Source organism: Falco peregrinus, unplaced genomic scaffold (assembly GCF_023634155.1).
Source record: "Falco peregrinus isolate bFalPer1 unplaced genomic scaffold, bFalPer1.pri scaffold_29, whole genome shotgun sequence".
Classification (NCBI taxonomy): Eukaryota; Metazoa; Chordata; class Aves; order Falconiformes; family Falconidae; genus Falco; species Falco peregrinus.
The window spans coordinates 1,462,450-1,604,962 of NW_026599598.1; the positions used below are offsets into that span (position 1 = coordinate 1,462,450).

Here is a 142,513-nt window from a genome sequence, read left to right on the forward strand (position 1 = left end):
ACCCTGCACACCATCGGTAGCTGAACTGAGCGGTGGCACGGTGAGGTAGCTCTTAATAGTGCCGGCCGGGAATCTCTGGGAAGGGAGGGAAATGTTCGGCATCATACCCTCTTTCTGCCTCCCTCTGGCCAAGGTTTGCAGGGTCACAGTGGATCTCCTCAGCGGCAGCTCCCTGGGTCTTGTGGGCAACTCCTCCTGAGTGCTTGGGCGAGGGCATTTCCACCAGCTCAGAGCTCTCCTTTCTCACCCCTCCAGGCAGCCTCATCTGTCACCGCAGCTCTGGAGGACTTTGTCAAACCCGAGCATCTGGCTGGTGAAAACAGCTTTCGATGTAACAGGTAAGAGGATGACTAACACCAGATTAAGACTTGTAGCTGTGTGGAGATGCTGCGTGTCATCGAGCCTCAGGAGGTTCGATGCACAATCAGGAGGCACAGCTTTTCTTTCTTCCAGCCTAATGGTTCTGAAGAGCCATGAAATGGCGTGAGGACGTGTGAGGTGGAAAAGGTTGTCTGGCCGCCGTGGGGCAAGCTAGGGTGCATTTCAGCGCTTTTCTCTCTGCTTGCTTTCAAGCTGTGGCAAGAAGGTTACCGCCCTCAAGAGGTTTACAATCGAGCGCGCGCCCAGGGTTCTCACGCTGTGCCTGAAACGCTTTGATTTCTCCGGCAAGAAGATCGGCAAGGTGTGTACGCAATTGGAGGGCCACTTTCTTTCTCGTCCTGGAGCAGGAGATTTCCCAAAGCAGCACACTCTGTCACAAGCTGTTCAGGTGGAGCTTTTGGTGTTCCCTTCTGGGGAGAGGAGAGCTCCTGTGGCAAGGCAAGCACATGCTCTGCTGCGACAGAGCTGCTCTGGCTGAGAGCAGTTTCCTGCCACCCAAGGCGTCACCTGCTGCTTCAGGGACAAGCGAGTGTTGATGAGCCCCAGAGATGTATTTCTACACAGCTGGGCCCCGGTCTTGCCAGGCTCTTTCACGTCGTATGCCAGGATCCCTTATGAGCCCTCTTGGTCTCTCCACAGTTTGTGCAGTATCCCCAGTACTTGGATCTCCAGCCATACATGTCTCAGGGAGCAGCAGCACCGCCCCTCTACACCTTATACGCTGTCCTGGTGCACAGCGGTGGCAGCTCCTTGGCAGGACACTATTTCTGCTACACAAAGGTAAAGAGCCACTTCCTTCATCTCGGGGACTATGTGTGCTGGGGAAGGCAAACTTTGGCGGCGCTCTTTCTGGCAGCCAAGGTTCTGGGGGAGAAGGTCTCCTGACCAGCTGGGTGGGATTTGCGTTGGCGGACTCTTGCTTGTGTAGTTTTCTGCCTGTGTCGTTCGAGAGAAACCATGCAGTTCATCTCCACACGTCCTTGCCTTTCTTTGACAGGCCAGCAATGGACTCTGGTACCAGATGGATGATACGTCTGTGGCTTACTGTGACCGCAACACAGCTCTCGGGCAGCAAGCCTACTTACTGTTTTATATCAGGTAACAGCCAGGACTAACAGCTGTTCAGAACACGTTTCCTTTTCAGGGTTTTGCTATTTCTCTTCTGATCCTCCTGAGTTGTTCCGTCCCAGGAGGCAATTACTACCCGCACCACTCAGGGCTGTCGAAGGTGACCTACCTGCCGCCAGTCCTTCCCTTCCCTTGCTGGGCTTTAGGCTGCTGCCCCCATGTAAACTGCTATTTGTCTGCTCTCTGTAGGTGGCTGATAGAGAGCAGAGTCCCTGAAGGGGCCTACAGGGAAGATGGGGGGGGGGGGGGGGGGGGGAGGACAGGACTCCTGCTCAGGGAGCGTAGTGATAGGGCGAGGGCCATTAGTTTTCAACTTAAGGAATGTAAATTTAGATTTAATGTTAGGAAGAATTACTTTATGGCAGGGGTGGGGAGACCGTGGAAGTGGTTGCCCAGAGAAGCTGTGGATGCCCCCTCCCTGGAAGTGTTCCAGGCGCGCTTGGACAGGGCTTTGAGCAAGTCGGTCTAGTGGAAGGTGTCCCTGCCTGTGGCAAGGGACATGACCTAAATGCTCGCCGAGGTCCCTTCCAACGCAAACTGTTCTGTGATTTTACGATTCCACGAAATGGAGGCCATAGCGGGTATGAAGAGGAGGTCTTGCTGTGACAGGGGCAGAGTTGGTGGGAAGACCCCAAGTGAAGTCCCCATTTGTAGCCTGACATGTCTTCTCTCTGTCATACAAACCGCTCCAAGTCAATGAGTGAAGGCCAGTGGAGGTTGCAAGAGCAGCCCTAAGTGGACATCACTCTTTTTTCTTATTTTCCCCAGATGCTCTGATGGGAAATCTAGTCAACAGGCGTCAATGTCACCAGCACCATCATATGCCCGCTCCTTCTTTGGTCAGCAGCGGGGCGGCAGGCAGCAGGCAGACCCTGTGGGACCACGGGATCAGCCTGATTGGACTAAGGTAACTCTGGGGAGGTGGGTCAGGGCAGCAGATGGACAGCGGATTTCTTTCGGGGGTCTTGGCATTGCTCTCCTTGCCCCCACACACTGCAGCCTTCTTCAGAGCCACCACGCTGCTCCGTCTCAAAGCATCGCCCCTAGATCCAACCTACTTGTGTGCCTTCGGCCCCTCTGCCTTTGCAGCCCTCCAGGAGGGCCTCTGGGAGGTCTTTAGTTGTCGCCTCAGAGCGCTCTGGAGGTTTCCCACTGCTCCATCCCCTCCAGGAGGAAAGGACAGGACCTTTTCACAGCTCTCTTGGCAGGATATGGCGATGGGCATGGAGGACTCTGCAGAGGACAGCAGCTCCTGGCCAGGCGGGCTCAGCATCACCTCCCATGTGGACATGCCCTTGCATCACTCCTGCGTCTGTAGGAGGCTGGAGTCCTGCACTAGAGCTGCATGCCCACACTGCCATCCACCATTTGACCATGTGCTGCACACTGCGCGAGAAGACAGCCACCAAGAGGAGCACAGATTCAGCCCTTCTTCCCGCTGCCAGAGGAATGGTGCCAGGAAGAGAACCCGGAGCAGATCCCCGCAGCGCAGAAATGATCTCCACAGCTGCTTCGTGGAAACCACAGACTGCAAGCGCTCCACAGGGAGGAGGAGGAGACCTAGTCCTCCAAGTTGTCACCACACTCCCAGGGATAACACAGCTCCAGGGCCCTCCAAACGCAGCTGCCAGTATACTCCTGCACCCAGGGCTGCTCCCAGGGAGCAAACCCTGCCAACGCAGAGAGCGCGGAGCCGATCCCTGTGGCACCGCTATGATCTCCACAGGCAGTTCACAGAGTACCACCCCTCAGCAGCGGGGATGAGAACTGGTCCTCCAACACAGGACCGTGCTCCCAGCAACAACAGAACGCAATGGCCTTCCCACAGTAGCTCCCACTTGGCTCCCGCACCCAGGGCTCTTCTGGAGCAAGCCCTGCTCAGGCAGAGAGAGTGGACCAGATCCCTGCGGGCATGGCTAACATCTCCGCAACTGGTTAAAAACACACACCATTAAAACAAAACACACTCCTCAGGCCTATGCCAAGGACAAGCTGCCACCAATGAGGTTCATCTTCCACAAGGCATCACCATGCAGGAAATCTTCCAGACGAAAAGGAAACGATAAAATAAAGACATATCAAGCAAGAGCTGGCTAAAGGCTTAACTGGACGCAGTAGTGAAGGAGAGGCAAGCTTTTAACTGCCTGAATCTCCAAGAAGCAAGTGGAGTGTTGGAAGGTGTCTGAATGATCGAAGAGTAAGGGGAAGGGAAATCTAGCAGGCAAGCGCAAGGGCTTCTGTGCAGATGGGCTGCTGGAAAGGGGACTTCAGACGTGGCGTCCTTGGGCATGAGTGTATCTGCACGCTTTGGTGGTCCATTCTAAGTGGGGCTAGTACGGAGAAGGGTGACACCAGGAAAAGCCCAGGGCTGGGACCGCCAGGTGGGTAATAAATATCTCTGAACCTGTGCAGAGCCAAAGCTCCACTGCAGGCTGGCCAGCAGGTCCCTAAGGAAGGGATCCGTCAATCCAAGGAGCCAGTGAGCCACTCAGGTCCCCAGCCATCGGCAGCTCCAAGCCACCTCCATGGGCTTGGAGACTCCAGGGGCGATCACCCAGAGGCAGAACTGAAACCCATCGCTTGGCAATTACAGCCTGCCTCTTCAGGGGAAGCACTTCTTGTTTCCTCCAAGCCTTCCTCCTCCTGACGGCATCCTGTCCCACCATGCGGAAGGGCTCTTCTTAGAGATGTCTCTTTTGGGTTGGAATGCTGGACTTCAGAGCCTGCCTTCCTTGCAAGGAAACACGCCAAACACTAGAAAGCTTCAGGCCACTTTGGAGGCTACGCTCTGGCTGCTGAGGGAAGCAGGTTGGTTTGTTAGCTTCACCTTTGCCGGGGGCTGTGATGTGCCCGGCCCCACCATCCCAGCACCAGGACCACCCAGCCACCCTCTTGAGGCTCTGGGAAGGCGGGTGATATTTCCTTTACTGCGCCAAGTAGCTGACACAGGCTTTAGTCATTCCCTCTTTCTTGGCAATGCTTAGGATGGGCTTCAAAGAGGTTTAGTAAAACATTTCCCATCAAAAACTCTTTTGACAGAAAATGGCTTTTGGGCACGATGCAAACTCCTGTGGAGAAGAAAAGTTCACATCAAACCTGCTCAGCCGATGTGAGAGACCTTCATGAGAAACCAGGAGTTGTTTTCCTCCTCCCAACATTTTTGGCAAGGTACTGCTGATGCAAAAGGTTCTGTGTTGTCAAGGTGGACACAGGTTGGTGGTGGAAGTAATGGAGACGTTTTCATGTACTCCTGGGCCAGGAATCACTTGCGAGTGCTTGAATCTGACAGCAGCAGTGCCCAGGCAGAGCTGGGAGCAGCCCCTGGCGACATCTCTTGGCTTTATGGCAGTGTTTGCAGCCCCAGCACACGTCCCCTGCCCCCTGCAGAGATCAGGCAGGAGGCTGGAGGGAAGACTCCCACCGATGGCTTTTGCCTCCAGGCTGGAGCGCACTGTCCCAGGCTCAGGAGCCGCCACCTCCGCGCTCCCCTACCCCATGCTGGGGCAATAAGGCAGCACTCCTCCTTCTACAGAACAACACCCCAAGCTTACGCCGAGGATGAAACGCCGATTTCCTCCTCATGCAGGTTTCTCCCACGGCTACAGGCTGCCACAGGGCTGTAGGGTCGACGTTCACAGGTGTCTCGAATGCCAGCACAAGTGTGGCTTTTCACAGGCAACACTGCAGGGAGATTTCTGGAAGAGTGTATCAAACCACACATATTCATTTGCCTTTCGAGTCTGTTATGCCGAGGACCTGGCAAGGTCACTGGTTTTGCACAGCAGCGGAGATGCTGATGTAGCCACATGACTCCAAGGTCCAGGGGCTTGACAGGAACAAACCTCAACATCTCGGTGCTCACCAGAAAATCAAAGGAGCTGGCAGTGAAACCTTCCTTTGAGACGGCTACATGAAATTGCATGGCAGAAACGGAGAGGCAGCAAGCTTTGGACCAAGGAAGCAGCTCTCTTTGCCCGGGGGCTGTAGCAAACTGCCGTGTTTCCTCCCCAGAAGCTTCCTCCGGTCCCCGCCCTGCTCGGCACCGAGCCCACAACGTTGCACTGCCAGTAGCACCAAAGGCAGACAAGGGGACAGGAGCAAGGTGTTACAGTCAGTCTGGGGTGGGAAGATAGGTGCGAGCTGACCAGGGCAGGAATCGTCACAGCCCTTGACAGGGTAAGTCTCGGCCAGCAGGGCAATGCAGAGGAGGTCCTGGAACATGTCACAGCTGAGAGGACCTGTCCTGATGGCTCTCCTGCATTTTCTGTTGTGGGGCAGAAGACGTGCTCCAGGGCAGGACTGGCCTGCTGCACCACGGGAAGGACAGAGCATGGTGGACCCCTCCTCCCAGGGCCGGCTGCAGGGCTGCGAAGGTGGCTGTGCAGGCAGGGGTGCCCAGCGCTGTCCTTGCCAGCAGGGTCCCTGCAGCCCAGGGGGCTGTGTGCTGGGGCAGGGGCTCTGCCACCTGCCAGGGGCAGCTCTCAGCCTGCCGGGGGGCTCCCCACAGAGATGCGGGGAGAAGCTGTGCATCGCGTCCAGGCAGGTTTTGAATGTCTCCAGAGAAGCAGACTCCACAGCCTCTTTGGGCAGCTTGTCACACTGCTCCAACACTGTCAAAGCACTATAAAAACTAGCTGGCTGCTACAAGGCTTTTACCATCATATGCCAGGTTAACTTCAATAAGTAGTTCCCACGCCTTGCCCCGGCACAGCCACCAGTCCCCTACAAGGTTTCAGAAGTTCATCTACGGGCCATGCTGTTTCTTCAGCCTCTTCAAGCCAGTCTACCCTGCTTCTCCCGGGGCCTCTCCTTGTCTCTCCGCCATCTTGGGAGGGGAGGGAGGGGGTGGGGGGGTGGGGAGCGGGTGCAGGAAGCAGCCACAGCTGCACATTATCCACGTCAGCCGCCAACACACCACCCCTGAAGCATGCCCACAGCTGTATATTATCAATATAATTAACCTGCCTTCATTCCTCTATAATTCCTCTACAATTCTCCCCCGGTTTTTTCTTTTCTTTTTTCTTGTTCTTCTTAACATTTCATTGTATTTATTTACGTATTTAACATGTATTTAACAATCATCACAACATTTTCAAAATAAACTACTCATACAGTCCAGACAACTCGTCCCTGAACTCTTTTGTTCTTCTTTGTTGAAACATGTTTTACAAGTGTATAGGATTTGACCTGTGATGTGGTGTGCTACATTCTCAACTCTGGTGGGATCAGGAGGACTCACGGACACGGAATGCTCATTTGAAACCGGTGGGAACATTGATAATGTATGTTAAGAAGAGTGATTGTTGTGTACGTACCCATTTCCCTGAATATACTCAGGCAGGAATTCCTCTAGCTGGTATCCCCGTTCCGTTTGGGACTAACGGGAATAACTTGTGGCTAAGACCAGGATACGCTCCTTGGAACGAGACTGACCTCCAGACTTGGACAACACTGAATCCACACTTGTCCACTGTGAAGTGTGTTACTGCAAATGAAGCCAAGACACACGCAAATGCTCCCGCAGAGGGGGCGTGCCTAGGTGGGCAGCAGCTGAGGGCATGCGTGCTCAAGCACCTCCAAGTCCTTCCTGCCTCCAGGAGGTGGAGAGGTGGCCAGTGGTTGGCAGGCCTGGTCCTCTTGCAAGGTGGGGATGCTGGGGATGAGCAAGCACGTGGGCTGCAGCCACAGGCCATCCACATGCCTGAAAGGCTCTCTCACCCCTCTTGCTGGTCACCTAGTCCAGCTTCAGGTTCACTAGTGAGTTGCGCGCACACACAGGGCTCCCAGCAGTAGCTGGCCCGAGACACTGGGGCTTTCCAAGCGCTGGCTGCCTATGGCCTGTGTTGCCGTCAGCCTTTGCTAGCAGCCAGGCCAGGGGACCCACCGCGCAGCGGGTGCAGAGTGGGCCCACACAGGAGGGGCTTTGGGGTGGCTCTCCAGAAGAGGCCAGCGGGTCCTGTGGTGATCAGGCACAGGGCTAAGCAAGTAAAGCAGCCAGCGCTTTGCTTCTGTGTGCCTGGCTCCTTGATCCCCCCTTCTCTCCGTTTGCCGTGCTTATACGTGCCCCTCATCTTCCCTGGCTCCTCCCTTTCTCAGCCCTGCTCTCCTTGGCCAAGACAAGGCCAACCCCGCTTATTTTGCCCCACCGTGCTCCCAGGTTTGCCCCATCTGTCAACACACAGATGTGGCCTTTGGGTGCTCTTAGCTAGGTCCCCTTGCACTTGCGTGCCATTGCTGACGGGCTTGCCTGGGAACTGCTGTCCCTGCCAGAGTCCTCTCTGCAAAATGACCCCAAGCTCTTGAAGGTCAAGCAGCTGTGAAGCGTGGCCACCTCTGACGCCATTCCCCGCTAACCACCTGCCAAATGTGGTGCTGGAAGAGCAGCGTATCCCCAGCAGACAAGTTGTCTTCTCCAAGGACGCCTTCTGCCTGCTCTCCGCAGACCCACGGGAACCGGCAGCAGGTCCCTTGTCAAAACACAAAGCAGCCTTGAGCCCGCTGGCTTGGAGGCCCAGTTCTGGGGCCTAGGAAGCCCTGTGCGCCTCAAGCGCCTTGAGAGCAGCTCTTCAACTTTCAGGCAGAGCCTGCCCGCTCCTCCTCCTTGGGACCCAGTTGCTCCCTCCGCTGTGTTCCTTATGCCTCGCCACACAAGCCAGGGTGGCAGCAGGGAGCTGCCGCACCTTTCACAAGCTTTGAGGCTGCCATGCTTCAAGCCACTGCCCTCGCCCCCCACGGACCTAGCCCTGCTGCGCTTTAAATGCAGTGCACGTGCCTGGATCCTGCTTCTCTGCTGCACTCCAGCATGTGAGTGAGCAAGGCTCCCCCAGGCAGTGGCAGAAGGCAGACTCCTGAGACAAGGCTGATGCAGGATTTACCAAAGCCATGGACAGCAATGGCACGTACGGCTAAGAGCAGGAGCATCCTTGTCTCTCGAGAGCTTCACCTTGCTTGTCCTTGCCACAAATGCCCTGCTCAGTGTGCGCCCAGAACTGCAATCAGACTCATGGATAGCAAGGAGGACACGAGGCCTGCCAGAGGGCGTTGCTGTCACTGACATAGCCAGCGAGGACTGTGCTGCACCTGCATTTCACTGTTCTTTGTGCAGCAAGGTTGACACTGCTGGGCTACGCTTGGCTTATTTGGCTTGCCCAGCACTGTTGCCAGCCGCAGCCGTAAGAGACATTGGCTCTTGGACACCCAGGCATGCGCGTGCTGCCTGTAGTAGCCCCGTTCTCTGGCGTCTCTTTATTGGGAAGGAGCTGGTGGCATGGGGCTGCGGAGAGCAGGGCGGCAGGGAACTTCCCAAAGAGGCTGTGAGGCCATGCTCGCTTTTGTCCTGTGAGCTGTTAGAAGGCAGAGCTGGGAGCCAGGCGCCGCTGCCTGCCATGGGGCCTGCCCACCCTGATGGCGCAAGCAGGGCATTCCACAAGGCTCTGTCGGGGTGCGCGATCCCAGCTTCTGCCTCCACTCCTGCTTGGGACCCCTCCTATTGCCTGCCCTCCCTCCCCTCCCCCCCCGCCCCCCCGACACCACCACGCCCAGCACCCGGAACCAGGCACTCTGTGACATCAGTCCCACGTCCAAGGGAACCCCGGGCAACGGGAATCCTGCGGGCAGTACGTCAGCAGCCGTACTGGTGGCGACAAGCCCTCGTCCTTGCAGCTGCCACATGTCGCTGGCAGCGATGGGTTTTCTGCGTCTCCTCGTTGTCCTGCTGGCCGTGTGCTGTCCTGTGCACGGCACATGGGACAGCTGTGGGTAAGTGGCCCGAGGCTCTGGGAGGGAGCTTGGGCAAGCCTTGTGGGCTTCACTGGAGGGGGCCTGCTTGTCCCCCATGGCCACCCCCCAGGTTCCTGAAAGCCATGTGGGAGGCTCAGTGCCTTGACAGCAGCCAGGCTGCCGGCACAACTCGTCTACGGGCTGAAGCAGAAAGCGGGGCGAGGGGAGCGGGTTTTGGCCCCACGGGTTTCCTCGGCCCGTCTGGCCATGCCTTGTGGGGAGGGAAGACGGCTGGCCTTCAGCCGCAACGGCGCAAGCCATCCAGCAGCACAGTAAGGAGTTTCTGGTTACAGAGGGAGCTGCGGGCTTCGTCCCATGGCTTTGCACTACGGCATGTCGCGCGTCGTGGGTGGCACAGATGCCCAGCCAGGGGCCTGGCCCTGGATCGTCAGCATCCAGGCTCTCGTGGAAGGAGGCACGGCGCACATCTGCGGGGGCTCCCTCATCAGCCCACAGTGGGTCCTCACAGCAGCCCACTGCTTCATCGAGGTCAGGTAAGGAGGACCAGGGGTCGGGGCTAGCCCCACAACACTAGCAGGTGCCCTGAGCGCAGCAGCACGTGCTACTGCCGTCCCGTTGCCCTGCAGTACGCCCAGTGCCTGGGCACTCCGGAGCCCCGCCGAGAGGCTGCTCAGGAGAAGGCTGGGCTCGTGCCACTGCTTCCCAGCAGCCTCCCGCTCGACACTGCTTGAGCCCAAGGCACGCGAGGGCAGTCGCAGCCTCCCTAGCGCTGCTTGCCTCTCTCCCTCGTCGAGCAGAAGGCAGGGCAAGTGCCGGGCTGCTGCAGCACGTGGCTGCGCTCCCTCTGAGCCCTCTCTCCATCTGCCTTCCAGGCACATCACCGTCTTGCGCGTGGTGCTCGGTGCTACCCAGCTGACTCAGCTGGGACCTGAGGCTCAGGTGCGTGCCGTCAGGCGGCTGCTGGTTCACCAGCACTACTGGAACGTCACACAGAGGAACGACATTGCCTTGCTGGAACTGGACCAGCCTGTCCAGTGCAACAGCTACGTACAGCTTGCCTGTGTGCCCGACGCCTCGCTGAGAGTCTCAGAGCTGACAGCCTGCTACGTCAGTGGCTGGGGTGCCAGGAAAGCAAGAGGTGAGTGGCCCAAACGCAGTGGCGGCGCCAGTGCAAGCTTGGCCAGCTTGGGGAAGCAGGATGCGCTTCCTGATGGCAGAGGCGAAAGCCAGAGTCAGGCTGTGGGGGCGTAAGCCTCTCTCTTCGAGAGAGGGGCCGGCGCCATTGACCCAGAGCAAGGCAGAAAGGCAAGAGCGGTCCAGCGCCTGTCCGCATGCAAAGCCAAGCCCCGGGGGAGGGCTTCAGCCAGACGGGGGAGGAGAACTGGCAATGAGCTGCTGGGTGTTCATTCCTTTCTGTGCTCTTCACAGCTGGAGGATCGGCATACGCGCTGCAGGAGGCCCAGGTCCACCTCATTGATGCCAGGGTCTGTAACAGCAGCGGCTGGTACAGGGGGGCCATCCACAGCCACAACATCTGTGCTGGCTATCCGCAGGGCGGCATCGACACCTGCCAGGTAGGAGCGTGCTACAAGCCAAGCCCTGGCAGCGCAGGCAGCCCCGCCACAACCGCCCAAACGTGCGCCATCACGGCCTTTTGCTGGCCACTCACACTCCCATGGCTGGGTCCCCACCGCTGAGGGCCTTACCCGCCCCTCCCCATGGGCAAGCCCTTGCCCAGGGCCTGCCCGCCTTGTCCCAGAGGCCTGGCACGCTGCCCAGAAGGCCCGCCCGGTGCCCCTGGCAGCCCACAGCTTCACCATCCCAGCCGTCTGACACACCTTCACCACCACCGTGAAGAGCGGTGAGAGCGAGCCCTGCCTTACAGGCCCACCGCCCCCTGCCAGGCAAGCTTCTACAGAGCTTGGCTGGCCACTGAATGCAGCTCTGGCAGGTGCCGTGAGAGAGAAGGAGCCAGCCACCGGGCTGACGGTGGCCACCCAACAACCCCTTCGTCCTCTCTCCTGTGCTGCAGGGGGACAGCGGTGGGCCTCTCGTGTGCCAAGACAAGAGCGCCGACTACTTCTGGCTTGTTGGCGTGACCAGCTGGGGGACGGGCTGTGCGAGAGCAAGGAAGCCCGGAGTCTACACCTCCACCCAGCACTTCTACGACTGGATCCTGGCGCAGATGGGCCTGCGCCCAGCAGTAACCACTACTGCAAGGCCACAGCCAGTCTTCACCTACACCCCCGTTCAGAGGCCGAGGCCAAGGCCAAGGCCAACAGAATCGAGCCGGTTTCCACCCTGCCCGTTTCCAGTCCAGAAGCTGCTGGACTTCTTTACTCGGCTGCAGGAGCTCCTGCAGTACCTAAGAGCGAAATAGCTTGGAGCAGCACCATGAGGAGCATCCAGGGCAGGCTGCAGCGCACAACGACCGTTTCCTGCTGGGGCAATGCCTGCTGACGAAAGGCAGCCTCAGTGACAAAGGCCTGCTCTGTCCTGCCCACGCTCCTCGCAACGGCAGAACCCAGCAGGCTGCCTTCTTGCAATAAAGTGTTTCCGTTGGCATGGCTAACCACGCGCCAGTGCACTGCAGTCTCCTGTGCGAGGCAAGGACTTCCAGAGCCGGCACCTGCCGAAGGAGGCAGGCTGCCAAGTCGGGCACAAAGGGTCACCGCAAAGGGCTGAAGCTCTGCCTGCTCCGAGAGAAGCATGAGGGAACAGTGGAAGGAAGGAAGGCAGGTCATAGGAGGGCTCAGGGCCTTGGGGGTGGCAGTTGGAAGCAAAGAATGCCTTAGGCTGGCTCCTGCTGGCATCCCTGTGGGCTTCTGTACGAGGCGCAAGCCAGCTTGAAAGTGGCCTCTCAGGGCCAGCTGGGCTTCAGGGGAAATCCACGAGCTGGGGCCTTTGCTCACGCCACGGAGTTCCTGGGCTTCCCCAGGCTGCTCTGCTTTCACAGCTGCACCATGTTTCCAAGCCCAGGCCTACGGCTGCAGTGGCTGCCGGGAGCGCCATGAGCTTTGAGTGGGAGCAAAGAGGCTGCTGCTGCTGCTGCTGCTCGGCAGTTGCCCCCCTCCCTGGCTGCCTTCTGGCTGTAGTAGCGGCCACGCTAGAGGAGCAACCGGAGGCCTGGGGCATACCAGACCCCTATGGAGGGGTGCCGCGGGGACTCGAGTGGAATGGTCGAGACTAGGGGACCGGGCCCCCAGTCCGGTGTCTTTTTGAGGGCTTGAGGCTCTGCAGAGGGGTCTGGGGTGCAACGAAGGCCTCAGAAGGGGGCCTGAGTGGACTAGAGAGAGCCTAAGGCAGCCTCCGGGTAGCCAGGGGAAAGGGTGCCCAGTGCCAGGTGGCCTCCACAGCCATCAGGGACCTGGGCACAGGCACTGTCATGTGGGGAGGCAGGGAGTGTGGCATGGGCTTGTTGTGCTCATCATCTCCTTGCCCCTTTGCGGTGCCTTGATGTTGCAGCTAGCCCAGGCACTGCCCCCCACCAGCACAGGGACCCTTGCACAGCACTCCAGCTTAAGATCACTGGCACCGGCTGCCCAGAGAGGCCCTGGAAACATTCCAGCACCACCTGCACATGATTTTGTGCAACCTGCTCTAGCACAGCCTGCTTTTGCAGGGCGTTGGACTCGATAATCTCCAGAGGTTCCCTCCAACAACGACCATTGTGTGATTCTGGGACTCGTGGCACTTTGGCTGAGGAAGAAGAGGTCAGGATCCTCAGGCCACCCGACACCTGACTGCCTTCCCAGTGTCTGTCCAAGAAACCTGCCAGTCCTCACTAACAGAAGTTGGACCTGCACACGTGGGCTTGCACATGTGCATGAGCACTGCAGGGCAACAGCCTTCTCTCTCTTCCCCGTCCTCTACTGCAGGGCGAGCGCAGATGTTCTGCCAAGGGAGCACCAGTCTGCACAGGCCCTGCTGCTGTCGCTGTCATGCAGCGGCTCTTCTACCCCGGGCTCCCGCTACTGTGTCCCACACCACTGGCCTGGTGTGATGGCAGAGCCAGGGGCACTGCCCGGTCTGCACCTTCCCGGTCCATCAGGGCAACCTGGGTGCCAGTGAGGAAGCTGGGAATTGCCCTTGGCCAGGCCCTCTCCCTGGAGTTGCCAGAGGAGGAATTCCTTGTGGATGGCAGGGATGCCAAAGCATGAGGAATTCCCCATTGGACGGCAGGGACAGTGCGTAGAGCCCCATCGATTTGAAGCCACCCCCAGCAGCCCCTCAGCCATGGCCACGGTCACACAGAACCTCACCGAGGAGCTCATCCATATCGTCCAGGACACCCTCATAGTAACCAGGCAGTACCAAAAGTTTCTGCAAGTAATGATGGCCAAGTGGCAAGAGGCGGTCTGTAGTGGGACACACACCACGCTCACCACCACCCCACAGTTCTCTCCCTTCCCCCCGCTAGGAAAGAGGAGCAGCAGGAAAGAGGATCAGCTCTATCCAGGGCTGCTGGAGCCCAGAGGGTTTTTCCAGGGCCTTCGAGTAGAGCTGCTGGGGGCAGATACGCACATGGAGAAGATGGCAGATGGGGACAAAGGCCAAGGGGAGGACATGGGGCCAAGCAGAAGCAGCCCTGTGCAGGTGGGCAGAAGGAGCCCAATGGGGATGAGGAAGAGGAGCCCCATGACTCCAGACAGAATCAGCTCCATGGGCCTGGGCAGCACCATCCACGTGGGGCCAGGCAGCAGCACCCCAGCAGAGCCCAGGCCCCAGCACCATGTCCCCATGGGCAGGGCACGTGGGCAGGCAGCCTCAGGACCGTGCTGGGCAGGATTGTGCCTGCAGGAGGGCTGCTCCCAGCTGTGGGGCTGCCCAAAGGCTTGGTGGAGATGCGACTGCCGGCACCACTGTGTCTGTTTCTGCAAGCCCCCGTGGTGGCAGCGCTGCTCCCACAAGAGCAATGGGTTGCCCTGCCAGTGAGCAGCTTGCAGGGTGCAGGGCTGGGACACCCCTGGCGTGCCCCTTCATCTGAAATGTTCAATCTTTTCTCTATCCATGGTTCTATCTATGGAGCTCATCCATCCATCCTGCAGCTGGGGCTGCATCACCCTCAGTGCCTGAACCCAGCGGGGATGGTCTGGCATTGGGCACCGCTGGCACCCACAAAATGGGGGGTAGGGGTGTCTGGTACCACAGTGGGTGTGCTGGCAGCTGGGGACCGAGTCTGGCTGGAGAAAGGGCGCAGCAGGGACCCCATCAGGTCCAACAAGTGCTGAGTCCAGCCCCTGGGGAGGAACAAGCCCAGGCCCCGGCACAGGCGGGGGCCACCTTGCTGGAAAGCAGCTTAGCAGAGAAGTCTTGGTGGGCCCCTCAGGCAGCTGCCTACTGGTCAGGGGATCTGGACCCCTGGCAAAGGGGGGATCCAGTATGTATTGAGACCCTACGGTGAATCCGTGCACCACAAATAGGAAGGCATGTTATCCCCAGGCTGGCATTTCAAATGCCTAACAAATGGGGTATGGCCTTGGTCCCTTGAATGCTTCTCGTCCAAACCAGATAATAGGGTTGAAACATGGGAAATAAATCCCCTACCCTATCCGAATACTCCCCTCAGGAATTGTTCATGAACAGTTTGATGTGAGTTGTGAAATAGAACCACGGTCTACCCCAGAAGCGCGAAGCCTTATTCCAGGCACGTGTTCTTGTTGGGGTTTTCTGGCACCAGTGTTTAAACCTGGAGATCGTATGTGTTATGCAAAAACTACCAATCCAGAAAACGCATTGAAATATGTAGTTTTGCTTACTCACAAAACAAAATGGAATTTTGTGTGGGAAGGGAAAACAAACAAGCTACCACCCATCAGCACGCTCCACCGGTCAATATCCAGCCCCTCAGGGTCCGTTCTGGGCATGTTCAGATGGGAAGATGTACTTTGCACTAACTACTTCCTCAAAATTATTTACATATGCATAAGGCACTTGCCTATGGCCCTTTGCTCCTGGGGGGTCTTTAATGGGGTCTTTGGAGAGCGCTGGTGGTCAACAACTTGGTGAACTTCAGATGAACTTTCCTGGGGCACCTGCACTCTACTTGTTCTTATAGAACTTCATCTCTTCTCTGTGCTCTATGCTTTGGAAGGCAACGCTGCGTTACCCCACTTCCCTTGGCTACTGTTATAGCCCAGCTGCCTCAGAAGGCTTGCCACCCCTTGGTGAGCTAATTCAATAGGTGGAGTTAATCACTGCCGTAGCTGCAGCCTCTCCTAGTGATTCTTTATAGCTTCATCCCATCAGCGAGGAGAAGCGCCCAGCTCTGCCGCTGAAGGGCAGAGCCCCAGCAGGGCCCCAGCCCAGCCCAGGCTGCGCCTGCCCAGCTCAACATGGCTGCTGGGAGGCTGAGGGTGGGCAATGGCAGCTCCCAGCATGCCACGGGAACAACATGGCTGCCCTGCAGCACCGGGCCTACAGCTCCCAGCATGCCCTGGGAACAACCTGGCCATGGGGCTGTCCCAGGCCTACAGCTCCCAGCATGCCCTGGGGACAACATGGCCATGGGGCTGTCCCAGGCCTACAGCTCCCAGCATGCCCTGGGGACAACATGGCCATGGGGCTGTCCCAGGCCTACAGCTCCCAGCATGCCCTGGGGACAACATGGCCATGGATGGGGCTGTCCCAGGCCTACAGCTCCCAGCATGCCCCGGGGCACGCCTTCTCCCAGCAGCCTCCCCAGGCAAGAGAGGGGAAACACCAGCCGTCCCCAGGGGCAGGGGTCAACAAAAGCCACCCAAGCGAGTTGGTGGCCAAACTGGATGCCTCAAGGTCAGGGTTTGTCTCGGCGGGTAGGTGAAATTCCTTGGCAGCGCACCTGTCCGAGCCCAGGTGCTTTGTTCCACGAGTCTCACGTGCACAGTCCTGTAGCTGAGAAGAGTGACAAAGAAACCCTGCACAATGGCCGGTGCCAGCCACAGCTGTGCACGGGCAGCTTCCAGCCCTGGGCAGGAGTTTCCTCCTCTGGCTGTGCGGCGCAGGGAAGAGGTGGGAGCTGTGCCGGCGGCCAAACAGCCCTTCACCAGCAGCACGTGGGGAAGCCCAGCGGCAGCCGCCTGCTGGCTGCAGGGGAGGTGGTGGCTGCGTGGCCACCGTGTGTTGCCGTGCAGCCTCGTGTCACAAAGGGGCAGTGATGCGGCACCCACCCGGAACTTGTGACCTCACCTGGCCAGGGCTGGACATCCTGAGCAGCGGGCCAGTTGGGCCGAGCTGCCCGTTGGGATAACTCCTTCTTGAGCTACTTGCGTGGCTACCTCTTTCTAAACATTTCTCCTTTCCTGCTGACCCCTCCTCACCTTCCACCCTCTTTCAAAGGTAAGTTGGCTTTGACTTTTGGCACAGATCCTACAGGAGGTAGATCGGGAATAAAAGTGGAGGCCGCTCTCTGCCTCCCAACCTCTAGGCTGAGCTCTTCCACCCTTCTAGGCTGGCCAGACAGGCGCTATGGGGAGCGTTCCTCTTGGCTAATTCCTATGTCTTTCCCATCGCCTAGGCTAGGAAAGTAGGGAGGGGGCAGCCCGAGGCGTTGAGCTTCAGCATAGCCTGACCCGAAGCCCACCTTGACTGATGGGTCAGGAAGGGAGACCAGAAACACAGCCCAGCAATGGCAACCGTTAAAGGAGCGGCCAAAAGGCAGTCACTCCTGCAGACAGGGTGGGCAAATGTGGGCTGGAGAGCCAGAGGGCTCTGCTGCCAACAGGCGCTACAGGCAGTTACAACGACCACTGGAACACGTTTGATGGTGACTGCTGGCCTCTGGGTTTTTTGGTGCTTGAATGATTTTCTTGAGCTCCGCTTCTTTCATTGCAACCAGGTGACGGGATTGGAGCTGATCTTCTTTTTCTGGACTGCGTCCGGACATCCTTTGTCAGCCAAAGCTTCCCGCTGTGCTGCTGAGAGGAGCGATGGCCGCAATGGGGAGCAACTCCTGTGAGTAACGGTTTCACCAGCAGGCTTGGCCTTGGTGAATCCCCAAATGCAATGGGCACGGCTGGTGATCCATCCCGCAACGTTGCTGTGGGGACAACCTCAAGGGAATTCTGGGGCTTTTCCTGAGAGCAGCCAGGCCTACCCAGGGGTTTTGTGCAACAAAACCATCATTTCCCTGCAGTCGTTGCCAAGGGAATGGCTCCACCACAAAGGATCCTCTTTCCCCCGGAGAAGATTTGCATGGGCTGGCAGCAAAGGCAGAGAGCTGGAGCAGGCCTCTACAACCTGGGCAATACGTGCTTCCTCAACTCCGTGCTGCAGTGCCTGACATACACCCCACCTCTTGCCAACTACCTGCTCTCTTGTGAGCACAGCGACTCCTGTGAGTACTTTTTGGAAGATCTCCTTGTCAGTCTGTTGGGCACTTCCCAAGGACCCCCAGAACCTGCCGCTGGATGCAGGAGAAAAGCAGCCCTTCTTTCTCAGCCACCGCCAAGGTGGTGCTCTTGGGACGCTCAAGCCTACAAGCCGCTTGGCCTATCGAGGCGTGTTTGCTGTCACAAAGATGCCTCTTTCTAGTGCTGCCTGCCGTTCCCTATTCCTGCATCTAACCTACATATTTGCTGGTTGCACAGAAAACTTCTGTCAGCGAGGCATCCCTCTCAAGAATGTTTTCTGTGTGCTGAGATGTCGTGGGCTTGCTGGGCCATTGGCACCTGGGGACGACTAGGAGACTGTCCTAGCAGAACTCCAAGGTCTCCATGAGGTTTCCCATCACAATGGCTCTTTGACTGACCTGACCAGCTTGCTTCCTTCCCTCCCTCCTTCCCTCCCTCCCTCTTCAGGTCAGCAGGAAGGCTTCTGCATGATGTGCATCATGGAAGCGCACGTTAACGATGCCTTGTCCACCTCAGACTGTGCCATCCAGCCCAGGGCCGTCATCAATGCCCTCTCACGTAAGTCATCTCAGCTGCTTTGACTTGCTATCCTCTGTTGGCAGAGGACTGAAGTACTACCTTCCTCTTGATTAGGAATAGGAGGGCATTTCACGCTTGGCATGCAGGAAGACGCCCACGACTTCTTACGCTGTACTGTCACTGCCATGCAGAGAGCTTGTCTGGCTGGAAGCAGCGCGTAAGCACAAGCAAACGACCTTTCAATGTTGCCCAGCGCTTTGGCCTCCTTGACGTACCCCATCAAGGAAAGCCTATGCCCAGGGCTTTCAGGCACAGGAAAACTCTTGGAGGAGATAACTCTCTGCCTTACCATTTCCTTCCAGCTGGGACATCTCTTCTCAATATACTACCATTGTCCATCAAATATTTGGGGGCTTCCTGAGGTCCAGAGGTATGTTTCCACAACTGTTGCTCTCCTTACACTTGCCTGTGCCCTGCTGTGTGTCTGTGAGAGACAGCTGAGCGTGGGGCTGGCTCGAGTAGGGATGAAGAGCATAAACGGACACGGTCAATCGACTTCGCCTGTCGCTGATCATTTCCGTTTGCCTTCCAGTCACGTGCTGCAGCTGCAAAGCAGTTTCCGATTCCTACGAGGCCTTCCTGGATGTGCCTTTGGATATCCAAGTAAGAGGGTTTCTCACTGTGCTTCAAGTCGTCCCAAGCTCCTTGTGGCTTCCCAGAATCTGTGCAGCTGGCTTTGAAAAGTGCGCTGTGAACACAGGAGAGCTGTGGGGGTGGTGGGAAGTGGTATGGGTGGTGTCTTCCTGCAACGGCCGTGGCAGTGGACTCCTTGTAGATGCTGGCTTTAAAGCTGGACAAGCACGCATTATCCTCTCTGCACCCCTGAGGGACTCTCAGCCACCTTCTCTTTGCCCTCCCTCAACACCCAACTGGCTCCTAGGCTGATGGCTCGTGTTGTTTTCATTCCTGATGACCCTGCACACCATCGGTAGCTGAACTGAGCGGTGGCACGGTGAGGTAGCTCTTAATAGTGCCGGCCGGGAATCTCTGGGAAGGGAGGGAAATGTTCGGCATCATACCCTCTTTCTGCCTCCCTCTGGCCAAGGTTTGCAGGGTCACAGTGGATCTCCTCAGCGGCAGCTCCCTGGGTCTTGTGGGCAACTCCTCCTGAGTGCTTGGGCGAGGGCATTTCCACCAGCTCAGAGCTCTCCTTTCTCACCCCTCCAGGCAGCCTCATCTGTCACCGCAGCTCTGGAGGACTTTGTCAAACCCGAGCATCTGGCTGGTGAAAACAGCTTTCGATGTAACAGGTAAGAGGATGACTAACACCAGATTAAGACTTGTAGCTGTGTGGAGATGCTGCGTGTCATCGAGCCTCAGGAGGTTCGATGCACAATCAGGAGGCACAGCTTTTCTTTCTTCCAGCCTAATGGTTCTGAAGAGCCATGAAATGGCGTGAGGACGTGTGAGGTGGAAAAGGTTGTCTGGCCGCCGTGGGGCAAGCTAGGGTGCATTTCAGCGCTTTTCTCTCTGCTTGCTTTCAAGCTGTGGCAAGAAGGTTACCGCCCTCAAGAGGTTTACAATCGAGCGCGCGCCCAGGGTTCTCACGCTGTGCCTGAAACGCTTTGATTTCTCCGGCAAGAAGATCGGCAAGGTGTGTACGCAATTGGAGGGCCACTTTCTTTCTCGTCCTGGAGCAGGAGATTTCCCAAAGCAGCACACTCTGTCACAAGCTGTTCAGGTGGAGCTTTTGGTGTTCCCTTCTGGGGAGAGGAGAGCTCCTGTGGCAAGGCAAGCACATGCTCTGCTGCGACAGAGCTGCTCTGGCCGAGAGCAGTTTCCTGCCACCCAAGGCGTCACCTGCTGCTTCAGGGACAAGCGAGTGTTGACGAGCCCCAGAGATGTATTTCTACACAGCTGGGCCCCGGTCTTGCCAGGCTCTTTCACGTCGTATGCCAGGATCCCTTATGAGCCCTCTTGGTCTCTCCACAGTTTGTGCAGTATCCCCAGTACTTGGATCTCCAGCCATACATGTCTCAGGGAGCAGCAGCACCGCCCCTCTACACCTTATACGCTGTCCTGGTGCACAGCGGTGGCAGCTCCTTGGCAGGACACTATTTCTGCTACACAAAGGTAAAGAGCCACTTCCTTCATCTCGGGGACTATGTGTGCTGGGGAAGGCAAACTTTGGCGGCGCTCTTTCTGGCAGCCAAGGTTCTGGGGGAGAAGGTCTCCTGACCAGCTGGGTGGGATTTGCGTTGGCGGACTCTTGCTTGTGTAGTTTTCTGCCTGTGTCGTTCGAGAGAAACCATGCAGTTCATCTCCACACGTCCTTGCCTTTCTTTGACAGGCCAGCAATGGACTCTGGTACCAGATGGATGATACGTCTGTGGCTTACTGTGACCGCAACACAGCTCTCGGGCAGCAAGCCTACTTACTGTTTTATATCAGGTAACAGCCAGGACTAACAGCTGTTCAGAACACGTTTCCTTTTCAGGGTTTTGCTATTTCTCTTCTGATCCTCCTGAGTTGTTCCGTCCCAGGAGGCAATTACTACCCGCACCACTCAGGGCTGTCGAAGGTGACCTACCTGCCGCCAGTCCTTCCCTTCCCTTGCTGGGCTTTAGGCTGCTGCCCCCATGTAAACTGCTATTTGTCTGCTCTCTGTAGGTGGCTGATAGAGAGCAGAGTCCCTGAAGGGGCCTACAGGGAAGATGGGGGGGGGGGGGGGGGGGGGAGGACAGGACTCCTGCTCAGGGAGCGTAGTGATAGGGCGAGGGCCATTAGTTTTCAACTTAAGGAATGTAAATTTAGATTTAATGTTAGGAAGAATTACTTTATGGCAGGGGTGGGGAGACCGTGGAAGTGGTTGCCCAGAGAAGCTGTGGATGCCCCCTCCCTGGAAGTGTTCCAGGCGCGCTTGGACAGGGCTTTGAGCAAGTCGGTCTAGTGGAAGGTGTCCCTGCCTGTGGCAAGGGACATGACCTAAATGCTCGCCGAGGTCCCTTCCAACGCAAACTGTTCTGTGATTTTACGATTCCACGAAATGGAGGCCATAGCGGGTATGAAGAGGAGGTCTTGCTGTGACAGGGGCAGAGTTGGTGGGAAGACCCCAAGTGAAGTCCCCATTTGTAGCCTGACATGTCTTCTCTCTGTCATACAAACCGCTCCAAGTCAATGAGTGAAGGCCAGTGGAGGTTGCAAGAGCAGCCCTAAGTGGACATCACTCTTTTTTCTTATTTTCCCCAGATGCTCTGATGGGAAATCTAGTCAACAGGCGTCAATGTCACCAGCACCATCATATGCCCGCTCCTTCTTTGGTCAGCAGCGGGGCGGCAGGCAGCAGGCAGACCCTGTGGGACCACGGGATCAGCCTGATTGGACTAAGGTAACTCTGGGGAGGTGGGTCAGGGCAGCAGATGGACAGCGGATTTCTTTCGGGGGTCTTGGCATTGCTCTCCTTGCCCCCACACACTGCAGCCTTCTTCAGAGCCACCACGCTGCTCCGTCTCAAAGCATCGCCCCTAGATCCAACCTACTTGTGTGCCTTCGGCCCCTCTGCCTTTGCAGCCCTCCAGGAGGGCCTCTGGGAGGTCTTTAGTTGTCGCCTCAGAGCGCTCTGGAGGTTTCCCACTGCTCCATCCCCTCCAGGAGGAAAGGACAGGACCTTTTCACAGCTCTCTTGGCAGGATATGGCGATGGGCATGGAGGACTCTGCAGAGGACAGCAGCTCCTGGCCAGGCGGGCTCAGCATCACCTCCCATGTGGACATGCCCTTGCATCACTCCTGCGTCTGTAGGAGGCTGGAGTCCTGCACTAGAGCTGCATGCCCACACTGCCATCCACCATTTGACCATGTGCTGCACACTGCGCGAGAAGACAGCCACCAAGAGGAGCACAGATTCAGCCCTTCTTCCCGCTGCCAGAGGAATGGTGCCAGGAAGAGAACCCGGAGCAGATCCCCGCAGCGCAGAAATGATCTCCACAGCTGCTTCGTGGAAACCACAGACTGCAAGCGCTCCACAGGGAGGAGGAGGAGACCTAGTCCTCCAAGTTGTCACCACACTCCCAGGGATAACACAGCTCCAGGGCCCTCCAAACGCAGCTGCCAGTATACTCCTGCACCCAGGGCTGCTCCCAGGGAGCAAACCCTGCCAACGCAGAGAGCGCGGAGCCGATCCCTGTGGCACCGCTATGATCTCCACAGGCAGTTCACAGAGTACCACCCCTCAGCAGCGGGGATGAGAACTGGTCCTCCAACACAGGACCGTGCTCCCAGCAACAACAGAACGCAATGGCCTTCCCACAGTAGCTCCCACTTGGCTCCCGCACCCAGGGCTCTTCTGGAGCAAGCCCTGCTCAGGCAGAGAGAGTGGACCAGATCCCTGCGGGCATGGCTAACATCTCCGCAACTGGTTAAAAACACACACCATTAAAACAAAACACACTCCTCAGGCCTATGCCAAGGACAAGCTGCCACCAATGAGGTTCATCTTCCACAAGGCATCACCATGCAGGAAATCTTCCAGACGAAAAGGAAACGATAAAATAAAGACATATCAAGCAAGAGCTGGCTAAAGGCTTAACTGGACGCAGTAGTGAAGGAGAGGCAAGCTTTTAACTGCCTGAATCTCCAAGAAGCAAGTGGAGTGTTGGAAGGTGTCTGAATGATCGAAGAGTAAGGGGAAGGGAAATCTAGCAGGCAAGCGCAAGGGCTTCTGTGCAGATGGGCTGCTGGAAAGGGGACTTCAGACGTGGCGTCCTTGGGCATGAGTGTATCTGCACGCTTTGGTGGTCCATTCTAAGTGGGGCTAGTACGGAGAAGGGTGACACCAGGAAAAGCCCAGGGCTGGGACCGCCAGGTGGGTAATAAATATCTCTGAACCTGTGCAGAGCCAAAGCTCCACTGCAGGCTGGCCAGCAGGTCCCTAAGGAAGGGATCCGTCAATCCAAGGAGCCAGTGAGCCACTCAGGTCCCCAGCCATCGGCAGCTCCAAGCCACCTCCATGGGCTTGGAGACTCCAGGGGCGATCACCCAGAGGCAGAACTGAAACCCATCGCTTGGCAATTACAGCCTGCCTCTTCAGGGGAAGCACTTCTTGTTTCCTCCAAGCCTTCCTCCTCCTGACGGCATCCTGTCCCACCATGCGGAAGGGCTCTTCTTAGAGATGTCTCTTTTGGGTTGGAATGCTGGACTTCAGAGCCTGCCTTCCTTGCAAGGAAACACGCCAAACACTAGAAAGCTTCAGGCCACTTTGGAGGCTACGCTCTGGCTGCTGAGGGAAGCAGGTTGGTTTGTTAGCTTCACCTTTGCCGGGGGCTGTGATGTGCCCGGCCCCACCATCCCAGCACCAGGACCACCCAGCCACCCTCTTGAGGCTCTGGGAAGGCGGGTGATATTTCCTTTACTGCGCCAAGTAGCTGACACAGGCTTTAGTCATTCCCTCTTTCTTGGCAATGCTTAGGATGGGCTTCAAAGAGGTTTAGTAAAACATTTCCCATCAAAAACCCTTTTGACAGAAAATGGCTTTTGGGCACGATGCAAACTCCTGTGGAGAAGAAAAGTTCACATCAAACCTGCTCAGCCGATGTGAGAGACCTTCATGAGAAACCAGGAGTTGTTTTCCTCCTCCCAACATTTTTGGCAAGGTACTGCTGATGCAAAAGGTTCTGTGTTGTCAAGGTGGACACAGGTTGGTGGTGGAAGTAATGGAGACGTTTTCATGTACTCCTGGGCCAGGAATCACTTGCGAGTGCTTGAATCTGACAGCAGCAGCGCCCAGGCAGAGCTGGGAGCAGCCCCTGGCGACATCTCTTGGCTTTATGGCAGTGTTTGCAGCCCCAGCACACGTCCCCTGCCCCCTGCAGAGATCAGGCAGGAGGCTGGAGGGAAGACTCCCACCGATGGCTTTTGCCTCCAGGCTGGAGCGCACTGTCCCAGGCTCAGGAGCCGCCACCTCCGCGCTCCCCTACCCCATGCTGGGGCAATAAGGCAGCACTCCTCCTTCTACAGAACAACACCCCAAGCTTACGCCGAGGATGAAACGCCGATTTCCTCCTCATGCAGGTTTCTCCCACGGCTACAGGCTGCCACAGGGCTGTAGGGTCGACGTTCACAGGTGTCTCGAATGCCAGCACAAGTGTGGCTTTTCACAGGCAACACTGCAGGGAGATTTCTGGAAGAGTGTATCAAACCACACATATTCATTTGCCTTTCGAGTCTGTTATGCCGAGGACCTGGCAAGGTCACTGGTTTTGCACAGCAGCGGAGATGCTGATGTAGCCACATGACTCCAAGGTCCAGGGGCTTGACAGGAACAAACCTCAACATCTCGGTGCTCACCAGAAAATCAAAGGAGCTGGCAGTGAAACCTTCCTTTGAGACGGCTACATGAAATTGCATGGCAGAAACGGAGAGGCAGCAAGCTTTGGACCAAGGGAGCAGCTCTCTTTGCCCGGGGGCTGTAGCAAACTGCCGTGTTTCCTCCCCAGAAGCTTCCTCCGGTCCCCGCCCTGCTCGGCACCGAGCCCACAACGTTGCACTGCCAGTAGCACCAAAGGCAGACAAGGGGACAGGAGCAAGGTGTTACAGTCAGTCTGGGGTGGGAAGATAGGTGCGAGCTGACCAGGGCAGGAATCGTCACAGCCCTTGACAGGGTAAGTCTCGGCCAGCAGGGCAATGCAGAGGAGGTCCTGGAACATGTCACAGCTGAGAGGACCTGTCCTGATGGCTCTCCTGCATTTTCTGTTGTGGGGCAGAAGACGTGCTCCAGGGCAGGACTGGCCTGCTGCACCACGGGAAGGACAGAGCATGGTGGACCCCTCCTCCCAGGGCCGGCTGCAGGGCTGCGAAGGTGGCTGTGCAGGCAGGGGTGCCCAGCGCTGTCCTTGCCAGCAGGGTCCCTGCAGCCCAGGGGGCTGTGTGCTGGGGCAGGGGCTCTGCCACCTGCCAGGGGCAGCTCTCAGCCTGCCGGGGGGCTCCCCACAGAGATGCGGGGAGAAGCTGTGCATCGCGTCCAGGCAGGTTTTGAATGTCTCCAGAGAAGCAGACTCCACAGCCTCTTTGGGCAGCTTGTCACACTGCTCCAACACTGTCAAAGCACTATAAAAACTAGCTGGCTGCTCCAAGGCTTTTACCATCATATGCCAGGTTAACTTCAATAAGTAGTTCCCACGCCTTGCCCCGGCACAGCCACCAGTCCCCTACAAGGTTTCAGAAGTTCATCTACGGGCCATGCTGTTTCTTCAGCCTCTTCAAGCCAGTCTACCCTGCTTCTCCCGGGGCCTCTCCTTGTCTCTCCGCCATCTTGGGAGGGGAGGGAGGGGGTGGGGGGGTGGGGAGCGGGTGCAGGAAGCAGCCACAGCTGCACATTATCCACGTCAGCCGCCAACACACCACCCCTGAAGCATGCCCACAGCTGTATATTATCAATATAATTAACCTGCCTTCATTCCTCTATAATTCCTCTACAATTCTCCCCCGGTTTTTTCTTTTCTTTTTTCTTGTTCTTCTTAACATTTCATTGTATTTATTTACGTATTTAACAGGTATTTAACAATCATCACAACATTTTCAAAATAAACTACTCATACAGTCCAGACAACTCGTCCCTGAACTCTTTTGTTCTTCTTTGTTGAAACATGTTTTACAAGTGTATAGGATTTGACCTGTGATGTGGTGTGCTACATTCTCAACTCTGGTGGGATCAGGAGGACTCACGGACACGGAATGCTCATTTGAAACCGGTGGGAACATTGATAATGTATGTTAAGAAGAGTGATTGTTGTGTACGTACCCATTTCCCTGAATATACTCAGGCAGGAATTCCTCTAGCTGGTATCCCCGTTCCGTTTGGGACTAACGGGAATAACTTGTGGCTAAGACCAGGATACGCTCCTTGGAACGAGACTGACCTCCAGACTTGGACAACACTGAATCCACACTTGTCCACTGTGAAGTGTGTTACTGCAAATGAAGCCAAGACACACGCAAATGCTCCCGCAGAGGGGGCGTGCCTAGGTGGGCAGCAGCTGAGGGCATGCGTGCTCAAGCACCTCCAAGTCCTTCCTGCCTCCAGGAGGTGGAGAGGTGGCCAGTGGTTGGCAGGCCTGGTCCTCTTGCAAGGTGGGGATGCTGGGGATGAGCAAGCACGTGGGCTGCAGCCACAGGCCATCCACATGCCTGAAAGGCTCTCTCACCCCTCTTGCTGGTCACCTAGTCCAGCTTCAGGTTCACTAGTGAGTTGCGCGCACACACAGGGCTCCCAGCAGTAGCTGGCCCGAGACACTGGGGCTTTCCAAGCGCTGGCTGCCTATGGCCTGTGTTGCCGTCAGCCTTTGCTAGCAGCCAGGCCAGGGGACCCACCGCGCAGCGGGTGCAGAGTGGGCCCACACAGGAGGGGCTTTGGGGTGGCTCTCCAGAAGAGGCCAGCGGGTCCTGTGGTGATCAGGCACAGGGCTAAGCAAGTAAAGCAGCCAGCGCTTTGCTTCTGTGTGCCTGGCTCCTTGATCCCCCCTTCTCTCCGTTTGCCGTGCTTATACGTGCCCCTCATCTTCCCTGGCTCCTCCCTTTCTCAGCCCTGCTCTCCTTGGCCAAGACAAGGCCAACCCCGCTTATTTTGCCCCACCGTGCTCCCAGGTTTGCCCCATCTGTCAACACACAGATGTGGCCTTTGGGTGCTCTTAGCTAGGTCCCCTTGCACTTGCGTGCCATTGCTGACGGGCTTGCCTGGGAACTGCTGTCCCTGCCAGAGTCCTCTCTGCAAAATGACCCCAAGCTCTTGAAGGTCAAGCAGCTGTGAAGCGTGGCCACCTCTGACGCCATTCCCCGCTAACCACCTGCCAAATGTGGTGCTGGAAGAGCAGCGTATCCCCAGCAGACAAGTTGTCTTCTCCAAGGACGCCTTCTGCCTGCTCTCCGCAGACCCACGGGAACCGGCAGCAGGTCCCTTGTCAAAACACAAAGCAGCCTTGAGCCCGCTGGCTTGGAGGCCCAGTTCTGGGGCCTAGGAAGCCCTGTGCGCCTCAAGCGCCTTGAGAGCAGCTCTTCAACTTTCAGGCGGAGCCTGCCCGCTCCTCCTCCTTGGGACCCAGTTGCTCCCTCCGCTGTGTTCCTTATGCCTCGCCACACAAGCCAGGGTGGCAGCAGGGAGCTGCCGCACCTTTCACAAGCTTTGAGGCTGCCATGCTTCAGGCCACTGCCCTCGCCCCCCACGGACCTAGCCCTGCTGCGCTTTAAATGCAGTGCACGTGCCTGGATCCTGCTTCTCTGCTGCACTCCAGCATGTGAGTGAGCAAGGCTCCCCCAGGCAGTGGCAGAAGGCAGACTCCTGAGACAAGGCTGATGCAGGATTTACCAAAGCCATGGACAGCAATGGCACGTACGGCTAAGAGCAGGAGCATCCTTGTCTCTCGAGAGCTTCACCTTGCTTGTCCTTGCCACAAATGCCCTGCTCAGTGTGCGCCCAGAACTGCAATCAGACTCATGGATAGCAAGGAGGACACGAGGCCTGCCAGAGGGCGTTGCTGTCACTGACATAGCCAGCGAGGACTGTGCTGCACCTGCATTTCACTGTTCTTTGTGCAGCAAGGTTGACACTGCTGGGCTACGCTTGGCTTATTTGGCTTGCCCAGCACCGTTGCCAGCCGCAGCCGTAAGAGACATTGGCTCTTGGACACCCAGGCATGCGCGTGCTGCCTGTAGTAGCCCCGTTCTCTGGCGTCTCTTTATTGGGAAGGAGCTGGTGGCATGGGGCTGCGGAGAGCAGGGCGGCAGGGAACTTCCCAAAGAGGCTGTGAGGCCAAGCTCGCTTTTGTCCTGTGAGCTGTTAGAAGGCAGAGCTGGGAGCCAGGCGCCGCTGCCTGCCATGGGGCCTGCCCACCCTGATGGCGCAAGCAGGGCATTCCACAAGGCTCTGTCGGGGTGCGCGATCCCAGCTTCTGCCTCCACTCCTGCTTGGGACCCCTCCTATTGCCTCCCCTCCCTCCCCTCCCCCCCCACCCCCCCGACGCCACCACGCCCAGCACCCGGAACCAGGCACTCTGTGACATCAGTCCCACGTCCAAGGGAACCCCGGGCAACGGGAATCCTGCGGGCAGTACGTCAGCAGCCGTACTGGTGGCGACAAGCCCTCGTCCTTGCAGCTGCCACATGTCGCTGGCAGCGATGGGTTTTCTGCGTCTCCTCGTTGTCCTGCTGGCCGTGTGCTGTCCTGTGCACGGCACATGGGACAGCTGTGGGTAAGTGGCCCGAGGCTCTGGGAGGGAGCTTGGGCAAGCCTTGTGGGCTTCACTGGAGGGGGCCTGCTTGTCCCCCATGGCCACCCCCCAGGTTCCTGAAAGCCATGTGGGAGGCTCAGTGCCTTGACAGCAGCCAGGCTGCCGGCACAACTCGTCTACGGGCTGAAGCAGAAAGCGGGGCGAGGGGAGCGGGTTTTGGCCCCACGGGTTTCCTCGGCCCGTCTGGCCATGCCTTGTGGGGAGGGAAGACGGCTGGCCTTCAGCCGCAACGGCGCAAGCCATCCAGCAGCACAGTAAGGAGTTTCTGGTTACAGAGGGAGCTGCGGGCTTCGTCCCATGGCTTTGCACTACGGCATGTCGCGCGTCGTGGGTGGCACAGATGCCCAGCCAGGGGCCTGGCCCTGGATCGTCAGCATCCAGGCTCTCGTGGAAGGAGGCACGGCGCACATCTGCGGGGGCTCCCTCATCAGCCCACAGTGGGTCCTCACAGCAGCCCACTGCTTCATCGAGGTCAGGTAAGGAGGACCAGGGGTCGGGGCTAGCCCCACAACACTAGCAGGTGCCCTGAGCGCAGCAGCACGTGCTACTGCCGTCCCGTTGCCCTGCAGTACGCCCAGTGCCTGGGCACTCCGGAGCCCCGCCGAGAGGCTGCTCAGGAGAAGGCTGGGCTCGTGCCACCGCTTCCCAGCAGCCTCCCGCTCGACACTGCTTGAGCCCAAGGCACGCGAGGGCAGTCGCAGCCTCCCTAGCGCTGCTTGCCTCTCTCCCTCGTCGAGCAGAAGGCAGGGCAAGTGCCGGGCTGCTGCAGCACGTGGCTGCGCTCCCTCTGAGCCCTCTCTCCATCTGCCTTCCAGGCACATCACCGTCTTGCGCGTGGTGCTCGGTGCTACCCAGCTGACTCAGCTGGGACCTGAGGCTCAGGTGCGTGCCGTCAGGCGGCTGCTGGTTCACCAGCACTACTGGAACGTCACACAGAGGAACGACATTGCCTTGCTGGAACTGGACCAGCCTGTCCAGTGCAACAGCTACGTACAGCTTGCCTGTGTGCCCGACGCCTCGCTGAGAGTCTCAGAGCTGACAGCCTGCTACGTCAGTGGCTGGGGTGCCAGGAAAGCAAGAGGTGAGTGGCCCAAACGCAGTGGCGGCGCCAGTGCAAGCTTGGCCAGCTTGGGGAAGCAGGATGCGCTTCCTGACGGCAGAGGCGAAAGCCAGAGTCAGGCTGTGGGGGCGTAAGCCTCTCTCTTCGAGAGAGGGGCCGGCGCCATTGACCCAGAGCAAGGCAGAAAGGCAAGAGCGGTCCAGCGCCTGTCCGCATGCAAAGCCAAGCCCCGGGGGAGGGCTTCAGCCAGACGGGGGAGGAGAACTGGCAATGAGCTGCTGGGTGTTCATTCCTTTCTGTGCTCTTCACAGCTGGAGGATCGGCATACGCGCTGCAGGAGGCCCAGGTCCACCTCATTGATGCCAGGGTCTGTAACAGCAGCGGCTGGTACAGGGGGGCCATCCACAGCCACAACATCTTGCTGGCTATCCGCAGGGCGGCATCGACACCTGCCAGGTAGGAGCGTGCTACAAGCCAAGCCCTGGCAGCGCAGGCAGCCCCGCCACAACCGCCCAAACGTGCGCCATCACGGCCTTTTGCTGGCCACTCACACTCCCATGGCTGGGTCCCCACCGCTGAGGGCCTTACCCGCCCCTCCCCATGGGCAAGACCTTGCCCAGGGCCTGCCCGCCTTGTCCCAGAGGCCTGGCACGCTGCCCAGAAGGCCCGCCCGGTGCCCCTGGCAGCCCACAGCTTCACCATCCCAGCCGTCTGACACACCTTCACCACCACCGTGAAGAGCGGTGAGAGCGAGCCCTGCCTTACAGGCCCACCGCCCCCTGCCAGGCAAGCTTCTACAGAGCTTGGCTGGCCACTGAATGCAGCTCTGGCAGGTGCCGTGAGAGAGAAGGAGCCAGCCACCGGGCTGACGGTGGCCACCCAACAACCCCTTCGTCCTCTCTCCTGTGCTGCAGGGGGACAGCGGTGGGCCTCTCGTGTGCCAAGACAAGAGCGCCGACTACTTCTGGCTTGTTGGCGTGACCAGCTGGGGGACGGGCTGTGCGAGAGCAAGGAAGCCCGGAGTCTACACCTCCACCCAGCACTTCTACGACTGGATCCTGGCGCAGATGGGCCTGCGCCCAGCAGTAACCACTACTGCAAGGCCACAGCCAGTCTTCACCTACACCCCCGTTCAGAGGCCGAGGCCAAGGCCAAGGCCAACAGAATCGAGCCGGTTTCCACCCTGCCCGTTTCCAGTCCAGAAGCTGCTGGACTTCTTTACTCGGCTGCAGGAGCTCCTGCAGTACCTAAGAGCGAAATAGCTTGGAGCAGCACCATGAGGAGCATCCAGGGCAGGCTGCAGCGCACAACGACCGTTTCCTGCTGGGGCAATGCCTGCTGACGAAAGGCAGCCTCAGTGACAAAGGCCTGCTCTGTCCTGCCCACGCTCCTCGCAACGGCAGAACCCAGCAGGCTGCCTTCTTGCAATAAAGTGTTTCCGTTGGCATGGCTAACCACGCGCCAGTGCACTGCAGTCTCCTGTGCGAGGCAAGGACTTCCAGAGCCGGCACCTGCCGAAGGAGGCAGGCTGCCAAGTCGGGCACAAAGGGTCACCGCAAAGGGCTGAAGCTCTGCCTGCTCCGAGAGAAGCATGAGGGAACAGTGGAAGGAAGGAAGGCAGGTCATAGGAGGGCTCAGGGCCTTGGGGGTGGCAGTTGGAAGCAGAGAATGCCTTAGGCTGGCTCCTGCTGGCATCCCTGTGGGCTTCTGTACGAGGCGCAAGCCAGCTTGAAAGTGGCCTCTCAGGGCCAGCTGGGCTTCAGGGGAAATCCACGAGCTGGGGCCTTTGCTCACGCCACGGAGTTCCTGGGCTTCCCCAGGCTGCTCTGCTTTCACAGCTGCACCATGTTTCCAAGGCCAGGCCTACGGCTGCAGTGGCTGCCGGGAGCGCCATGAGCTTTGAGTGGGAGCAAAGAGGCTGCTGCTGCTGCTGCTCGGCAGTTGCCCCCCTCCCTGGCTGCCTTCTGGCTGTAGTAGCGGCCACGCTAGAGGAGCAACCGGAGGCCTGGGGCATACCAGACCCCTATGGAGGGGTGCCGCGGGGACTCGAGTGGAATGGTCGAGACTAGGGGACCGGGCCCCCAGTCCGGTGTCTTTTTGAGGGCTTGAGGCTCTGCAGAGGGGTCTGGGGTGCAACGAAGGCCTCAGAAGGGGGCCTGAGTGGACTAGAGAGAGCCTAAGGCAGCCTCCGGGTAGCCAGGGGAAAGGGTGCCCAGTGCCAGGTGGCCTCCACAGCCATCAGGGACCTGGGCACAGGCACTGTCATGTGGGGAGGCAGGGAGCGTGGCATGGGCTTGTTGTGCTCATCATCTCCTTGCCCCTTTGCGGTGCCTTGATGTTGCAGCTAGCCCAGGCACTGCCCCCCACCAGCACAGGGACCCTTGCACAGCACTCCAGCTTAAGATCACTGGCACCGGCTGCCCAGAGAGGCCCTGGAAACATTCCAGCACCACCTGCACATGATTTTGTGCAACCTGCTCTAGCACAGCCTGCTTTTGCAGGGCGTTGGACTCGATAATCTCCAGAGGTTCCCTCCAACAACGACCATTGTGTGATTCTGGGACTCGTGGCACTTTGGCTGAGGAAGAAGAGGTCAGGATCCTCAGGCCACCCGACACCTGACTGCCTTCCCAGTGTCTGTCCAAGAAACCTGCCAGTCCTCACTAACAGAAGTTGGACCTGCACACGTGGGCTTGCACATGTGCATGAGCACTGCAGGGCAACAGCCTTCTCTCTCTTCCCCGTCCTCTACTGCAGGGCGAGCGCAGATGTTCTGCCAAGGGAGCACCAGTCTGCACAGGCCCTGCTGCTGTCGCTGTCATGCAGCGGCTCTTCTACCCCGGGCTCCCGCTACTGTGTCCCACACCACTGGCCTGGTGTGATGGCAGAGCCAGTGGCACTACCCGGCTCTGCACCTTCCCGGTCCATCAGGGCAACCTGGGTGCCAGTGAGGAAGCTGGGAATTGCCCTTGGCCAGGCCCTCTCCCTGGAGTTGCCAGAGGAGGAATTCCTTGTGGATGGCAGGGATGCCAAAGCATGAGGAATTCCCCATTGGACGGCAGGGACAGTGCGTAGAGCCCCATCGATTTGAAGCCACCCCCAGCAGCCCCTCAGCCATGGCCACGGTCACACAGAACCTCACCGAGGAGCTCATCCATATCGTCCAGGACACCCTCATAGTAACCAGGCAGTACCAAAAGTTTCTGCAAGTAATGATGGCCAAGTGGCAAGAGGCGGTCTGTAGTGGGACACACACCACGCTCACCACCACCCCACAGTTCTCTCCCTCCCCCGCCACCAGGAAAGAGGAGCAGCAGGAAAGAGGATCAGCTCTATCCAGGGCTGCTGGAGCCCAGAGGGTTTTTCCAGGGCCTTCGAGTAGAGCTGCTGGGGGCAGATGCGCACATGGAGAAGATGGCAGATGGGGACAAAGGCCAAGGGGAGGACATGGGGCCAAGCAGAAGCAGCCCTGTGCAGGTGGGCAGAAGGAGCCCAATGGGGATGAGGAAGAGGAGCCCCATGACTCCAGACAGAATCAGCTCCATGGGCCTGGGCAGCACCATCCACGTGGGGCCAGGCAGCAGCACCCCAGCAGAGCCCAGGCCCCAGCACCATGTCCCCATGGGCAGGGCACGTGGGCAGGCAGCCTCAGGACCATGCTGGGCAGGATTGTGCCTGCAGGAGGGCTGCTCCCAGCTGTGGGGCTGCCCAAAGGCTTGGTGGAGATGCGACTGCCGGCACCACTGTGTCTGTTTCTGCAAGCCCCCGTGGTGGCAGCGCTGCTCCCACAAGAGCAATGGGTTCCCCTGCCAGTGGGCAGCTTGCAGGGTGCAGGGCTGGGAACCCTCTGGGGTGCACCCCCATCTGAAATGTTAAATCTTGCAGGAGCGGTCTGCAAACTAGGACCATGCGTGGCAATCAGTTAGCTGAGGGGAATGTGCTCGAGCTTGTCTAGAGAGCAATTAACATGATGAGGCATGTTTGCAGAGCACAGGGGAGTGGGAGACAGATGGCGCCAAGGATGGCACCATGGAAAGGTAACACCTTGCTGTTAATTGATGAAAGTGTCCTTTGTCGTTAACCACCAATCAGGGATTGCCTAGTCTGTAATTCTTAGCTTAAAGAACCAATCTGTTTAAAGCACGCAGCTTCTGAAAACATATATAAACTTGTGATTGTGTACAATAAATGGACATTTGCTTGCATCAAGCTGCGTCCCGTCTCTTCATTCGCCACAAAATCTTTCCTCTATCTTGGTGCTGGGGCTCATCCATCCATCCCGCATCTGGGGCTGTGTCACCCTCAGTGCCTGAACCCAGTGGAGATGTGGGCGCTGCTGGCACCCACAAAATGGGACATGGGGGTGTCTGGTACCACAGTGGCTGTGCTAGAATGGGGGGACCAGGCTGGGCTAGAGAAAGGGGCCAGCACGAACCTTATCAGGTCCAACAAGTGCTGAGTCCAGCTCCTGGGGATGAACAAGCCCAGGCCCCGGCACAGGCGGGGGCCACCTTGCTGGAAAGCAGCTTGGCAAAGAAGGTCCTGCTGGGCTCCTCAATGAGCTGCCTGCTGGGCAGGGGATCTGTGCCCCTTGCAAAGGGAGGAACTGGTATGTATTGAGACCCCACGGTGAATCCATACACCACAAATAGAAAGGCATGTTATCCCCAGGTTGGCATATTCAAATGGCTAACAAATGGGGTATGGGCTTGGTGCCTTAAACATTTTTGTCCAATCTAGATAATAGGGTTGAAACATGGGAATAAATCCCCCACCCCATCAAAACACTCCCCTCAGGAATTGTTTGTGAACCATTTGCTGTGAATCGTGGAATAGAACGATGGAGCATGGCATACCCCAGACTTGTGAACCCTTATTCCAAGCATGTGTCCTTGTTGGGGTTTTCAGGCACCAGGGTTTAAACCTGGAGATCCCACCTGTTATGAAAAAACTACCAGTCAAGGAAACACATTGCAATACGCAGTTTTGCTTCCCCACAAAACAAAATGGAATTTTGTGTGGGAAGGAAAAAAACCAAACTACGACCCATCAACACGCTCCACTGTTCGATATCCAGCCCCTCAGGGTCCGTTCTGAGCATGTTCAGATGGGAAGATGTACTTTGTACTACCTACTTCCTCAAAATTATTTACATATGCATAAGGCACTTGGGTATGTCACTTTGATCCTGGGGGCCTTTCTTATGGTCTTTAGAGATCGTTAGTGGTCAACAACTTGGTGAACTTCAGCTGAACTTTCCTGGGGCACCTGCACCCTACTTGTTGTTATAGAACTTCATTTCTTCTCTGTGCTATATGGTTTTGGTGGCAACACACCATTACCCCACTTCCCTCGTCTATTGGTATAGCCCAGGTGCCTCAGAAGGCTTGCCACCCCTTACTGAGCTTATGCAATAGGTTGAGTTAATCATTGCTTTAGTTGCAGCCTCTCCTAGTGATTCTTTATAACTTCATCCCATCAGCGAGGAGAAGCGTCCAGCTGTGCCACTGAAGGCAGCAGCCTCGAGTCACCAGGCTGCTCCCTACAGGAAGCAATCCCGACTGCCTGGATCTCGCCGCTGACAGGCTGTATTTAAAAATGAAGTGTTTTCCAGCAAGGGAAACAAGGCTTGAGCACTCATACTCCGGCTGGTGACTCTCCCAGGCAGCTGCATATTGCCAGTCCCTCAGCAGGGCAGGTGTAGCCAGGGCCCTGCCGGAGTCAGCAGCAAAACACGCTAGCCCTATTCCTGCAGGAACTACAAACGCCAGGGCGGCTGCGGGGGGCTCTGCGAGTCGGGGTGCCTGGTGCCTGTGCCCAGGGCATGTGCCGGCACCTTTCCCTCCTTAGCTCTCAGCTCACCCCCAGGGCTGCCCCGGCTGGGCCTGACTCCAGCTGCTCCGGGGGCCCGGCACACCGGGGGGTTGGAGCCTCCCCACCGCACCCCCAGGCAGCCAGCAGGCAGCAGACATCCCTGCGCTGGCCTAAGGGCCTCCCTTGCCCCACGGCCGGCCACAGGCCCCCCTCAGCTGGGACACAGCCCAGCCCAGGCTGTGCCTGCCCAGACCAACATGGCTGCCAGGAGGCTGAGGGTAGGCAACAGCAGCTCCCAGCATGCCCCGGGAACAACCTGGCAGTGGGATGGCCCCGGGCCTACAGCTCCCAGCATGCCCCGGGAACAACCTGGCTGTGTGGCAGCCCCGGGCCTACAGCTCCCAGCATGCCCCGGGGCACGCCTTCTCCCAGCAGGCCCTGGGGTGCCCCTGCCCTGCAGTCGGGCCCTGTGGGGACACCAGCCCCCAGCCCTTGCCCTGCAGGCCCCACAGCCACTGCCCGGGGCTGCTTGAGCACAGGCCCAGGCCCTGGAGCCCCCGTGGGGCAGGGACGAGGGGGAGAGAGGCACCGAGCGACAGGGAGAGGTGGGTCAAGGCAGTGGGGTGGCCGGAGAAGGACAGGAGGCATCCAGAGGGGCAGGGGGAGCGGGAGGGGCTAGGCAGGGATGGAGAAAGGACAGGGACTGGTGAGGAGCAGGCAAAGGGTGGGAGCGGGACAGAGACAGAGGGGCAGGGGGGTGCCGGAGGGAATGCAGGATCAGCAGCAGGAGAGAGGGACAGGGAGAGGAGCGGAGGGGCGGGAAGGGGGACAGAGGCACAGACCAGCACAGGCAGGGCGAGGGGACAGGATGAGCAGGCTGTGGCTTTGGCAGTGGGTGGCAAAGCTGCTTCTGTGGGTCTTTCCTTTCCCCCTCTGCCCTTATCCCCTCCCCACCCTTCCCCTCGGTGAGGCTGTGTCTGTGGTGTGCCTGCTCTGGTGAAAGGAGCTCCTGCGCCAGCCTGAGGGCAAAAGAAGAGGGGCAAGGAGCGAGTTGTCGCAGTCCTTAGTTTGCAGGTTTAATGTATTGTCCCTGTTCAGAAAACACAGCGTGTATGTGTGTCAGTGGTGCCGGCAGATTTTTGTTCTTTACAGCAATTTCTTTAAATACCAGACTTCATGCAGAAGTTTCACACGGTGCTGTGCTTCTAGTAAACAGAATTGCTTTTATGCATGCTGCAGTCTGGAGGTGGCAAGTGCCAGGTGAGAGATGAAGATGGAAATGAAAGCAAGTGACGCACATGCGGTGGTGATCGTGCCACAAGCATGCTGTGTATTGACATGGGAGAACGCTGCAGGGACTCTCAGAAGTCAAGGTTTTCAGTGCTGTTTCTGTATTTGAGACCCAAGGGATGGTTTCCCTCTGCATGCGTTTCTGTGCAGGCATGTGCATGGAACATGGGTGTGTCTCTGTGCCATAAGTGGGACTGATGGCAGCTTTTCATTTCATTCCAACTCAAAAGTAAAGAAAGACTGTACCTGCAAAAGAATTCAAACAGCCGTCTTTCTTTCCCAGAATGAGCATAGAAGCATGGGGGAGCAGTTTGCAGGTTCAGAACTTGAGCCTGCTCTGGGTGGTAAACCCTCAGGAGAGGAAAGAGAAACCCCACTTTTTTAACTACAGCTCTGCTTCCCTTAATGTGTCTTCTTGTTAGATTGTGTTGGTGGTTAGTTTAAAAGGACATGATTAAACTGTGCTTGTTTATCAAGATATTTGAGGGTTATTTACTGTCTTAAATCCACTTACGAGTGGGGCACTCTGCTGCCCTGTGGGCAGTACAATGTCAAGACTGGTAATTTTCCTTTTCTTCCCTAGTGTACGGATGCATTTATGAAGGCAAGTGTTGGGTCTTATTGGCGCCGCACAAGAAACCAACGTGTGATACCCAGACATTCACTGTTAGAAACAGGAAAAAGCTATGGGCCCTTGCTTCAGATTCTGCAAAAGATGTACCAAGGCTGAGGAAAATGGCAAAAAGGGAAGAAATGCCATAGCATAACTTTGGGATGGCAGGTGAGGTTTTCATCAGTGTTCCTCAAATGTGGCAGCCTCATTTTGTTTGCGGATGTGGTGTTGAACTCAAACTACGAGACTAGTTTCCTTTATTGCGGGTGATACTATAGCGCACGTACCTTTCATGTCCCAAGTGAAGTTGCCAAGGCTGTAGTGGAACTTCTGCAGAACCACCTCAAATTTTCCTTAGTGCGTCATTTCCTTCAACAGTCAAGTCCAGGTCTGTGGCATACAATAACCCCTCCCCCATTTGGGATCTGGATGTGGCTGATTTTTAATTTAGACTTATCTGCTGTTAGAGATTTTCTTTTTTTGGTCCAAATAGGGAAATGCTGATTATGTGCATTCTTTTGCTTTTTCATAGTGTTGTTCCATGTTTAGTCATTTGTTCCTTACAAAAATAGTGTATGGGTGTCTATGAAGCTGGAGGTGTTTACGTTCTTGCGGCTGAATGTAGCAGTGGAGCTATCTTGCTGTATTTAAATCAAGAGGTGCGTAATGTAATTTCACTTAAAATCTGGTCTCGGTAGGCAGATCCTACCCTGACAAGCATTTAAAAAAAAAATAATTAAAAAAAATCAAATCTGTGAAGAGGTATAGGTGGAGCACCTGAACTAGTGCAAGGCAGGAATTCTCTCTCTGGTATCCACACATTGCAGAACTGTTGCCATCATGACCTTGAAATAGTGAGCCATTAATGTTAACTACTAGCAGCTTGTGAACCTAACAGTCAAGGTAGAAAATAATGTCCCACTGCCACCTTTTTTTATTTTTCTTTTATGTTTTAAAGTTTCTGATTTGATACTTTCTGATGTATTTGAAACCTGTGTCATACCCTGTGTAGTTTGTGACAGGTGTGTGGCAGATGGGACTTTTCTGCTTGGAGAGGTGGTGAGATGGAGAGTGGAGAATGGTTTTATGGCACAAGTGTAGAAGTATAACAAGGGATTAAGAGGCTTGTGTACCTTGCTGCCAGTTCAGTGGCATGAGAATTCCTGTAATGACAAATTCCTTCTGGCTCTGAAGGAATGGACATGCCAACCTGCTGAGTTTCCACCCAGAGCAACACTAGCAACGGATGTCGTTCCCAAATGGTGAGGTAGTTATAAGCTTCATCAGTAGTAGAAGCTGTGGAGAAAGTCGCGAATCGTCTGCCGTTCTGCAGGTCAAGTGCTTGGCTCTTTTCTCACTAGTGTTGATTTAAGGGTACGTTGCTTATAAATAGCACTTGACCTTTGTAATTCTTCATACTGCTAAGTTCTCGGTGCCATAAGAGAACCATTGTGCTGTGAAGGCCCTGTAAACATACGGCAATGTTTGTGTTTATCCATTTTGCCTTCCCTTAGATGATGTTCTTTTGTAATTTGAAACCTTAGTGGCAGGATTTGGGGCTTTATCCTGATCAGCCATCTAAGGGCCAGCTCTTGGCTGCAGCTGCAGCATAAGTATTCAGGTAGTTTGAGCACCAAATGAAACTTCCACTTGGCTGTCATTTTGGCTATTCCCTTCCTCTTAATTTTTATATTTTAATTAAGAGTTTTAAGTATTTGGCTTCCTTACAGAAAAAAAAAACCCCAGTGCTATCCTTGTCCTGTTATGATAGACCCCTAATCTAGAGGGCAGAAAGCTGAGACCACCAGGAAGACGTTGAGAGGAAGGGGAAGAATGTTAGAGCCATGAGTTGGGTGTTCTTCAGCTGGCCAGATCTGAGGAGATGGAAAAGGTGCCTCCCAGGTAGCTAAAGGGAGGCACAGGAGAGCAGCTGGGAGCCAGAAGTGTGGTGTGGGCATACGGAAGTGCTACACTGTGGTGTGTCAGGCAAATTATTTTCAGGAACTTTCATATTTGTTGTCATTTCCCAAGCTCCTGAGGTGCAGGAATGCTGGAGGCAAGAAGCTGCCAGCATCAATTATGCGGAGAAAGAACACTTCTATCTCCATTTTACTTTCCTCACTTCTATGTTTTGGTGGCAGGGCAGTAAAGACCCGGACCTGGACCCTGACCCTGACCCTGTGAGTACACAGGCAGCTTGTGTGGCCAGTGCCAGTGCGGTTCTGGCACAGAGGATCAAGCGCTTCATGCTTCAGAGCTGTCAGGCTGACACTCTTCAGCACTCAATGACGCTCTAAATTACAGCTAAAGGAAGAGAGAAATATTGCTTCAGAGCTTGATAATGTTGTTCTGATCCATCCTTTTGCTTGTTCAGTGGCTACAGAAGGGAGCCACTGCCTTGGTAGGAGCATCCATTGAGTTCTTCCTGTGTGATATTAGAAAATCATTGTGTCTGTTTATGCATGAGATCATTACAGTAGGTGTTTTGAAGATGTTCACGTGTGGTACATCAAACCTTTGCCAGTAAAATAGTAAATCCATGCAGTGGGGTCTAAAGCACGCAGATCCAGTGCAATCCTCCAAAGAGCTTTGAAAGTCTGTCCCCGAGGGTACAGACCTGGCTGTTGGTGATTCTGTTGACCTGCCTTTTATAGCAGGTTGCTTGGAGAAGTTGCTATGTCAGAAGTCGTCTTCTGCGGGCTGGATGCTGCAAATGGTAGGATGTTTAAGGAAGCAAATGAATAACCTTCAGACTTGGTTTTACTCTTTTAACAGATTGTACACAAATGGGAGGCCTGAGCAGGCTGCTTTTAGCAGGGGAACGTGACCTGACTGCACAGGAGGCAAGGAACTCCCTTCTCTCGCTGACCATGAGCCCTCAGTTTCAAGGCAGATCTGAAGAGGAATATTTGACCCGTGGGAATTGCAACTTCAGATACGTAACTCAGGTGGGACCGCCGTGTGTGCCCTGTGATAGGAGCCGTGTATCCCAACCGTGAACGTAGAGGTTGGGCCCGGTTTTTAGCTTGGTTCAGTATGAACTCTGCTGGCTGATTCTGTAATCAAGGGCAGGCAAGTCTGCCCCCTGAGAGGATGTTGTCATGGGTGGAAGGGTTGAAGTGCAGTGACTGCATCAACAAACAGGTGGTTTGAAAAGTCTTTTGGGCAAGGGTCTGGTACGCTGGTGTAATGCCTTTTCCCTTTTACAATGGTGTCCAGTAAACACAAGTGTTCCTGCATGTGTCCAGTAGCGCAGAGACCTCTGTACTTTCTTTGGACTGATTGTTGTATAAGATCTGGGGGTTTTTGGACAGCTCTGAAAATTGTTCAAAAGGTTTCTTGTATGTTGGATGAAATGGGTCATCACTTCCATAAACCTCTAGCCTGTAAAGAAGAGCCGTGGAAGTAAGGAGATTTTATTTTTTTTCTCTTTTTATTGTCACTGGGAGGAAAAGCAGTGATTAACTATTGACCTGTGATACCCCAGATGCAGGCTGTGCAGTGCATTTGAGGTGGATCACTCCTGTACTGCCAAGACTGAGCCCAGACTCCTCAATGCTTTGCACTCTGGCAGTGGAAGTCCTTGTGCAACTGTGGGTACTGGCTTTCTGTGCTGTAGCGTGAAAAATACAAAGCACTGGGGTTAAGGTTTGCAGAGAAGTGGGAAAAAGTTGATTATTTTGTGCTAGGAAGAGAATGTCCTGTACTTTTCAAACTTTGAATGTCTCCACTTGGAATTTAAAAACTGCTTTTAACTCTGCTGCTATGTTTCAGTGGGCAGGAAGGTGTCTTGTAGTTACAGATGATCCGTTCCCTTAAGAAGGATCTTTGCCTTCTGAGTTGAGCTTTCTTGGCTTTACATGAAAAGTGCCTCAAGCTGTACGATTTCAGATGGCAGTGAGGGAATTACATCTCCGTGGGGATTTAGAGAGAAATCCAGAAGTATGTTGCCTTATCGTTTCAGTATATGAACTTTTCTAAACAGGATTTGCTGGGTTTTGAGCAAGAGACCCACTTCCCACGTGCCTACATAAACCCCGTTTTCTCGGACAGACACATGCATTATGGTTTGTGATGCAATATTTACTTGATTCGTAAGCCGTACTGTGCTGTGCTCTTCTGGGCTTGTCGTAGTTCTTTGAAACGCAGCCCTGCGCATCAAAGGGGCAAGCTGTGTGATCTTCTTCCCCCCACAACACAGAGCAATGTAACTGTCATAAGTACCGGCAGAACAAAACTAGTTGAGGGATTTGTGGGCTGCTGTTCGAATCATGGTGGGCCAGGAATCAGCCCATGCTTACTAATACGTTTAATTGTCCTGCGCCACCTGAGGGGCAGGACAGTGTCAGGGCATTTTCCCAGGGAATAAAACTGGACATGTCTGATTCTCTCCGAGGGTCCCCTATGTAAAAAAAACATCCTTCAGCACCATCTGGGTGCTTGGTGTTCTCAAAAGGACCCAAAGGGATGAAGTTCACTCCTGCTGCCTGCGTGACAGCAGGAATTATGTCTGCAGCTGTGCTTCTGTGCACTTCGAAACTGCCTCCGTTTCTTTGCTTGGCCAACCAGAAGAAAACCAAAAAAACCAAAAAAAACTAAGCTGAGTTGGCAACAGTGTCTTGCTGTCCTCTCTGAAGGAAGTAATTTACCATCATCTCGCAGCTTGTCAAACGTGCACTAAGTGTGAAGAAGAACATGACGTGCACTGTCCTAAGCTCTCAGCAGGTCAGGTTTTGCTGTCCTCTGGAAACTTTCTAGCTCTTCAGTTTTCCTCCACAAAGGTCACATTGTTTGGAGTAGTGATGAGGTGGCCCCCCAAATGCCGCAGCTTTGTTTCTAAGTGCTGTTAAAGTATTTTGCCTCCTGAAGAGACTGTGTTCCTCATGAGGAACGGTTACTTCTCAATAGTGATCCCCTTTCCGTCTAAAGGGATGGAGCTTGAGACTGTGGAGGTGGAGGTGCTTGGTGAGGGAGGCAGTCAGGCAGTGCCAGTCTGGGGTGCCCAGCTGCGCAGGGCAGTGACGGCACCCGTGTGCCTGGCGAACGCTTCTCTCGCGGTGTTGCAGGGAGAAGGTGTGAGGGTGCTGGGAGAGAGCCGGCGCCCCTGGGAATGACAGCAGCTAAAGGTGAGGGCTGGCTGCGTGGGCAGCAAAGGGTGAGCCAGCCACTCCCTTTGCAAATGCAGTGGAGAGGGAGGGAGCCCCTCCATCAGCACAGCAACGTCTGCTGGGGCAGGGCCGGAGGCACCGGCACCCAGGGCAGGGCTGGCAGGGGGTCTGAGAGAGCCACTCCGCCACCCCCTTGCTTACTGAGCCTGTGGGGAAATCACTTTGGGGGCAGCGATTAAAAAGTGCATGCAAAGTTTTTAGGTCCAATTGGAACACTGAGAAGGGGTTCAGGGCCTTTCTCAGAGCGCCACACGTTGCATAGTCATGTGTCATACACAGGTTTGGTGACTGGTTTCTGGCTTCTAATGCAAATGTGTACGCATCCTCAGTAGCACTGCTGAAGTGTTTTACGGACTACGCGTGCTCCCCAAGCGGGATTTTGGCCTCTTTGGGGCAGAACTATTTCAGTTAGAGGTCACCATCTCCCACTGCCACAGTTATCTCTGTCCTATTTTAAATTCATTTTCTGTTGATGTCAGTGGATCCCAAGACCTGATCAGCTTGTGTTCTCTTGCAGCCAGAACTTCCCTCATTTGAAGGCTTCTTTCTGCCTTCTTTCAGCCAGGGCAGGGCTGGGAGGGAGTTTGAGAGAGCCACTGCCTTGCTTAGGGACCCTGTGGGGAAATTGCTTTGGGGTGGGGGCAATTCGAGAAACCTGGGACCTCAGAGAAGCATAGTATTACAGGAAGCTTTTTAGGGTAAAAGACAGCTGTCGCTTTCAGGATGGCCGGCATTCACCATCCTAAATGTGTGTTGCCACGGCTCCCTAAGCAACGCAGCCTGCAACCTCAGCACGTGCTGACAGGAGTAACGGAGGCTGGAGCGGAGTGGAGACCCCGCGGCCAGGCTCTGTTATGCTCCTGCAGGAAGGGGAACTGGACGGTACCACAGAGCTGATGAGATGTCCACTGCCATGATTTTCCCTTTTATAACAAATTCTACCAGGGACAAGCAATGGCAGAAAAGGCAGGAATATGGTTACGCCAGTACTTCACAGTCCCTTGAACTTCTTGTAGTTCCAGCGTACTGGATGGACTGTGCCCAGATTCTTTCTTTTCTAGTGAGTCTGGTGGAAGAGAGGCAGCTCCTGCAACCCGCCAGACTTCTTGGGATTTAACTTCTCGTGCTGACCCTTGGCACTTTGACTCTGGGACTTCCAGTCCCAACTTGATTAGTGTTGCCCAAATGTTTTTCATTGCATCTGTAATGCTTTGTGGCCCTTCTGCCCCGCTGAGGATGCCATCAATGTATCGATACACTGTGAGGCCAGGTGGAATGGTGATCTGTGCTAAGGCTGTGGCCAGAGCATTGTGAGCGATAGCGGGGCAGTGTTTGTATCCTTGCAGAAAACTGTTTGAAAACATACTGAGTCCCGCTCCAGGCAAAAGCAAACCGGGCTTTTTCTTGTGCGTGGAGCAGAATCACGAGGAATGCATCTCTAACATGTAAAGCATCTAAAGGTAACCTAACATCTATGCTAACCCTAGTGTCCCACAAAAATCACTGGGTAGCTAGGTTACTGACAACGAAAGGAGAGGAAACAGCACTGGGAGAATGAAAATATCCCACTAAGTCAATTTTTTTGTCTACCTATACAGCAGAAGTGTTCTTTCGTGTTAAAGGCAGAGTATGTTCTGATTTGCACTGCCCCACTAAATGGTTTTATGCTGCAAAGGTTTACTAAGAAATAATTGTTAGTGTTCTTCTTGGTTATGCACCCACATCTTATAATGAAAAAATTAGATGATAACATCTTTGCTGTGCTACACTGTTCTATAACTGAGAGTTAGGTTGTGTTTTCATTTTAAGCATTCTCAAAAAAATACGGATAATTACAGCTTTTACTAACAGCACTGCGGCAAATGTGAATTCACTGGTGGGCTTTTAAGCCTCACCTCAGCATGTTTGATGTAGGAACAAACGTAACAAGTACTCTAGTATTTTTGCCAATGCTTTCCTGCACAAATTGTATTAAAAGCATAGATTCTTCTGGTCTTCCATGCAGAAAGTATGGTGAGAATAAATCTGATATCAAAATGACTTCTTCAGATGTCAGAGGTTTGTTTAGAAATGTCCACTGCGTGTATTTTTTCTTATTTACTTGCAGTGGGTCATAACAACCTGCAGAGAAGATATGCAAAGTACGCCATCCCTATTATTTCCATTCCTGGGTTATGATCGAATTTGGCACAGAATTTTAGATCAGTTGCAAAAAGTAATTCTGGGCCACGCATATTCAGATTGATCCATGATCCCAGGCAGCTGTATGGGATTTGGTAATTTTCTTTAATAAGGAAAGGAAAACTGCATGTATTATGGAAATGAGAATTTAGTGAGACAAAGGGCAGGTCCAGTTCCTTTTTCACTAATACACAGAGATGTTCTAACATATCAAACGAAAAGAATTTCTAAAGAAGTAGACCTTTCTGAGCTGGAGAAGAGGTAGATGAAATAGAAAAGATAGATCTAAAATCTGCAGCAAAATATTGCCTCTAAAGGAAGATGTGTTGGGTTTTTTTCTTTCATGGAAACAAACCAACAATTACTGTGCGATTCTCCAAACTGGAAATTTGCAAAAAGCTGTGTAGCGTGGTTTTCAGTAGTATAAAAAGCAAAAGCTCTTCAGGGTTTCAAGTATATCTTTGCAACAGCTGTTAAAAATATGCAAACAGACAGATTGTTCCATTGTATGAAAACACCTTCATTTACTACTTATTTGTCATACAGGGAGTAAACTAGCAGTGACGACCGTTGGAAAGTTTTAGATGAATAAAAAAATCCTCCAAACCAGGAAAAATACTGTGCTATCAGGTAGCTGCAGCTTTGCTGTGTGAGCTTATTATTCACATAGTGACACATTTTTCTAGATGTGTCACTTAAGGCAGGGATGGCTTCTTATTCTAAAAAGCCATTTGCCTAGAGCAGTCGCTCATGTGCCACATACAGGATTTTTATGCTAACACTATTGAAAAATTTCCCTAGAAAATTTTTCACCTCCTTCGAGTAAATACAACCGATGTCCCTAACTGTCTCAGTTTCCTATTCCACCATAGGTTGCTGTATTTCAAAGACAAAGTTAACCAACGGCTGGTTACTAACCGAGGGCTCAAACCAATTTTTGGAGCAGTCAGGTAGAGAGTTGCCATTTAGTCTGGACCCACTGAAGTGCCAATGTAAATATAAACAAAAGAAGGTATATCAAACTTTAGATTCTCTAGCAAAACAACGGAAAGGATATGAAGAACTATGTCTTGTCTACTGTCTGTTTCCCATATGTGTGGTGATCGGCTCCCTGGAAAACAAGAGGCTGGGCTGGTCCTGGCTGTGGCCATGAACTTGCCAGCTGAGTGCTAGGTGGTAGCAAGGAGAGCACTAGAGGAAAGCACAGACCCATTGACCCAGCACCACCGTTCTCGTGTTCTTCATGCATTTGAGGACTGTTACCCTAAGGCTTAACCCTTAGACTTAATCCTACCTTAAGACTTAACCTTAAGACCCCTGAGACTTAAACTTAAGAAGTAAAGCTGAAACTTAAAGTTTTTAACACTAAGAATTGACCCTAGGTCTTAAATTTAAGACTTAACCTTAAAACTTAACCCTAAGACTTAACCTTAAAACTGAACCCCGAGACTTCACCCCGAGACTTCACCTTTAAAATAAACCCTAAGACTCAACCCTAAGAAAGACTCAACCCTAAGACTTAGCCTTAAGAAGTAACCCTAGGACTTTAACCCTGAAACTTAACCTTAAAACTTTAACACTAAAACTTAAATTTAAGACTTAACCCTGAGACTTAACCTTATAAGGCTTATCCCTAAGACTTTAACCCTAGGACTTAAATTTAAGACTTCACCCTAAGACTTAACCCAAAGACATAACCCTGATACTGAACGTTTAGACTTCACTTTAAAACTTAACCCTAAGACTTAACCCTGAGACTTAAAGATTTTAACCCTAAGAATTCACCCTAGGTCTTAAATTTAAGACTTAACCCTAAGACTTGTCGGAGAACTGTATTGGCCATAACTCCCCGACGAGATGCCCTTGCCCTGAACGACAAGCGCTTTCCCAGTTTGAGCCATTTGCTTTTAAAACCGACTCGCCCGAGCCGCCCCGCGAGCTCGCAGCGCGGGCCCCGCCGGGGCCAGCGGGGAGCTGCTGCTGCCCGGTACGCCGGCACCCCCCGGGCTTCCCGGCAGCGGCCCGAGTGCTCTGCGGGGGGCGCAGCGCCGCCGCCACCCGCCGCGCCTCTCGCTGCCCCCGGCCCCGCTCGGCAGCGCCGCGGCCGGGCACCGCGCAGGAGCCGCCGGGCACCGCGGGGCAGGAAGTGACGTCACTCGCGCGGGACACGCGCCGGAGCAGACCCCGCCCCCGCCAGCAGAGCCCGCCGGCCGTTTAAACCGCCGCGCTCGCCGCTGAGGGAGGCGCTGTCCGCCGCTGCCGCGCTGAGGAGCAGCCTGTGCGCTCGGCTTCCCGCCCTCTGGTGGTTCGCTCCGTAGACAGCCGTACCGGGCCGCTGCCCGGGGCCCCGACCCCCCGTCCCTGCCCCGGGGGCCCCCCCGATCCCCCTGCCCCGGGGGCCCCCCCGATCCCCCTGCCCCGGGGGCCCTCCGATCCCCCGATGCCCTGCCCCGAGAGCCCCGATGCCCTGCCCGGGCCCCCCGATCCCCCGGCCCCCTGCCCCGGGGGCCCCCCGACCCCCCGATGCCCAGCGCCGGGCCCCCCGATGCCCCTGCCCCGGGGGCCCCCCGACCCCCCGATGCCCAGCCCCGGGCCCCCCGACCCCCCGGCCCTGCCCGGGACCCCCCCATCCCCCGGCCCTGCCCGGGGCCTGCCGCAGCCCGCCGCGTGCCTCCCGCCATCTCTTCCCTGAGGCGGGACCGTGCCGCGGGATGAAGAGGTTTTTCGGGTTCGGGAGGAAGAAGAAGGGGCGGCCGGCAGCGGCCGGCAGCGCCGCCAAGCCCTTCCCCACCGGTGCCTACGAGCTCCGGCTGCAGGAGCTGGGCAAGCTGCACCGTGCGGCCGCCCGTGGCGACCTGGGTCAGGTGCGGCAGAGACTGAAGAAATGCGGCATCGACGAGCGGGACATGGCGGAGCGGTAAGCGGCGGGGGGCAGCAGCGCCGGGCGGTGCTGGGGCGGGGTGCGGGGGGGGTTGCGGGCAGCGCCGGGACCCGCAGGTGCAGCTGCAGCCGCCGGCAGCTCAAGGGCGCTGGGAGCGAACGGCAGCATCGCTGCGGGGAGCCTCAGCCTGGGCGGGGAGCCAGGCCTGTGCTGCCAGGAGCCCTTGGAGTCGGCCGAGCATCCCCCGTCTTGCCCCGGCCCCCTCCGTGCCCTCGTTCCCGGGGGTGCTGCCTTGCCTGGGGGCGCAGGAGCGGCAGGGGGCCGGCAGCAGCCTGGCCAGGGGGGTTGCAGAAGGAGCCTCAGGGCCATTCTCCAGGCAGGCTTGGAAGGCAGAGTGCATGCACCTCGGAGGCCTCGGCGTGCGGGGTTAGTAGTTGAGCTGAGCAAGCTGCACTGCCTCAGCTGGGAGTAAAAGAGGGGTAAGCGCTGTGTTTAGGAAAGGGTAAGTGTGCTGTGTATTGGTGCTGTGTGGACGGTTGCCTGATGTGCCTTTTGTGACTGTGGTGTTGCAGCCAAAGCAACATCAGTCTGATTTTAGGTGGCAGTTACTTTGCTGTTTGCTCTGTGGCCTTGGTACAGCTAATTAGTGCCTTGGTTTGGAAGATCTGGGCAGTGCCATGCAGAGGAAGCTGCTGCTTCTGGCAGGTGGTAGGATGTGTGCTTTTGAGTCAAGCACAGCAAGTACTTGGCAGTTATATCTTAGGGAGAAGCCCTGGGCTGCAGCATAGCTCCTCATGGTCCACCGTAAGCATAAGGGAATCAGCTGAGGTTTTTGGGTCTTGGATGTGTCGAGCTGTTAATGCCTTTTCTGAAAAGACTGAGTCAAAACATCCATGACATTCAGAGGAGATGCTGGTTTAATCAGAGTACTTCAGCATCCTGGGCTGTCTTTTCTGAAGACTGGACTTTTGCCAGCCAGCTAGCTTATTGCCCTGAAAACACCTGAAACTGTCTAGATTTGTAGGAAGGCAATGAAGAGTGCAGTCAGTCAGCATGTGGGCTGTGTGCCTGAGTGTTGCCAGCCAGTATTTGTTTATGCAGCTGGAGGTGGGGGGTGCCATTTAAGGTGGCTTGAGTGCACTTTTGTGCATAATTCAGCTGCCAGAGTCAAGGTGCCCGATGGCATTTATGGAAATAGTTTGGAACCTTTCTCTCTTTCTTCTTACTGCTTTCTGATTCAGTCAGCAGTCAGTCACCAGCTCTTAGCAGACCCTGGTATGAATTTTCGCTAGTTTTTGCGTTTCAAGTTCATCTTGTCTAGAAAGCTTTTTTTCCTCTGAAGGGTTTCCTTCTGTGTGCCAGGCAATTATCAGTGTTATAAGAGGACAAATACAGTCACAAACTGTAAAAAAACAAGCCGGGGGCGGGGGGGGGAGAGGGAGGGAAGAAAGAAAAGGCAGCATACTATGATGAGCACGGTGGTGGTTTTGCCGTGATAATGCCCAGTGCTGAAAAGCGAGGCTGAGAGCAATTCGGTGGCCAGAGCCTGCCTACTTGCTGCAGCCACTGCCCTCTGTACCAGCCATGAGGGTTGCAAGGCCACCTGTGCCCTCTTAGTGCTTGTGGGTGTGATGTGTGTTGTGAGTGACCACCAGATGCAGTTGCGTTTCAGGGCTTCGTGTTGGAAGACTTGGTATCATTGGAAATAGAGGTGAAGAGTAGGAAATAATGCAAAGTAACGGCAACAATGTGTGCGTTGGTTGTATGAATATCTCAGTTTTGCTGCTCAGGATTTCCAAAAGCAAAATCCTGCACCAGGAGCATGGCAAGGATCACACCAACAGGTTCCTTCCATAAAGTGGGTCCTGTAGCCCATAAGACCTCCCGAAAGTGTGCCTGATACAGCATCAGTTAGGAGCAGGCAGCTTTCAGAGGTGGTCTAGCAAAACCTTCAGCCTCACTGACAGAGACGGGCAAAAGTCAGCACAGAGTTGGAAGCACTGCAGGCACAATGCCGGCTAGTCATGGATCCTGGGTCAGAGCTCATCGCTAAGGGAGATTGACCCTGTCAGCTGCCTGTCAGACTGAACTCCAGCGCTTTCATTGCTTGGCTTGTAGCTGCTGGGTTGTCGGCTCAAGGGCCATTCAAAGTGTGTACTGCCAACCTGCTGTTTCCCAGTGGGGTTGTTTCGTGGCTGCTCAGGCATCAGCAGTTCTCCTCTACTCTGTAGGTGATCAGCGTAGCATTGCAGGAGCAGGAACAGAATCTGGGCAGTGTCCCCAGGGCTGGGTGGCAGAAGAACTTCGGTGTTACTGGAGGCCTCTTGCAGGGACAGGCAACCCTGAGCCCTGGTGTTCTCTGCCAGCCTGTTCCCTGAAGTGGATCTTCTGTGGAGCACAGCAGGCCTTGCTCCAAGCAGAGCCGTCTCCTGTTGACGGACTGAGAGGCTTGGATGAGGAGGACAGCAGCAAGTCCACAAGTTTTCTGAAGGCTTTTCTGTTTGCAGAGCTGATAGTGACTACTTCACGTCTGTCATGCTTCCTGGCGGTTGGTAGTAGCAGCTTTCAGATGGTTGTGGACTCCTTCATAACCGGTCCTGGTTAGCTTTCAGATAATCTCAGTCAGTCATTTCTTCAGAGATGAAGAATCCCGCATGTTTCCATGGAAATTTCTCAAAAAGTGGTGGTAGTTGCTCTTGAGCTACTCCTCTGTCAGTGCTCCAGTCTGTTCCCTGTCTGTAGCAAGACATTACAAATTCTTTGAAGTTTTCTGTATTTCTCTCATCCTCATCTTTGTTGCAGTGGAGGAGGATGTCAGCTGCCCTGTAGCAAGTATCTGTGTTACAGATTACTGTGTTTCTGCATCACCTGCCACTGCATTTGTGTACCTCTCCCTTTCCATTCCCCCTTAGCCAGGGAGCTGTTGTGCTCCTGTCTCAGCAAGGTACCCAAACAATTGCAAGGCTAGCTGAGCTTTCCTAAATACAGAGAAGGACCTACCTGCAGCGATGTGGTTCAGAACCAGTGCTGGTGTTCCCCTCAGTTCTTGAGGAACTGTGGGATTGTTACTGCATCACCTTCAAGGGAGGAAGGTCCCAGCTGTTTTCTAGCTTGTCTTCTGCTCTGTTGGGACAGGTGTCCTGCAGAGCAGCAGGTGCTTTGCTTCTGCACAGAGTGAAGCTTGTGCTGATTTGTGCCTCTGGTTTAGGGGGAAACACATGCAAGGACTTTCTGGGCAATTTCTTTCAGTATAAGTAGGCTGGTTAATTGACATCAGACCTAAGATGATCTGTGGTTTGAAGGAGGGGTTTTTTGGGGTGGTTTTTTGTGGTTTTTTTTTTTTTTTTCCTCTGGCAAGGCTTTAACTTGAAGAAAAGAGTTTCATTTTCTTATGCTGGTCGTGTATTATGGAAACACAGTATTCCGTCCCTGGAGAGGACTTCCTCTGTAGTAGGCTTATTATGACTATCATAGTTATACATATCTGAAGGATCAGGTATTACTTTCCTGTACTCAGGATTACAGTGTTCTGCTGTCTGGTTTGCTGCATGTGATGGGGGGCACTTTGGTGCAAGTGAGTACTTGGTTTTGTTGCAGTAGTAAGCAGGCTAGAGAAAAAGCAGAAATCCTCAAAGTGCAGGGAAACGCTGATACTCTTTATATAAAGCCCATCTACATCTCTGATACTTCTGGCACATGAATAATTATAGAACTTAGAGGGTTGCTTGCCATAGTTCTCAGATTCCCAAGCTTTGGTCTTTTTTGCTGTGTCACAGGTGTAGTCCTGCTGGAGGCAGTGACCACCACCTGGGCACGGGAATCTGTGCAGATTAAGTTCTAGAGTGAAGGAAATGGCACCTTACTAAGCAGATGCTGCGGAGGGGTTTTGCTGGCCAGTCTCGGGTGTTTGGTGCACAACTGCTGTTACTGGTAACAGAATGAGAAATCGTTTCTTAAGCTTGCTTTGTGCAAAGTGAAACTTGTGGTCATATCAATTTATCAGAGACTGAAATTATTTCTCTAGTTGTCTGTGCTAATTTAATATGTTTAATTTTTAGGACACCGCTGCATCTTGCTTCTGCGAATGGCCATGTGCATGTTGTTACATATCTCGTAGAAAACAAGTGTAAGCTAAATCTTACTGACAGTGATAACAGATCGCCACTGATGAAGGTATGTGGAATATGTCATGCTCTTTCAAGTGGGGCTTGTCAACTGTGCATTAAATGAGAGGTGGCTGGAAGGATTCTTTACACAGCTCTGCATAGAAGCATGCATCTGGTAATCAGCGTGGAATAGGCATATGTTAGCTCAGCTTTGAAGGTGCTCTTATTTTCCAGCATTGGGAAGCCGGGGCAATTGTAACAGAGTGCTGGCAGTTCTTCCTTTTTTGCGTGTTGTTCCCAGGCAGTACAGTGCCAGCAAGAAGAATGTGTAGCTATTCTGCTAGAGCACGGTGCCAACCCCCATCTGGCGGATGCTGACGGCAACACTGCCCTTCACCTTGCTGTCCGATCTCCTAATACAACCGTAGCGGGGCTGTTACTTGAGCATAATGCCAATATTGATGCTCGGAATAAGGTAAATTTTTGTATTTGTTGAAGAAGTTCTTTCAAAAAGTTGTATTAGTATTTCTCTTGTAGGGTTTTTTATTTTTTTACTTTTATTTTTAAATTTATTTATCTGCCCTTTCAGGAGGGAAACACTCCGCTTATTCTTGCTATCTCTGAACATCATGAAGATATAGCAGAGTTTCTTCTGCAGAAAGGAGCTGATGTGCATGCTCGAGATCACTGTGAAAGGTGAGTGGTTTGTCAAAACTCTGCATGGGTCTCTTTAGTATTCTTTAGGTTGGATTAATCAGAGGCATGAGAGTGAGCTCTGAAAAAAAAAAACCGGGGAGCCACATAGCAGCTATTTCTGTGTGGCTTGTGAAAGCACATCTGCGCTTGGCTGTTGTCATACCTCAGTGGGTGCTTTCCTCGTTGAGGATTACAAGAAGGCATTGCCTGTGGTGTCCCTTCTGGCAGGAAACATGCTGTTAGCTCAGCAGCACTGCCTCGATTTGAAAAAAACATCTCCTGCATAGTGGCGTAGTTTGTACGTGAGCGTTGTCTATGTGGAAGCTTTGTCTGAAGATTGAAGGTTTGGTTGTTTTGACTCCCTCTTGCATTTTATGGTTGCTCTTAATATTTAATGAAAACTGCTTTTTCTTTTGCTCATTCAGTAATGAGGACAGTAGTTTTTGAGAGCAAACAGGAATAAAAATAATTACAGTGTCTGTGTCAAATGATCTACTTCGTAACATATTTTTGGTGTTTCAGAACCCCACTTATGACTGCAGCATCTGGTGGACAGCTTAATTTAATAAAAGTTCTTCTTGGATATGGTGCTGATCTTTTCCATAAAGACACTAACGGATGGACAGCTGAGGATTATGCTGTTACTCATGGATATTCTAGGTAAATTTTTGACTTTATTGTTAGAATAGGTTGTCAGTTGTCAGTGTGGCTTTTGAATGGTTTTGGTAATAGCAGCAAGGTTTAATGGTGTGTTGAAAGCTGTCCTGAAGCTGTGCTCAGTGACGTCTTCTGATACGTATCGTTCCCTGTGTCTAGTATTAATCTGGATGTTGAAGAAAATTTCCGCCCCGAATGGTCTGTTAGATGTCAAGTTTTGATGCTAAACTTGCACCTGCCCAATACAAACTCTAAAACATGTCTGCATCCTACAGTTACCCAGAGGTAGAACGTGGCAAACTGAAATGCATGTCGGTCCTCTCCTCAGACCAGCACCATTGCCCTTACTGACTTCCACTACAATGAGCAGGAACTACCAGCCTTTTCTTTCAGAGATCTAACATATCCCTTTTGTTAAAGTCTTAAGCAGTTTCACCCCTCTTATGGATAGCTTTGTACCTGTGCGTGTCCCTTCTCTAAGGTGGTTATGTGTGCTTAACAGCTAGGCTGAAAATACTGTGCCGAGCTGGAGCTAATGGCTTCGTAGGTGTGGATATGCACCTCTAGAGTGAACATGACTGTACTGAATATTGAAGTAGGTAGTAGCCGTGCAGTAAGTTCTGTGTGTATTACTCTCGGTGAATGCATACAAGCATATGAATTCCTACGGCTATGAATACGTGTAGGGTGGATAAGTGGCTGTTAACTGTTCTATTAAACTGTATAAGCAAGTATGTTGCTGCGATTGAGAGAAGGAGACCTGGTCAGGTGGAAATCAGATCTGTTTTATTGTTCTTAACATGCTTCTTTTATAAGGCTGCATACATATTCTAAGATAATCGTGCACAAAGCTCATTGGTTACATATTACAAAAGTGATTACATATTGCAAAAGCTAAGTTCCTTATTTGCTGTTCTTTCTTACCCTGTTCACTTCGTTTCTTAGGGTTACAAGTTCTGCTTTGGTACTTTTCCACTGCACGCCTCAGTTTCATGCTTGCTAAAAGTATCGGTTCTAACCGGATCTTCATCCTGCTACTGCATAACCACAGGTTTCAGGGTCGCAACGCCCTTGTGGCCTAAACCCCCACTAGTTGTATTGCGTTATGTTCTTTCTCCCGTGGTCCGTTCTTCATGAGTTCCCACAGGCCTCCTTCAATTAGGTGAGTTTCACTGGGGGTTCTTCCAGGATTAAACAAATCATTCCCTTCATTTCCCCCTTCTTGTTGCACCATAAAAACTCGTTTCACAGAGTTAGCTACCAGCTTCTGTAAGCATTGCATAATACATGGCAAAAACAAAATTAACAACAACACTATTATTATTACAACAGCTATTTTTTCTAAAATTGTAATCCACCATCCAGACAAACCCAATGAAGATAACCAATCTGTAAAAGGATCACTATTTTCTTGAAGATTTTTCATATTATTTTTCAAAACAGAGAGTTGTTTGTGTATTGATTGGGAGTGATCAGAAAGGTTCATACAACACATTCCTTCAAACTCTTCACATCCGTGCCCTTGTGCTAAAAGTAAAAAATCGATTGCGGCGCGATTTTGTAGTAAGGCATGTCTTATTCCTTGGACATCACTGGCTAATTCAGATAAAACGTTTGTCGTTATATTAACCTGTTTTCCGGTCCAACATGCTAATTTCCTTAGTTGTGTTAGTGCCTGTGATGTAGCTATCCCGGGGGCAAATATACTAGCTAAAATAACTTCAGGAGGATTCCAAAGTTCTACATTGTCCTTACAATCATTACCTAATTCTACAAGAGCTCTTTTCCTGCGGGTGTGGTTGGCTTGAAAGATATTAGTAATGCTTGGTGTAAATAGCGTTAAACGGCCAACATAACAAGGCCCTCCCTTAGCACTTCGAGGGATTCCCTGCCAAGCTCAATCTCCACAAATTAAAAACATTCCTTCTGGTAGTCGTCCTGCTTTGGATGTAACTACTGTGAGGCTAACATTTTTTTGACAGTATGCTGTTACGTTGTATGGCCTATATGATGTGACATCAACGGGATCATCTTGACTAATGTGAGAATTAAACCAAAAACATTGATCTGAGGGGGCAGAGCCTAAAAGGTTAAACTCCTGTATTTCCCTAGCTGTGGTACACAAAGAGCTATTACATGACATAAAGGGGGAAGAAGCGTTAAAGGTAATATTATTTTTGTCACAACACGGAGGTTCCCTACCAATTAACCGGAGACCACATGTGACAACAGAAGGGTCAAGGGTTATAGTAGAGTTGTTTACTAGGCTCATGTTAATAGGGATTCCTAATAAACACGTTCTAAAAGGGTCAGAAGGAGTAGCCATCGAGAGACAAAGGCTACTCTGATTGATTTTCTCTGCCCAGGTGACCCATAGATTTTTTCTATCCTCTATGTGCTTGAGGGTTTCCCAAGCTTTCGTGCTACTAACGAGGATAGAAGTAATGATTCCTGTTAAGAGGCACTTCATGCCAAAGCTACTCCTAATCATTTTCATTTTTCTTTTTTAAAAGATTGGTCCCGCCGCCTGGTTTTCTTTTTCCAGGCAAACCGCCTTTCACACTTTTGCTTTGTACGTTCCCAGTCTTCTTTTGAGACTTGCCAGATAACAGGTACTAAATTAGTTTTACTACATTCAATACTGCCAACCAATATTATCTTTGCCTGTTCGATTACTAGTTTCACCCAACAAGTTCGATAGTGAGGATATTGGTTGCTATTTAAAGGTTCATGCCCTGCTACAAACAAGAGTCTAGTTAATAAAAACTGTTCGTTTAGACAACTTCCACACCAGCGACTTGCAAGCTTTTTACGACGCCACCACGCCTTTCCACAGGTATAACATACACATAGCACCCAAGGGTCACAATGTTCACACAGATTACAAAAAATTTCCCTAAGGAGTACTTCGCGACACTCACGCGTATAGCAACTATTCATTTAAAATACTTGAGTCTTCAGGCTCCGCTTCTTTTGTGAGAGGTTCTTCTAAACGCTGTTCAGAATCTTTGGACGAAGTTTGTGATAAAGGTTCACGGAATGGTCGCACGTTCTTTGCTGGGATCCATCGGGGACCTCCCTCTGTGGAAACACAAGCATAGCCTCTGCCCCACGTGACAAGGGGATAAGGCCCCATTATCTTACCCGTTTCTGGATCACGGACCAATACTGGAGCTTTAACTCGCATCTCGAGTGAAGCATTTGCGTTGAAATGTCGGATTATTGGGGGATTACTGTCTAATAAAGAACAATTCAAAAAGTTAAAAACATATAAGGCTTTCTGTAATCGTTCATCAGGAGTAGCAACTCCTATTCCCCCTTTTTGTTGTTGTAATAGACGTTTTAGAGACTGATGAGACCGTTCAATGAGAGATTGACCAGTGGGGGAATGAGGAATTCCAGTGACATGAGATATACCCCATAAGGTAAGAAAAGCTTTTATAGTTGTTGAAACATAAGCTGGACCATTATCTGTTTTTATTTTTGAGGGAATACCCAAAGTAACAAAAGCACGCATGAGATGTCTACGAACATCTCGTGCCTTTTCTCCTGTATGACAAGAAGCAAACAAGGCACCTGAAAATGTATCAATAGAAGAGTGGATATATTTAAGGTTACCAAATTCAGAATAATGTGTGACATCTGTTTGCCATAATTCTAGGCTCTGTAATCCTCTAGGGTTAATTCCTGCAGCAATTGATGGAAAAGAATGTTTTTGACAATCGGGACAGACAGCAATAATATTTGCTGCTTGTTGAGAAGTAAGGTTAAATTGTCACTTAAGAGCTCCAGCATTTTGATGGAAAAAGGAATGACTTAGTTTAGCTTGTGCGATACGGTCTGGCAGTACTTGAACTGGTAACGTCAATAGATCAGCTTGTCGATTGCCTTCTGCAAAAAAACCAGGTAGTGAGGTGTGAGACCTAATATGCATAACAAAATAAGGCGTAGATCGGGTGTCTAAAAGGAAGACAAGTTCTTGTAACAGGGTAAAGAGTTGTAAATGTGAAACATTCCGTAGCACTGAAGCTTCTGCTCGTGTAACAATTCCTGCAACATAAGCTGAATCAGTGACAAGATTGATTGGTACATTCCATTTTCGGAAAACACGAACAACTGCATTTAATTCTACTATTTGAGATGAACCGGAGACCGTCTCTATGTCAGAGTTCCATTGTTTTTTGTGATCATCCCACCACAGGAGAACAGATTTATGTGATTTGCCTGATCCATCTGTAAACACAGTAAGTCCCTGTAGGGGTTGCTCGCTTCTTTTGGGTTTTAACATCAGACGAAAGTCAGTGTTAAACAGTTTATGTGAAGGTGGATGAAAAGTTATTTGGCCTGTATAGTCAGCAAGTGCCATAACAAAGGTGTCTGATTGTTGATAAAGCCATTGTAAATATACTGTTGTTACTGGTAAACAAATACAGACAAAATCTTTCCCTGATAAGGTTAACAGGCGTGATCTAGCTTTAACAATCAGAGAGGCAAACATTTCATGTTGTGTCAAAATAGTTTTCGTAGACTGGTTGGGTAAAAAGATCCATTCAATAATTAATAAGGGGTCTGAGTTCTGAAGGTCCCATTGAAATATCAGGGCGTGAGGCTGTCGAGCAGGGGTTAAAATAATCAAATAAAAAGGTAGTTCAGGGGCCCATCGGTGGGCCTGTCGAGAAGCGATAGCTGAGGCAACCTTTTGCAAAGAGTTATCTGCTTCAGAGTTAAGATTACGTGGAGAACAAAGATTAGTGTCCCCTTTTAGTAGTTCAAACAGAGGACCCAAGTCTGTATTGGAAATTCCCAATAGTGGCCGAACCCAATTTATTGTTCCCAGTAATTTTTGTGCATCATGCAGGTTTCTTACATTGGTATTGATCTGCAATGGTTGAGGAACAATAGTCTGTGCTCTTATTCGCCAGCCCAGATATTTCCAAGGGGGAAACTTTTGGACTTTTTCTGGTGCTATACAGAGACCTGCCGAATTCACGGCATCGGTGACAAGGGCTACAGCTTTCTCCATGACTTCATGATGTTGTGCTGCCACTAAAAGGTCATCCATATAATGATACAGTAACACAGCAGGCATAGCATTTCGGACAGGACTGAGTATTTTTGCAACATACCATTGACACATTGTAGGGCTATTTTTCATGCCTTGTGGCAGTACAACCCACTGATATCTCTGCAATGGAGCTTGCATGTTGATGCTTGGAACTGAAAAAGCAAACTTCAGGGCATCATCTGGGTGTAACGGGATACTGAAAAAACAATCTTTAAGATCTATGACAGTTAAATGCCAGTGTCGAGGGATCATAGTCGGGGACGGGAGCCCGGGTTGAAGGGCTCCCATATCTTCCATAGCATCATTAATTTTTCTGAGATCATGGAGCAAGCGCCACTTGCCAGTTTGTTTTCTGATAACAAAAACAGGAGAATTCCATGGGCTGGTAGAAGGCACAATGTGTCCTTTTTCGAGCTGTTCTGTGACCAGCTCCTGAAGGGCGCGAAGCTTTTCTAAAGGTAGGGGCCATTGATCTACCCAAATAGGAGTATCAGTTTTCCAGGTTAATTTTAGGGTGTCGCGCATTTCAATGGCCCCGCCTAAAAATGGGTACGAATTGTCATTCCCCACTGTGATAGCACATCCCGTCCCCATAAAACCATGGGAACAGGTAACACAAAAGGTTTAACAGAAGCAATGTGCCCTTCTGGGCCTTGAACTTGGATAAGCTCCAGGCTCTGGTGGCTTTTACCAGTTCCGCCAATTCCAGCTAACGCTTGGGGAATATTGGCTAGCGGCCACAGTGGCGGCCATTTAACTTGAGATATTACCGTAACATCGGCCCCAGTGTCAATAATTCCATTCAAAACTACTTTTTGTTCCCCGCGAACAAGGGTACATTGGCACATAGGCCGTTTTTGAGAAAGAGACTGTACCCATAAAATTTGTGGGTTCCCAGTCGAACCAAACCCACCCTGCCTTTGTTGGAGCTGATCCAAATTTGAACAGTTTTTGCTTGTAGGTATAAGGATCAATTGTGCTATACGGCTGCCTTCCGGCACCGTGCAGGGAGGGAACGGGGTCCATGCCATGATCTTAATGTTTTCGGAACTATCAGAATCAATAACGCCTGGTAATACAAAGAGCCCGGATAATGTCGTAGAAGACCTTCCTATTAATAAGGCTTGTGTTTTCGGGGGTAAGGGTCCTGAAATATCTGTTGCCAATAAGTGAACCGAGGAATCAAGTAACGTTACTGTGTGAGCGGTTGCCAGGTCCAATCCTGCGCTGCCGGTTGTTGCTGGGCGAAGACTTGAGGCATCGCCGCTGCTCCTCTTTGGGAATTGTTGAAAGGTGACGGCGTTATTTGTGTCTGCGCGCGTCGCTGTCCCGCGCTCCGAGATCGGTTTCCCTGGATCGGTTGTCCCTGCAAGTCATACTTGGACCGACATTGATTAGCATAATGACGACCCTTTTTACACCTAGGACAAATTCCTGGGACTCGGGGCCTAGTGCCAGCTTTAGTAGCTAGACAATTTTTCTTTAGGTGACCAGGTTTACCGCAACCATAGCAATTTCCCGACTGTCCGCGCATGGCTGCGAAAGCAGCAGCCATGGCTTCAAATTTATAATCTACAGTGCCGATTCTGTTACATGCCTCGATCATTTCAACTAAAGTAGGGTTCTGATTCGGGAGAGATTTCAAAAGCTTTCTACAATCTGCATTAGCATTTTCCACAGCTAATTTTAATAACAAAATTTCCCGCGCTTCCATATTATCAATTTGACGTTCCAAAGCCTGTTTTAATCTATCAATAAATTGCATATAGGGTTCTCGAGGTTCTTGTGTGATAGTGGTAAAAGCTTTCTGTGGCCTTTGAGAATCGGGGACTTTAAAAAAGGCCTTTTTTGCCTCCTCACGGGTCGCTTCAAGAGCTTCTCGTGGGATTCGGGCTTGATCTGCCGGGTTAGTATGACGACCCGTGCCTGTAAGATGTTCTAAGGTCAATGCAGCAATTGCGTTGTTATTATGACCCACATAAGATAGAAGGAGCGCTTGGAGTCCCCCTCTCCAATGGGCCTCCCATAAAGTATACTGAGTCGGTGTTAGGAGCAACTGTGCTAAAGATTTTAAATCATGCGGAGTCATAACATATGTATCAAAAACAGAGGATAACAAACTCGCAAAGTACGGTGAAAAAAGTCCATGTTCAGTAACAGTACGGCGCAGCTCCTTAACTACCGAAAAAGATAAAGCTTCCCACTGCCCCCCCCCCGCCTCGCCCTCCGCCTCGCTGATAAAGTACAGGAGCCACTATCGTTTTGGCAATCTCCAGTTCCCCCTCCTGTAAAGCTTGACGTCTAATGTTGGCCCACACATCATGTGGATCGGGGGGGTATAAATCTGGCTCCTGTTCAGGGTCTACGGGTCCTGGGTCAAAGGGATCATCTTCAGGAGGATACTCCGCGGCGCATACTGTCAGTGGTGCCGAAGGCTTTGTTTCCTTCGGTAACGGTGGGGACACCGGGGGTGGGTCTTCCTCTTTGTCTGAGTCTTTTCTATGACTGTTTTCCTGGGCTTTTAAAACCTCAAAAATGCTTCTCCACCACGGGAGCATATGCTGTGCTTCAACATTCCCCGTAGTTGCTGCATCCCATAACTTCACTCCCACATTGTCCCAAAGGTCTCGTGTAAAAATAGTGGATGAGGTTACAGCAGGTAATTTAACTTGAACCCACTTAAGAATGGTCTTAAGATCATGCCCAGAGATATTCTTCCCATGTTTTTTAAAAAGAGCCTTCATAAGCTCATATACGTCTCTCTCAGGGGACGACGCTTGATTCCCCATGTTTCCCACAGCTCACCTCTCTATTCCGGAGGGATTTCAGACCGGTCGTTCCTGCTTCCTTTCAGCAGATCATTCAAAGTTCTGTGGGAGTCGCAGCAAGCCGCTCAGCTAGGCGGTTCGTCGACCCATCACGTCGGGGTCACCAATTTGCTGCGATTGAGAGAAGGAGACCTGGTCAGGTGGAAATCAGATCTGTTTTATTGTTCTTAACATGCTTCTTTTATAAGGCTGCATACATATTCTAAGATAATCGTGCACAAAGCTCATTGGTTACATATTACAAAAGTGATTACATATTGCAAAAGCTAAGTTCCTTATTTGCTGTTCTTTCTTACCCTGTTCACTTCGTTTCTTAGGGTTACAAGTTCTGCTTTGGTACTTTTCCACTGCACGCCTCAGTTTCATGCTTGCTAACAGTATCGGTTCTAACCGGATCTTCATCCTGCTACTGCATAACCACAGGTTTCAGGGTCGCAACGCCCTTGTGGCCTAAACCCCCACTAGTTGTATTGCGTTATGTTCTTTCTCCCGTGGTCCGTTCTTCATGAGTTCCCACAGGCCTCCTTCAATTAGGTGAGTTTCACTGGGGGTTCTTCCAGGATTAAACAAATCATTCCCTTCAGTATGTGGTTGTTTTTACCAAATACGTTTCTTCTCTTTCCCTATATAGTCTTTGTAAACAACTGGTGGCATACGCATTCCGGGGAGACAGAGACGAAGGTGGTGCACAAGGCGGCACAGTACCTGGCATTCCTCACCGGGCCGGAGCTGCTGGCTTGACGTTGGGTGCACCTGCTGTGGACAGAGGAGGTAGGATCTTTAATCACGCAGGAGCTCACGAGGAAAATCGCTGTGGCCTTTTCTTTAGGGGGTTTGTGTTGTCAGCGCTCGCTGTGTTCACCGTTGACTTTAGTGGAGGCATCAGGTGGGGTAGCGCAAGAAGCTTTGTGAATATGCTGACTTGTTGCTGGTTGGAGGTGCTTCTTGTCAGGGGTGAAGGCAGCTGCGGTTTGTGTGCTACGGGCCCACGTACCGGGTTGTTGCCTTCTGCCTGCCAGATTGCCCATCTGTATAGGTTTTCATACCGAGAGAGAAGGGGGACAGGGAAGGAACTAGGTGAGAGTGGTTTTGGTTTTGGGGTGTGTACTTGTACCTTAGATGGCCAGTCAGATTGTGAAAATGAATTGCAAAAGCAGTAGGTTCATCCTGAGTAGTTGTGCATCTTCCTGTAGCTGGGAAGCAACAGATGAGTTAGCAGGACTGTACATGTCTTGTTGATAGCCACTGAGTTTGTGCAGTGGTGTTTTAATATTAATAGTTTCACCTGCACTAAGCTGCTTTTAGTGAGTTGTCTTATTTCTCAGCATCAGTTACGATTGTTTCTGTGTAGGTGCTGTAGAGACATACTTAGGAAAAATCGTCTTGGAAAAGTCACTTGGTTAGGAACAATAATGCAACTTCTGTGTGTACTGTATCTTCATGGACATAGTTTGATTCCAGTAAAAATAGATAACACTTCTACTTCCAGTAATTGTATGAAATAAACGTTAAAAAGTCCATATTAACTTGTGATCCAGAAAAACAATTGAATTGCCTTGTTATCAAAAAATTAGCTCCTTCAGTGAGTTCATTTTAAAATAATAAAAAAAAACCCCACAACTCCTTAATTTTTAAGATCCAGTCTGTGCTTATGAGCTCATATAGCCCTAGAGGAATCTTAGAAAACTAATCTTTTAATATAGATCGAACTTCTTGTACTTTACATCTCAGGCCCTACAGTGGGAAGTTCTATCCTTTCTGGTTTTTTTTTAAGGGTGTTACATCAGAACTTTGTGGCAAATGGGCAGCAGACAGCGTTCAAACACAGTTTATTACTCCTTTTTAAAATATGTCGTGAAATATGAGCAAAACGTGAGATATTTTTCCGAGTTCACTTTTCCCAGGTAGGGGAATTTAGTTTAGAGCCAAACTTTGTTCCTTTGACTTAGGACTAGTTATTTTGATCTAGTCAGCGATGTGTAAAGTTTCTTGATAGACTGAAGGAAGATGCGGAGGTTTTTATATTTTATTTTATTTTTGGAAAGGGCTTGGTACAGGTAGTTTAATCAACAAAATGTTGCTTTTACCCAAACAGCACTCTGTGGCTGCCTCCTGTGCACATAGATAATTGCTGTGGTACCACATTGTGATGACTGGCAGGCCTGGGTTATTTTAAAATATGTGGCTTGAAGAATAATACTGTTGTGTGATTCCAAAATTAATATGCCCTCAGGGAAATATGGGTTCTTGAACCAAGTAATTTGCTCAGTTCCTTGAAGACAGTAATACTACTAGCATAAGTCCACAACGTTATGGGAAATCCTCACTTGAAGAGGCATAGGAAGTGTGAAGAGCATATTTATGTGGGTTAAGGACTTGGGAGGAGAAAGAGTGTGCTGTGTTCTCAAACTGTTTATAGTAGGGCTTGTTTTTCTTGAGTAGTACGAATCTTTTTCTCCTTGTGCTCAGTTTCCTGGAAAATGACCCCGGCCTGTTGAGTGAGAGGGATTAGTAGCATGCAGGGAACGCTTAGTGGCATTGATTCTGCAGTCTCTTGCTTGCACACACAAAGCGCAGGTCCTGCATCATGAGTCCCTTTGACAGGCTGCAGTAAAAGCTTTGAAGCCCCTGTTAGAGGAGAAGCTCAACTGATCGTGGGACAACGGAGGAATACCCACTTTGAATTCTTTGTTTTAATCTTGCTCTTCATTCCTGTTTTTCTGGGATCTTCAATGTAGTCCTTCCTCCTTTTGCTGCTACTTTTGCACTTGTTGAACATTGTTCAAAATATTCGCCTCTAGTGAGCAAGTCGGTACATTTAAGAAGTTGGCTCATGCTTATTTGAGTGTTTACTTTTTGTCAGAACATGAACCTTTTTGTTGATTACAGACAGACTGGCAAAAACCTCCAAATGAATGGCTTCCACCTCTAGCATATCGAATGACAGACTTTTCAGATTTGAAGTTGGAATTTCTTTGGCAAAAAGTAATTATGTATTTTTTCTAAAAGCGAGGGTTCAGATTTCTAGTATGTCTTCAGTGGCAGCTTTTTTTAGCTGCTGCACTGCGTATTGGTGTGTTGTTCCTACAGAAACCATTGGTTTTTCATCATAGAGCTCTTGGAAAAGAAACGAGTGCTTCAGTGTGCTTTTTATCTGCTGTATCACCTTTTAAGAAAACTGAGAAATGGAGAAGGAATGAGAAACAATCTTGAGGTCCTTTTTTAACTCTTACATGTGTATTTTTGATAGGAGTCCTCTTGCCACATCCATTCCGTGTATTTGTGGTAACATCAATATAAGCAGGACGCCCTGTTGCTCTGAGGCAAATGTTACGGCCTTGTCACACAGACATTTGGTGTTGGGTAGCTGCAATAACAGAACCACACCATTCATTGATATAAAAAATAACATTTTACTAAGTAGGATGGGTAGAGCGGGTGGATGGTGATTTGTATTCTAAAGCTTCTGTTCCACAGCACATAGACACGCGTACACACACAAGCACACATGCATGACACTCACAGCAGTCAGTGCACCCGTTTTGGTCCAGTTGTGGCCTGCCCTATAGCCCTGGGGGAACAGGGTATTCACTCCGACTGCTTGTCAAGCCTGCGTTCTGGCTGGTGGCGTAGCTTCTCTACGTGAGCAGTTCAGCATGGTCAAATCAATATATGCAGGGCTTTTACCTTCAAACTGAGGTAGGAGGGGGCTGTGTCTGCATCAGGCACCATCTGACACAACTGGCTAGTGTACCTCCAAAGTTTGTTGGCACCTACAGATTTTTGGGATGCTTAGACGGAGGGATTTTACGTGTGCCGTACGTATAAAACACTCTACAAATATGAAGGAATTGCATTGGCAGTCAGTGCTGGGCAAGGACTAGTCAAGCTGAGAGAAATGCAAAGTTGGCAGTACAGTAAACTGCCACGAATCTGTTTCAGTGTTTCAAAATATTGGAATATAGGTATTCTACAATGGAGCAAGTAAATTAAGTTACAGTGTTTGACACTGTCCCTTAAGAGTAGAGTTCTGTAGGTTGTGATAGGTTTGGCTTCTACTTCTTGTAACTGTAGAGTAGGCTGATGGTCACAGTACATTCTCCCATTGCTATAGCTTTGTTAATGTACTGGTTATGTTTTCCAAATTTCGGGGGATTCACATTTATTCTGGTGCCCTTGTTTGGTCTGTCCTTGACACGCCTTTCCCTAAATGGATATAGGAATGCCACAATCTCCTAGCCAGACATCAAGAACGGGAAAACCAAAGAAAGGTATTCTATACAGTAGCATTTCAACTATGGAACATGCTGTGTGATGTACAAATACTAACACACCTGTGATGTTTATTATCTTGGAGGTCTCTATTCTGATGGTTTTGGTTTTATAAATTAGGTTTGAGAGCAGGCTTTGGGTGCTTTTTGTTTGCGTGTTTTGCACGGGTCCTTAATTACTGAATTGAGTGATTGCTTTGTGTCATTAGTGATAGTAAATAATATTAAAAAAAAATATATATGCTCTTCTGTTACTCCAAAATGAAAATGGACTTCAATTAAAGTAGAAACAAGTGATCCCTAGATACTACTTTTCTAGATCCCGTTTCTACAGTAGGGCATCAAGATCTGTCTGAAAACTAGCTCATAAACTTTCTCTCTTGCTTTTTTAAAGGAGAATGGGAACTGGTTTTGATCCTTGCTTAAAGTTACTATCCATGGAAAGCAAAAGTTCAGATAACTTACTCAACATGATATGCCCTTTGTTTTCTTTTCCGTTTAATGATTTTGTCTAAGACCTCGGTTTGGCTGTCATCATACAACTTTATGGAAGGCCACCAATCTCCTCTTTATAAGCAACTTCATTTTGTGATGATAGTTAACGAGAACTAATTATCGAGGACTTGAGGAATGCTGAAATAGATACGATGTGGAGGCTCTGTTTGGTTTTTTCCTTTCTGTCCTGGGAATTGAAGAGGCCTTTTATTTCATCTTAGGTGTTGATAATTGAGAGGTTTTCGCACTCTTCAGGCTGGATTCCTAGAGTTCAGGTTTCTTTAGTACATCGGTGGTGTGCTAGAGTGCGCTATGGTTGAGTTTGCAACATGTGCATCTGGGCCACGCTGCCGTTCAGAGGGATCTTGACAAGCTGGGTAAATGGGCTGTCAGGCCTGTCTTAACAGAATTCAGCAAGGGCAGATGCCAAGTCCTGCACATGGAAAGGAACAACCATTTGCTACAGCACGTGCTGGAGCTGCCTGGCTGGAGAGCTGCTTTGCTGGGAATAGCCAGCGGGTCTTGGCAGACAGTGAGCTGAGAATGAGCCAGCAGGGTGCCCTGCCGGCTGAGAGGGTTAACGGTGTCCTGGGCTGTATGAAGAGCAGCATAGCCAGGAGACTGAGGGAGGGGATTGTACACCGCTTCTTGGCAGTCCCTGGGTTGTGTCCAGCTCCCTGGGTATAATTTTGAGCCCCCAGTGCAAGAGAGAGTGGTCTTTCATCCGTGAGCGAGTTCAGTGGAGGGCCATCAAGCTTTGCCAGGAGCAGGACTCCTTGCCTTTGGGGGAGAGACTGGGGGAACCGGGCTTGTTCAGTCTAGAGAAGAGATGACTTTGAAGGGGACCCAGCAGCAGCTTCCAGTACGTGTGAGGAGAAGACAGAGACAGGTGCCTCCCAGTGGTGTGTCACATGAAGCAAAGGTACAAGAGGCATAAATGGAAAGAAGAGAATTTCTAACGGAATGTGGGCAGCTTCACCATGGTGAGAACAGTAAAGCAGAGAGGTTGTGCAGTCTCCCTCCTTGAATGGTTCAAGATCAGACTGGATAAAGCTCTATGCAGCCTCATCTGACCTCAGAGCCGAGCCTGCTTTGAGGAGGCGGTTGGCTGAGAGACTTGCCGAGGTCCCTTGTGACCTGATTTATCCTGTGATCCTATGTGCCAGTTGCTGTCTTAACATGGATGAAAGCTTGGAGTGTAGTATAGAGTGCCCTGGGTACGCCTGTTTTGCCTGTTGAATACCCTTTTTGGTGCAGCGTAGAGAACTGCTGGGGATTCTTCTACGTGAGGATAAGCTTTAGATCTTGGTTATGCTTTTTGATGTTTTTTACCTTTTCAGGATAACGTGTAAGTGGGTAGAGCACCAGCTAGTATAGTATATAAACCAGTAAAATCTCTGTCAACAGGGTGTGCTTGTGTGTGCAGTATGAGTACTTCAGCAGTTCATTTATTTACCGTCTTGCTAAAGCACCAGTATTTTATAACTGTTTATTAACACAGCATATTCATGCTATGCTGGGCTTTTTTAGTTTAGAGGTAGTTCTTAAACTTTTAGGTATAAAAGTTCAAAGGATCTAAAACTCTAGTCTTTTTTGTTTTGTCAATTCAGTGTGGCTTGAAAAAGCAGTTGTTTGGAAATGCATGCATTCATTCATGCTGTCTTACGTTAAGTTGACTCCCCAAAGTTTCATTCTGTTATGACATGTAGAGTTGTCCAGGTTAAATGTTTGTATGTGCTGGTTAATTTTTAGCATGCCAAATCTAATTTCAGCATGTCAATTCGTGTTTGAACAGCAATAGACGGCTTGTCGCAAGGAGACTCAATCGGGTAAGACTTTAAACATACCCAGCACATACCTGAGGAATGATTGGAGAGACACGGTACTCATTTTGCTTTACTTTTTAAGAAGCTTGGAGAAAGAGGGGAGCGATGTCAGTTGGCATACTTCTGAGGAAGAACTCGATTTTACTCCCGAGGTACGGTGTATTTACAGTAAATGTCCTATAAAAATAAGTGATCTGAAGGCAAGTTTTCTGGGGGATTGAAAGAAACTACAGTTCTAGCCAATATTGTTTTCTCCTTAGAAGCACTCTCTGACCTGCCAGCCTTTCTTCTGCTGTGAGTTTTTCCTAAAAGACCTGTAGCTGTGGCAGATCATGCAGTAGATTTGTGGTTTGAGGCAAAAGAGCAATAGGCGACGAGATAAATCGCCACAGTTTTATTTGTTCTTGGTCATTTGAGTCAGATTTTAAGTTTATAAGTTACTAATATAACCTGTTCTGTTCTTCCCCAAACACTGTTAATGTTTCCTGTAAATTTCGTGATAGAATCCTAACCGATAAAGGGCACTTTTTAATGAAGATGTACTGAAATCCTTCATCACCTAGTTCTCCTTTCCTCCTCATCAGGTTACTCAAGAGTGCTCAGCCGATGAGTTACTCAAATGGGTCATCTTTTTTTTTTCTATTGAGATGGCATTCTGTGCTTGCATGCAATCTCACACTGCATGTTTTCCCTCCTTTTTTTGAATGCTTAGGTAGTATTCTTTTTGTCAGCTACAAGCTCTCAGGCCTGCTTTTTTTGCTAGTGTTCTGAAGCATTATTAACTTCTGCAGTGATGTCTGGAGCATCTGTTCTGTTGCTCTGGGATTCTGCAGCGATGAGGAACCAGTGTTCTAGTTCAACCTACTCTAATACTGGAGGTGCAAGCATGTTCAGTTTTAACATGATTTCATTTTCTTGCACCGATTTAAATACAAATTATGCATTTTTTGGCATGTTTTTGAAATTTCAGGATATTCTGGTAAGTGTACTTGCAGGGACTAATTAATGCATTAAACCTAGGGTTCTTAACAGTTACTTCCCTTGTGCACACTTGCAGGTAAGCATCCAGAAGCTGCGATCTTAAATATAACTGAGTTTTACTGAAGTACTACAAATATTAAACCCAGATTTTTCAAACTGCTATGCATGTAACCATAGTTTTGGAAACAATTTTCAGAAGGGTGCCTGCATGGTATTTTGGGGGTGAAATACTCACTGAATTGCATATGTGAGGAGTGTTTTTGTAGTTAGAAGTATAGGATGGAGCCAGCACCTGACCGCTGTCGAAAGGACAGCCTGATTACATTTAGTGTTCAAGGTTTGATGTGACCAAAGGATTTGTTGTTGTCGTTAGTGTTCTAAAAGAAAATAATCATTTATTTACAGAAGCTGCAGAAGCCAAATTTGACATTGTTAATGAATGTTTCCCAGCAGTTCAGGAAAAACAGTAAGCTATTTGGAAAAGATTGCATAGTATACTAATATATAAAAGTAGATTTGCTAAGTAGTTTTTTAAACAATTCTTTTCCTATAGTAAATGAGAAAAGTAGCACTTTGAAAACACAGCACTTAGGCATTTCAGAAAAAACAAGTCATGTTGTTAAAATGAAGGTATTAATCCCCTCCTAAGCCTTTGTCCCTGGCGAAGTCCTTCCTCCATCCTGCCCATCCTTGACTTGGTTCCTTTTCCAGACATTCCCAGATTACTCCGTTAATCTGGTAACATGCCTGTTGCCATTCCCATAACTCCTTTTGTTGTTTTGACATAAGTGCCATGTCTCCAAAGACGGTGAATAATGAAGTATCTTGCAAGTCAGTACCAAAGCAAACTGTCTTTCAGAATCTAAATAATTTGCAAGATAAACAAGAAAGCTGGAACAAGAAAAGCATGATTCAGGCGAAGTTTCACAGAAATGATGACTCCCTTTTTGCAGAGTCTAAGATGACAAACTGGAAAAAAGAGACACCTCAGCTTCTCTCAGATAGTTGTGGTCTTAAGGAGAAAAAGTCAAGCTTCAGTAATGGCTTTGAAAGTGATAATAGTTCTTTGTCAGCAGGAAAAAGCCCAAGGCTTGAAAGTCAAAGACCAAACTCTGTCTGTCTTGAACAAGTGGATGATGAAGATACAGAAGAAGAGCAATGTGAAGTAGATAATAAAGTCTGTGAAGCACTGAAACAAGAAAGTGAACACTTGTGCTTGAATAGGCATGAAGAAAATGTAAGAGCAGCGTTTCACTCAGGCACCAAAGTTAGTTATATAAGGTTGATTCAATCACAAAGGTATTTTCTAAGGGTGATAAAGGTAAGAACCAAAAGGTAAACTGGATTTCTGTTAATATTTCACGTATATCCATCTTTTGATCATCCTTTTTTTATAATAGAAAATGCCTTTACTCCTAACCAAAGCAGTTTCTTAGGTATAAGAATAATATTGGGCAGTATTTTCAATGTTTTTTTTATTGGTTGCAGTGGTTTTGCAGGAAAACAAATAGGCAGTATAATTTTTCTGAAATAAATTAATTTTTTTCTCAGTTGTATGTACAGTTTTTATCTGTCAAGATTTATTGCCATTTAGTAAAATACCTGGTGTGATGGCTGAAAATGAGGAACCAAAAAGTTTGAGTCAGATTGAGAGCAGGAAGTTAGTGATTTTCCTGGAGCAAAGTAGAGGAAAAGGAGCGTGTTCCAAAACAATGTAACTGAAATGAAAGCTAGAGTTAGGCTGACAGGAAGAATTGCTTCTCAGGAGCTTTGCAGAGCCAGGGCTAATGACTTAGGGCTAATGTCATTGCTGTCTCCTCAGAGATTCCCAGAAAAACTGAAGGCCTTGTAAAACAAAGCTCAACAAAGTTTCCCTGTTGTCTTACACAGGAGAAGCATTTTTAAAGTTGTTGTCGATGGGTGGCTAAGAAGGTGCTTGTTTCTGCTATTTCCAGCTGTTTGGTCAATCTCTTTTAGGAAAAATCACCTGAACAGGAAGAAGAGGAGAAGGAGCAGGAAAAGGAAGACGCTGGTGAAGAGCTACAAACTGCAGTTGTTGAGGGTGTGAAAAACTCTATTTGTAATGATAGCCATCAAGTCCACAGTGCTTCCAAAGACAACACTGGTGAGAGAAGTGAGTTAGTGAATACTGCTCCCAGTTCTTCCTCTATAAATATTAATGCACAGTAAATGAACTGAAATGGTGATTGACTTCTGAAACAGTAAGTCTTTCCCTTGCCTGTGAACCCTAGTGGGCATTGGCAAGGAGGAAAGTAGCTTTTGTTCCTTATCATTCGTTCCTGAAGAACAAATTGTGGCCTTGGATTCCAAACGAGGCTAAATGGAGCAGGTGTCATTCTTGGTTTTGTTGCTGTGTTCTCCCTGAAGCGATCAGAACAAAATGCACAGTTGAAAAAGAGGACGATTAGAGTGTCTTGGTGTGACAGTAGTATTGCCCTTTCTGGCCCGTGCTGTCAGACTGAAAAGTTGTGATTGCTCTTGGCTGAAGCCTGGGAAAGATTTGAGTCAATCTGAGAGAAAGCTGTTCTGTTCCAGTGCCTCACCTTGTCCAGTTTTAAAACGTAGAAAGTCTCTCCAGTGCCACGCTTGAGTGTGCTTGAAAGCATTGCCCCGTCAGTCAGGGCTGAGCACTCTGGTGCTCACCTCAGGTCTTGGAGCAGGAGGAGAAGGCACACTTTCCACTGTCTGTCTCCAGAGAGTAGAGTGGTGTGGTAGGTGTTACCAGAGCGTGTGTAGCTGCTGATCAAATGCTACAGAGCGGGCCTGGCAGAACCTGCTGTATTCCAGGTGTTGTGCCTATACATGCTCTTCTGTCTGTGCATTTTAGCATAAGCCTGCGTTTGGCACAGTGTAAGTAGTCCTAGCTGAGGCTGGAACCAGCAGTTCCCCTCTGCTAGGACGGGTGCCCTCACTGGTCTCTAGCTCCTTTCCCGTTTTTTGTGCGCATGTCTCCACGAGAGCGAATCCTGAATCAGTTTTACCTAACGGACTAGCTTAAAACAGAGAAATGAAGATAGTTTAATCTGGCCAGGAACCTACTGAGACTGAGCCTTGCGTGTGTCTAGTAGAGAAGAGATTGGGATGTTAGCCCCTGAGACAGAGACAAGTTGTGTGTTTGGGGTGAGTTTTTGGGCTGTGAGCCTCTCCTCTTTTTAAATGGCAATGCTTAGGTGTCTACCTTCTGGGAAGGTGCAGGGTAAAAACTGCTAGTCAAGGAAGATCTTTTCTGGTAGTGCTACAAAAGGAGCATTGTTTCTTGGTGATTTTAGCATGAAGATGTGTCGGGTGGTGTTTCTATGGTACTTCTTGCACAGTGGATGGTGGTAGTCAATGGCAATTTCTGGAGCTGTGGACTGGAGAGCAGGTGACCTAAACTCCGTATGCCACAGGGCTGCAGCGTGCTGGAGCCTTTTCCTGAGTGTGACCCAAACACGTCTTCAGTGCTGCTTGTAGCTGTGTCAGCTGTTGTGCATAGCCATCTCCTGCTGGAGAGGAGGCAAGAGAGGTGGCGATCTAAAGGAAATACCATGATGTTGTGTGCTGGGTGTGAAGAAACCCTTGAATAACACTCACTCCTTAGTTTGTCCTCAGCAACAGAACCGCTGTGCACCTTTTGGGCGCAGGGGTGATGGGGAAAAGCAGAGTGAAATAGAAGGGCTCAGTGTCTCCCCTCTTCCTGCATTTGTAGGTGCCCTGACAGCAGTGGGAGCAGAGGAAGAGGAAGATGCTGAATCTCCCTGGGATTCTGAGGTATTTCCTGTGAAGGAGACCAGGGTTCCCAGTGGTGGGGGTGGGGAGTGAGATCCAGAAGCACTCGGAGCTTGGGCCCGGCCGCGGCTGAGGCTTATTTCCTCTCTTCCTGGTTCTGCTGTATGTTTGTAACTGGGGGCCCTTGAAATACTTGTGCTGTGTGCTAGCTGTTCAGCGAGGCTTGGGATGCTGGTAGGTCGAGCTAATGATTTGGGTCTCATGGCAACTGGCCCTTGCAGTTGGGTTTCTAGTACAGTATTGCGGCAGTGAAGTTTCTTGCTGCTTAAAATACTCTTGAGCTCCTCACGGGGGCTGGCGGGATTGTTGCTTTTTCACCACACAACTCTGTTCCGCTGACGTGTTCAGTGGTTGCCCTTAGGGTCTGCAGCCTAGATGATTAGCTGCTTCGGAAAAGAGCCTTTCTACCGTTTTGGCCCTTTTTGAAAGTAATGCTCAACAGAGATACCACACGTGCTGGCTGTGTTGGCCCTTTTAGTTCTTCCTGTCTGTGGTAATGGGTTAGAAGAAAACGAGCAGAGTCTGTAGCTTACCCCCTCTGACTTTTCTTGTGAGGAAGAAGGAACTCTTCCCCATCTCCTTCTTACAAATACAAGGCTAAAATATTATTGGGGGGGTTTAGGTAGCTTTGGTTTCTGTAAGCTTTGTCTTGCTCGTCTTTGTTCAGCCCGTGCAACTGGGAGTAGCAACGTGTTCGCTCCCCACTGCAGGATGTGTGCCTGGGGAACATCAGCACAAATTTGAGTGTCGGGTGCCAGTTCAGTCCGAAAGTTGGGTCCCCCCCAGACCTGCAGTTACAACCCACAGCTCGAGTTACCGTGTTAATTCTCTCTTGCGGCTGTGCAGTTTGCCAACGTGACAGAATAGTTTAGATGAGTTGTGAGGTTTTTGCCTAAGATCTGAAAACACACAAGTCTGCTGTGATTTTCCAATAGACTGTGTCTTGACGTGCCCTTTCCAAGGGGCTTATCAAAGGCTTTTGTGATTCCATGCTGTGCAAGTTGGCTTAGCAGGAACATTTTGCGTAGAAATGAGTTGAGAATTTGTACCGATGCTCACGCCCGTGTTTTATGTTACACAGACGGATTCTGAAAGCCCGGAGGAAGGATCACCTGGTGTGTTGCTTCCAGCTGCAGACAGACACGGAGCACGCTCGCGGATTGTTTCAGGGGAGCGCCAGACTGGTAACTTCCTGGTGGACTAAATGTTTGTCTGTAAACACGTATAGGCTGAAGTGAGCTGTTATCGATGTCTGCCTTAGGAATGCGCTTACGGTGTGGGTGCGCGCTATAGCAATGAAGTGCTTAGTATTTGTTAATTAACACCAGCTCCCACGGCGCTTGCTGGCAAGTTTGTAAAGGAAGTTACCTTGTTTGCATGATGTGTGTTCTTTGGATGTGTTTTTATTTTTTTGGATTCAGGTTCTTGTGGCATAGTGATGAAAGTGTATGTGGTTTAGGGCTGACCTGTCTGAACACCTAAACATCCTTGGATGATGATGTAGCAGGAGAAAGCTATGATCTGGCCAAGCATTTTTTCCCCCCGCCTTAATTTTTTTTTATACCTTTCTGTTATGCTTTGCCTAGGAGCTAAAATGTGAGTTCAGGGTTTCTGCCTGTACTTTGTGATGCTGTCTCTTGAGCATCTGGAGTGTAGAATGGCAGGGAAGTTTTGCTGTTGGGGTAGAACTCTCATCTGAAGGATTTCTTTTTTACTAGATGGTCAGTCCTGCTTGTAGTGTAAGTACAATAGAATAGCTGAAGAAGCTAATCCAGTAAGCTGGAAGCAAAACTTTAAAAGCTCCTGGGAGTTTGTAAATCTACTTGTCGAGTAGTTGTCATGAAAGTCTGCTTTGTATGAATCTACTAAGATGAGTTTAAAATCAGTGTAAAAAGGGGATAAAAGGTGATTATGATAATCTTGCTAAGGTATTTCCATACTGCTAGACCACCAAGTTTCCTGAAATCAAATGCTGTTTGTTTTTTAATTATTTTTTTAAATACAAAAGTTTTGCTATGGAGCCATTCTTAATAACGTTCCATACACTTCTTTCATGAGAGGACTCAAACTGTAAGATGGCTAAAGCAGAGGACCTGAAAAATATAGGTGGGCCAGTAGATTGTGTGGGTTTGTAAGTGATTTAATGTTGGAAAAGAATCTTAAAAAAAATGAAACTATTTGGAACTGTGCTATAAATGCAGATTACAACCAATTGTCATTTGGGTTTTTTCTTTTCTTGCAAGCTGAACCAGAACAACCTGATAAGAACTAGTTTGATTCTTCCTCATTGAATGATGTGTATGAGATTTCTATGTCTGCACCCATGTTTTCTCTGTCCTATCGATGGAAAGGAAAATATCCCTCAACATCAGGGTCATAGAGCTGTTATTTTATATAATTCGTAGTGTTCTTTTATGATAATTCATTACAGCAGACCAGCGTTGGCTTTTGAAATAATCTTTGTAGAAAGCAGGATTCAGCTCCTCCAAATAAGTATTTTGATCTTGTTTTGTTAACAAGCAAATCCTTATTGCTTCCTATGGATTGTCCTAGTTCTGTGAGTATTATTTCTTAAATCCAAGGTGCATGATGGGAAGCATGCACTGTCCCTTTCTTGTATACCGATACCAATGCTGGAGGATAAGGTAAATTGAGTGTTAAGTATCGCAGTCTCGATGAAATAATGCTTGCAACTAATACTTAGTTGTAGAAACTACTGATGTTGAATGGAGTAAAAAGTTTATAAATTAAATAAAAATTGAATAAAATAACACTTTCTGAAACATTTTTCACTTCCAGGCTTTTTGGAGAAACCCAACAATTCCCAGGTAAGTATTTGTTCATGTCAGACTGACTGCTTGTTCTGCTCATTAAATATTATGGAGTTACTTTAAGTGTGATTGATTTTTTTTTTTTTTTTTTGTCATTGGATTGTCTTTCATAGCTGAAGGCCCCTGAATCTGTTTTGGAAAGGAGTGAAACCTCTCCTAACAAAAAGCAACAGAAATCAGGTAATGTTCACTTCATGTGGCTCTGGGTTTAGCTTCATAATCTTTCTAGACAGGAGTATTTATTAAGGCATCTGATTTGTTTTGCAGATCTTTTGGAGGAATTCGGCTTAGGAGATGCAGAAGATGTTGAAGGTATTCATAACAATCTCTTTGTAGTGTTCTTTTATGGACAGACCCATTGTACTTGCAATTTTCTTTCTAATACTAAATTAATGGCTCTAGCAAGGCATCCCGGGAGCAGGTGGTCTACTGAAATATACCTCGGTGTATGTGTTTGCTCCCTCCTCTCGTCTGCTTTTCCGCACTGTCCATACCCTTCCATGATGTACGCTTCCTACACCGTACTTGCTGTCATTTCCCCTTTTCAGGCAGTCCTGAAGTTTGCTTCTCTTTCAGTTTCTCAACCCCCCCCTTCCTGCCTTTCCTGGGTCTCTGAGCATGTGCTGTGGCTGATTCCAGGCTAGGGATCTGTAGGCTAGGCTGTCCAGGAGCTGCAGGTGAGCCACAAAGGGTAATTCTTGGGCTCGTGCCGTAGCTGTAGTTTTCAGGAATTATTACTTGCCTGGCTTTTCTCTACCTGCCTGGCAGTTGTTTTGAATCATGTACAAACACGTTCCTCCGAGGCTTCCCTCTCTTGTTTCATGGAAAATGACCAGCAGGCTCAGAGGCAGGGGAAGGAAGTGAGGAAGAGAGACAAGACGGGAGGAAATGAGTGTCAGCGTGTTTCAGGAATTCTCTTTTCTTCGGAAACAAGGCCAAAGTTGAAGCGGCTAGCTGGTCGGCTATGTATTGGAGAGAGGATATGTAACCTGAATGGGTTTTTAATGTCTTTGTTCTCATGTTTATCAATTTGCATATTTGATGATTTGTGTTGTATTTTGTATTAATCACACTTGTTAATCAGATGAGAAACAATTTGCCACTCAGGTTTTAGAGTTTCTACAATTGGCTATTGACAATATAAACCAGAGAGAGGTGAACAGATATGTAGACAAGTAAGTGGACTTGTAACTTCTAAGTATAGAATACAAATAGTTCCAAGTTCTTTGGCATCTTCGCTTTAGGGGAAGAAAGAAAAAAAGGATTGTTGATCTTTTGACAATAATAGAGGTGCAGCTTCTCTCTAGAAGTATGTCCCTCCTTCTCCTCTCGCTCTTCTCCCTTTCATGTGTTTGCAATGGGTAAGCAACAGGTCCCCTTTTGCCCTTTATTTTGCACTGACGGTGTTCTGGTAAGACACACAGATATTGTTAGAGGTTGTTCAGTTAAAACGTGAGTTTTGGTTATGTCTGTATTCCACAGTAATGTGGAGTGTAGCCCCATAATGGACCAGTACGTTACAATTTTACAAACACAGAAAGGAAAGGTTGCCTTTTCATGGCTCGTTTCATGTCAGCTGTTTTTCCTGTGTGGCTTTATTCATTTGCGTCATGCTGGTTTTTACCCATATGTTATCTTGAAGGTCAGGTGCTAAGAAGTAGATGTAAAAATTTCTTTCTTTCAAACATTTTATGTTGGGATTTGGGTTTAAGCAATTTAGATTGCTTCAGCAAAGCATCCTGATTCCTGCAGCACAAATAGTTCTGACTCTAAAGGGCTTGAATGCCATCCGTGACAACTTTATTTGATAAATCTGGAGAACAGGTACAGTATCTTGCATAATTAAATATCCAATGAGAGATGGAATTTCCCATTCTATTTACTTTGTTACTGACTCATAGGAATACATTCTTAAAATTATTTTTGAGTCAAAACAAAATAGCGGTGTTCTCATGTTTTCTGTATAGCAAAGTAGGTGCTCTCCACTGTAATCTGCAAAAAGTCGTTATGTACATTATGTACAATTTATGAAGAGGGAAGTCTCAGAACAGAGTGGAGAGGTAAAGACTAAGTGGAAAGAACGGCGATGACTAGAAGTCATCTTTCAGTGCTAGCTAGAGAGCAGACAGAGTAAAAGGTGGGGGAATGACAGGCAAAAATACTGGAATCTGGTTTACCCTGTGAATTTTTTATATACATTTTTTTGAATGACGGGCTCTTCAGAAGCCTTGGAGTAGGGTTCTACCAGTGTTTTAACTCAGAATTTCTCCCTGTGCTAAAAGCGAAGAACTCTTGACGATGAGGAGTCATCCTCTTTCACAGTGTTGACAGAAGCCAATAACACAGAAAATAGACTCGTGAATTACTGCTCCAAGAAAAGAAGAAATTTTACTTGCAACAGCTAATGGGAGGAGTCCTTAGCTTTTTAGTTGATGTTTTTTGAGTTATTTTTCCAGTGGTTGGAAAAATAATTACTGACTAGAGTTACTGACGCGATGAGAACGGGGATTTTGCAGGTAGGAGAACACTGTAGCCTTTCACCTTTCCTGCTTCTTCCTTGTTCTGTACCCATCATACAGAAATGTCAAGATTGATTAAACCCTATGGAAAAGGGTTCTTAGGGGCTCCAATGTTATCAAAATCTTACCTCAAAAGGGAGACATCAGACTCAAATAGCTGCTGCTGAAATCTTTCCTGTTGACTGTGATGGGCAAGGCTGAACAGGAGTTAGGGTTGCTTTTCATTCTAGCAGCATGGTGCCTAATTTGAAAGTGACTGCACTCTGAAACAGAATCCAAAAGACGAAGACGCCTACGTACTCTGAACAGAGAATGTGACTTGCAGCCTTAGAAGGGCAGTACAAAACTCTGGGTGCTCGCAGGTCTGCTTTTATCCAGTTTTCAGGCAGATACAGTTGAGCAGAAAAGCTTATTCGGTCTGTGTTGTGCAGACCGGAGAGGTGTCACAGCTCTCCTGCATCCACAAAATATTGAAGTCTATCTTCTAAGCAAAATTGTGGTGCCCATGTTACATGATGGGGGTGATGGCGCATATCAAATTGTATGGTAGGAAGCTGCCTGCTTTTTGCTGTTTGTGACCTGAGTGAACATTGGTGAAGTGACAGAAGAAATCTGGTAAGCGTACCTTCATGGAAGCAGAGTAGGAGCAGCCCCGTCTGTCTGACCGACTGACCACCCGCTGCTGTACTTGGGTGGAGAGGCTTCTAGGAGTAGCACGTAGACAATGAAAGTTTGTAAAAGGAGTCACCTACAGGAGAAAATGCCAAGAGTGAGGTTGGCCTTGTGACTCATAAATAGCGGGCCCTTTTGTATTTTTGTGATTTTATCTATGTTCTTCCTGTCTTGCTCGCTTTTCTTGTGGGAAGAATGTTGTGTCCCTCTCCAGCAGCGAAGCTTTGTGTATTGAAAGGCTGTTAGGTAGAAGCCATAGGATGATGGAGCAGGAAAGGAGATGCAGAGTGATTAAGGTGAAAAGAATCCATCTCTGGTTTTAGATGCCACACTTGACCTGCTGGGACTTGTTTCTTTCTGAATACTTGTTCCTTCAAAATGTTCCGTGTGCCTTCCACACAAACAATACAATGAGTTGCTGCTTCTAAATTGTGTCTGGAACTATCTGGAGTCCAGTTCTCAGATATAACAGAGATTCAAGGTAGGCACCCCAGAATGGGGAGCCCAGACTGAGTGAGTGACTGCTTCCGAGGAGTTTGTGACCTGTCCAGTATTACGTAGAAATTCTGAGAGAGGAAAGGATGGAATCCAGTTTTCAACGGTAAAAACATCCGGATCGTGGGTGATTTCTCCACATTTCACAAGCCTGTCTTTCATTCAGCGGCCCGTCCATGTCTTCTGGGACAGATGGGGCAGCAGTTTGACTGAAATACTCTGTCTAGATCCATGTCTAGAGACAGATTTGTGTCGTGCAAGGAATAAAGCTGGGGTCTTCAAGATTTCAAGCCTGTGGCTTTGTTGTTCGTGATTTTCTGTGCGCAACACATAGGGAAACTGAAATTGCGGGAGGAATACTGTGTGGCGCACAGTGTGTCAGAGATACAGAGGTGTATATCTGCGTATGAGAGAGAGTTGTTGTGCATGTTTAAGAAACAGGAATGGCCTCTTTGTGACAATGTGTAGTGATTTTCAGCACATTTCCCTTATACATTAAAAGGTAGAATGCCTTGGAAGAAAGGAATTCACCCAGATGCATCTTAAATCTGTGTTACGATAATTTTCTCTCGGAGTGCACAAATTTGAGGGGATTTATTTTATGTTAAGATTTTTGTCACAAGTAGGATGATTCAAGATGCACTCTAGGTGTAAATAAGTAGTATTAAGTCGTGCTGGTTATAAAAATGTGTGGTTTTTCACTGCAGGTGAGAACTCAGGATCTACCTTTCATATGTCATCATCAGCTGAAAAAGACAACGTGAAGGATGCCATTGAATATTATGGGGTGCAGGTATGTAAGCCCAAATATTTTGGATTACAGTCTGATTCAGTAAGTTGTATTATACACTAAGGTAAAGAAAACTTACCAGTCTGTGAATAATGCTGAAGGGAGAGTCCTGTAGGTGAAGGCTGCGTTACAGTCTGAAGGAAAGTTGGATACAGTCGTCTTATGGTGGGGTAAAATCCTTGTCCCTATGTCGGATGCTTGCTGTTATGCTGATTTGTTTTCAGTTGGTTTGCTTAAATTTTGAGGGGTGTTTTTCCTCTTGTGCACTGCTGAGAAACAAATGTGCGGCCACATGTGGGGTTTTTTTTGCCTGTGCAAAATGCACATTCAAGTGAAGAGGGAGATTTGTCTGTAACATGCTGATCTGTTTGATGAAACATGCCGGTCTTCCTCTTTGTAAGACAAAGATCAAAGAGAGCACCTTGAAATGTGGTGACCTTTCTGAGGCTTCCCCAGCCTCTGCAAAATACGCTCTTGTTTGGCCACGTGAAGTGTTTGAAAAGGGTTTTCTCAGAGGGTATCCTAGAGGGGAATAAGGCAGGCGTCCCGCTTGTGTTGGGCGTGCGGGGCAGGGCTGCACAGAGGGGTCTGGCGTCCTCTGGAACACCCAAGGGACAGCGTAGCAAATGATTTCCACCCCACAGCCGGGCATCACGAGAGAGGGACGTGCCTAATTCTAGGAGGCAAAGCGCAGGACTTAAGCCTGTTGCAAGGTGGTAGTAGTTGGCCAGTGAGCTTGGGAAGGGGGAGGGTGAGACAGGTGGTGTCTGGCTGAGGTGCTCCTTCCCTCTTGTGAGCGGAGGGGTCTTTGCCGCGGGAGAACAGGGCCTGGCTGACGAGAGGAGCGCGAGGAGCGTGACGGTCTCAGCCCGCTGGGACACCAAGGCTGCAGGCCCTGTTCAGAAGGCACCGTGAGGGGAAGGAGCGTGTGGGCAGGACTGTGACACGGGGCAGAAGCAGAAACAGAGCGTGGGGACAGGGACTTGAGGGGGCTGGGTAGGGTTAAGGCGTGGTGCGGTTTTCCTGCGAGCTTGGGTTCCTGATTCCTGGGATGAGGGCAGGAGCAGGCAGGTTTCCCTAATAAATCCTTTCCTTTGCACCTTGGAGTGGAATTTATTATTTCTGAAGCTTGGGTGAAGAAATAATCCTCCCTTAGCCAGTTCTCTGTGTGGTGAACGGTCAGAAGCTTGTCATGTTCATTCCCGTTGGGTTAGCTTAGGTGGCCGGGGACTGTGCAATGCCAGACGGTAGAGCGCGATGGAGGGAGGAGGGTGGGTGAGAAAAATGTTGGCAGTTTTAATGAAAAACGGTATTACAGCAATAAACCGTGAAAAATAAACATGCTCTGTGACAAGCGCCGGCAGTTACAGAAAGCCAGCAGGCTAAAAGGTAAAAGCAACCCTAATGCCTAGGCAAACCTAACCCAAGAAACTGTTGTCTCTGAGTCCTTCTCTTGTTAAGAAGATGGTGTGCAGTGAACCTTTCATTTAGCGTCCCTTGATTGTTCTTATAAAAATGGCTTTCAAAATGCCTTATTTCTATTATATGATGAGTTTGCAACAGAAGTTGCATAGATCAACTGTAATATTTTTTTCTTGATAATCTTTCTGTCTGTACCTGTTTACTTAAGGATAAATATATTTTAGAAACTATCAACTTGATAGAAAAAACAGCACATGAAAATCACACTGATAAGGCAGAAATTTCACAGCAGAAAATGAGGAATTGCCCAGTGCTGACAAGCAGTTCTAAGTCCAAAACCTTGGAAAGAAAGAGATGCAAGAATGTGGGTTGAAAATGAGAAGGGGGAATTGAAAACAAGTTTTAAAAACGTTACAGCAGAACTAAAGCAGCTGCTTGGTGAAATTAATGAAACTGGGAAAACTCCTTCGCTTGTGGAAGAAATGTCAGAAGATGGCTTCAGTGCCGAGTTGAAGAGTTCTCATGTTGTTTCATCTCATGCAACAGAATCAAGTAACAGCTTAGAAAGTAAAGGTGAATTTGGAGACATTAAACTTACGCTAGGTGGAAAAGTACCCAAAATGGAAACTGTAATCCGAGTCTTGGTGTCCTTTCTGATCAAGATAACTGAAATGCAAACATGGAAGATACCTGGAGTACAGATGAAGAAGATTGCACGTATAATATGGATGATACGAAGGTGCCTCTAGCAAATGGAAGCAGTAGAAACGTAGTGGGAGGTCCTGAATACTCCCCGAGATACAGCTTAAAACCCAGTCTTTTGGATGACATTTCTAATATTATTCCTACAATAAGACAGTTTCTCCACGTGGTGAAAATGGACTTTTTGTAACAGAGAGGGAACTTGGAAAAGACTCTGGATTTAGTGATGTTTTTCCCAGGGACTGCTTTATCAACAAAACAGGAGAAGCAGAAATGGGAAGTCTTTTTGCAAATGCTCAGCAATCATACGTCATGCTGAAAAGGAATCTTGATGAAGAACTAAAACAAGATACGGGAAGATTAAAGGGTGAGGTAGGAATGCTGCAAATAGTATTCCTGGCTTTGGAGAAAGAGAAGGTACAGCTGCCAGAAGAGGTAGTTCACCTGCTGCTCTTTATTCTTTAATCTCACTCTGGATCAAGGGTCCTGTTCACTTTAGCTATTCATCGTTAAAGGAGGATGCTTCCTACAAATTGGGTTTTGTTCTAATGGAAATAGGTGACTGGTGAACAAAGGGAGCAGTGGAGAGTTGTCTTTTTCCCCATTTTTGGAAAACGGAATGCATTATTGCTCCAGTGTAACAGTAGGTGGCACTTGGTTCCAGTGCAAGTAGTTATCACTACATTGCCTTAAAAAGAAATCCATACAATTCCGTCTGTTCTGATTCTGAGTCAAAGAATGAAAATAGCTTCTGAACAGGGTCTTGACTAATAATTCATGTGCTGTGATATCTGCATGGTGTGTCTTCATTGCCTTTCACTAAAATTCCTCTTCCCTGTGAAACCATTTGTGTTTGTGGGTTTGGGATCTTTTTTTTTCTTTCCTCCCCTTGTTCAGGGAGCAGTAGCCCAGTACAGTTCCACTTGATATTCTTTTCTGGCGGTGTTCCAACTGACATTGTGCAGTCCTCCTAACTCTTTGTCCATCAGTAATGCTTTCCCTTTTTTGTTGTTCTCATGTTTTAAGAGACGCCATTGTTTTCTTTCTAAGGGCTGTATTCTTGTTATCTTTAATCATGAGTGAATTCAAAGTACTTTCAATGACATAATATGCTTTGTAGTGTAATTTTGTGAAAATGCTTCTCTAATTTTATATTATTTCAGGGGTAAACCCTGAATTAATCAGTCTTGGATGTGGTGTTTCTGTCTTTTAGAAATACTAAGAAATACATGAAGCTTAACTTTCTTTTTATAGGTTGAGAAGGAAAAAAGCAAACGAAGAATTTCAAAAGTGCAGGCGGTGGCAAAACAGGAATGTCTTGGTAAATTAAATATACCATCAGACAACATCACTAATCGGCAAATGAAACAAAAGGTTACTGTAAGGAAGAATGACTGTTTGAAAATGGAGAATGAAAACACTCTAGAAGAAAAAGACAAAAAGAGTTTTTCATCTGAGGAGAGCTCAAAATTGATTAAAATGCCAATGAAATGGTAAGCTAAGGAAATAATCTCTAATTCTTATTTGTAGTACTACGTAAGTGTCTTAGGTTTTCTAATATTGTAGTAGTTGAAGTAGTTTCCTCAGTGGTGAAAGCCATAGTGAGTAGTCCACTGCTTCTCAAAAAGTGAAGAAAATGTCTTTTTAGAAAACACGACGCTCACGATATTCAAATTTATTGCCTGCTCTACAAAAAAGAAAAGGGGAAAAAAAATAAACCCCCCACCCAAATTGCTGTGTTTTCCTTGTCAATACTGAGGCAAAATGCATCTTCAAAACCAGAACTGAAGACTGGAAAAAGCAGTTATTTTTGTAGGAAATGGCCACCTAGAAAAGAAAAGTAGGAGCTTGGGGTTTGCTGCTACTCCCTTTTCTAGGTGATTTTAGTGATCTCCGTGCGGTTGGTGTTTTCCTTTTCATTAAGTTAATATGCCCTTTGTCGGGAGAGGGGAAAAGATGATATTACCAAACCAATCTCAAAAGCCTAAAGAAGGCACACGTATTTTTATGTAAACCTAAAGCAGGAGTTTCTTCCTATCTGTCCTTCAAAGGAATCTCTGCTCTAGATGCTTTCTGTAACATGGATATTACGGGTATTCCAGCTTAACCTGGATCTAGCTCAGATTCCACGTGTCCCCCCCACTCCTAGGGGCAGGTGTTTTAAGTACTTGGGTATCTTCCACGATCTTTGCAGTCAAGTCTGTGTTTTTATAGTAGATATTTTTTGTCTCAGTCGTTTCTGGACATCATCTTATGTCTGTTTCACAGAGATATTTTTTGTAAGCCTACTCACTTGGTGATTTTTTTTTCCCCCCCCTTTCTGTTTAATGCAGTAAAATGGCCCTGAATGCCAAAGTTGCAAAGAAAAGTAGAAGGCAGCCTTCAAAGCAGAAGGCTCATCAGCCGATGAGCTCTTCCAGTGGCAATCATGGTCAAGTACGGGATGAGAGCACTTCCAGTGAAACATCTGAGGATGAAGGAAGGTATGCATATAAGGAATGCTGAAAACAAAAACTTACTTAATGATGTAAGTTGACCTAAGAGCTAGAGGCAAGTTTGGGTTTTTGTTGTGTGTTGAGGTTTTTTGTAAACCTGATGCATATGAAGATTCTCGTTCTTTCTTGTGACCACACTACCTGGTGCACTTTGCTTTTGACAAACACTTTGCTTTTGTTTAGAGTGCTTTGAGCATGCTGGCCAAGTTAATGATAAGGTCACTGTGCACAAATTCTGATTAATTACATGAGTGTGTGCACAGGCATAGAAGTATTTTATGTGTTTAAAAAGGGCGAGGAGAGACTTACAGAAAAGCAACATCACTCTTTCACTGCAGGTGTCTCGGGATTTTTTGCCCTGCTCCCCGCTCCACCTTTTCTCTTGCAGCTGTGTACCCTCCTGACTTCTTGCCCACCCTGAACTTACTTGTGTGGGTTGTGGCAAAGTGAGAAAGAGAAGTTGTTGACACTGTTCAGCACTAGCTAAAAATCTGGTGTGTTATCAACGCCGTTTTGGTCAGAAATCTAACACACAGCGCTGTGTGGGCTGCTGTGAAGAAAATAAGCTGCATCCCAGCCAGACCCAGGACACCAGAGAATCCAAAATTACAGTTCTTTGACCTGTAGGAGAAGGATTCTCGGTACTGAAGAGAGCTAAACCCCTGGTGTTAAACAGGGAATGCACGTAACCGTATAGCTCCATGTCTGTAGCTGTAAGATTTCTGTCACTTTGTGTGAAGCTGAGAGAACAGTTATTTCAACTATTTGCTTAATATCTTGCGGAAAAAATAGCCTTCCAATAGACATAATAGTACACAATAATTGTTTCAGTCTTGATCTATATCTAGCGAAGCTACTATACTAGATTTTCATTTAATTCACTTCTGAAATGAAGTTTTCAAACGAACTTCAGGTATTATTCATAATGCAATGTAAGCATTCCAGTACTGAAATATATTTCTGTTTTCTAGACCTGCAGCAACAACTGGGAGTGAAAAGAGCAAGGTACTGTAAACTAAGTTCTTGATAAACAGTTTCTGTCAACTTTTAATCACGTAGATGGGAGCAGTGTTTATGTAGTGATCAACCAGATGTACGGATTGCTGCTGGTATGCAGCTTTATTGTATTTGAGACAAATCTGTGGGCTGTGAAGGAGAGAATGAATCATTCCTGCATTTGTAATGGTCTGTAATCCTAGACAGTGGAATTACAGAAAGTACTGTATTTTTTGTAGGTCAGCATACCAACGGAAGTAACTGATGACCCTGGTTTAACTCACTCATCTGACCCAACTTCAGAGGATGTGGAATTACGAACTTCAACCTACAAGGAGGCTATGCTGCTGTTAGAACAGCTTCGTGTGGATCATACGGGTATGTTTTCAAGTCACCGTCTTCAGCTGTTACAAGTTCCCCTTAAAACATGGTTTCTTTGTATGCATTCCTAAGTATTTTAGTTTCGTATTTTGATATAATATCTCTTTATGATTAGAGATCCCCCTCAAAAGCTGTGAGACTGTCACCTGACCTGAGACGTTGCCTGCATTACCAGCCGATGTGCCCTTATGTTATCATTGGTTCTCTGTCTAGTCAGAGCTGGAGAAGCAGCTTCTTGCAAAGTACAGTTCAGCTCCTTCTAATGGGGTCATCAAAAGTCAGCAAGAGCTTTTTCTTCTTTATATCCCCTTGATGTGGTTTAAGCCCAGCCACACCAAAACACCTAAGCACCACACAGCCACTCACTTGTTCCACCCCAGTGGGGTGGGGGAGAGCATCGGAAAGGGAAAAGTGAGAAAACTCATGGGTCGGCATGAGGACAGTTTAATAGCAAAAGCAAAAGCCACGCACGCAAGCAAAGCAAAGCAAGGAATTCATCCAGCACGTCCCATGGGCAGGCGGGTGTTCAGCCATCTCCAGGACAGCAGGGCTCCGTCACGCATAACAAATACTTGGGAAGACAAAGTGCCATCACTCTGGATGTCCCTCCCTTCCTTCGTCCTCCCCCAGCTTTATATGCTGAGCATGATGCCGCGTGGCATGGCACATCCCTTGGGTCAGCTGTCCCAGCTGTGTCCCGGCCCGGCTCCTTGCGTACCCCCAGCCTGCTGGCTGGTGGGGTGGGGTGAGGAGCAGAAAAGGCCTTGGCTCTGTGTGGGCGCTGCTGGGCCATAAGGAACACATCCCCGTGCTACCAACCCTGTTTGCGGCCCAACTGCAAAACATGGCCCCGTACCAGCGACTGCGAAGAAAATTAACACTATCCCAGCCACAACCAGCACACCCCTCAACAGCTAATGACAAAGAGTACAGCAAAATAATGGCTTTGCTTAAAAATAATAAATAAATAAATGTATAACAGGAATCAAGTTGCTTGCATATATGCACAAGGCATTATATAAACATAAGCATCACTTACTAGGGCTCTTAAACTATGCTAAAATTTCATTAGGCAAGTGTTAACCTTGGCTGAAGGCCAAACTCCCCCCCCAGTGCTGCCACTGCCCCTCCTTGACAAAATGGGGCGAAAAAGCTTGTGGGTCAGTGTGAAGGCAGGGCTGTCACTTCCCAGTGACTGTCACTGGCAAAACAGACTCCACCGATTAAAATACATTTGGATAGTGAGAAACAAAGACCCCAAACCTGAGAAGGACACGTCGGCACCCCCCCTGCTCAAGCTCTGCTGCGCTCCTTCCCTGCCACCTCCCCAGGCAGCGCGGGGAGGCTGCGGTCTGCAGTCGGGACGTAGCAGTTTCTCTGCTGCTCCGTCCTCGTCCCTTTTCCCTGCTCCAGTGTGAGTCCTCCCCCAGGCTGCAGTCCTTTGGGGAAAATCTCCTCCAGCCTGGGCCCTCCATGGGTCGCAGGTCCTTCGGGAAGGATCCGCCTGCTCTGGCACGGGGTCCTCCGCAGCACTGCGCTGTGGGTATCTGCTCCAGCATGGTTCTCTCCGGGGCTGCAGGGGAATCTCTGCTCTGGCACCTGGAGCAGCACCTCTCCCTCCTCCTTCGCTGACCTGGGTGTTCGTTTGCGGGGCTGGTTTTCACATGCTTTTCCCCTTCTCTGCCCGTTTCGCCCTTTCCTGCATTTGTTTTTCCTGAGGTGCTGCCAGCACGGCTGAGAGGCTCAGCTGTGCCCTGCGGTGGGTCCATCGAAACCGTCCATGTCCAGCACGGGGCGACCCCTGGCTGCTTCTCAGAGGGACCTTCCCACTACCGAGACCTGCCACCTGCACCTAATGCAGCAAAGCGTTGAACAGCTTATACATTGGGCAGTATTTGTGCAGCTTTGTGTCTTTTCTGTCTCAAAGCAGGTTCTGCTATTTTGTTGAAACTGCAAAACATACTTCTTGAATATGAACAGAGAATAGAACGTGGGACAAATCGGTATACAGCTCTCTCACGCGAAGTAAGGGAATTGGAAGGTGAAAAGAGGGAGTCACGGTTCAGAGCGGAGAAGACTCAAGATTTGAAATCCATATTGGCTCACCAAGAAGCAGAATGGAAAAGTGACATCCAAAGCCTTAAGTATGTAAACTTGTGGTCTGATAATGTATTATCTTGTCAGTGGTTTTATTCCAAAAGGCTCTGATGGTGCGGGCAACAGGGTGAGAAGTTTCCAGTCTTTTGGGTTTGGGTTTTTTGAATCCCGTGGGCCAGTTATGCTATGAAGTACATAATGTGAGAGGGGAAAAATGGCCGGATATCAGCTCCATGTACAATGTTCTGGATGATGTTTTAACTTTGTTTTCTAGCAAGAGAAGAGGACAAGAGAGTGTGTATGGGGAAATCGGATTTATAAGAGAGATCTGAGAGATGGTTGGGTTTTGGTTTTTTTTTTCATTTTGTCCTCGCGGCTTCAGTTGGCCTATAATACTAGGATTTCTGGTAACTCCACCCAGTGCAAGTCAAACCAGAGCTTAGAGCATTTGTTTGCTTACCTGTTTGTTTGTTGGAAAGGTCAAGTTTGGGATCGCCCCTTTCCCCACACTCCTGAGCTAGACCCGGAGGTGTGAGGTTTCTCATCGCTGTTGACATCACGTCAGACAGGGGTGGCCAGCAGGCACCGTAGGCAGTTGAGCAAGGACAACTGCAGAGCCCTGGCCTGGGAGGGGAGATCTCCTCGTGGTGATCCCCGGTGGGATGGCGTGGCTGGGGAGCTGGCCCAGCAGGGCCAGGCGGCCCAGGCAGAGAGCGAGCTCAGCAGGAGCCACCGTGAGCTGGCAGCTGGGGCGGCCCGCAGCGGCCTGGGCTGTCTGGGGGGCAGCAGTGCCAGGGCACTGGGGGCAGTGAGTGCCCACCCCTCCTCAGGGCTTGCTGAGCTGTGTCTCGAGCCCGGGGTCCGGTTTTTGGCCGCCCAGCCCAGGAGATCTTGCCCAGCCCGTGTGAGGTCGGCAGGGAGATGCCGGGCTGGCGCGGGGGCAGGAGCACCAGCCCTGTGAGGGGAGGCTGCGGGAGCTGGGCCTGGGGGAGTTGGGCCTCCCAGCGCGGGGGAGGGGAGTACGAGGAAGACGAGGCCTGTCCCAGCTTGGCCTGGGTTTGACTTCAGCAGGTGTTCAAAATCCTCAAGCATCTGTCAAGTATAAAGAAGTAGTATTTTCATTCTAAGTGAATTCTCCAAGCAGCGTTAAATTTATACTTTCAAAAGTTACACTTTTTGTGAAATTACGCTAGAAATTATATGTAAAGCTTTTTCCTTGCAATATACGCCATTCAAATACAAATGTTTCTGTCAGTCTTTCAAGTAATTTTAGTGGTGGTTGATTCTTGTTTTGCAGAATTTCTAAAGCAGGCTTTCAATTGGCAGTTCTTTCCTTACGTTGGTACTTGGTTTTTATTTTTTTCTTCATCATTGCAAGTATATCGGAAAAAATAGTCAAAATAAGGATCAAACACAAAGCTGCTTTCTTGTTTGGGTACCGTGGGCACACCATGGACCGTTTTTTACCATGTCAGTGCTCATTGCTGATTGTTTCAGTTGGTAAAGAAGCTGACCTTCCATAAGGCTTTCCTTATAGATCAGCTTCAAAATGAAATTGCTGTAGTTTCTCCCAGAGGTAGATCCACTGAGGTTTAAAACTGGTTTTAATCGTATCCAGCTTAAACCCCATGCATTTCTGAATCTGGTTTTGAACACTGACATCCTTCTGGAGTAAATAGAAGCTGCTTGTTCTGTCTGTGGGCAGCCTTACAGAAGGCTTGCTGAAAAATTGTTGGGTCTGCCATAGATAAGTGGCGTGCTGATTCACCAGTATTGCTTCTAGTCACTGAATCCGTAATATGTAGCCTCAGTATACCAAGAAAATGTATATTAACCATAGTAAAAGTTTATGATGCTTTGATCCGATGAGACAACAAACTCCTTTTTCAACACAATGGCTTTAATATGAAGAGGATTTATTTTTTTATTATAGAAGTGTACACACTAGTGTGCGTTTCCCTGTGTAACCTTACAGAAAACTGGTACATCAATCAATGGTTTATTTCCGTATCTTGTACAACTGATATCGTGGACAATGGAATGAAGTTAGAATTCTTTAAAAAGTTGAAAAGTACAGTGAAAATATGGAATCTGGAAACATTTAAGTTTTTTTATGGTTTGAGTTGTCTCTGCAAGTTCATCATGTGGAACATCTACTTTTATATCAGTGCTTTTGTTTCTCAAATACTCTGTTAAATCCCAGGTGTTCTTTGAAACAAGAAGAAGCAAAGAGACTCAGAGTAGAAGTGCTCTGTGAGAAAGTGAGAGAAAAACTCCAAAGGAAAGAAGATCAATATTGTAAAGAAAGGGAGGGGAAACAGAAACTTGAGTTACACTCAAGGAATTTAGAAATGGAGATAAGAACACTGAGAAAGCTCTTGAAACGGGTATATTAAATAATGAATTAAACACTTTCTTTTCTGCTTCTTTTCACTTGTATTCCAGTATGCCTAGAGAAGGAGGGGCTTTGTTCATGGAAGAGGCATTGGATAACTATTGCCAAATTTTGAGGGCAGTAGAGAACAGTTGGTTCACAATTGGTCTGTTCTTTTTTTTTTTTTTTTTTTTTTTTTTTTTTTTTTTTTTTTTGGCTTTGCAGTTTATTAATCCTTTTTTTTCTTTTTCAGAATTTAGGTTTCATTTGTATTTCGGGCAAAGCCTGACTTTTTTCTAAATTACTACAAAACATCCTGTATTTCTTCTTCTTATATTTTCAGAAGAAAATTAAAATTTATTCTTTATAGGTGGATTATCATAGCTGTGGGGAATCAAAAATCTTTTCAAGTATTCTGGGGAGAGTGGGAAGGTGTATTGCTAGCTCTGATTTTTCTCGAGATGCAAGCAGTTGTATTACTGTAGGTTGAAGAGGAACGTGATGAAACACAGACACAGCGCTCTCAGGAAAAGAGTGCCGGAGCCCTTCAAGAAGGAATTTTGAACAACCACTTTGGGAGACAAATGGAACTAGAAGAAGAGACAAGAAGATCTGTAGGAAAAAATTCAGAGGTAAGCAGATATTTTTTTTTCTAATAAGTCAGATTTCACCATGTTTGTTTTAAAGTCATCATAAATCTTATATAACTTTCCGTGTTTCTTGACAGATTATTTACAACTTACCAGTGGAACTTAACTGTGTAAATACCTTTCCTGTTTTCTCTTATGTCTTTAAAAGTTCTGGAAAGCAGCATCACTCCTGTATGGACCTGAATGACTTGTGCAAGTCGGAAACTAATAGAACACACTATTTACCCCGTTTCGTAACCTATCTGTTATTTGTCATTTCACAGACATTTTATTATCACTTTTTAGGGTTTCTAGCAACGAGACACCTAGCTACCTATGTCAAGGTTGACCAGGAAGAAAGTTGTTTGACAGTGTTTGTGTTTCCATTGCTTTTTTTTTTAATTAGTTATTCCCTTATTGAACTTACTTACTTCAAGTATGCCTTTCTTTTCCACCTCCACATACTGAAATTTTATGATCGAATATCAACAATGAATTCAACTCTCTGTAGGAGTTAGAGTAACTGGAGGAGAAAAAGCAACCATCAACACTGTATTAAAAAAGATCTTGAAAAGAGTTTACTGAATTTCCTAAGAATGTGCAGTGCTTGGAAGCCTCGTTTGTTCCTGGCTGTGCTGCCCAATAAATGTAGGGTGAATGTGTTCAAGTGGAAAAAAGTTACACATACAATAAAGAGGAAATATCCAGGACTATTGCATTCTGGGGGTGATTGAGTTTTATAGCTAACTTCCAGTAACACAAAAGGATAAGTGTTCAGAAGACATTTGAGAAGGAAAATACCCTTTCTAGCCTTGTTTTTATCAGATCTGTAGCACAAGTAATTCAACCTTAAAGGCAATATTATAAAGGCATGCACATACAAGAAAGCACTGTCATTTTAAAAGCTTTACACTTGAGATGTTTTAAATAATTTTATTATTTGGTTGTAGGTTTAAGGGGGTATTGTGTGTTTGGGATGTTCACTTAGGTTTTAAGGAGATGTTACACTTCCGTTGTGTACGTACATTGTACATGCGCGTGGGTTCACAGAGTAGCTTATTGCCTGAAACTTCATCTTTGAAGTCACCCTTCAGTATTAGAAATGTTAAAATGCAGTTTATTGCTGAAGTTTTTTTTGTAGATTCGTTTCCCAATTGGCTCTTTATTCATGTTCCCTGTCATTCAGGAATCCAACACTGAGAGAGAAAAGGATCTGTTGTACAAGAATCAGTTACTACAAGATGAGATTGCTGTGCTAAGGCTAGAAATCAATCAAGTAAGACTTAAGCACCAGGAGGAAGAAGGAAAATCTTTAGAGGAAAATGAGACCTTGAAAGAAAAAAATGAAGCTCTCAAAAAGGAACTTAAACTGAACAAGGAAGCATTAACACAAACGGTTCTTCAGTACAATGCGCAGCTGGACTTCCTAAAGACAGAATCTGCAGTGCTGACTTCCAAACTTGAGCAGACAAACGAAAGTAAAGACAGACTAGAGGCAGAAATTAAATCATTTCATTCCCGCCTGAATGCTGCTGTTCAAGAACTTGAACGTCATCGGTCATCAGAAAAGGATGCTGAACAAAGATTTCACAGAGAACGTGATGAATGGCATCGCTTGCAAGGCAAGCTCCATCATGACCTCTCCGACACGCAAGAAACCAACAAGAGCTTGTCTCAGCAGCTGTGTAAAGCTGAAAGCAAAGCTAATAGGCTAGAAAATGAGCTTCACCAGTTGGAGCAAACCCTCAGAGAAAAAACTTTGCTTGTAGAAATGACACAAAAAGAGTTAAGTCAAGCCCAGCGTCAGGCAAAGGAATGTGATCGTGCTCAACAACTTGAGAAAGATCCAGTAAGCGAACTTGTAATAAAACAGGAGTCCTTGCAGGAGCGATTGGCCCAGCTCCAGAGTGAAAACCTTTTCCTGCGTCAGCAGCTGGAAGATGCACAGAGCAAGAGGATCATGAAAGAAGAAGTAGTGAATGATGTGCAGGACCGGTTGAATGATACTCTGAACAAACTCAGAGCTGATAGGGAAAAGCAAATTTATCTCATAGAAGAGCAGAACAAGGATTTAAATGCCAAGAGTACTGATTTAAGGAAACAAGTCTTCGAATATGAGACTGACAAAGTAGAAAGAGAGGTAAAGGATATGCTTAGAAAGAACAATTTAAAGTTTGTCCGTTCTTGAAATTATTTTGTTTCTACAGTGCACCTGGTATGTTATGTGCATGGGACCAAAGAATACCGATTTGTTCTGGTTTGTTATGTTTCTCTCGGAATTGCGGAAGGTTTTGGCAAACGGGGTATTAGTCCTCAGATCTAAGCAGAGAACAGAAAAAAGGTATCCAAGTCTAAGCTTTGATCAGGAAAGGTGATTCTTCTTACTTAGTTCATAAAATGTTGAAGAACTCCAAAAGATCAGATTCCTCTAGAAGCCCCTGCCTGCTGGTTGGTGGGAGATCCCATGAAAGCTTTAGATGGGTCAGCGTTGTCCCATGAAGTGCATTCCTACGTAATCCCTACTGTGAGCAGAGGCACTGCCAAAAGTGTTCTCCAGCATCTTTTCCACCTCTTTGTCTAGAAGAGGATGGCCTTTGCTTCAGCGAGGGCATCTGTTTCTGTAGTTACGTATTGGTCTGTTTGATGTGAAACCTGAAGGGATGGAATATCCTCAGGAATTCTGTCCCATGCCATTCTGTGGAACGTGGCTAACGGATAGAGACGTCCGGCAGCTTCTCTGTGGAGAACGCTAGATGCACAGACTGTACGTAGGTATTTTTCCTGTGCTCTGTGTGTGTGATACATCTTTCTTTTCTCTTTTGAAAGTGCGAGAGTGAAAGAAAGGAAGGAAAGCAGCTGGTAGAGTTGAAACACCCAGTTGAACTACGTCTGGACCAAGAAATGAAAAGAAACCTCGATCTGCAGAAAGACTGTAAGAGGTATGGCTTTTTAGCATGGTGAAGAGGTATCCCTGCATAGAAGTCATGTTTTATTAAACTTTAGTGTAAAAATAGGTGTACCTAACTGTGAGCAGATGCCGGCCTCGTGCTAGTTCTTGCAAGGTACTTCTGTACATCAGCCCCTAGTTTTCAATAGCTGCCAAAACAACTGCAGCTGCAGGTTGCCCTGCGGTTCTCCTGGGAAAAAGGGAGTCTTTCATTCCTCTTTTCAGGTGAAATCTGGACTCCCCAAGTGTATGTGGCACAGGAATACTGGTTTTTCCTGGTAATTCCTGGTGTGTCAAGCACGTTAAAGATGAAGCAAGCGGTGTCTGTGCTGTTTACATGAGAGTATGTGAAAAAGTCCAGTTTTGTTCCTTTGCTTCATTGTTTTTGTGACTCATTTGCTGTGCAGGTTGAAGAGGCTGCTGAGCAGAGCTACGAAGAAACTAAGGGTGTATGAGGAGAGAGGGGGACTGTCCCAGCTTAATTTGCAGGCAGAAATGAAGAACAGGTATTCTGAAATGGTCAATGAAGCTGACAGATTAAGAACAAAGGTGAGCTTTGCTTTGTTTGGGTTATTTTGGTGGTGGTGGTTTTTCTTTTGGAACCTCTGTTCTTTCTTTGTACTTCTTTTCATGTTGTTGATTTTGACTTTTGTTTTCTTGGCTGTATTTCTGAATTGATTTGACTGGTTTTTGATGTTCCCTCTATGGTCACAGTAGTAGACGGCTGTGATACTGATGTAGTTCCTAAGGGTAAAGATGGAAGTGTTACGTATACAGCAGTATCTGCGAGGGCACGTCAAGGGCAGGCTGTCGTGCAGAGGAAGGGCAAAGCAAGAGCCACAGCAAGGCTGGCAGGGTCTGTGACCACACAGGCCGGGGATCAGCCCCACAGGCTCTCACCAGGAAGAGCAGAAGAGTTCTGGGGACAGTAAGCAGAGTGCTCCAAGAGTGCAGATCACCAGGCCGGTCCATAGGGATGGGCAGGTCTGCAGTCCTACTGGGCCGTCACGTCCATGGGTGAGGGTCAGGGCTGAGAGCAGTGAAGGCCCAGCGCAGGCCTGGCTGCAGCTTGAGGCCGTGGCAGCATCGTCGGGCTCCGACGGATGCATTCCCTCTCGGAAGAGGGGAGTAACGCCACCATCACTCGGAACAGCTCTGTGCAGTTGGCCTTGCCCAAGGTCACCCCCTGAAGCCTGTCTCGGGCACGAGTTGAGCAGGAGGCAGGTGAGGGTTTGCTTTTCGGAATGGTGTCTTTGCTTCCCAGGGCACAATGCAGTGTGAGGTGATGCAGAAAAAATGACTGCAGTAACTTATTGCTTACTAGTAGCTGACTCAGTCCGTCTTTCCTGGTCTTGGAGACCCAGAAACGCTTTTGAGGTTGCTCTGGCTGTTTGGTAGCATGGAACCTTTTATCTGCTTCTCCGCTCATTACTGAGATTTGTTGCTAAAGTAGCTGTGTTTCAAAATTATGCTCCTTTTTAGAAGATGATATTGTAGAATGAGTCAACTGCCTTGAGAGTGGCTCATTTTTAGTTCACAGGTTAGCAGCATGTTTGTGTTCCTGTTGGAAGAGTTATTTTGAATGACAGGGAATGGAATTACGTTTGGGCAATTTTAAATAAGTGTAAAGTTTCTACTTGTTTTAGAGACTCTTTCAAGTGTTGACTCTGCTGGTTTCCCCCACTTTTTTAAAAACAAAAGAGGATGGGATATCATGTTTTATGGTTAATAGGTATAGACAATGGATGTTTCTGGAGGGGGAAAGAAGGGGATAGAAGCTGTAGTTGACCATTGGGACCTATGGGAAGTCTGATATTTCCTGGAAATCTTTTGAAAACAAACCGTAGCTTTGACCTAAAGAGACTGTCTTCTGCCACCAGTGCTGTAAAAGCGGTGTTCTGAACCACTGTTTCCAGATCCATTAGCGTAATGGAAGGAAAGGGTATCCGTTTCTTGTCTTGTCAGTTCTGTGACGAAGCTTTGACCGTGTGAGAGCATGTGACAATTCCTCTGAAGCGTGACACATGGTTTTTTTCTGATGAAACCAGAATGTGGCTGTGATGTAACTGGGTATGGGTGTGTTTGATTTCCTATGATCGTATGAACACCTCGCAGAAGAATAGCCCTGGTGCTTTTCAGCCTAGCCCTGCGGGTGTCATGCCGCTGGTTTGGTACCTCTCGGTCCGTGACCCACTGCAGAACTGAGGAAGGATGGGAACCTGAGGAATGCTGTCAGAAACTATGTGAAAGCTGTTCTTGTTTTGAAAGAAGAGCCTGGTTTCACTTTTGTTTTAACACTGAATCAGCAGATGGTAAATACAGTGTTGATGGCCAACTCCTTTACCAATTTTCACAGATCTGACTAATTTTAGATCCCTCCGAGTTCCCTGTTTTTTTTCCCCTTTCCTGTGTACAGGTTGATGAACTTTCCCAGCAGCTGGAGATAAAGTCTAAAAAAGGCATGCAGCTAGAAGCACAAAATCATGATTTGCGAGAGGAGTTGTCCACCATGCGTGGGAACCATGAAGAACTGGAGAAGAGCAAAAGCCAGCTGAAAGAAGAGGTGGCTAATCTCAAACACCATATGGAGACTAACATGGTGGATCGCAGCCAAATAGAACAATACAAAAGAGAGGTGGAAGAACGAGCTGCACAAGAAATAAGACAAAAACTGCAAGAAGTCAACCTGATTTTGCAGGTAAGTTAATTTCTTATGTGTGTCTGTTATAGACTTCTGTTTTGGTTGTCATTTTTAGGGGTGGTGGTGGTGCCTGATTCCATGTGTTACGCTGTACTTCTGTTTTTCCTGAAGGGCAGTGGGAGAAGGGAATATGGTTGGGCAAGATGCTTTCATGTGCATGCAGTGTGCCTGCAGGCCCTGAATCAAAAACTTGCCCAAGGTGTGGATTTTCATTTTGCAGTTCTTGGAGGGGTATCACTGTCCACTGGTCTTGTTCTCATTGTTTATCCTTGAATGGGTATTGCAACTTAGAGTTGTCACAGCCAGGCATACGCATCTTCCTTAGTCATTGCACAAGGGGCAACGCTCAGAAAAGAAGTCACCAAAGCTGCAGGGTGCGGGGTGGGGGTGCGGCATCTCCATAATTTCTTTGAGGAATGCTATGCCCTGTCCTACAGAGATAGTGTTTCTTCATCAGTAGCTTTGATGAGTAATAGTGCTAAGATGGGGGTTCTTTCTGAATGAAAAGAATCATTCAGTGTGGTAGTTCCAGGGTTCTGCCCTGGTCGCTGATGGCAGTGAGGAGGCACAGCTGCCTCGCTGAATAGAGCTGGGCCCTTGAAACTGGGTACGTGCAATTGACTGGCGAGGGGAGTTCTCTTTTTCTTTGCGGTGGTTGAAAGTGTGTATCTACTTCAGATGCAGGCAGCCTCCCAGGACAGATTAGAACAAATCAGAGCCAGTCATCACGCTTTGCTGACAAGCCAGCTAGAACAGAGAATTGGAGACCTTGAACGTGAATTAGACAGGATAAAAAATACCCAGCGAGACAGTACTTTTCAAAAAGAATCCGCACAGGCAGAAGTGGAAAAGTACAAAGACCTGTATCTGGAGGAAGTTAAAAATGGAAGGTGCCTAGCAAAAAAACTGGAAAGGTAAGTCCCTGCTCTTTTGGGGTGATAATAAGATACTACTTTTTCCTCAAGCAGTTTTCTTCATTAAATACCTTTTCTACATCTGGTCAGCATTATGCATAAGATAGCATATTTGTGATGAAAGTACCTTAAGGCTCCCCCCTGTTCATTGGAACTATCTTCGCTTCTCTTCAGTGTTCCAGCAGTAACGCCACCGATCATGGGCGTTAATAGGATATTTTTGAAGTTGAGTTTGTTTTAACAGGCAGCCTTTTTGCCAGTCTCTAATCTGCGCTGCTTCTTCTAAGTATGGCAGAAAAGAGAATGTCACGTCCTTTACTGCTTGAATAAGGATAGGCCCTTCAGAGAACGGCATTTGGTGCTATGAAGAAGAACAACAAAAATCTTTTGGCTTCCATTTTAGCCGCATGTCATAGGTTTCAGCTTTCTTTGGGAAGGGAAGGGTAGCCCAGAGTTCTTACGCAGGTGATGTACCTTTCAGAAAAAGCTATGTAAACCCACGGTGTGCACAGACTGCTTTGAGGCCTTAATGCTGAGAAGTCCAAAGTATTGGTTAACTCTTGCTGCTTCTTGCAGGTAGAGTGACTACTTAGAAATAGGCTCTCCAGAAAACCCCCAGATCCAGTTATGGAGATTTTTTTGGACTCTCTTAATCCCTTCCACTTTCCGAAGTCAGATAATAGTCAAAGACCTGGAGGGTAACTTTGTGGAAGTGTTATTACCAAAGATAATTCTTTGTATGCTTCTGAATGTTTCAGAGCTAATGAGAGACTAGCAGAAGCCAACGCTGAGCTCCTTCAGGAGTGCCATAGAAGCAAACCTTTAATTGCAAGCAGCGCTGTCAGTGGTCCAGTTCTGTATTCAACTGAACTGGGACATATTAGCAACAATCCGGCACTGAATAGAAGTCTAAATCTAGGAGGAAGCTTCCTAACCCCGACCGGGAATACGTTACCATCCAGAAACAGAGTTGAAGCCTATGTGGCTAAGGTAAGCGTTTTTAAATACTGTTCTCAACTAGTGTTGAAGAGTATCTGTAAGCAAGGTTGTGCTTTTCAGTCTAAAGTTAGAATCCATTTCTAGTTCCAAACCATATGCTCTAATATGCCAAACCAAATTGCTCATCAAAACAGTACACAACTAGGTGGTAGAAACGAAGACTTTTGGTCATCAGGGTTATACAAATTTCCAGAAGTGCTCAAAGACCAAAAAATACTGAGATCTAAATGATGGACTGCGTAACAGCATTCTTTTGCAAGAGAAACTGTGATAAAGAATACTGTGGCATAGGAAGCTGCCAAATAAGCTCTTCAGTAAAATTTAGTGCCGATGCCCCATCCCTGGCAGTGCTCAAGGCCAGGCTGGGTGGCGCTTGGAGCAACCCGGTCTAGTGGAAGGTGTCCCTGCCCATGGCAGGGGGGCTGGAACTGGATGATCTTTACGGTCCCTTCCAACCCAAGCCATTCTGTGGATGACCTTTTTTAAAACAGCTAACTTCATGATGAGTGCAAAATCCCATCAGACATCTTTGTTTGAGACACCTTTTCCTTCTTCCCTGATCTTCATTTTAGCAGTTTCTTCACCGGAACTTGTTTTAGTGCAATACCAACAAAGGGATGCTTCAAAAGTAGGATGGCATGAACAGGACACGTAACTTCTCACTGGAGTGCGGGACGTATGCTGTGCATAGGAGGCATTTGTTTTTGGGGGTCCTGCTATGTGGTGTTATATGTAACTGCTCCTCAGGAAGTCTACAGAGCTTTCTGATTTTGTACAAAAGCTGCAACCTCTGCGTACCTCTGGTCAAAGTATGCCCTGTAATTAGCAGTCAGCATGCTAGCACATCCCTCACAGAATGGTAAACGTGATATCATGAGAGTTGGAAACCAGATGTCAGTCGTTGTAATCAGTTTCCCACCTAGCATAGGACTGAGGCATGGGCAAGCTTGCCTGTTCAGTCAGTGTCTGTCCCTCGCATATTCTGTTGTTGAATGGATGTGAGAAGCATTCGCTCACTTTTAAGTCTGTCTCGGTTCGCTGGTCCCACCTACACTGGAAAGAATCCATTTAAATAGCGTGTCTGCATACTGTGCCTGGTTTAAGAAAAAGAAAAAACCAAACCAAACAACAAAACAAAAATGGACAAAGCGGTGTGTAGGTAGTGCGTAGCAGCGGCAGTTAGAGATGAACTTTTCTGTATCGTTGCGAATGTGTTTTTTGTGTCAGAGGGGTGGACATAACGCTGCATAAAGAACATGGGAGGCAATTAGTACTGTACCATCTGCAGGGATTATTCTGCACGCAAGCAGCAGAAAGGAGGCAAAATTCAGGGATCCACTGCAAAACTGAAGTAAGGAGAAAGCCAGGACAAGGGAACAAGAGGGACAGGGAGCAGGGAGCAAGTGAGGGCAGGGGAAAATGAGAGAGAGATGGGAGCGAGATGTTACAAGAAGAAAAAGGCAAAGGAGGAAACCATCCCGCTTCTAGGAAAAAAGCTGTCCTAGTTTAAAAGAAAAGGGTTTAACAGTTGTGGTTTCTTTTTTTGAAGAAGAAACAGGAAAAAAAGAATAACCTCCCTGTTACTAAATCCAGCTGCACATCTCTTTATGATATTTCTTCCTGTAATCACCAGTTAGGGAACGACTGAGACTAATTGTAGTGGCGCTGCTTGTAGCCTCAAGTCACCTGACGTTCAGTGTATTCAGGGAAGTCTTAAAACCTGATCTTCTCTGGAGTCCTTCAGAAGAAAGGAACTGAGTTCTCAGAGGTGCAGTAGTTGCTGGAGGGCGTGCATCTAAGTGAGTATTTCGCTTAGAGCTGCGGGCTTAATTTTTCTCAGTCGGGTGCAGTATGTCACGTGCATAGCATGCATCTGAGAAAAGAGGATTGAATTGGAACGTAAGACTTTGAAGTCAGGAAGTAACAAAAGGGGAAAAACTGCATGTATCCCTCTGCATACAATAATGGGTGGCAAATCTCAATCAGTTTCCAAATGCAAAATCACCAGATGCACAGTCTGTGCAGTCATTTCCACAGGGGTCCCGTGCCATTCAGGAGGCAAGTTGGAGCATGAGGGAAGAAATCAGAGATTATAGTGTTAGTCTACTTTGAAATGCTTTGCTGGTTGTGCTGCCTAGTATTCTGTCTGTTCACCAGACTGTTTCAAAGCAGAAGAATTTCTCTAGACTCCAAGCCTTTTCTTCACTTCACTGTTTACTTCAGTTATGCCTCAGCTTTGTTTTCCCACTAACCTGGTTCCCTTCTACAGAATTTGCCTTGCCTTTAAATTCAGGATGCGCAGTGCTGCCTTGGCTGGAGATGACAAATGCTTCTGCCACTGAAGCTCTAGATGACAGGGAGTTAAGAAGCTGAAATTGCAGTGTGCCTCAGGCAGTCCTTTTGCACCGCTTTTTTTAGTCAAAGCTCTCTGCAGATTTGGTGTTCCTTGTAGTAGCTTCCTCAAGGTGAGAAGGGCTATTGGAAGTAGGGAACATGCCAGCCATTCTGAAGAGGAAGATGTTTGTGTACATTTCGTTTGTGCAGAAGCTTTGAAATAGCTTCAGGGGCAAAGAGGTGAAAATAGTTCACACTGCTATTATTCAGAATGATGGTGTTCATTGGTCCTGCAGCTGCTGGAAGAAACACTGGTAAATGATGCTGACAAGAGGAAGGAGTGCTCCACTAGCAAGTGGACACAGTTTCTTCTTTAGACTTAACTAAGGAATTTGGTGTTCAAAGGCTTGAAAGATTGCACCGTTTTCCTAAACATGAGGCATGACTATCAGTGATTACACATAGAGCCGTACATGTTGAAGATGGTCATGTCGCAAGTTCAGCAAAAACCGAGCATGTTATTCTTAAAAAAGCATAAAGAAATGTGTTCCATTACAGTATAGCCCCTTCCCCTTTATCAAATATATACGCGACAGAAAAGAATCACCTTGAAGTGCAAAAGGATCTTTAAAAATACCAAAAAGTTCATATTGGCACAAGCTTATTAACCAGCAGAATCCCAATCCCATGCAAATGTCTTCAGGTTTTTTTGGTGGTTTTTATTTTTATTAGAGCTTCAGTGATGTGGAATAAATTACAAGTACTTGACAAATTCTGTGCATGTCATTAGACAGTGACCGTAGCAACTAGCAATTCAGTATTTCAGACCTGCTCCCTTAGTCCTAAGGCAAGGAACGTCTCCTGCAAGTGCTGCAAGGAGGTTTTGGGACTGGAGTCCTGTTGTTAGGTTTAACAAATGTCAAGCTTAAATCCTAAGAGCTGTGCCAAAGGCTGGTGAAAATGAACATGGGTGTCTTGACAGACAAGAGCAGTGAACTCTGCAACCAGGGTGAATCAGTGGGTAAATGAAACCAGTTTAATGTGGGAAGGGAAATGTCTGCTTCCTACTTCATCTTTCAATTTCTGTTCCGTTTCTGATTTGGCTTTCTGCACTCTTGTAGCAGTCTTTGTTGTTAGCTTTTTTACTTTCTTCATTTACATGTAGGCCACGTTCTTGTTTCTCGCTGAAGACCTGTGAACTTAAGGCCATTTTTCTTTCTTCTTCAGCTCCTTCATCAAAAACCTGCCCGTCTCTCTCTTCTCTGCAGCCAGATACATGGCAGGGTTTGCAGCCAGCATTGTTTAATATTGGGTGGTATTTTTTTATACTGGAAATGTTGTCTATTTATGCTCTTAGGTTTTGATTAAAACTTACTGATGTATTCACATTTTCCTAACACTGCGCATATTTTGAACTTTAGTTTGTCCAAGGGAAAGAATGACTGCTGCAGGGGACTTCTCTGCTTTATGTGTTTGTAATGCAGTGGCTTCTGTGGTAGTTAACCATCTGTGAGATGATAGTCTATGGATTTAATCTGTTACAATGGAACTTCTTTGAGCTCTGGGAGTAGGCTGGTTTACCCTCCTTGCCAGTTCTGGTATTCAAAAAGTTCTTGGTGGTCACAACAGTTGTGTCTGGAGTACCAGTACTGTTCTGAAGTTGAGCATCATCTCACGGAGTCTTACAGGATCCAGCTTACTCTGCACTAAAGCAGCCTGTGTGGCCAAGTAGTAAGTCAACACCACTTTCTGAAAAAGAACTGTTGAGAAGGTGCCTGCTGCAAATGAACACCTGGTGTGTTACCGCCTGAAGAGGTGTGCAGTGAGGTGAGAAGTACCTGCTCAGGAGGTTTGGGACACTCAGCTGTGATGCCTTTCCCAGGGGTTTGGGGAGAAGGAGAAAAGTGGAGGCAAGTTAAGGTCCTCGGAGGTGTATTTTGCCTGGCTCTTCATTCATTCCCTTGTCAGAAATCAGCGTGTTGGCTTTATTTCCGCCTGTTTCTCTTCCCTCAGACACGGATGAGAATCACAAAGACGTTGATGGAATGAATAAGAGGAAAACAAGATCTTTTTCTTCTCTTGATTGATTCGTACATGTTGCGGAGGGTCCTGTGGACCTTTTAGTCATTGTGAAGACTCCAGAAACGAGGGAAAGTGGTTTCTTCTAACACCTCAACTGCTACTTATTTGCTTGGGATTGGTCCTGGGTTTGGGCCGTATTTTGGTCTAGGCATTAGTTTTCCTGCTTTTCTCTGTTACCTGTGTCTCGTCCGGGATTTTGCTTCTGCTTGTACCTGCTGGAAAACAATTAGAGATTTGGGGGGTCCTTTTCCATTGTTCATGCGGCTCTGTTGGCACAGAGTATTTCAATGAAGTATCGCGGAGGGGTGCTTCTCCTGCAGGATCCGGTGAATTTGGTCCCAGCTTTCCCTGTGTTCCTGGAGAGAGAGCCCTTCCCTCCGCTTCGCTGGTTTACAGCCCCGCTCCTTTGACCCTTGCAGTTACTGCCTGTTACTGCTCCTCTTGTGAGGGTCAGCAGAGTGGTTTCCTTCCTGAGGCTCTTGCTCTCTGTGTCCTGTTGAGTACCCTGTGCAGTGTTTCCGTTCTTGTTGTTGTTGTTACGCTGCTAGGTGGGTCTGCTCATTTCATAAAATAAATGGTTCTTCCCCCAGGAATTCAGTACTAAAATCAAGAGAGTCGCAGAAGGAGTGAGGGGAAGGGGCCTCTAGCGATGATCTAGTCCAGCGTCACCCCTGCTCAAAGCAGGGTCAGCCGTAGCAGGTTTCTCACTGTTCTGTCCAGCCAGGTGTTATACATCTCCAAGGATGGACACGCCACAACCTTTTCCGGGCAACTTGTTCCAGTGGCTGTCCATGCTTACAATTTTTTAAGAAATAATAATTATAAAAATCCTTATGTTAAAATATCCTCTGTCTGGATTTGTGCCTATTCTCCTCCCGTTCTTTTGCTTGGCACCGCTGAGAAGAGTCTGGCTCCATCTTCTGTACTCCCCCCACCAGGTATTTATACACATAGATAAGGTCCCCCTGAGCTTTCCTGTTCTCCAGTAAAGAAACAGTTGCAGCTCTCAGCCTCTCCATAGAGCTCACAAGGTCCAAGCCCTGCAGCATCTTCATGGCCATCGTAGCCCTGGAAGCTGTATGGTATCCGTTTGGAAATTCACTCCTGTGTGTCACAAATTTGATGGGAAAAATGTAGGAGTAGCAAGTATCATCAAATGTAAACAACAGCATATAGCGCTTGGACTGTGACTCTTAATTTAAGAGATGTGATTCCTTCTTGTGAAGGCTTCTGAAGGCAGAATCGTAAGTGAGAATAACTTAATTGGTAACAATACCCACTTTCTAGGGGAGAAGAGGCGTAAGTGCTCCTTTGCAGTGATCCAGGCTGATTCCAGCTACATAATAAACCCCACAGCACTCGCTGCGTAGAAGCTGTAGCTGCGGTTGTCTGTCTTAGTACACAGTTTGCAAGAAAAAATTGTGTGTGCTTTTATATTTTTATAAATGTGTGTCATGGTATTTGCAATAACAATAAAAGTTTTGGCATCATCTGTAGGAGCTCTTTCAATTTCCCATCTTAAGGTGGAGAAAAGAAGAATATTGGCACACGCTTTTTTCTATACAAATGGTGTATGTCAATCCTGCAGCAGCTGCTGGTGCAGCTCTTCTCTCTGTGAAGTTGCAGAAGCCAGCCTCAACTGGCTGATTTGTCCCTGTGGGTGGCATCTGTACATATCTCGGCGTGTAGCTGACATTCTGTTCGTGTGTTTGATGATAAACTTCAGCCGTACCTTCACCGCAATAACTGCGCTAGGCTTTCTTGCTTTCTTCCTGTGTATTTTGTTAAATGCCCAGTAATAATCCAGCTGGCGAGTTACAAATTGTTTTGTTAACGTTGCTGAGCAATGAGGCAGCTGCAGCCCGACTGGCCAAAAGTTTCTCTTCAGTAGAAATCAAACCCCAAACCAAGATGTGTCTATTTGGAATTATATTTTTAGGTTTTCTCTCATTATGTGTGGGTTTTAAGAATGTTTTAGAAGTTTAACGTTAGAAAAACGTAACTGTTAAAATATTAACTATATTTTCTGTATAATTCTAGGTACGGCAGGAACTAGATGAAAGAATCGCTAAAGAACTTAAACAAGGTAATGTGTCACTATGTTAGGGGCATTTTTAAGGAAAAAGAGGAGTGTTCCTAACTCTTGAACATAATGGCTTGAAAGCTGTCAAGTTCCTGTGCTAAGCACAGGGAGGTTTTTCTGCTAGCTTTCCAGTTTAGACTTGAATGTGAAAACTTCCTGCTTACCAAAAGATTGTGTAGAATGTTATGCAGTTGCCTGAAAAAGACAAGTGCAGAGAAAACTAACCCACTTCCTCTACACGGGTGGCACTTGGCTTAAGCTGAAGTCACGTTTTTCTAGAGTGAATCCTTGAGCACAAGCATCAAACGTAAAAGAAGCCCTGAGAGAAGATGTTTATAGACTTCAGCCATCACTGCTTCTTCCATGTGCATCAGTTGCATTCCGCACTAAATCATACCGTGCACATTCTCTGCTGTTGGACCTTGATTTTTGCTGTTTCTTATTCATTGCTTGTATTTGTAGCTTAGATGTTGCAGTCTTTTTTTGAATAAGCAAGGAAAATAGAATCAGTGATGAAAGATACCCTTTCTTTAGGAAAAAATTATTTAGTAGCACTTAGGCAAACATAAGATGAGTTGAATGCTTTTAACACATAGCATGATGAAGCCAGGTGTCCAAAGAGGAATTCCACCTATTTCAGGGTAGTCGTTCCTCCAGAGTCACTGCTTTGCTTTGCAGTGACTGGTGCTATTTCAAAGCAGGTAGCCCCTGCGAGAATTTCCTTCTGTTCCTGCATGCTTTTGGTAATACAGAGAGTGTTCAGCTGTAGCTTCACAGCTCGTTCCATGTGTCCGAATGGACACAAAGCCGTTGCATTTCATCCGTGTGCATTTTGAACCTGACTGTGCGTCTGCTAGGTGTCATAGAGTGCGCTTGGTTTCAGGACCTTGTCTGAAAAACGTGGCTGGAGAAGAACAGTAAAGGTGGGCTTGCGTTCAGTGAGTATGTGTTTTTGTGGAGGAAAGAGGGTTTTGCCAGGGTGAGTTACAAAGACGCCCCTCAAAGAAAGTGCCAGGCTAGGAGACTTGTCCTGGCCTGACTGCATTGCAAAGGCGTTTGCGTTTTCACCGGCGGATTCTTTTTAAGTTTGTCACAGAGAAGGCAGAAGCTGGTTTTTAGGAGCAGAGTTCCAATAAATCACTGCTTTGAACATTCAAGGAAAACAGATGCTGGAGGTTCGAGAGGTCTGCAGGGGGGCTCAGTTTAGCACTGGTGTAAGCAGGAGTCATTTGTGGATTCCCTGAAGATGTTCAATGTGTAGCCTATAGAATTTCTTTCGCTGGCTTTAGAAATACTGTTGACTGGTAGGCAAATGTGGAAAAAGATTGTTTCTCCCTTTGTGCCTAGCCCTTTGATTGTTACGATCCCTTGGAAGTTTTTAAATCTCTTTCTGGACTGTAGTCTCTCCAGTTATCCATAATGTTTTTATAGTGACTGATTTGGCCCTGTCTAGGGTAAAAGCAACACGGGAATCTTGTTTCTCTTCTCCCTAGCCACTGCTGAACTTGAAGCTGGATCTGCTGGAGCTTCTCCCGTGGTATTTTCTGATGGATCTTCAAAAAGTATCCACGTTGACCAGGATCCCCTTTGCAGGGCAGTACAGGAGTACCGTGATGTTTTAACCAAAAATTACCTGATTTGAACAAAATGCTGGGGAAAAAGCTCCGGAAAGGATTTTGTTTACGTAGTGCGTCTATAGTTTCTCCTCCCACAGTTCAGATGTGCAAATGTGTTTATTGCAGTCCGAATGTGAATTCTATCAAATGGATGTCAAGCACATTGCACTTGCCTGTTGGCTTATTGATGCATAGGTGTTTTATTTTGCACTCGCCATAAGAAGCACACCTGTTTTTGTCGGACTAGCAGAATGACTCACCTTGATTCTTGAGCTTGACAGGATTGTCAAAATGTTTCTTATCAACGTAGAAGCATTATTTTTTCTCCACTGATGTTCTGTGTTTTAACAAAAGCATTCCCTTTGTTCTGCTTAATCCTTTCACCCTGTGTGTTTTTAATGTTTCCAGTGTTACTTTAATGCTTAGGACATCATTTGATGTGATTTGAGCCTGCTGCTTCAGTCCAGATGCCGTGACTGCTTCTGCCGATAAAGTGAAATCTTTACCAGTGGTCATGCTGGAGGACGGGGCACTTCACATTGCTGTCACCTTATGCGCCTTAGGTTTAACATTACTGTGAGTGTGTAGCAGTGCCAAGAGAGTTACGTGGTGGGTTTGGTATGTTTGTTTTGGATCACAGGACCACGGAACGGGTGAGGTTGGAAGGGACCTCTGGAGGTCATCCGTTCTAGCTCCCCTGCTCAGGGAAGGCCGCCCAGAGCTGGTTGCCCAGGACCATGCTGGCTTTTGAGTATCTCCCAGGATGGAGCCTCCATGGGCAGCCTGTGCCAGTGCCCAGTCACCCTGATCGGAAAGAGGCATTTCCTGACGTTCAGCCCCAGCCCTCTGTGTTTCCGTTTGTGCCCGTGGCCCCTCACGGTATTCATCTTGGGGTTTGTGTTAAAGGCCGCTGCAGCTGTAGACATTCCCAGTTACTACATCAGCAGCTGCGCTGTACCTGAAACACTTCATGTGCGGGAAAAATGAATGTTAAAATACTAACTTCCAGTCTCCTCAGTACTTTCCAAACCTTGTATGATAGGGCAGCCAATCTTTTTGTTGCTGCTAGCAGCTGATGATGTGGTGGCTGTAGCCCAGATGGTAGCCAGTGTTCTGGGACATTTGTGTCAATAAAAGAAGCAGGTTTACTTATTTCAGGGAGTTACCTGTTACTGAAGATCTGCGTTGTCATTTCCTGTCCACAGAAGTCAGTAGTGATCAGAAGATGATAGAACAAAGTCCCAGTTCTGGGAAAGGAAGAATGGTTGTTCCGAGATCAATTAAGACTGGAAAAAATTGGGGGTTTTACCCACTAATTCAAGGACTTGGGTTAACAGGCAGTGAGGAAAGCAATGAATGTTGCTGTGACGCTGTTCCTTTTTATATGAATACATATTTGTGAAGTTAATGCACTGTATTTAATTCAGATATTCTGTTTCAACTTGAAATTTAATAAACTTTGTCATCTAGTATATGTCTTTGTTTTATCGTTCCCCTTCTTGACATTGCTTTCTACCCCTTTCCCTAACCGTACAGCTCTCCAGAGCGCTCTGCTCCTTTCAGCTCTGTTCGCCGCTGCACCTTCAGCCTGTCCTGGAGGCCAGGCAAAAGGCCAGCATGCTGTATGTTGTGGTATTGCTCATGATCAGTTCCCAGACTTTTCCTGTATTTTAGAGCAATCCTCCTTGTGGTTTGGGCAGAAGGTAGCAGGTGGGCTTCTGCTGGCTGGGAAATCCCACAGGTTTTGATCCCATGGGGAGCCAGCCAATTTGTAGCTGCAAAGGGAAAAGGCGTAACAAAATTTCTCCAGCCTGCACCAGAGTGGTCAAAGAGAAGTTCAGCTTTTGCCACTTTCTAGTGTGTCTCCACAGAGGAAGCAGGGACAGAACATGTTGACGTTCACGTTGTGTTGTCAGTCACTGTGATAAACTCAGACGTGACCTGTGCTCAAGTTTCTTCACCGCTCTCTGCTGCCAGCTCTTAGTGAGAGGGGAGAGCTCTTGGCTGGTGGAGCAGCAGAACAGAAATTCGGTGTTGGCATCTGCCATAACCGGCATTGGTAGCAGTTATGATGAGGCGTGAGGGCGGTACAGAGAAGGCCAGGCAATTCCTGCGCTCGAAAGTCCGTCCCCGGTGTCACTGTGGGGACACTCCTGATGAAGCAGGAGAGGGCATGGCACTTAGGGGAGGCTCTGAGGCCTGGAAGACAGGGAATGTCTGTCCCATCTTCAAGAAGGGCAAGCCCGAGGAGCTGGGAACTGCAGCCTCACCGTGCTGCCTGGGAAGGTGGCGGAGCACGTACTCTGGAAGCCGTTTCCGAAGACTGGGGACAAGAAGTTGGTAGGGAGGAGTCAGCATGGGTTTGCACAGGGTGAAATCATGCCGCACTAACCTGGTACCTTTCTAGCGATGTGTGAGTAACTGAGTGGACAGAGGAAGAGCAGTGCGTGCTGCTTACCTTGGCTTTAGCAAGGCTTTCTCTGGCTTGTGCCCTAACAGTCAAGTTCAGGTTCAGGAGCTTCCTGATCTCTTTCCAAAGGAGAAAGCAAGCGTGTTTCTTGATTTCTTTGCTCAGGTACATTAGAAACCCTTTGGGGTCAGTAGCTCCAAGCAGGTTGCAGATCTTTGCAATCAGTTGTATGGAATAAACAATCCTGTTCCAGAAAATCTTATTATGCCAGTTGCTTTTTCCTCATGAGCAAATGTGTCAGGAGTTTCCCAGGTTTTGCTGTCTTGAAAATACCATGTTGAATGGTGGCTACAAAACACGAGTTTTTCAGTTTCTCAGTGGCAGAGTAGTGGTTGAGTAGTGCTGCTGCAGCACTAGTATGTCTTCCCAGTGAGTCCTGACTTCTGAAACATCCAGGCGTTTGCTTATAATTCATTGCTGATCGCTGCCACTCTGTTCCGCTGATGCTCTGCAGAGGGAACCTAACTCTGGTATCTATCCTGTAAGCATGCTGACCACCTGTGTCCTGTTTTCATCCTGCCTTTACCTCAGAGGTACCCCTCGCCACACTTCCCTGGATATAGAGATAAAGCACTTGTGGCTAAAAACAAAGAAGCTGCACGTTCTGTGTGCCTAGAAAAGCCAGTGGTGAATGCTGCTTTACTGCTGGCTCCCAGCGAGAAGCGGAGGTTACCGGCTGCTGGGCAAACCAGCGTTAACATCGAGCACAGCAGCAAGGGAAAGCCCAGTCCAGTCATTCACTGCAGTGATGACGTGTCTGTTCCTGGTTGCCAGTGAAAAACCTGCTCTCAAATGTGGGTGGCTGCTCCTTGCTGCTTGTTGGAAACAGCCCCAGCTACCCTGCAAGTGGTGCGGTGTCGTGGTTTAACCCCGGCTGGTAACCCAGTGCCACGCAGCCGCTCGCTCGCTCCCCCCTCAGCCAGAGGGATGGGGAGAGCTGGAAAGGAACGCAAAACTCAAAGGCTGAGGTAAGAACAATTTAGTAATTGAAACAGAATAAAAATGGAAGAATAGCAAGAACAATGACAGTAATAGTTATAATGAAAAGGGAGAGGGAAAGGAAGAAAGGAGCACGTGGTGCACAACGCAACTGCTGGCCGCCCACCGGCTGATGCCCAGCCAGTCCCCAGGCAACAAGCCCCCTGCCCAGCCAGCCCCCAGGCACACAGAGAGCAGGCGTGCCGTCCCATGGCACGGAATACCTCTTCGGTTGGTTCGGGTCAGCGGACCTGGCAGTCTCCCCTCCCCAGCCCTTGCGCCCCTCCAGCCTTTTTGCTAACGAGGCCTGAGGAACTGCAGTGCCTCACATCAAAGCCAAAAGACAGCACTGCGCTAGCCCCTAAGAAGATAACTAACGCCATCCCAGCTGAAACCAGGACGTGCTGCTAACACATCTGGCAATACCCGAGCTCACCATGCTGAAGCAGAGCTGTATCCTGTTCTATAAAGCAGGGAACTGATCTTCTGTGCAGGTGTCTGTCTTGCATAATTTCTGTCTAAGCGTCTGGACCAGTTACCTAGCGTCGTAGTACCTGGCCACGCACTATTCGCACACAGCGAGTGCATGCTGAGGGTTGGTTGTTTTGCTTTTTTTTCATTTTGTCTGTACAATGCTGCAGGAGCGGGCTGGAAGCTAGGACCATGCGCGGCAATCAGTTAGCTGAGGGGAATGTGCTCGAGCTTGTCTAGACAGCAATTAACATGATGAGGCATGTTTGCAGAGCACAGGGGAGTGGGAGACGGATGGCGCCAAGGAAAGGTAACACCTTGCTGTTAATTGCTGGTAGTTAACCACCAATCAGGGATTGCCTAGTATGCAAGGCTTAGCTTCAGGAACCAATCTGTTTCAAACGCGCAGCTTCTGAAAGTGCATAGAAACTCGTGCTTCTGTACAATAAATTGACATTTGCTTGCATCAAGCTGCGTCCCGTCTCTTCATTCGCCGCACAATGCAAACAGTGCAGGCAAATTGCATGTGACCAAGGGAATTTCAGCTTTTTCCTGCACCCCACTGCCAGTGTTCCTTGCACTCCGGAGCAAGGAGTTCAGACAAAGGATGCCTTTCTTAAGCAAGGCAGAAATGTATGAGACTTTGAACAAACAGCATGCCAAGAGATGTTTCCCACTACCAAACCACATCTCTTCAACTATGCCTATTAGTGGAGCTTCTTCTCTAACATGAGCTTTGGTTTCTTTCCTATCCATCACACCTTCAGCTCCAGACCACAGCGTCAGGCATTCTACTGCTAAATCCAGCAGGCTGTTGAGGATGTGACAGTGCAGAAACATGTATAGCTCTATATACGAAGATACGTGCCTGTAGCTGTGTCTGCAGACGGAGATACCTAGCTAGATACAGGTACACACAGCGTGGATCTCTCTAGCAGCCTACTGGATTTGGCAAGCCCCTTCCTCTGAGTCCTTCATTTGGGTTCCCGCCCAGCCTTGGGCCTCTCTGCTCCCCTGAGCTGGTGCAGATGGGCCTCTGAAGAGCTGGCAGCTCCTCTGATGGGCCTGGGTCAGCTGGAGCAGGGTATTACTCCGTGTCCCACCCCACCTGCACCACAGTCTCCCTGTCTCTTTTGTGAAGGCAAGCAGAACAGCTTTTCTCATGTAACCCAAGACTTCACTCCTCAGTGCCTCAACACCTTCCAGCATTCATGTGGGTCAGATTTCTCACACTGTGTCACTTGTACCCGTTATTTACCCATAAACCCCCAAGAAATTGGCAAGACGACCTTTGGCTGTCCCAATCTCTCCTCATACCAGTGTCTGTTAACTTAACATTGCTGTTGGCTAACTGATTTCTTTTCACTTCTAAAACAGGTTAACATCACAGAAGGCTTAAAGAAATAGCAGTGTGAAAGACAACTTCTTAATCTGCTTATAATTATAACGTCTTTGCATGCCTTTTCCTAGCACAGCTAGTTTGAGAAGACTATGGAAACCACCATCAAACAGAGCTCCTCTACATGACAGCCAGCAGCATGGCAGCACAAGGTGCAGGTGCGGGGAGGTATCAGGGTACCTAGAGAAGGCCCCTAGGACAAGGGGTGGACAACCAGTTTTTCAGCTTTTACTGTACCATCGGTTTGATTTATGCCTCCTCTCGCCCGCTGGTTACATATTGCCAGTAGCAGATGGTGTTGGCTCTTTGCACCTGCAAATGAAGTTGATTTTATAATTGTATTTCTTGACACAGTCAACCTTGAATTTGCAAATTGCTTTTCATTGATAGTACCGCCTTTCCCCAAGCATAAGCGCTACTTTAACTGAGGCTACTGTGATAGCTGATCATTGTACTACCTGTTAACTATGATGAATTATTAATGATTAGTTATTACTATTAATCACTGCTAGAAGCACAACAAGGACAGTGACTGTTAGGAAGACAAGCAGCACAGTCCATGTTTTATTCAGGATAATCTGGACCACACACTAGTTGGGCCTTTTGAGCACAGCTGTGTATCACAAACAACAAGGACAATATTCACTTTTTTTCTTCCTTGCAAATTCTGTTCTATTTGTAGAAACTGAGTACAAGTTCTGCTCCCACCTCACAGGCCCACCCCCAGATGTCTACAGCAATACCTTCATGCAGAATGGAGCTCTAGGCACCTTTATAAACAAACAAGCAAGCAAGCTTCCTTCACATCTATGAACACCCGTGGCATCTACACGAATACTACTGCCAGTCAGCTTCTTGCTGGTGAAGTGCCAATTGGCCATAGCCTTAGAGAAAGTTCACTTTGAACCTCCGGCTGTATTATCAAAATCCTGTGCATAAAACTGCGTTCCCTGTTGCAAGAATGAATAGACAGTTATTACCCAGCTCAAATGCTCCTCTTTAATGGCTCTTCATGAAACAGCATCATGCTTACCTATTTCTGGAGCATCAAGGCAAAAATAACCCTGTCCAAAGCTAACAGTCCTTTCACAGCAACTAGGTAGCCACAGTAGAAATTATTTACCAAGGAATCCTAAATCACACAGGCCCATTCCAGCTCCCTTTTCCACATAATTCTTCAGACCAATCTAATCAACAATGTGTCTTTGTATTTACTGTTCATAAACTCTAATTGTTTTGTGCTGCCCTCTAATTTTCAGGAGTTGCAGGGCTGCTTCCGAGAAATACATCAATATCTCAGAGAAGCTGGGGTTTAAAACCTGGTTTGTTTCTTGGCATCCACAATGGCGCTGAGCTTTCTCCCATCAAGAAAAGGACATACTTGGGGGATTTTTTGACTCATCTATTTTGGGGCAAGGAAGAAATTACTTTGAACATGGGCTGAATTTAATCTTCGCCTTATAAATGACTGGCTGTATTACATTCCAGCTTCATCCCTGCAACAAAATCCTGCACCTGTATTTTGCCATCTGTCATAGGAGGGGCCCGAGCCACTGTGAGAAAGACCAGCTTTCATTTTGGACATGGAAGACAAGATGTGTAGATGTTACGGGCATACAGACAGGAGCAAACAAGAGAAAAGTAGGTACCAGAAGTGCAGGGGTAAAACGATGGATCACTGGCTTTTGCAATTTACCTAAACGTCCTTATGTCTAGATTATCTTCACTGGTTAAGCCTTTCTTGGTGCTGTAGTAGAACCTTTGTCATTCTAGAAGTTTTTCACTTTAATAAGTTACTGTGGCTCAGATGGTACATGGAAGAGTGCAGGGAAACTTCAGTGTTTTCATAAATAGCGCTCAGCTGCTTAAAGGCCCAGGGTGATGAAGGGCATTGCCCTGGGTACATCTGTGTGTTGAAGCATGGCATTAGCAGTAGGGTAGCCTGGCAATTCCCTTTCGGCTATGAGCAATTCTACTGGCACGTGCACTTGGCAGAAAAGCAAAACTGCTGACGTACACAATGTGATTGTAGAGCATCATACACATCTTACAAAAAAAAAAAAAAAAGTAAGGTCTCCCAGGTTGAAGTTTGTCTTTCTTACTGCTTTCTACACTGACCGGACTTCTAAAAAATGGTGGAATCAGAAGTTAGATAACACTCAAAATAAAAAGGAAGCTGTCCCCTTCACCCATATAACAATCATCACTTACATTATAACAATAGCTAACTCTACCAAATATTTGAATTCTGTTCCATTTCTCATCAGAGGCACTTTCCACTCAGATCCTGGCAATTTTAATTGAATGCGAGCTGATGACTTTTCGGGGAAGCAACCTTGAAAATCAGAAGCACAGTTCTTCACAATGCTTCCCCAGTATAGTTACACAGAAGAATCTTAAGCCTTTTCAAAGGCCTCTTTGCACTTGCTAGACATAAGCTGCCCTTACGCCTGACTCTCGTATCCAGGATGAATTAGAACAAGCAGGAGAAGAAACATGGCAAAAAGCAAGGCCGTTTCCGCTCAGCGTTGATGAGCACGCACTTCCATGCATTTTGCACTTGCAGTTTAATCATGGAAATCATTCTGCACACTCCTCCTGCTAATGACCTGATTGTTAGGAGAAAGGTGGGCCCCAGTCCTATTGACTGTTTACATCTTCATGTGCCCTGGTTTTGAAATCTATTTCCACACTAGCTGAGGTTCTACAGTGTTACATTCCCTCTGCAGCATCACACACTTTCAATCAGCATCGGCTCTTTAGCCATAATCGCTTCCTGCCCTGGCTTCTGCTCGGCACTGCAACTTGCTGCAGAACAGAACCCCCCCAAACCTGGTCTGTGTGCATGAAATGGTATAGATGAAGTGGTATTTAAGTGGCAGTTGGCAAGAACTGCTTATATTCATTGGAAATGCTGTGAATGAGTTTGAAATGGTTGTAAATAGGTTTTCACTGTTGCATGTTTTTTCCTGGTCTTCTGCATGCATGTTGTTTTAAATGCAATTTTGACAATCTGTCCCCTGTATCTGAGGGCACTACGTCACCTGCATGTTCCGTCAGTGCAAATACTGCAGATTCTTGCCATATGCCACCTGCAACTCTGGCCACTTCACAGAAACGTCACAGCATTCATCTGCACACAGGTAGGTTTCCATCTGCATCATAAGCAGAGCTGAAGTCTGAAATTATACAAGTGAGAGTTCCGAAAGATTTAAGCGCAAAAATCCAAAGCAAGAACCAACATTTTAAAATAACATTTGATGATAGAAAGCTTCCATATGAAATTCTAGTGCCCTAAAATATTTCTTGGTAGGGAATGTTTTCTCACAATTGCTCAGTATTTCTTGTAATATGAATGACATGCACAATAATTGTATCTGTGTTAGAGAAAACCTCCCTATAATGGGCACTGCTCTAAAACCTAACTTTGTCCACATTCAACAGGTTTGCGTTCTGCTTGCTTCTACTTTTTGTGGATTTCACTACTTCAAATCCAGCTTCTTTCATTTCTCCGCCTGTATAATCTCCGCTTGTTTCTATGCAGAGCACTGTAATCACTGCTGAGAAAATTGACACTAAAGATAAAACTAAAGTACAAAACAAAAAGATGGTGGTGGGACAACCAGTAAAGCTGTTTTGGTGGACAAAACCAGCGTATGCACATGCCCTTGTGCTCCCTTGAGTAATGAACACCTTTTATCAAAAAGTGCAAGTAGCAGACAAGGAGTTCAGCACCGAGTGAAATTTCTTGGCGTTCAGCAGCACCGTGCCTGATGTAAGGCTGAACGGCAGCAGCACGTTGTTCCACTCAAGTTCCAGAGTTTCTGGAACGTTCTGCAAGGCTCCAGGAAGGAAGGTATTACGCCTGGGTGAGGTCCGGCCCTTAGTGCTAGCAAGTAATTCTTGGCAAAAGTCTGAATGCTATTGTGTTTTCAGCTTTCATTTCCACCTTTGTCAGTGAAGCTTTTATTTTCTTCAGGGACAACATTGCTACTGGAAGAAATGTCAGCATTTCTGCCATAACTAAACACTACTATAAAAAAAAGGCCCCAGAAAAGGTCCCCAAGACAGAATATAGCACACTGGAAGAGGCTGTTAGAACAGGACTTCCAGGACAAATGCCTGGCTCTTTGCTCTCTTCTGTCATATGTTTTTAACCTAAGCCTGGTACAAGTTTTCCCTCCCTCCCTCAAGGCTTGGTCCACACAGATAGCACCTTCTGGCACATCTAGGTTTTGCGGTTTGTCTGTGCATACCCGATATAAGAAGTATGTCTTATTATTTAAGCAACAGGGAAGCAAAGACTGATTTACGTGACACAGCTTTACTGGATCTTTACCGTGACTGAAGAACTCTCTTCCACTTAAAATAAAAACAATCCACAGATTTACTTTTGTGATTCTAATCAAGGAACTGCCGTTTCCCCAGCTAGAAAGCAGAAATAAGGACACAATTAGTAAAAATTAGTAGAGTTGCATGCACAGGTGCCAAAATGCACCACAGACCAAATGTAACTGGCAAGCACAAACCGTCCTGACGTTTCACTGGCGTGACTCACATTCGTAGTTTCCAAGTCTCTTCAATCAAGGCTTCTACCTTCTTCAGAAGTGCCTTCATTGTTGTTGTCTTTTAATTCCTAAAGGAACAACAGCTCATGGCTTGGTGTTTGTCATATTAACTGTGGAATTAATTAAATTCTTTCTTAACAATGCACAGAGAACTCAACCCTGGCATTTAGGATCATTTCTGTATGAATCTGCAGAATAAAATTCTTAGCAGAGCGCAGATTTCTGCAGGAGAGACTGAGAGGTGGAATTATGTTACCACATTTGCTATGGAAGTAGTACAGCAGTGGCCATGAGAAATCATACGAACCACCTGTACTGTATCTTCAGCTCTAGCACAGTGTGTTCAGTGTGTCTCTCAGCTGCTTTACTTATAAAACGGATTGAAGAATAAATGCTCCAGGAACTCAGGATGACAGGCTATAGCTGATAGCAAAGGTTGAGTCATACAGAAATTCTCCACTGTTGGAGTAAGTCCTCAAAACAGAATCCATGTTCTTTCAATCCAAGAGGCCATGCAGTATTTGAAGAACTTTGGTAGCACATACGTGGACATGGAGGCACTTCACATGGACTGCAACTAGGGACGTTGCCCTTGGACCACAGAAGATGGCTCCTGCATTGCTTCATGCACAACAAATGAATGTAACTAATCTTTTTATAAGACAACTCAGTCATTTCACTGGAGGCATCCTTTTCCAGTACTCATCAAGACTCGTCCTTTCACTCCATGATCTCTATTAAACAAACAAAAGGAGGAAGTGACCAGCCTAGGGCAATGCAGGAAACTTAATGGAATATGACAATTACCTCCAATTCAGCATTACTTCTTCTTGTCCTTAGCATCACCTTTCTCTGCCCTACTCATTTTAGTAAAATTGGTTTATTACTCTGCAAGGACTCATTGGATTTTAGGGAACATCGTCTGTTATTGATTGAATCTTTAATCTAGGCTTTTTGCAGGAAAAGACAGTTTCCAAGAGCACTATGGACTATGATGACCCTTTTCCTACCTCAGCAGGGCTCTTCACGTACCGCAAGGAACCAGCTCAGTCATCCAGCCACAGTGGGCAGAACCACTGTAAATGCCTTCAAGTCTGAAAAGGGAGTTATTTTTTTTTTGTTGAGGGTACTTTTCCATCAGAAAGCATAAAGCACAGGCTTTTTGTAGACAATACTACTCCTCATCTCCCAGGAGACATTTGCTTTGCTACATCTCTACAATCGGTGGGAATCGGCAGAGATCCTTTGCCCCAGCCAGCTGACACCCACTGACTGGCATTCCCCCACTCAGCACACAACGGTAATCTGTGGTGCTCTTTCTCCATTCCAGTCCTCTTTCGTACCTCCTCCGCACCAGAAATAACTTTTCCTCCCCAAAATTCAGCTCTGCTTCATTTCCTCTATGTTTTACCTTTTCACCACTTTCAACACTTTTGCTACGCTGGCTGCAGTGTCGGTTCACCTGGAGTCAAGATACATCTGCAGCCTTCACACCTGCTGAGCTTCCACCCTAGGCTCTTCCTCCTCCGGGGACTAACATCCTCTAGCTTTCTGGTTTAGTATCACTGATACAAGGCCATCACTCTATGTCCACATTCTGGTTTCAATCCCATTTATTTTTCCTACTTTATTAAAATGAGTCAAAGTAAATTAATGACATAAAAAATATTAACTTTCAGGGATGACCTATTTTTTAGCTGGACTGCACTACAGGTTTGATTCAATGAAAATAGTTTCAGGGTGGTTATAATTCAATAATGCATCAAATACTTTTCCTGAGTGCTTTCTTTCCACCACATACATACAGGGATCTAGCTATCCACTATGGATTAAAAGTTACTGTAAATTCACAAGACTGTAATTTAATTTCATAATTTTTAAAAGCATATTGGGCCCTAGATTAAATTTCAAGATACCCCTTCTGACTGGGTGTAAGAGACTGTGCTGCTGAGACCCACCATCGCCACAGCAGATGTTTTGTCTCAGCATTGCTATGGCAGGAAACGCATGCCATCCCCACAGGGAATGATCTATAATACATTGTTAAGGCAGGAAGATAGCACCACTGGCACAGAAGGGATTTAAGGCAGGAGGGTAACACCACTGCCACCGCAGAGATTGGTCTATACATTGTTAAAGGAGGAAACCGACGGACACCATGGAGCAACGGGGGAGGCTGATCCTGCACAACCAAACCAAACCCTTGTGCATGTGCCCAGACTTGGGGTCAGGGGGGTCAGGGTGCCCAGAGGCCCCTGAGGAATGTTGGGCACGTACACCATTGCCGGGTGGAAGGTGTGGTTAAGCAGAACAGCTTATAGCAACTCCATAAAAAATGGAACCAACTAACATGGGACAGAACGTTCCCCCACCGGACTGGGAAACGAATCAGGCTGTTGGGACGCTGCAGCTCCGGGGTGGTAGCTATTGCCGTGAACTCTTTCTTCCCTTATTTCTTTCCTTCCTTTCTCTCACTTTAGCTCTCGCGCTCTCTCCCTTTGCATTTGCAGATTTATTGTTAGGCAAATAAAGTTCCTTGGCTCTTGACTCTGTGTGTGTGTGTGTGTGTGTGTGTGTGTGTGTGTGTGTGTGTGAGTGCGCATGCGTGTGTGTGTCTGTGTCTCTGTGTGTCTGTGTGTACCTGTGTGTGTCTGTGTCTGTGTATCTCTGTGTCTGTGTCTGTGTCTGTGTCTGTGTGTGTGTGTGTGTGTGCGCCTGAGATGTGCCTTGGTGCGAACTGAGTGCGGAGTCTGGATCCGCGGTTCTGTTTGTCCGTGAGGAAAACAGCCGAAGGACAAAGCGATAGAATTGAACAAGAGATGAGTCTCTAAAGAAGTTTACAAGTGTGACCTCCTGAGAGTGAAGGGCGGCGGCAGGGGTGGGAAGTGGTAAGAGAATTTACAGTGAGGCCCTCTCAGGATGAAATAACCCCTCTTTGGTGAAGTGTGTGCCCACACTTCTACAGATGTTCATGATGTTTCCCCCACTGAAGTATGGGGCGAAGATTTCTATAAACTGGATGACTTTTGGGAACCTATCATGCTCGCTCAGCTGCCTGAGGGTGAGAATGGGCAAAAAATCAGTGGTTCCAACCGCAGAGTATAGTGGATAGGATCACAATATTGCAGAAGGAAGCTAAAGTTAGGCCTGGCAAGGGAAAGATCCATAATTTGTGCAGTTTTAGGGGCAAGTTTGCAGCAGCCATAGAAGATAGGAGCCAAAGATTGTGTCAAGATGATGCCGTGGTAGATTCCTTGAAAATGGCAGTTAAAACACCGCCAGAGCAGTCAGAAAAGACCAAACAGCTATTAGAGCAGGAGAGAAACCAGAATGCTTTGTTAAAAGACACATTAAGAGAAGAATTGTGGAAACAAAGTGACTCGTTTGGGGAGGTGGAGTTGAAGTTAACAGAGAAAGGGATTAGACAAATATATGCCCGGGGGAAAAAGAGGCAGCAGAAAACCCTCCTCACATGTATCCCCTAGTTAAGACTGAGTGTTTATATGAGACAGACAACGACACTTGTGCCCAAATTGTGCCCAAATGGTTATTAAAGAGGCTCCGTTTACAGCAACTGAGTTAGTAAAATTAAGGAAGGATTTTGCAAAGACTCCAAAAGAATCTGAAACAGAATATGTTTGGAAAGCGTCCTTGTCAGGAGGGGATGGGATTTTGTTGTCAGAGAAGGAAGCAGAAGGATACTGGGGCCCAGGTGTGTTTCTAACTGCTGGCAACCATCAGGCCCCATGGTCATTAACGCAGAGGGCAGCGTATTGGGCCGGGGGAGTGAACCCTCTGGAAGGGGAGACCCCCTAGCCATAACAGGTACGGTGGATCAGCTGGTAGAAAGTGTACAAAAGGCAGCTTGTCTGCAGATGATGTATGACAGGAGGCTTGAATCTCACCAGGGCTCCCCCATGACGATGCCTGTGGACCCAGAAGGGATGACTCTTCTAATTCGAGGACTTCCTGATTCTTTAAAACCCATTGGGATCCAGCTACGGGGGAAAATACAAAATACCCCCATATCAGGCAGAGTTATGTGAGGGGAAATTGCTCAAGAGCTAATTAACTTTGGGACAAAATACGGTCCCGTTGGTAGGTCCTGGCAAAGACCTGAAATGAGAGCCGCAGAACTGCGGGAAAAGCTGAGGGACGCTTAGCACAGGCTCAGGGAAGTCAGAATTCTAAATCGGTCCGATGTACTGATCCTAGGGGAGGGAGACCCCTGAGCCGACAGGAATGGTGGCAGCTGGGGCTCCAGAGAGGTATTCACTGGGATCTAATGGATGGGCTCCCGACCCAGAAACTGGAGAAATCTGTACAGACATGGTCAGGGCACAAAGTTAGTTTCAAGCCAACCCCTAGTGCCCCACCATCAATAGGCATCGGGGAAAAAGCTGATGAAGTGAAGAAACTATCCTCCATCCCCCGAAGGTGGGGGGGGAAGGGAGGGTGAATGTTTATTAGGCAACTCACCTTAAATTTGAGAGGAGATTTAATGATTACAGTGGCCGTTGGAACACAGAAAAAACCAATCTTGACACAGGAGCACAAATCACTGCACTGACGCAGAGTGAGGCAGAGCAATGTGGAATTTTGACTTTGTCTAAAACCCCAATTGTCCTAAATGCTTTAGGGAAAACTCAATCAGTACCTGTGGCCTTGGTAACATTATGGATGCCGGGGGAGGCAGACCCAGGTAACACCCAGGCTGCAAAAGGCCCTTTCCCGACAAATCTTTTGGGCATAGATGTACTGAAGGGCAGGCAGTGGTATGATACCCAGGGGAATTCATGGTCCTTTGGCACGCCTCAGATCAGAGAATTAGCTGAAACGTCCTGGGCAGAAGAGCACCTGTTGCAAGCAGCACCTACCCTCCCCCCTTCCAGGATGACTAATGTGACAGCCTGTCCCTTGCCATTAGGGGCCCGGAGGGGATAGCTCCTGTGACCGAGGATCTTAAACACCAGGGCATTTTAACATTCACCCACTCCCCATACAATTCCCCAGTGTGGCCAGTTGGTAAATCAAATGGGAAGTGGAGACTGACTGTAGATTATCGTCGACTTAATGCAGACACTGGTCCCTTGACAGCAGCAGTGCCTAAGGGAGCTGAGCTCATCTCACTCGTCCAGGAACAGGCTCATGCGGTGATGGCCACAGCTGATGCGAAAGAGATGTTTGTCATGGGTCCCCAGCAAGGGGAGGACCGTGATCGTTTTGCTTTCACATGGGAGGGACCGCAGTATAGCTTCACTCGCCTCCCTCAGGGATATAAACATTCTCCCACCTTAGCACGTCACGCTTCGGCACAAGAATTAGCCCAAATTCTCCCAGAAGAGGGAGTTAGAGTTTATCAATACACCGATGATGTTTTGATAGGAGGGGATGAAATTATTCCAGTACAGGTGACACAAGGAAAGATTGATTATACAGCACTTAGAGTCTCTGGGACGCCAGGTACCAGAGGGAAAGATACAAACTGCTGCAAATGAAGTGAAATTTTGAGGGATACGGTGGAGAGGAGGTTCAGCCTGTATTCCTCAGGACACCCTCTCAACACTAGAGCAGGTAAAAATTCCAGAAAATCAAAAGGAGCTGCAGCATGCCTCACGCTTATTGTTCTTTTGGAGAAGACACATCCCAGACTTTGCAATAATTGCACGACTCTTATATGGCCTGCTGCGAAAAGGAGCAGCTTGGGAATGGGCTCCAGCCCACGATGAAGCGTTACAGCTTTTGGTGTCCGAAGCCAACACCCACCACGCTTTGGGTCCTGTTCACCCCACTGACCTGTCCAGATTGAGTGGGGGTTTGCACACTCAGGATTGTCCGTTCGTCTTTGGCAAAAAGGACCCGAAGGTCCTACCCACCCAATCAGATTTTACTCCAGGAGCTTTAGGGATGCTGAGAAACGGTACTGTAATTGGGAAAAAGGATTGTTTGTAGTGAGTGTTGCTCTCAGAGAAGCGGAGCGAACCATACGCCAACAGCCTCTAATTTTAAGGGGACCTTTTAAGGTAATTAAACCTGTGTTAGCAGGAACTGCACCCTGCACCCCCCCACGCCCCCACCCCCCCCACCCCCTCCACCCGGGGTTAGGGTTAGGTTTTTGATTCAGACTATTAAGTACAAGACCAGGTGTTGTCCATGATCAAGTAGTCTAAAAACAGTAAAGCAGCAGCACTGGAGTCTACCCCAAAACAAACCCACTTGTTTAAAAAAGGTTTGATGAAGGAGTATGGCATTATACAGGAAGATGTAGCATTTCAAAGACAGTAATAATATTGGTGAGCTATGGATTTACGCTAATGTATTTATTCAAACAGTATAGTACAAAGTACAAGTAATTAAGCTAATGTTCCAGGAGGTGACACTGCTCTGGTCATTTTCAGCTGTTCACATTATAGAATTCTGATCATTATAATCAGTGATTATTTCTTTGACTTGAATGCCTTTTGTATTGTTGACTTCCATTTATTATGAATTTTCTAGTCTACCAGTGACTGAAAAAGTGTTAATTAGATTATGCTTTCTTTCAAGGAAAAATGAATTATCTGAGAAGAGGCCGATGCTTGTTCATAGTTTTAGCATTTTTGATTTTATTTAAGACTTTATAACAAACTACTAGATATGGCGGACTATATTCGGGTTGTGATTTGATACGCATGAGCAGAATATACTTTCATTTTATATTATATATTATATATTAGACTTCTCTTTTCCTGGGAAGGTAGATTGAAATTGTCATGGATAGAGATGAAGAAGAACTTGAGGAATTGCAATCCAAGTGGTGGTGTCAGCTTTTTGTAAATGCTAAGGTTTTTTTCAGACTAAGCAAAAGTATTTGGGAGGTTATATATCTATTTTCAGCATCCAGTGCTTAAAGTGAGTGGGGGACATAACCTTAAATGTAAACCTCCTCTTGCCAGTTCAATAGAATTACAGGTGAAATGGTTCTAATTTCACCTTTTTATACTACCCAATTTAATGAATACCAAGGTGGGGGAAGTATATCAAATTATTTCAGGTGAAAAGTGATACATGCACTTACTCATTTGGTTCTCTCCAGATTTGGAATTAAAAACTTTACCACTTATTACATGATTCAAAAATCTTTGTTGAAGGGAAATGCAACTGTTTCATACTCTTATGATTCTGACGCTTTTGATAATTTGAAAATGACTATTATAGAAATATTTAAAACTCCGTTTCCAAATCTGGCTAGTTTATGTTACCATCGACTTGTTCCTCTGTTATGTAATTAGTTCTGTGACTAAAAAAATAGACTGAAATTTACTGTCCAGTGAAATGGATAAGTTCTGGATACCTATCAATTGTAGAACTTGAAGTGTACTTATTTAGTTATTGGACTTGCCAGCGCTGGCGAGAAGAGCCGGCCACGCAGCCTCTTGCTGCTCAGCTGCTCAGCACGAACCGCATCTGACCGTGCAGTTTGTCTAATCCAGTCAAAAGGTCAGTTGTCCCAAACAGACCCTACTCAGCTGTGCAGCACTTGGAGTACACCAGGGTGCCCAGTGGCTCCAGGGACTCTGCCAGCGATGAAACCTGCTACTGCTGAGGCGGGGGAGCCCCCAGGCTTGGTGGAGGAGCGAGGAAGAATGGCACTGAGAAAAGAAAGGACAGGCACCTGGGAATTCTTGCTTCTTCCTTCTGCTCCCCCAGTTGCTCTCAGCCTAAGGGTGGCTGCTTCAGATGAGTTCCCTGAAGGCCATCTTCTTCAGTCCTGTTGGCCGTCAGTGTTTCTGGAGCTGTCGAGCAAGAGTGTTAGACTCTCTAGACACAGAATTCTAGAAAGCTCTCAAGAAACAAGCTCTGTTGTACTTCCAAAATAAGATGCACAACATTTTGTGGAATTCTGATACTGTTTTGTGTTTAAATTAGCATGTTATCAGTTTCCTCTTTTCCCCCCCCTGTGATAACTGGAACCCATATTCTTTCCTGAAAGGTGGAATTTTAAGAGGTATCTTTTCAAGGTAATATGGACGATGTTGAAGTATTATATTAGTCACTGTTTGTCCACCAGGAAAAATGCTATCAGAAGAAATTATTCTTATTTAAATGAAGTTTTTTTCATGCTGTCACAGCTCTATTTTCTGTATCAGCTGCCTTCATGTATAATAGTAAAAATAATACAGGCTTATAAGTATGATACTGTTAAAGCAGAATACCAAATTTTGATATACACTGTACATACCCAGCAACACTTCTGCAGAGTTGTACTGTGTAATATTAATAAGACTCATATGCTTATTTTTAATCAGTTTGCATGGAATAGGAAGCTAGTATAGCGAGCTTTGGTGAAAATGGCATAAATGCTAGAAGAGTTTAATGGGAATTTTTAAATAATCCTAGGTCCAAAGCCTAGTTTTTTGTTGGGTTTTTTTTTTCAGTCTTGGGGTTGATGGAGATTGGGTTATAGAAATACAGAATTTTTTTAGAATAGGATTTTTTTAATACCAGCCTTTTTTATTTTCTGTTGTGCATTTTTTTAAAACAATTTTGCAGTATAGAGAAATACTAAAGTAATCATGACAATGAAAGTACCGTATTTCTTTCAAGGACTTTTTTTTTAATAGTCAGTGCTTCTCAGGGCAGGAAATGTGCATGTCTGCATTGCTGAATAGCATCTAGCATGGTAAGGCCTTAACTGGGGTCTGTGGTTACTCTTGGAGTCTAAACAAAAACTATGTAAAAAGCTCCAATGTAAAAACGGTTATACTGATGGATTGCGGCGAATGAAGAGACGGGACGCAGCTTGATGCAAGCAAATGTCCATTTATTGTACAGAAGCACGAGTTTCTATGCACTTTCAGAAGCTGCGCGTTTGAAACAGATTGGTTCCTGAAGCTAAGCCTTGCATACTAGGCAATCCCTGATTGGTGGTTAACTACCAGCAATTAACAGCAAGGTGTTACCTTTCCTTGGCGCCATCCGTCTCCCACTCCCCTGTGCTCTGCAAACATGCCCCATCATGTTAATTGTTGTCTAGACAAGCTCGAGCACATTCCCCTCAGCTAACTGATTGCCGCGCATGGTCCTAGCTTCCAGCCCGCTCCTGCAAGATTGAACATTTCAGATGGGGGTGCACCCCAGAGGGTTCCCAGCCCTGCACCCTGCAAGCTGCCCACTGGCAGGGCAACCCATTGCTCTTGTGGGAGCAGCGCTGCCACCACGGGGGCTTGCAGAAACAGACACAGTGGTGCCGGCAGTCGCATCTCCACCAAGCCTTTGGGCAGCCCCACAGCTGGGAGCAGCCCTCCTGCAGGCACAATCCTGCCCAGCACGGTCCTGAGGCTGCCTGCCCACGTGCCCTGCCCATGGGGACATGGTGCTGGGGCCTGGGCTCTGCTGGGGTGCTGCTGCCTGGCCCCACGTGGATGGTGCTGCCCAGGCCCATGGAGCTGATTCTGTCTGGCATCATGGGGCTCCTCTTCCTCATCCCCATTGGGCTCCTTCTGCCCACCTGCACAGGGCTGCTTCTGCTTGGCCCCATGTCCTCCCCTTGGCCTTTGTCCCCATCTGCCATCTTCTCCATGTGCGCATCTGCCCCCAGCAGCTCTACTCGAAGGCCCTGGAAAAACCCTCTGGGCTCCAGCAGCCCTGGATAGAGCTGATCCTCTTTCCTGCTGCTCCTCTTTCCTGGCGGGGGGGAGGGAGAGAACTGTGGGGTGGTGGTGAGCGTGGTGTGTGTCCCACTACAGACCGCCTCTTGCCACTTGGCCATCATTACTTGCAGAAACTTTTGGTACTGCCTGGTTACTATGAGGGTGTCCTGGACGATATGGATGAGCTCCTCGGTGAGGTTCTGTGTGACCGTGGCCATGGCTGAGGGGCTGCTGGGCTTGGCTTCAAATCGATGGGGCTCTACGCACTGTCCCTGCCGTCCAATGGGGAATTCCTCATGCTTTGGCATCCCTGCCATCCACAAGGAATTCCTCCTCTGGCAACTCCAGGGAGAGGGCCTGGCCAAGGGCAATTCCCAGCTTCCTCACTGGCACCCAGGTTGCCCTGATGGACCGGGAAGGTGCAGAGCCGGGTAGTGCCCCTGGCTCTGCCATCACACCAGGCCAGTGGTGTGGGACACAGTAGCGGGAGCCCGGGGTAGAAGAGCCGCTGCATGACAGCGACAGCAGCAGGGCCTGTGCAGACTGGTGCTCCCTTGGCAGAACATCTGCGCTCGCCCTGCAGTAGAGGACGGGGAAGAGAGAGAAGGCTGTTGCCCTGCAGTGCTCATGCACATGTGCAAGCCCACGTGTGCAGGTCCAACTTCTGTTAGTGAGGACTGGCAGGTTTCTTGGACAGACACTGGGAAGGCAGTCAGGTGTCGGGTGGCCTGAGGATCCTGACCTCTTCTTCCTCAGCCAAAGTGCCACGAGTCCCAGAATCACACAATGGTCGTTGTTGGAGGGAACCTCTGGAGATTATCGAGTCCAACGCCCTGCAAAAGCAGGCTGTGCTAGAGCAGGTTGCACAAAATCATGTGCAGGTGGTGCTGGAATGTTTCCAGAGCCTCTCTGGGCAGCCGGTGCCAGTGATCTTAAGCTGGAGTGCTGTGCAAGGGTCCCGGTGCTGGTGGGGGGCAGTGCCTGGGCTAGCTGCAACATCAAGGCACCGCAAAGGGGCAAGGAGATGATGAGCACAACAAGCCCATGCCACGCTCCCTGCCTCCCCACATGACAGTGCCTGTGCCCAGGTCCCTGATGGCTGTGGAGGCCACCTGGCACTGGGCACCCTTTCCCCTGGCTACCCGGAGGCTGCCTTAGGCTCTCTCTAGTCCACTCAGGCCCCCTTCTGAGGCCTTCGTTGCACCCCAGACCCCTCTGCAGAGCCTCAAGCCCTCAAAAAGACACCGGACTGGGGGCCCGGTCCCCTAGTCTCGACCATTCCACTCGAGTCCCCGCGGCACCCCTCCATAGGGGTCTGGTATGCCCCAGGCCTCCGGTTGCTCCTCTAGCGTGGCCGCTACTACAGCCAGAAGGCAGCCAGGGAGGGGGGCAACTGCCGAGCAGCAGCAGCAGCAGCAGCCTCTTTGCTCCCACTCAAAGCTCATGGCGCTCCCGGCAGCCACTGCAGCCGTAGGCCTGGCCTTGGAAACATGGTGCAGCTGTGAAAGCAGAGCAGCCTGGGGAAGCCCAGGAACTCCGTGGCGTGAGCAAAGGCCCCAGCTCGTGGATTTCCCCTGAAGCCCAGCTGGCCCTGAGAGGCCACTTTCAAGCTGGCTTGCGCCTCGTACAGAAGCCCACAGGGATGCCAGCAGGAGCCAGCCTAAGGCATTCTCTGCTTCCAACTGCCACCCCCAAGGCCCTGAGCCCTCCTATGACCTGCCTGCCTTCCTTCCACTGTTCCCTCATGCTTCTCTCGGAGCAGGCAGAGCTTCAGCCCTTTGCGGTGACCCTTTGTGCCCGACTTGGCAGCCTGCCTCCTTCGGCAGGTGCCGGCTCTGGAAGTCCTTGCCTCGCACAGGAGACTGCAGTGCACTGGCGCATGGTTAGCCATGCCAACGGAAACACTTTATTGCAAGAAGGCAGCCTGCTGGGTTCTGCCGTTGCGAGGAGCGTGGGCAGGACAGAGCAGGCCTTTGTCACTGAGGCTGCCTTTCGTCAGCAGGCATTGCCCCAGCAGGAAACGGTCGTTGTGCGCTGCAGCCTGCCCTGGATGCTCCTCATCGTGCTGCTCCAGGCTATTTCGCTCTTAGGTACTGCAGGAGCTCCTGCAGCCGAGTAAAGAAGTCCAGCAGCTTCTGGACTGGAAACGGGCAGGGTGGAAACCGGCTCGATTCTGTTGGCCTTGGCCTTGGCCTCGGCCTCTGAACGGGGGTGTAGGTGAAGACTGGCTGTGGCCTTGCAGTAGTGGTTACTGCTGGGCGCAGGCCCATCTGCGCCAGGATCCAGTCGTAGAAGTGCTGGGTGGAGGTGTAGACTCCGGGCTTCCTTGCTCTCGCACAGCCCGTCCCCCAGCTGGTCACGCCAACAAGCCAGAAGTAGTCGGCGCTCTTGTCTTGGCACACGAGAGGCCCACCGCTGTCCCCCTGCAGCACAGGAGAGAGGACGAAGGGGTTGTTGGGTGGCCACCGTCAGCCCGGTGGCTGGCTCCTTCTCTCTCACGGCACCTGCCAGAGCTGCATTCAGTGGCCAGCCAAGCTCTGTAGAAGCTTGCCTGGCAGGGGGCGGTGGGCCTGTAAGGCAGGGCTCGCTCTCACCGCTCTTCACGGTGGTGGTGAAGGTGTGTCAGACGGCTGGGATGGTGAAGCTGTGGGCTGCCAGGGGCACCGGGCGGGCCTTCTGGGCAGCGTGCCAGGCCTCTGGGACAAGGCGGGCAGGCCCTGGGCAAGGGCTTGCCCATGGGGAGGGGCGGGTAAGGCCCTCAGCGGTGGGGACCCAGCCATGGGAGTGTGAGTGGCCGGCAAAAGGCCGTGATGGCGCACGTTTGGGCGGTTGTGGCGGGGCTGCCTGCGCTGCCAGGGCTTGGCTTGTAGCACGCTCCTACCTGGCAGGTGTCGATGCCGCCCTGCGGATAGCCAGCACAGATGTTGTGGCTGTGGATGGCCCCCCTGTACCAGCCGCTGCTGTTACAGACCCTGGCATCAATGAGGTGGACCTGGGCCTCCTGCAGCGCGTATGCCGATCCTCCAGCTGTGAAGAGCACAGAAAGGAATGAACACCCAGCAGCTCATTGCCAGTTCTCCTCCCCCGTCTGGCTGAAGCCCTCCCCCGGGGCTTGGCTTTGCATGCGGACAGGCGCTGGACCGCTCTTGCCTTTCTGCCTTGCTCTGGGTCAATGGCGCCGGCCCCTCTCTCGAAGAGAGAGGCTTACGCCCCCACAGCCTGACTCTGGCTTTCGCCTCTGCCGTCAGGAAGCGCATCCTGCTTCCCCAAGCTGGCCAAGCTTGCACTGGCGCCGCCACTGCGTTTGGGCCACTCACCTCTTGCTTTCCTGGCACCCCAGCCACTGACGTAGCAGGCTGTCAGCTCTGAGACTCTCAGCGAGGCGTCGGGCACACAGGCAAGCTGTACGTAGCTGTTGCACTGGACAGGCTGGTCCAGTTCCAGCAAGGCAATGTCGTTCCTCTGTGTGACGTTCCAGTAGTGCTGGTGAACCAGCAGCCGCCTGACGGCGCGCACCTGAGCCTCAGGGCCCAGCTGAGTCAGCTGGGTAGCACCGAGCACCACACGCAAGACGGTGATGTGCCTGGAAGGCAGATGGAGAGAGGGCTCAGAGGGAGCGCAGCCACGTGCTGCAGCAGCCCGGCACTTGCCCTGCCTTCTGCTCGACGAGGGAGAGAGGCAAGCAGCGCTAGGGAGGCTGCGACTGCCCTCGCGTGCCTTGGGCTCAAGCAGTGTCGAGCGGGAGGCTGCTGGGAAGCAGTGGCACGAGCCCAGCCTTCTCCTGAGCAGCCTCTCGGCGGGGCTCCGGAGTGCCCAGGCACTGGGCGTGCTGCAGGGCAACGGGACGGCAGTAGCACGTGCTGCTGCGCTCAGGGCACCTGCTAGTGTTGTGGGGCTAGCCCCGACCCCTGGTCCTCCTTACCTGACCTCGATGAAGCAGTGGGCTGCTGTGAGGACCCACTGTGGGCTGATGAGGGAGCCCCCGCAGATGTGCGCCGTGCCTCCTTCCACGAGAGCCTGGATGCTGACGATCCAGGGCCAGGCCCCTGGCTGGGCATCTGTGCCACCCACGACGCGCGACATGCCGTAGTGCAAAGCCATGGGACGAAGCCCGCAGCTCCCTCTGTAACCAGAAACTCCTTACTGTGCTGCTGGATGGCTTGCGCCGTTGCGGCTGAAGGCCAGCCGTCTTCCCTCCCCACAAGGCATGGCCAGACGGGCCGAGGAAACCCGTGGGGCCAAAACCCGCTCCCCTCGCCCCGCTTTCTGCTTCAGCCCGTAGACGAGTTGTGCCGGCAGCCTGGCTGCTGTCAAGGCACTGAGCCTCCCACATGGCTTTCAGGAACCTGGGGGGTGGCCATGGGGGACAAGCAGGCCCCCTCCAGTGAAGCCCACAAGGCTTGCCCAAGCTCCCTCCCAGAGCCTCGGGCCACTTACCCACAGCTGTCCCATGTGCCGTGCACAGGACAGCACACGGCCAGCAGGACAACGAGGAGACGCAGAAAACCCATCGCTGCCAGCGACATGTGGCAGCTGCAAGGACGAGGGCTTGTCGCCACCAGTACGGCTGCTGACGTACTGCCCGCAGGATTCCCGTTGCCCGGGGTTCCCTTGGACGTGGGACTGATGTCACAGAGTGCCTGGTTCCGGGTGCTGGGCGTGGTGGTGTCGGGGGGGCGGGGGGGGAGGGGAGGGAGGGGAGGCAATAGGAGGGGTCCCAAGCAGGAGTGGAGGCAGAAGCTGGGATCGCGCACCCCGACAGAGCCTTGTGGAATGCCCTGCTTGCGCCATCAGGGTGGGCAGGCCCCATGGCAGGCAGCGGCGCCTGGCTCCCAGCTCTGCCTTCTAACAGCTCACAGGACAAAAGCGAGCATGGCCTCACAGCCTCTTTGGGAAGTTCCCTGCCGCCCTGCTCTCCGCAGCCCCATGCCACCAGCTCCTTCCCAATAAAGAGACGCCAGAGAACGGGGCTACTACAGGCAGCACGCGCATGCCTGGGTGTCCAAGAGCCAATGTCTCTTACGGCTGCGGCTGGCAACGGTGCTGGGCAAGCCAAATAAGCCAAGCGTAGCCCAGCAGTGTCAACCTTGCTGCACAAAGAACAGTGAAATGCAGGTGCAGCACAGTCCTCGCTGGCTATGTCAGTGACAGCAACGCCCTCTGGCAGGCCTCGTGTCCTCCTTGCTATCCATGAGTCTGATTGCAGTTCTGGGCGCACACTGAGCAGGGCATTTGTGGCAAGGACAAGCAAGGTGAAGCTCTCGAGAGACAAGGATGCTCCTGCTCTTAGCCGTACGTGCCATTGCTGTCCATGGCTTTGGTAAATCCTGCATCAGCCTTGTCTCAGGAGTCTGCCTTCTGCCACTGCCTGGGGGAGCCTTGCTCACTCACATGCTGGAGTGCAGCAGAGAAGCAGGATCCAGGCACGTGCACTGCATTTAAAGCGCAGCAGGGCTAGGTCCGTGGGGGGCGAGGGCAGTGGCTTGAAGCATGGCAGCCTCAAAGCTTGTGAAAGGTGCGGCAGCTCCCTGCTGCCACCCTGGCTTGTGTGGCGAGGCATAAGGAACACAGCGGAGGGAGCAACTGGGTCCCAAGGAGGAGGAGCGGGCAGGCTCTGCCTGAAAGTTGAAGAGCTGCTCTCAAGGCGCTTGAGGCGCACAGGGCTTCCTAGGCCCCAGAACTGGGCCTCCAAGCCAGCGGGCTCAAGGCTGCTTTGTGTTTTGACAAGGGACCTGCTGCCGGTTCCCGTGGGTCTGCGGAGAGCAGGCAGAAGGCGTCCTTGGAGAAGACAACTTGTCTGCTGGGGATACGCTGCTCTTCCAGCACCACATTTGGCAGGTGGTTAGCGGGGAATGGCGTCAGAGGTGGCCACGCTTCACAGCTGCTTGACCTTCAAGAGCTTGGGGTCATTTTGCAGAGAGGACTCTGGCAGGGACAGCAGTTCCCAGGCAAGCCCGTCAGCAATGGCACGCAAGTGCAAGGGGACCTAGCTAAGAGCACCCAAAGGCCACATCTGTGTGTTGACAGATGGGGCAAACCTGGGAGCACGGTGGGGCAAAATAAGCGGGGTTGGCCTTGTCTTGGCCAAGGAGAGCAGGGCTGAGAAAGGGAGGAGCCAGGGAAGATGAGGGGCACGTATAAGCACGGCAAACGGAGAGAAGGGGGGATCAAGGAGCCAGGCACACAGAAGCAAAGCGCTGGCTGCTTTACTTGCTTAGCCCTGTGCCTGATCACCACAGGACCCGCTGGCCTCTTCTGGAGAGCCACCCCAAAGCCCCTCCTGTGTGGGCCCACTCTGCACCCGCTGCGCGGTGGGTCCCCTGGCCTGGCTGCTAGCAAAGGCTGACGGCAACACAGGCCATAGGCAGCCAGCGCTTGGAAAGCCCCAGTGTCTCGGGCCAGCTACTGCTGGGAGCCCTGTGTGTGCGCGCAACTCACTAGTGAACCTGAAGCTGGACTAGGTGACCAGCAAGAGGGGTGAGAGAGCCTTTCAGGCATGTGGATGGCCTGTGGCTGCAGCCCACGTGCTTGCTCATCCCCAGCATCCCCACCTTGCAAGAGGACCAGGCCTGCCAACCACTGGCCACCTCTCCACCTCCTGGAGGCAGGAAGGACTTGGAGGTGCTTGAGCACGCATGCCCTCAGCTGCTGCCCACCTAGGCACGCCCCCTCTGCGGGAGCATTTGCGTGTGTCTTGGCTTCATTTGCAGTAACACACTTCACAGTGGACAAGTGTGGATTCAGTGTTGTCCAAGTCTGGAGGTCAGTCTCGTTCCAAGGAGCGTATCCTGGTCTTAGCCACAAGTTATTCCCGTTAGTCCCAAACGGAACGGGGATACCAGCTAGAGGAATTCCTGCCTGAGTATATTCAGGGAAATGGGTACGTACACAACAATCACTCTTCTTAACATACATTATCAATGTTCCCACCGGTTTCAAATGAGCATTCCGTGTCCGTGAGTCCTCCTGATCCCACCAGAGTTGAGAATGTAGCACACCACATCACAGGTCAAATCCTATACACTTGTAAAACATGTTTCAACAAAGAAGAACAAAAGAGTTCAGGGACGAGTTGTCTGGACTGTATGAGTAGTTTATTTTGAAAATGTTGTGATGATTGTTAAATACCTGTTAAATACGTAAATAAATACAATGAAATGTTAAGAAGAACAAGAAAAAAGAAAAGAAAAAACCGGGGGAGAATTGTAGAGGAATTATAGAGGAATGAAGGCAGGTTGATTATATTGATAATATACAGCTGTGGGCATGCTTCAGGGGTGGTGTGTTGGCGGCTGACGTGGATAATGTGCAGCTGTGGCTGCTTCCTGCACCCGCTCCCCACCCCCCCACCCCCTCCCTCCCCTCCCAAGATGGCGGAGAGACAAGGAGAGGCCCCGGGAGAAGCAGGGTAGACTGGCTTGAAGAGGCTGAAGAAACAGCATGGCCCGTAGATGAACTTCTGAAACCTTGTAGGGGACTGGTGGCTGTGCCGGGGCAAGGCGTGGGAACTACTTATTGAAGTTAACCTGGCATATGATGGTAAAAGCCTTGGAGCAGCCAGCTAGTTTTTATAGTGCTTTGACAGTGTTGGAGCAGTGTGACAAGCTGCCCAAAGAGGCTGTGGAGTCTGCTTCTCTGGAGACATTCAAAACCTGCCTGGACGCGATGCACAGCTTCTCCCCGCATCTCTGTGGGGAGCCCCCCGGCAGGCTGAGAGCTGCCCCTGGCAGGTGGCAGAGCCCCTGCCCCAGCACACAGCCCCCTGGGCTGCAGGGACCCTGCTGGCAAGGACAGCGCTGGGCACCCCTGCCTGCACAGCCACCTTCGCAGCCCTGCAGCCGGCCCTGGGAGGAGGGGTCCACCATGCTCTGTCCTTCCCGTGGTGCAGCAGGCCAGTCCTGCCCTGGAGCACGTCTTCTGCCCCACACCAGAAAATGCAGGAGAGCCATCAGGACAGGTCCTCTCAGCTGTGACATGTTCCAGGACCTCCTCTGCATTGCCCTGCTGGCCGAGACTTACCCTGTCAAGGGCTGTGACGATTCCTGCCCTGGTCAGCTCGCACCTATCTTCCCACCCCAGACTGACTGTTACACCTTGCTCCTGTCCCCTTGTCTGCCTTTGGTGCTACTGGCAGTGCAACGTTGTGGGCTCGGTGCCGAGCAGGGCGGGGACCGGAGGAAGCTTCTGGGGAGGAAACACGGCAGTTTGCTACAGCCCCCGGGCAAAGAGAGCTGCTTCCTTGGTCCAAAGCTTGCTGCCTCTCCGTTTCTGCCATGCAATTTCATGTAGCCGTCTCAAAGGAAGGTTTCACTGCCAGCTCCTTTGACTTTCTGGTGAGCACCGAGATGTTGAGGTTTGTTCCTGTCAAGCCCCTGGACCTTGGAGTCATGTGGCTACATCAGCATCTCCGCTGCTGTGCAAAACCAGTGACCTTGCCAGGTCCTCGGCATAACAGACTCGAAAGGCAAATGAATATGTGTGGTTTGATACACTCTTCCAGAAATCTCCCTGCAGTGTTGCCTGTGAAAAGCCACGCTTGTGCTGGCATTCGAGACACCTGTGAACGTCGACCCTACAGCCCTGTGGCAGCCTGTAGCCGTGGGAGAAACCTGCATGAGGAGGAAATCGGCGTTTCATCCTCGGCGTAAGCTTGGGGTGTTGTTCTGTAGAAGGAGGAGTGCTGCCTTATTGCCCCAGCATGGGGTAGGGGAGCGCGGAGGTGGCGGCTCCTGAGCCTGGGACAGTGCGCTCCAGCCTGGAGGCAAAAGCCATCGGTGGGAGTCTTCCCTCCAGCCTCCTGCCTGATCTCTGCAGGGGGCAGGGGACGTGTGCTGGGGCTGCAAACACTGCCATAAAGCCAAGAGATGTCGCCAGGGGCTGCTCCCAGCTCTGCCTGGGCGCTGCTGCTGTCAGATTCAAGCACTCGCAAGTGATTCCTGGCCCAGGAGTACATGAAAACGTCTCCATTACTTCCACCACCAACCTGTGTCCACCTTGACAACACAGAACCTTTTGCATCAGCAGTACCTTGCCAAAAATGTTGGGAGGAGGAAAACAACTCCTGGTTCCTCATGAAGGTCTCTCACATCGGCTGAGCAGGTTTGATGTGAACTTTTCTTCTCCACAGGAGTTTGCATCGTGCCCAAAAGCCATTTTCTGTCAAAAGGGTTTTTGATGGGAAATGTTTTACTAAACCTCTTTGAAGCCCATCCTAAGCATTGCCAAGAAAGAGGGAATGACTAAAGCCTGTGTCAGCTACTTGGCGCAGTAAAGGAAATATCACCCGCCTTCCCAGAGCCTCAAGAGGGTGGCTGGGTGGTCCTGGTGCTGGGATGGTGGGGCCGGGCACATCACAGCCCCCGGCAAAGGTGAAGCTAACAAACCAACCTGCTTCCCTCAGCAGCCAGAGCGTAGCCTCCAAAGTGGCCTGAAGCTTTCTAGTGTTTGGCGTGTTTCCTTGCAAGGAAGGCAGGCTCTGAAGTCCAGCATTCCAACCCAAAAGAGACATCTCTAAGAAGAGCCCTTCCGCATGGTGGGACAGGATGCCGTCAGGAGGAGGAAGGCTTGGAGGAAACAAGAAGTGCTTCCCCTGAAGAGGCAGGCTGTAATTGCCAAGCGATGGGTTTCAGTTCTGCCTCTGGGTGATCGCCCCTGGAGTCTCCAAGCCCATGGAGGTGGCTTGGAGCTGCCCATGGCTGGGGACCTGAGTGGCTCACTGGCTCCTTGGATTGACGGATCCCTTCCTTAGGGACCTGCTGGCCAGCCTGCAGTGGAGCTTTGGCTCTGCACAGGTTCAGAGATATTTATTACCCACCTGGCGGTCCCAGCCCTGGGCTTTTCCTGGTGTCACCCTTCTCCGTACTAGCCCCACTTAGAATGGACCACCAAAGCGTGCAGATACACTCATGCCCAAGGACGCCACGTCTGAAGTCCCCTTTCCAGCAGCCCATCTGCACAGAAGCCCTTGCGCTTGCCTGCTAGATTTCCCTTCCCCTTACTCTTCGATCATTCAGACACCTTCCAACACTCCACTTGCTTCTTGGAGATTCAGGCAGTTAAAAGCTTGCCTCTCCTTCACTACTGCGTCCAGTTAAGCCTTTAGCCAGCTCTTGCTTGATATGTCTTTATTTTATCGTTTCCTTTTCGTCTGGAAGATTTCCTGCATGGTGATGCCTTGTGCAAGATGAACCTCATTGGTGGCAGCTTGTCCTTGGCATAGGCCTGAGGAGTGTGTTTTGTTTTAATGGTGTGTGTTTTTAACCAGTTGCGGAGATGTTAGCCATGCCCGCAGGGATCTGGTCCACTCTCTCTGCCTGAGCAGGGCTTGCTCCAGAAGAGCCCTGGGTGCGGGAGCCAAGTGGGAGCTACTGTGGGAAGGCCATTGCGTTCTGTTGTTGCTGGGAGCACGGTCCTGTGTTGGAGGACCAGTTCTCATCCCCGCTGCTGAGGGGTGGTACTCTGTGAACTGCCTGTGGAGATCATAGCGGTGCCACAGGGATCGGCTCCGCGCTCTCTGCGTTGGCAGGGTTTGCTCCCTGGGAGCAGCCCTGGGTGCAGGAGTATACTGGCAGCTGCGTTTGGAGGGCCCTGGAGCTGTGTTATCCCTGGGAGTGTGGTGACAACTTGGAGGACTAGGTCTCCTCCTCCTCCCTGTGGAGCGCTTGCAGTCTGTCGTTTCCACGAAGCAGCTGTGGAGATCATTTCTGCGCTGCGGGGATCTGCTCCGGGTTCTCTTCCTGGCACCATTCCTCTGGCAGCGGGAAGAAGGGCTGAATCTGTGCTCCTCTTGGTGGCTGTCTTCTCGCGCAGTGTGCAGCACATGGTCAAATGGTGGATGGCAGTGTGGGCATGCAGCTCTAGTGCAGGACTCCAGCCTCCTACAGACGCAGGAGTGATGCAAGGGCATGTCCACATGGGAGGTGATGCTGAGCCCGCCTGGCCAGGAGCTGCTGTCCTCTGCAGAGTCCTCCATGCCCATCGCCATATCCTGCCAAGAGAGCTGTGAAAAGGTCCTGTCCTTTCCTCCTGGAGGGGATGGAGCAGTGGGAAACCTCCAGAGCGCTCTGAGGCGACAACTAAAGACCTCCCAGAGGCCCTCCTGGAGGGCTGCAAAGGCAGAGGGGCCGAAGGCACACAAGTAGGTTGGATCTAGGGGCGATGCTTTGAGACGGAGCAGCGTGGTGGCTCTGAAGAAGGCTGCAGTGTGTGGGGGCAAGGAGAGCAATGCCAAGACCCCCGAAAGAAATCCGCTGTCCATCTGCTGCCCTGACCCACCTCCCCAGAGTTACCTTAGTCCAATCAGGCTGATCCCGTGGTCCCACAGGGTCTGCCTGCTGCCTGCCGCCCCGCTGCTGACCAAAGAAGGAGCGGGCATATGATGGTGCTGGTGACATTGACGCCTGTTGACTAGATTTCCCATCAGAGCATCTGGGGAAAATAAGAAAAAAGAGTGATGTCCACTTAGGGCTGCTCTTGCAACCTCCACTGGCCTTCACTCATTGACTTGGAGCGGTTTGTATGACAGAGAGAAGACATGTCAGGCTACAAATGGGGACTTCACTTGGGGTCTTCCCACCAACTCTGCCCCTGTCACAGCAAGACCTCCTCTTCATACCCGCTATGGCCTCCATTTCGTGGAATCGTAAAATCACAGAACAGTTTGCGTTGGAAGGGACCTCGGCGAGCATTTAGGTCATGTCCCTTGCCACAGGCAGGGACACCTTCCACTAGACCGACTTGCTCAAAGCCCTGTCCAAGCGCGCCTGGAACACTTCCAGGGAGGGGGCATCCACAGCTTCTCTGGGCAACCACTTCCACGGTCACCCCACCCCTGCCATAAAGTAATTCTTCCTAACATTAAATCTAAATTTACATTCCTTAAGTTGAAAACTAATGGCCCTCGCCCTATCACTACGCTCCCTGAGCAGGAGTCCTGTCCTCCTCCCCCCCCCCCCCCCCCCATCTTCCCTGTAGGCCCCTTCAGGGACTCTGCTCTCTATCAGCCACCTACAGAGAGCAGACAAATAGCAGTTTACATGGGGGCAGCAGCCTAAAGCCCAGCAAGGGAAGGGAAGGACTGGCGGCAGGTAGGTCACGTTCGACAGCCCTGAGTGGTGCGGGTAGTAATTGCCTCCTGGGACGGAACAACTCAGGAGGATCAGAAGAGAAATAGCAAAACCCTGAAAAGGAAACGTGTTCTGAACAGCTGTTAGTCCTGGCTGTTACCTGATATAAAACAGTAAGTAGGCTTGCTGCCCGAGAGCTGTGTTGCGGTCACAGTAAGCCACAGACGTATCATCCATCTGGTACCAGAGTCCATTGCTGGCCTGTCAAAGAAAGGCAAGGACGTGTGGAGATGAACTGCATGGTTTCTCTCGAACGACACAGGCAGAAAACTACACAAGCAAGAGTCCGCCAACGCAAATCCCATCCAGCTGGTCAGGGGACCTTCTCCCCCAGAACCTTGGCTGCCAGAAAGAGCGCCGCCAAAGTTTGCCTTCCCCAGCACACATAGTCCCCGAGATGAAGGAAGTGGCTCTTTACCTTTGTGTAGCAGAAATAGTGTCCTGCCAAGGAGCTGCCACCGCTGTGCACCAGGACAGCGTATAAGGTGTAGAGGGGCGGTGCTGCTGCTCCCTGAGACATGTATGGCTGGAGATCCAAGTACTGGGGATACTGCACAAACTGTGGAGAGACCAAGAGGGCTCATAAGGGATCCTGGCATACGACGTGAAAGAGCCTGGCAAGACCGGGGCCCAGCTGTGTAGAAATACATCTCTGGGGCTCGTCAACACTCGCTTGTCCCTGAAGCAGCAGGTGACGCCTTGGGTGGCAGGAAACTGCTCTCGGCCAGAGCAGCTCTGTCGCAGCAGAGCATGTGCTTGCCTTGCCACAGGAGCTCTCCTCTCCCCAGAAGGGAACACCAAAAGCTCCACCTGAACAGCTTGTGACAGAGCGTGCTGCTTTGGGAAATCTCCTGCTCCAGGACGAGAAAGAAAGTGGCCCTCCAATTGCGTACACACCTTGCCGATCTTCTTGCCGGAGAAATCAAAGCGTTTCAGGCACAGCGTGAGAACCCTGGGCGCGCGCTCGATTGTAAACCTCTTGAGGGCGGTAACCTTCTTGCCACAGCTTGAAAGCAAGCAGAGAGAAAAGCGCTGAAATGCACCCTAGCTTGCCCCACGGCGGCCAGACAACCTTTTCCACCTCACACGTCCTCACGCCATTTCATGGCTCTTCAGAACCATTAGGCTGGAAGAAAGAAAAGCTGTGCCTCCTGATTGTGCATCGAACCTCCTGAGGCTCGATGACACGCAGCATCTCCACACAGCTACAAGTCTTAATCTGGTGTTAGTCATCCTCTTACCTGTTACATCGAAAGCTGTTTTCACCAGCCAGCTGCTCGGGTTTGACAAAGTCCTCCAGAGCTGCGGTGACAGATGAGGCTGCCTGGAGGGGTGAGAAAGGAGAGCTCTGAGCTGGTGGAAATGCCCTCGCCCAAGCACTCAGGAGGAGTTGCCCACAAGACCCAGGGAGCTGCCGCTGAGGAGATCCACTGTGACCCTGCAAACCTTGGCCAGAGGGAGGCAGAAAGAGGGTATGATGCCGAACATTTCCCTCCCTTCCCAGAGATTCCCGGCCGGCACTATTAAGAGCTACCTCACCGTGCCACCGCTCAGTTCAGCTACCGATGGTGTGCAGGGTCATCAGGAATGAAAACAACACGAGCCATCAGCCTAGGAGCCAGTTGGGTGTTGAGGGAGGGCAAAGAGAAGGTGGCTGAGAGTCCCTCAGGGGTGCAGAGAGGATAATGCGTGCTTGTCCAGCTTTAAAGCCAGCATCTACAAGGAGTCCACTGCCACGGCCGTTGCAGGAAGACACCACCCATACCACTTCCCACCACCCCCACAGCTCTCCTGTGTTCACAGCGCACTTTTCAAAGCCAGCTGCGCAGATTCTGGGAAGCCACAAGGAGCTTGGGACGACTTGAAGCACAGTGAGAAACCCTCTTACTTGGATATCCAAAGGCACATCCAGGAAGGCCTCGTAGGAATCGGAAACTGCTTTGCAGCTGCAGCACGTGACTGGAAGGCAAACGGAAACGATCAGCGACAGGCGAAGTCGATTGACCGTGCCCGTTTATGCTCTTCATCCCTACTCGAGCCAGCCCCACGCTCAGCTGTCTCTCACAGACACACAGCAGGGCACAGGCAAGTGTAAGGAGAGCAACAGTTGTGGAAACATACCTCTGGACCTCAGGAAGCCCCCAAATATTTGATGGACGATGGTAGTATATTGAGAAGAGATGTCCCAGCTGGAAGGAAATGGTAAGGCAGAGAGTTATCTCCTCCAAGAGTTTTCCTGTGCCTGAAAGCCCTGGGCATAGGCTTTCCTTGATGGGGTACGTCAAGGAGGCCAAAGCGCTGGGCAACATTGAAAGGTCGTTTGCTTGTGCTTACGCGCTGCTTCCAGCCAGACAAGCTCTCTGCATGGCAGTGACAGTACAGCGTAAGAAGTCGTGGGCGTCTTCCTGCATGCCAAGCGTGAAATGCCCTCCTATTCCTAATCAAGAGGAAGGTAGTACTTCAGTCCTCTGCCAACAGAGGATAGCAAGTCAAAGCAGCTGAGATGACTTACGTGAGAGGGCATTGATGACGGCCCTGGGCTGGATGGCACAGTCTGAGGTGGACAAGGCATCGTTAACGTGCGCTTCCATGATGCACATCATGCAGAAGCCTTCCTGCTGACCTGAAGAGGGAGGGAGGGAAGGAGGGAGGGAAGGAAGCAAGCTGGTCAGGTCAGTCAAAGAGCCATTGTGATGGGAAACCTCATGGAGACCTTGGAGTTCTGCTAGGACAGTCTCCTAGTCGTCCCCAGGTGCCAATGGCCCAGCAAGCCCACGACATCTCAGCACACAGAAAACATTCTTGAGAGGGATGCCTCGCTGACAGAAGTTTTCTGTGCAACCAGCAAATATGTAGGTTAGATGCAGGAATAGGGAACGGCAGGCAGCACTAGAAAGAGGCATCTTTGTGACAGCAAACACGCCTCGATAGGCCAAGCGGCTTGTAGGCTTGAGCGTCCCAAGAGCACCACCTTGGCGGTGGCTGAGAAAGAAGGGCTGCTTTTCTCCTGCATCCAGCGGCAGGTTCTGGGGGTCCTTGGGAAGTGCCCAACAGACTGACAAGGAGATCTTCCAAAAAGTACTCACAGGAGTCGCTGTGCTCACAAGAGAGCAGGTAGTTGGCAAGAGGTGGGGTGTACGTCAGGCACTGCAGCACGGAGTTGAGGAAGCACGTATTGCCCAGGTTGTAGAGGCCTGCTCCAGCTCTCTGCCTTTGCTGCCAGCCCATGCAAATCTTCTCCGGGGGAAAGAGGATCCTTTGTGGTGGAACCATTCCCTTGGCAACGACTGCAGGGAAATGATGGTTTTGTTGCACAAAACCCCTGGGTAGGCCTGGCTGCTCTCAGGAAAAGCCCCAGAATTCCCTTGAGGTTGTCCCCACAGCAACATTGCGGGATGGAACACCAGCCGTGCCCATTGCATTTGGGGATTCACCAAGGCCAAGCCTGCTAGTGAAACCGTTACTCACAGGAGTTGCTCCCCATTGCGGCCATCGCTCCTCTCAGCAGCACAGCGGGAAGCTTTGGCTGACAAAGGATGTCCGGACGCAGTCCAGAAAAAGAAGATCAGCTCCAATCCCGTCACCTGGTTGCAATGAAAGAAGCGGATCTCAAGAAAATCATTCAAGCACCAAAAGACCCAGAGGCCAGCAGTCACCATCAAACGTGTTCCAGTGGTCGTTGTAACTGCCTGTAGCAACTGTTGGCAGCAGAGCCCTCTGGCTCTCCAGCCCACATTTGCCCACCCTGTCTGCAGGAGTGACTGCCTTTTGGCCGCTCCTTTAACGGTTGCCATTGCTGGGCTGTGTTTCTGGTCTCCCTTCCTGACCCATCAGTCAAGGTGGGCTTCGGGTCAGGCTATGCTGAAGCTCAATGCCTCGGGCTGCCCCCTCCCCACTTTCCTAGCCTAGGCGATGGGAAAGACATAGGAATTAGCCAAGAGGAACGCTCCCCATAGCGCCTGTCTGGCCAGCCTAGAAGGGTGGAAGAGCTCAGCCTAGAGGTTGGGAGGCAGAGAGCGGCCTCCACTTTTATTCCCGATTTACCTCCTGTAGGATCTGTGCCAAAAGTCAAAGCCAACTTACCTTTGAAAGAGGGTGGAAGGTGAGGAGGGGTCAGCAGGAAAGGAGAAATGTTTAGAAAGAGGTAGCCATGCAAGTAGCTCAAGAAGGAGTTATCCCAACGGGCAGCTCGGCCCAACTGGCCCGCTGCTCAGGATGTCCAGCCCTGGCCAGGTGAGGTCACAAGTTCCGGGTGGGTGCCGCATCACTGCCCCTTTGTGACACGAGGCTGCACGGCGACACACGGTGGCCACGCAGCCACCACCTCCCCTGCAGCCAGCAGGCGGCTGCCGCTGGGCTTCCCCACGTGCTGCTGGTGAAGGGCTGTTTGGCTGCCGGCACAGCTCCCACCTCTTCCCTGCGCCGCACAGCCAGAGGAGGAAACTCCTGCCCAGGGCTGGAAGCTGCCCGTGCACAGCTGTGGCTGGCACCGGCCATTGTGCAGGGTTTCTTTGTCACTCTTCTCAGCTACAGGACTGTGCACGTGAGACTCGTGGAACAAAGCACCTGGGCTCGGACAGGTGCGCTGCCAAGGAATTTCACCTACCCGCCGAGACAAACCCTGACCTTGAGGCATCCAGTTTGGCCACTGTTATAAATTGAGACCACAATAGATCATAATCCAATTAAAATTT

General features: G+C 49.6%; 1 long non-coding RNA gene and 1 pseudogene across 1 annotated transcript; both read left to right on the plus strand.

The window, feature by feature from the left end:
• The first annotated feature begins 35,692 nt into the window (after positions 1-35,692).
• On the plus strand, positions 35,693-40,175 carry LOC129783332 (uncharacterized). The gene is made up of 3 exons (XR_008745244.1): positions 35,693-35,855; positions 37,124-37,321; positions 39,929-40,175. It is a non-coding gene; the product is annotated as an uncharacterized LOC129783332 (long non-coding RNA).
• Positions 40,176-47,213: 7,038 nt separating this feature from the next.
• Positions 47,214-107,650, plus strand: LOC129783323 (ankyrin repeat domain-containing protein 26-like; annotated as a pseudogene).
• The last annotated feature ends 34,863 nt before the right edge of the window (positions 107,651-142,513 follow it).